This window comes from Anolis sagrei, chromosome 1 (genome assembly GCF_037176765.1).
Source record: "Anolis sagrei isolate rAnoSag1 chromosome 1, rAnoSag1.mat, whole genome shotgun sequence".
Classification (NCBI taxonomy): domain Eukaryota; kingdom Metazoa; phylum Chordata; class Lepidosauria; order Squamata; family Dactyloidae; genus Anolis; species Anolis sagrei.
The window spans coordinates 4197557-4319665 of NC_090021.1; the positions used below are offsets into that span (position 1 = coordinate 4197557).

Here is a 122109-nt window from a genome sequence, read left to right on the forward strand (position 1 = left end):
TCCCGAATAGATTACTGCAACGCACTCTACGTGGGGTTGCCTTTGAAGACTGTTCGGAAACTTCAATTAGTCCAACGGGCGGCAGCCAGATTAATCACCGGAGTGTCATACAGGGAGCACACCACTCCTCTGCTACGTCAGCTCCACTGGTTGCCGATCCAGTTCCGAGCACAATTCAAAGTGCTGGTTTTGACCTTTAAAACCCTCTACAGCGCCGGCCCAGTGTACTTGTCTGAACGTATCTCCTTCTATGTCCCACCATGGAGTTTAAGATCTTCTGGGGAGGCCCTGCTCTCGACCCCACCTTTATCACAAGTGAGGCTGGTGGGGACGAGAGACAGGGCCTTCTCAGTGGTGGCCCCTCGCCTGTGGAATTCACTCCCTGGGGAAATTAGGTCGTCAACATCCCTCCGCTCCTTCAGGAGAAAGCTGAAGATATGGATATGGGACCAGGCATTTGGATAATCTGGCAGGGTAACAAGGTAATGATGACTAGAGTTGGAAAGGACTATGGCAATGCTAAACGGATTGACGGATTTTAGAACACAATGAACGCGGGCTATAGAGCGGTTTTAGTTGATATTGTATTGTGTTGTATTGTACTGTATTAACTGTCTGTTTTTAATCTATTGTGTTATTGCTATTACATTTTATTGTAATTGTGGGCATCGAATTGTGCCGGATGTAAGCCGCCTTGAGTCCCTCCTAGGGGGTGAGAAAGGCGGGGTACAAATGACCGAAATAAACAAACAAATAAATAAATAAATAAGGCTGATGTGGTCCCATGCCTGGTGTAGATTAACCTGGAGTAAGTCCTGAAATGCACGCAGTCCTCAACTGTGGATGTTCCTGGAGAGTTTTCAAGGACTTTCTCCCAGCAGGCAGAGAATTGATTCAATTGCCCTTTTTTTGCCTGCAAGAATGAAAGTAATGAAGATTTAGTGCAACTGAACACAATGATTTCCAGTAGGTTCAGAACAGAGCCTTCAAAAAGGAAAATAATGTGTCTTCATAAGCCTTGCCAAACAATACAGAACTAATTCATTGAGGAACGTCCCACAAGTGGCCTGACTGTGGCCCTCAGAGTCACTCCTTTTGGCCCCCAAATGCCCAGAAACCACAAACACTATTTCCATCTCTATAGTTTTCCCCATTCTATCCTTCTGGATTTCCCTGCCATATTGAGTCAGAAACCATAGAAATGGTAGCCAGTCTCTACCATCTAAATGGGGCAATGGCTCTCAGAAGCAAAGACCACCATCATTGAAGCGATGATCCTCCGCCATCAACTCCGCTGGACAGGCCACATTGTCCGGATGCCTGACCACCGTCTCCCAAAGCAGTTGCTCTACTCTGAACTCAAGAATGGAAAACGGAATGTTGGTGGACAGGAAAAGAGATTTAAAGATGGGCTCGAAGCCAACTTTAAAAACTGTGGCATAGACACTGGGAAGCCCTGACCCTTGAGTGCTCCAGCTGGAAGTCAGCTGTGACCAACAGTGCTGCAGGATTTGAAGAGCCACGAATGGAGGGTGAAAGGGAGAATTGTGCCAAGAGAAAGAAGGTGCATCAAGCCAACCCTGACCGGGACCGCCTTTCACCTGGTGGTCCCTGTGGAATTCTACAGCATTGCTGGTCACATCTGACCTCCAGCTAGAGCGCTCAAGGGCCAGGGCTTCCCAGTTCTCAGTGTCTATGCCACAGTTTTTGAGGTTAGCTTTGAGACATCTTTAAATCTCTTTTCCTGTTCACCAATATTCAGTTTTCCATTCTTGAGTTTGGAGTAGAGCAACTGCTTTGGGAGATGGTGGTCAGGCATTCGGACGTGACTAATCCAGCAGAGTTGATGGCGGAAAACCATCACTTCAGTGCTGGTGGTCTTTGCATCTTCCAGCACGCTGACATTTGGCAACCTGTCTTCCCAGGAGATTTGCAGGATTTTTCAGAGGTAGCACTGATGGAATCGTTCTAGGAGTTGCATGTGTTGGGGGGGGACAATAGCTTTATAAACAAGCACCTTGGTATCTCTATGAATGTCTGGCTTCTTATTGCCTGGGAGAATCCTTTGTTAGGAAGTGATGAGCTGGCACTGATTGTTTCTTGAAACAATCACACCTAGCTCCAACACACAAGAGTTATTTCCCCTACCCTGGACATTACTCCACAGATATATAAACCCCACTTTCCTAGTTTCCAACAGACCTCGCAACCTCTGAGGATGCCTACCATAGATGGAGGTGAAACGTCAGGAGAGAATGCTTCTGGAACATGTTCAGGCAGCCTGGAACACTCATAACAACTCAGATTAGACATTTTAGAAGTGATGTAACTGTGCATTGCTTCATGGCAGAGGGTTGAACAAGACTTTGTTCAACCCCCTGCCATGACTTTGGAGTCTAGATCTAGGGAAGTCATGCTCCCCATGCTCTATTCTGTCTTGGTTAGACCACACCTGGAGTACTGTGTCCAATTCTGGGCACCACAATTGAAGAGAGATATTGACAAGCTGGAATGTGTCCAGAGAAAGAGGGCGACTAAAATGATCAAGGGTCTGGAGAACAAGCCCTATGAGGAGCGGCTTAAAGAGCTGGGCATGTTTAGCCTGAAGAAGAGAAGGATGAGAGGAGACATGATGAGGGCCATGTATAAATATGTGAGAGGAAGCCACAGGGAGGAGGGAGCAGATCAAGGGTCTGGAGAACAAGCCCTATGAGGAGCGGCTTAAGGAGCTGGGCATGTTTAGCCTGAAGAAGAGAAGGCTGAGAGGAGACATGATGAGGGCCATGTATAAATATGTGAGAGGAAGCCACAGGGAGGAGGGAGCAAGCTTGTTTTCTGCTTCCCTGGAGATTAGTACAGGGAACAATGGCTTCAAACTACAAGAGAGGAGATTCCATCTGAACATGAGGAAAAACTTCCTGACTGTGAGAACCGTTCAGCAGTGGAACTCTCTGCCCCGGAGTGTGGTGGAGGCTCCTTCTTTGGAAGCTTTGAAACAGAGGCTGGATGGCCATCTGTCAGGGGTGATTTGAATGCAACATTCCTGCTTCTTGGCAGAATGGGGTTGGACTGGATGGCCCAGGAGGTCTCTTCCAACTCTTTGATTCTAGGATTCTATGAATCTCTTCTGACTCTTGAGAATCTGTTTCTAAAAATCCTGCCCCCAATCCAAGAGAGCCATCGATGTGAGTCAGAGCATGAAACAAGGCACTTGATGGACCCCAAGGTTACGTGGCTAAATATAAGACAGCTCACTACATTCCTGTGTTTCTCATATAAGTTAAACGTCTGTTACAAAAAATGAATAAAGGAGAACTGAAAAGAAAGCTGGACATGAGTTAGAAGAGCGGTAAAGCAGCCGGAAAGGCCAACGTGATTCTAGTCTGCATTCCTAGGAGTCTAGTGTCCAGATTGAGGGGAGTTCTAGTCCTAAGTCCCATTCTCTTCTGCTTTGGTCAGACCTCACCTGGAATAAGGCTGCATCCAATTCTGGGCAAAGCAATTCATGGAGGAGATTTATTTGTCGTGTCAGGGCAACCAGTCAATTGTATTACATTTCTAACAGAACAAAACAAACAGACAAAATACAATTTGCGAGTTTGGTAGTGGATTAAATGTCCTTTGACCAGTATCTGGCCACTTGGAGTGCTTCTGGTGTTGCCGCAAGGAGGTCCTCCATTGTGCATGTGGCAGGGCTCGGGGTGCATTGCAGCAGGTGGTCAGTGGTTTGCTCTTCTCCACACTCGCATGTCGTGGATTCCACTTTGTGGCCCCATTTCTTGAGGTTGGCTCTGCATCGCGTGGTGTCAGAGCGCAGTCTGTTCAGCACCTTCCAAGTCACCCAGTCCTCTGTGTGCCCAGGGGGGAGTCTCTCATTTGGAATCACCCATGGATTGAGGTGCTGGGTTTGAGCCTGCCACTTTTGGACTCTTATTTGCTGAGGTGTTCCAGTGAGTGTCTCTGTAGATCTTAGAAAACTATTTCTAGATTTAAGTCATTGATGTGCTGGCTGATACCCAAACAAGGGATGAGCTGGAGATGTCTCTGCCTTGGTCCTTTCACCATTGGCTGCTACTTCCCAGCGGATGTCAGGTGGTGCAAAACCATCTAAGCAGGGTCATTTCTCCAGTGGTGGAGGGAGCAGACACCCCGTGATAATGCAGCATGTCTCATTAAGAGCCACATCCACTGTTTTAGCGTGGTGAGATGTGTCCCATACTGGGCATGCATACTCAGCAGCAGAGTAGCGTAGCACTAGGGCAGATGTCTTCCCTGTGTCTGGTTGTGATCCCCAGGTTGTGCCAGTCAGCTTTCGTATGATATTGTTTCTAGCACCCACTTTTTGCTTGATGTTCAGGCAGTGCTTCTTGTAGGTCAGAGCATGGTCTAGAGTGACTCCTCCCAGGTATTTGGGTGCGCTGCAATGCTCCAGTGGGGTTCCTTCCCAGGTAATAATCCTCAGAGTTTGGGATGCTTGTCGGTTCTTAAGGTGAAAGGCACATGTCTGTGTTTTAGATGGGTTAGGGATCAGTTGGTTTTCCCTGGAATAGGCAGTAAGAGCACCTAGAGCTTCGGAGAGCTTCTTTTCAACCATCTCAAAGCTCCCTGCTTGAGCGGTGATGGCACGGTCATCAGCATAGACGAAACTCTCTGTCCCTTCTGGCAGTGGATGGTCATTTGTGTAGATGTTGAACATGGATGGAGTGAGCACGCTCCCCTGAGGCAGGCCGTTCTTCTGTTTCCGCCATCTGCTTCTCTGGCCCTGGAACTCAACAAAAAAGCTCCTGTTTTGTAGCAGGTTTCCTATGAGGCGGGTGAGGTGGTTGTCCTTTGTGATATACATTTTTCTCAGGAGGAGGCAGTGATGGTTCACAGTCTCATAGGCTGCTGACAGGTCTATGAAGACAGCTCCTGTGATCTGCTGCCTTTCAAAGCCATCTTCTATGTGCTGAGTCAGGTTCAGCACTTGCGAAGTGCAGCTTTTGCCTTTCCTGAAACCAGCTTGCTGTGGGATCAGACAGGGGTCTATTTGTTCCATAATTCTATGCAGAATAAGTCTCTCCAGAACTTTGTAGAGGTGGCACAACAGGGAGATTGGTCTGTAGCATTTTGGATCATTACGGTCCAAAATTATTGCATAGCATTGAATTTTGCTGTTAGCCATTCTGAGTCCCTCCATGGAGGTAGAGAAGAACAGGATATAAAAGTTCTAAATAAATAAATAAGTCCCATTCGCTTCTGCTTTGGTCAAGCCTCACCTGGAATTATCCTGTGTCCAGTTCTGGGCAAAGCAATTCATGGAGGAGATGGACAAGATGGACAAGATGGAAGGTATTTGAGGAAAGACAACCAAAATGGTCAAAGGCCTGAGAGCCAAGCCTCTGAGGAGCAGCTGAGGGAGCTGGAGACGTTTAGCTTGGAGAAAGGAAGGTGAAGGGAGGCACGAGAGCCATGTTTAAATATTTGAACAGATATCCCATTAACATCCGTGTTTTTTCCGCTCCTAATCTAGGACACAATGGAGCAATGGATTCAAGCTCCAGGGAAAGAGATTCCCCTGCAAACATTTGCAAGAGTTTTTGGACAGGAGGATCTGAACAGCCTTGGAGAGTGAGAGATGCTTTTTTAAAAAGAGGTTGGATGAACATCTTTCAGGAGAGTTTTAGTTGGATGTTCCTGCATCTTGAAGCAAGAAGGGAGTGGACTAGATGGCCCTTGGGGTGCCTTCTGGCTCTACGGCTCGGTGGTTCTGTGATTCTGAGTCTGGCACCCAAAAAGAAAGCCAGCCCCCAGCCTCGCCTTCCCGAGCTCTGTACAAACAGCCTTGGCCAAGGACTTTTTGTGTTTTTCCATCTTTCCCCCCTCCTCTTCCCACCCCTCCTGGCCTCCCACGGGTCATGGCTCAAGCAGGGTGGCTGACGTGGAATGGAAAAACCATTTATCTCCAGGCCCAGCCTGGTGGGACGGGGAGAGGAGCAAGAAGAGGGAGGCTGGGGATGCAAGGAAGGCTGCCTCCGCCGCCGCTGCTTCCTCCCCAGCAAACTTGCCACAAGGTTTTGCTCCAGGTGGAAAAGCAGCGGCTTCAGAGTCATAGAGTTGGAAGAGACCCCCAAGGGCCATCCAGTCCAACCCCTTTCTGCCAGGCAGCAAGACACATCCAAGCGCTCCTGCAAAAAGGCCATCCTTACTTACCTACTTACTTAGGCAATCCCTTGTAGCTTGAGGTTGATTGTGTTCCCGATGTGATGTCCTGGCGGTGGGTCCATAGGTGACTGTGGAGCTCTATTCCTGATCCGCATGTTCACCTGCAGTGAGGACATCGGTTTCCAGATGGAAAGCGGTCTCATAGAATCATAGAATCAAAGAATTGGAAGAGACCTCATGGGCCATCCAGTCCAACCCCCTTCTGCCAAGAAGCAGGAATATTGCATTCAAATCATTCAAGTTGTGCCTTCAAGTCGTGTATTCAAGTCGTGCCTTCCTCTTGGCACGTTTCTCCCTTTCACCCTCCATTCGCGCCTCTTCAAATTCTGCAGCACTCCTAGTTAAATTAACCTCCCCACACATAGGTGGTACCCAGAGGCAGCCCTAGGTAATTTTCAACGGTAAGCAAACAGTATTTTGGCGCCCCCCCCCCCCTGCAACCAATCATTGATATATATTTTCTGTTCATTGTGGGAGTTCTGTGTGCCATATTTGGTTCAATTCCATAATTGGTGGAGTTCAGAATGCTCTTTGATTGTAGGTGAACTATACATCCCAGTAACTACACTTGCCGCATTTGCTCCCTTGCCTGGACCGCTTTGCCTGAAGACCCTGGCATGTGCACCAAAAGTCACATTTTCTCCTGACTTTCTCTTCAGCCATTGGGACCAAGAGAGAGACAGAGAGACAGAGGTGGAGATGCTCACCGTTCCTGAAGGTAGGCGCAAAAACAAAGGAGGGAGCGGAGGTGGGAGATACCCCCAGCCGGAGGGGCTCTCTCTCTCTCTCTTGGTCCCAATGGCTGAAGAGAAAGTCAGGAGAAGAGGCGACTTTTGGTGCACACGCTGGGGTCTTCAGGCACGCCTCCCCACAAGATGAGTCCACAGCAGACACTCTGCTGACTGTTGTATTGGATCACACGTCGGGCATTTCCCAAGTGTCTAGGACTGTGTGGCAAATAATGCATGCAGATCCCAGTAAGGTGGCCTTCTGCAGCTGGCAGCTGGCAATTTTGTCAGCATCAATTGTGTTTAAGTGCAGGCCAAGGTCTTTAGGCACTGCATCCAGTGTGCCAATCACCACTGGGACCACCTTTACTGGCTTGTGCCAGAGTCTTTGCAGTTCAACCTTTAAATCCTCATGTTGTCAGCTTTTCCAGTTGCTTCTCTGCAATCCTGCTGTCACCTTGGATTGCGACATCGACGATCCATATTTTGGTTTTTCCCACGATCATGAAGTCAGGAGTCTTGTGCTCCAAAACTCTGTCTGTCTGAATCCGGAAGTCCCAGAGTAGCTTGACGTGTTCATTCTCTAACGTTTTTCCGGCTTGTGATCCCACCAGTTCTTTGAGGTAGGCAGATGGTATTTGTGGCACAAGTTCCAATGAATCGCCTGAGCAACGGTGTTGTGCCTCTGCTTGGAGTCCGTCTGCGCGATCTTCTTGCAGCAGCTGAGGATGGGATCTATTGTTTCATCTGCTTCCTTGCAGAGTCTGCACTTGGGATCTGTTGTCAACTTTTCAATTCTGGCTTTGATGGGATTGGTTTGAATGGCTTGTTCTTGGGTGCCAGAATCAGGCCCTCCTTTGTCTCCTTTTTCAAAGTCCCATTTGTGAGCCACAGCCATTTTTTTCCTGTCAATTTGGCTCTCATTTTTTCCCAGGAACTGTCCATGGAGAGCCTTCTTTGGCCAGTTTTCTCTTCTGCTCTGGATTGTGTTTTTATAGTATTTCCTCTTTGTCTTTTGCACTTGAACCAGTTTACTACTATTGGCTTCCCTCAATGTTGGTTCTTGACTGCCTTTCACATAATCTACCAGTGCAGCATTATTATTATTATTATTATTATTATTATTATTATTATTATTATTATTACTTTTCTTACCATCGGAAGGGGCATTCTCCCTAACATTTAGTTGGGATCTCACTTCTTTTAACGCAATCTATTCAGCAGAGCAGCAGAAAATAAGACTCTTCTCTATGTTCCTATAAATGGGAATCCTCAATTTAGCCTTGCGCTTGAATGTGCCTTCCACAACACAGTGTGCATCTGCATTTGAATGCACAGCTGTCTAGCCTCTTTCTGAAGATAAGCAGAGAAATACATCGAACTTCTCACTCTGGTGCAGGAAGTCTATACTTTTTTGTGCATTCTCTTAACTCTTTTGTGTGTGTGTGTGTGAAACTACAACTCCCAGGATCAAAGCGGTGTTAGACTGCATTCATTCTCCAGTGTACATGCATTCCCAATTCCCTTCTACTTGAGACTTTCATGCAATTGCAAACAGCTAGAATGGTGCAGACCAATCAGCATTTAATGGATGAGAGCCAAAACAAATGCAGCAAAAAATGGTTTAGATAGCAAAAGGTACTAATGAGGAAAAAAACAGACAAGCTAACAGAGGATGCAGCAGTTTGCTTTTGCCTGAACCAACTTTTGCCAGACTGGGTTGTGGCGCAACTGGTTGGGAGCCAGCTGCATTAAATCACCACTGATCAAAGGTCATGAGTGTCCGTGACATCGGCCGCACAGCAAGGCAGGAAACAGGATCGATCCCAGCCACCTTAGGCTATAAACTACTTTATTTTACAGCTATATACATCAGAAGCTACTTAACACTCAGCACATCCAATCGTAACATCACCAACACACAAACTGTTATCAGTACTAGTCCACACCTCTTGCATTCCATAGTGACGTATGATGTATGACACACAACGCTGTGCCCACTTGTTCTATACACTTGATTTATGACCTCTCTAGGAATGCCGTTCCCTGCATATTTCAGTTAACTCTTTCCACACAGGAATACATTGGGCACATAGCTACTGCATTTTAAACATATTATTTATTTATTTATTTATTTATCTACAGCTTTTATATTCCGCCCTTCTCACCCCGCAGGGGACTCAGGGCGGATTACAGTGTACACATATATGGCAAACATTCAATGCTAATTTTTGACATACAAAAATATACAGACATAGACAGAGGCTATTTTTAACTTTTTCTGGCCACCAGGGGACCTGTTGCTTTCATCGTCCATCTGCGATGCTGATGAAGCACTTCCACATTCCCCGCATGCTTCCCCGCTGGAATGCTTTGCTGGGGTCTTCTTTATGGCCTCATAAATGAGTTAATTTAGCCTCCCCACACTTTTTTAAGGTGGTACCTAATTTTCCTACTTGACAGATGCAACTGTCTTTCGGGTTGCAAAGGTCGACCACAGGCTACACACAATTGGTTGGAAACCCACTCCAACCCGGGCTGGCTTCGAACTCATGACCTTTTGGTCAGAGTGATCTTAATGCAGCTGACACTCAGCCGGCTGCATCACAATCTACATTATAAATTGCAAACAACAATAATGAGTTCAAAGCCAGCCCGGGTCAAGTAAGCTCCTGACCATTTGTTTATCTTGCTGTCGACCTTCGCAGCCCAAAAAACAGTTGCATTTGTCAAGTAGGAAATTTAGGTACCGCTTATGCTAATTTAACTAATTTATGATTCCATAAAACTCTCCAGCAGTGTGCAAAAGAATGAGGAAGTACTCCATCGGTGTCACAAGTGGATGGTGAAGCAACAGCTCCCCCGGTGGCTGGAATTTGAAGCACACCCTCATCAAATAGCCTTTTTGTGTCTGTCTATATATGTTGTGTGTCTATGGCATTGAATGTTTGCCATGTTTATGTGCACTGCGATCCGTCCTGAGTCCCCTGTGGTGTGAGAAGGGCGGGATATAAATACTGTAATACATAAAATAAATAAACTGGGAAAGGAGTTTCTTCTTCTTCTTCTACTCTCCCTCTTAAGTTAAGTTAACTTAAGTTTAAGTTAAGTTCTGCTTCCTTGGAGACTAGGATGCAATGGAGCTATGGCTTCAAACTTCAAGAGAGGAGATTCCATCAGAACATGAGGAAGAACTTCCTGACTGTGAGCCGTTCAGCAGTGGAACTCTCTGCCCCGGAGTGTGGTGGAGGCTCCTTCTTTGGAAGTTTTTAAACAGAGGCTGGATGGCCATCTGTCAGGGGTGCTTTGAATGCAATATTCCTGCTTCTTGGCAGAATGGGGTTGGACTGGATGGCCCAGGAGGTCTCTTCCAGCTCTTTGATTCTATGATTCTATGGAGTTCCAACTACGTACTTTTGCACTTTGAGTTCAGTTTGCAGCAGTTGAAGGAAACTGAGGAAAAGGGGGGATTGTGTGTGTGTGTGTGTGTGTGTGTGTGTGTGTGTCAGGAGCAACTTGAGAAACTGCAAGTCGCTTTGGGTGTGAGAGAATTGGTCATCTGCAAAGACGTTGCCCAGGGGACGTTGCCCGGATGTTTTGATGTCTTACCATCCTTGTGGGAGGCTTCTCTCATGTCCGCGCATGAGGAGCTGGAGCTAACAGTAGGAGCTCATCCGCACTCTCGGGGAGCTCATCCGCACTCTCCCCGGATTCGAACCTACAACCAGTTGGTCTTCAGTCTTGCAAGCACAGAGGTTGAACCCACTGGCTCTAGGAGGAAAATGGAAGGAGGAGGAAATAAATGGGGTATTTGAAAAGCAACTGAAAAAAATGGGATAACAGAGGCATAATCTGGGCAGTCCCTGTCAAATTGCTGTCTCGGGTGAGGGGAAAGCCAACTTTAGCCTCTGTTACCCCTCAAATCCTGGAGTTTCAGACCCTCTTGGCCCCCATTATCTGAGCAACTACGCTCCTTCAAATGAATTTTCCCCAATTAATCTTCCCCACTTTCATTGAAACCTGGTTTGCAGAATTGCAAGCTGTTTGCTTTCCTCGCGTTTGCATGATCTGGGCTGGCACGCACCTGGGAGTTAATTGAGTCCCTGTTTGAATTTCTACGGCAATATTTGCTAATCCCCACTTGGCGTTATTGTGTGGATTTTAATTCTGGTGTGTTCAATGCCGTCTCTGAGACATAAATCTGTGTGTATGTGAGTCACTGGAGCCAAACATCTGTAGCTGGGGGAGGCAAGCGGAAAAAACCCAAAATGCAGTATATGGCTCATAGAGTCCCCAATGTCGAGATTGTTGTTGTTCATTCGTTCAGTCGTTTCCGACTCTTTGTGACGTCATAGACCAGCCCATGCCAGAGCTCCCTGTCGGCCGTCACCACCCCCAGCTCTTCAGAGTCAAGCCAGTCCCTTCAAACTACAAGAAAGGAGATTCCATCTGAGCATGAGGAAGAACTTCCTGACTGTGAGAGCCGTTCAGCAGTGGAACTCTCTGCCCCGGAGTGTGGTGGAGGCTCCTTCTTTGGAAGCTTTTCAACAGAGGCTGGATGACCATCTGTCAGGGGTGATTTGAATGCAATATTCCTGCTTCTTGGCAGAATGGGGTTGGACTGGATGGCCCATGAGGTCTCTTCCAACTCTTTGATTCTAGGATTCTATGCTATGGTCATAGGTGGCTTCAGGCCTGGGGTGCAACACAGGAGAAGTCTGGTCCATCTGCCATCTTCTCCAAGCAAAGGCAGAAGGTGATGTATAGTGTTCCCTCACTTATCACGGGTGTTTTGTTCCAGGACCACCCGCGATAAGTGAAAATCTGTGAATTAGGGATGCTATATTAATTTTAATATTTACACATTATTTGAGCATAATGTATAAATATTAAAATTAATATAGCGTCCCTACTTTGCAGATTATTTTACATGCACTTCCTTACCCGTGCCTTCTGCGCCTCTGGCCTCTGCACTTCCAGGGTCCGCAGAGGCCAGAGGTGCGGCGAGGAAGGTTGGATGGCCATCTGTCAGGGGTGATTTGAATGCAATATTCTTGCTTCTTGGCAGAATGGGGTTGGACTGGATGGCCCAGGAGGTCTCTTCTAACTCTAGGATTCTATGATTTTATGACTATATTTGAGCTGGGAAAATACTATAGGCTGGCCCTGGAAGACCTAGAGAAGGAATATTATTTGGAGCATGGGTTAGTGAAAGCACGGCACAAATATTGGGTCTGCAATAAAAGGACTGCACTGTGCGCCCCATTTGACTTTTGTACTAAAGGCAGACCTCCTTTTCCAAGGCCTTCTAAGCATCACAGGATTTCCAGCCCCTCTTTCTCAAGGAAAGAGCACAGCACAATGGGGTTCCCAGGGATTGGAGCTCTTTTACTAAGTTTACAATATTTTTCAGGCAACCAGCCCTCAAACGCTCTGCAAGGCTGCCCCCTGGTGGGGAAATGAGCCCCAGCATCCTTAAAAGTTATGGGTAGACTTGGTTGATTTAAAAAATGGTTCAAAAATGGTAGTCAGTTGAAACATTCACATCTAGCTCCAGCAGACAAGAGTCCTTTGTCTCACCCTGGTCATTCCACAGATATATAAACCCTTTTTCCTAGTTCCAACAGACCTCACTACCTCTGAGGATGCTTGCCATAGATGCAGGAGAAACGTCAGGAGAGAATTTTATTTATTTATTTATTTATTTGCTTTATTTTTATACCGCATTTTTCAGCCTAAATCGGCGACTCAATGCGGTTTACAATGCAATTTATATAACAATCACAATTAGTTAAAACACAACATACACGACAGACAATACAAGACAAGACAACGTGGTCATCAACGCCTCAGTAAAATCAGATTCCGTTCTCGTAATCCTTCTACCATTCCTTTGTTCATTTATGCCGTCTTCATGAGTTCAGTTGCCTTGTTGACCGAACGCCTGTTCATAGAGCCACGTCTTGACCCTCCTCCGGAACTTCAGCAACGAAGGGGCCTGCCTGATGTCTACGGGTAGGGCATTCCATAGCCGAGGGGCCACCACCGAGAAGGCCCTGTCTCTCGTCCCCGCCAGCCGCGCCTGCGACGCAGGCGGGACCGAGAGCAGGGCCTCCCTGGACGATCTTAACATCCTCGTCGGTTCATAGGTGGAGATGCGTTCGGAGAGGTAAGCAGGGCCAGAACCGTTTAGGGCTTTATAGGCTAAAGCCAGCACCTTGAATTGTGCCCGGTAGCGGATTGGCAGCCAGTGGAGCTGGCTCAGCAGAGGAGTGGTATGCTCCCTGAGTGCCGCTCCCGTTAGCAACCTGACCGCCGAACGCTGGACCATCTGAAGCTTCCGGGCAGTCTTCAAGGGCAACCCCACGTAGAGCGCGTTGCAGTAATCAATCCGGGATGTAACCAGAGCGTGGACTACCGTGGCCAAATCCGACTTCCCAAGGTACGGGCGCAACTGGCGCACAAGTTTGAGTTGTGCAAATGCTCCCCTGGACACCGCCGAAACTTGGGGTTCCAAGCTTAGCGAGGAGTCCAGGATCACACCCAAGCTGCGAACCTGCGTCTTCAGGGGGAGTGTAACCCCGTCTAACACAGGCTGTAACCCTATACCCTGTTCGGCCTTACGACTGACCAGGAGTGCCTCTGTCTTATCTGGATTCAATTTCAGAATGCCTCCAGACCATGACCATACAGCCCGAAAAAACCTACAACAACCCAGGTTCAAAACTCGTTTTGGATGTAGGGAGCTGGTGGTTCAATTCTAAAGTCACTTCCAATTTTTTTAAAAAAATCTAAATTTTCCAAAACCTCTGAAACTTCCGAATCGCTTTGTTAATGGCAGACGCGCATGGAAGGAGATTCCATCTGAACATGAGGAAGAACTTCCTGACTGTGAGAGCCGTTCAGCAGTGGAACTCTCTGCCCTGGAGTGTGGTGGAGGCTCCTTCTTTGGAAGCTTTTAAACAGAGGCTGGATGGCCATCTGTCGGGGGTGCTTTGAATGCAATATTCCTGCTTCTTGGCAGAATGGGGTTGGACTGGATGGCCCAGGAGGTCTCTTCCAACTCTAGGATTCTATGATTCTAAGCGCAGTAGGAAAAAAACAGCACTGGCACTGGGGAAACTTCAGGGGATTCTCCCTCCCTCATTTTTAGACCAATCCTGATGAAATTTGCTACAGTTGTAGAACACATGGACCACTGTTAGCTCACCAAATTTCATAACCTTTGACTTTTCTATGGATTTTTGGCGAATTTTCAAGTTTGTTTCATAAAGAAACATTTTTTAATAATAAAGTAAATCTGTTCCTGGTTTGAAAGTGTTATTTCTTGTTTCATTGGGTGGTCTTTACTTTGAAAGTATTTGTTCTATTCCTGTTTGTGTGGCACAAACTGTGTTAAATTGGTGGAGAATGCTTTCATGATTTGCTGTCATTAATTAGGGCAAAAACTGCTTTCAGTTCTTAGATCAAGCAATTTAACAAGATACTAGGGTTGAATGAAAAGTAATGCCTCCACCTTCATTACTTGGGCAGAAATAATCCTGAGAACATGGATTTCAATGGCTTCTCTGTGTAGTCTGACATGGTGGTTGTGAGAGTGGTCCAGCATTTCTGTGTTCTCCAATAATATGCTGTGTCCAGGTTGGTTCCTCAGGTGCTCTGCTATGGCTGACTTCTCTGGTTGAAGGAGTCTGCAGTGCCTTCCATGTTCCTTGATTCATGTTTGGACAATGCTGCGTTTGGGGGTCCCTATGCAGACTTGTCCACAGAGAAGCCATTGAAATCCACAAGAAGCATGTGGACAATTTCAACAGAAAGGAGGAAACCATGAAGATGAACAAAATCTGGCTACCAGTATTAAAAAAACTCTAAAATTAGAACAGCACAACAACAGAGAGAAAACAAACAAGGACCTCTAATTACCTCTCAACAAAAGATTGCTCCAGGCACTGCCAGGCCATCAAATGCTAATCAAGGTGATCAGTTGAAACATTCACACCTAGCTCCAGCAGACAAGAGTCCTTTGTCCCACCCTGGTCATTCCACAGATATATAAACCCTTTTTCCTAGTTCCAACAGACCTCACTACCTCTGAGGTTGTATTGCCATAGATGCAGGCGAAACGTCAGGAGAAAATACCTTTAGAACATGGCCATATAGCCCAAAAAAACCTACAACAACCCATCTATCTTCCTGCCGTTGCGCTTTCGGAGAGAAGTCACATCATTCTATGCTATTGCTCCCTCAACATTCTTGCCCCAAGAGTCCCCCCCCCCCCCCCTACAAAGGTTTGTTTATTTCTTTGTCTCTCTATGATTTCTCCCTTATAATCAGTTATCTCACCCTGAGTTTTTAAAATCATTTTATGTACATGTGGCCTGCTCTTAGTCACAGCCACAGGGAGGAGGGAGCAAGCTTGTTTTCTGCTTCCCTGGAGACTAGGACGCAATGGAACAATGGCTTCAAACTACAAGAGAGGAGATTCCACCTGAACATGAGGAAGAACTTCCTGACTGTGAGAGCTGTTCAGCAGTGGAACTCTCTGCCCCGGAGTGTGGTGGAGGCTCCTTCTTTGGAAGCTTTTAAACAGAGGCTGGATGGCCATCTGTCAGGGGTGATTTGAATGCAATATACCTGCTTCTTGGCAGAATGGGGTTGGACTGGATGGCCCATGAGGTCTCTTCCAACTCTTTGATTCTATGATTCTATGTTCATGCAAGAGGTTTCTGTTAAGTCTTTTCAGTCAGGGGATCATCTATCCCAGGAAATGAGAAGATTTTCCTGAAATCTTTGGTGTGCTGGGGTTACGAAGATGTGCATTTCATATTTTATCCAGACACATATATGGGGTTCATGATGCATACGCTCATAAAGAGGGGGAAAGTAATCATATCAACCCTCCCTACCCCCACCCAGAATCCATCTCATAAAGTATGGAGAGCATAATATTTTTCTTGGCTAACCTTTAGCCTGGCTATGTAAATGTTTCTCAACTCAAAAGGGAGTCCCTTTTGTTTGTGAGTCGTTGACTGAGATGGGAAACCAATTGGAGAGCCATGAATTCTCTAGTCCAGTTGTGTCTCAAATGGAAAAAGTCAAATTACTTTTGTGGCATGATTTTCAGTAATAAATTTGTTACCTAATGTGCTATATATGAAATATAGGGCATAAAACCTTGATTAAATGTACACACTATCTAACATGGGAAGGGTCCCTGTTGTTGGGTTGTTGTAGGTTTTTTCGGGCGATATGGCGATATTCTAAAGGCATTTTTCCTGACGTTTCACCTGCATCTATGGCAAGCATCCTCAGAGGTAGTGAGGTCTGGGAAAAAATGCCTTTAGAACATGGCCATATAGCCCAAAAAACCTACAACAACCCATTGATTTGGGCCATGAAAGCCTTCGACAGTCCCTGTTGTTGTCAGTGTCTTTGCAATTTGACCAAGACTTCACCCCTATTATCCAGCCTGATGTCCTTGTTCTTAGCAAAACTATAAGTTACTATCTTTTATGCGGGGAGGGGTCATGTTAGACTTCACGCTTGGCTTCCTGGTGAGTGCTTGAGCAAGTTGAACTCTAGTTGAGGAGCAACACCTTTGAGCAAATGCTGCCCTTGCAGAGCTCAGACAGCGTTAGCTCTACAATGAGATAAAACCAGGCATCGCTTTCCTTTGCTGGAGGATGCTGGGAGTTGTAATCATAGAATCATAGAATCCAAGAGTTGGAAGAGATCTCCTGGGCAATCATCCAGTCCAACCCCATTCTGCCAAGAAGCAGGAATACTGCATTCAAATCAACCCTGACAGATGGCCTTCCAGCCTCTGTTTCAAAGCTTCCAAAGAAGGAGCCTCCACCACACTCCGAGGCAGAGAGTTCCACTGCTGAATGGCTCTCAGAGTCAGGAAGTTCTTCCTCATGTTCAGATGGAATCTTCTTTCTTGTAGTTTGAAGACATTGTTCCGCGTCCTAGTCTCCAGGGAAGCAGAAAACAAGCTTGCTCCCTCCTCCCTGTGGCTTCCCCTCACATGTTTATACATGGCTATCTCCTCTCAGCCTTCTCTTCTTCAGGCTAAACATGCCCAGTTCCTTAAGCCGCTCCTCATAGGGCTTGTTCTCCAGACCCTTGATCATTTTAGTCGCCCTCCTCCGGACACATTCCACCTTGTCAAAATCTCTCTTGAATTGAGGTGCCCAGAATTGGACACAATATTCCAGGTGTGGTCTAACCAAAGCGGAATAGAGCCTGGGGAGCATGACTTCCCTAGATCTAGACACTATGCTCCTATTGATGTAGGCCAAAATCCCATTGGCTTTTTTTGTCGCCACATCACATTGTAGCCAGATTAGAAAACCTGGCCAGGTCCCTCCTTTCATTCCTGATTGACTTCAGGAATTGCATTTTCCCATTAAAGACCCATCAAGAGACTTTAACCCGACCTGCACGTTGGCAAAATATTTGCAAACTCAACCAAAGCAAACGCGTTTTGCAAAACCCGGGATGGGCTGGGCTTCCCCAACTCCCTCCTCCTTTTCCTCCTCCTCCTCCTCCCCCCTCCCAGGAGTCAGCTGGTTGGGGTGGTCATGTGACCGCCTTCTCTTCCTCCTCTTCCCCTAGTCCCTTGGCCTTTGGTGGGCGAGTGTTGGAGGCAGGATGGCGACCTGGACCAAGTACCAGCTCTTCTTGGCCGGCCTCATGCTGGTCACCGGCTCCATCAACACCCTCTCGGCCAAGTGAGTCTCCGGATCGAGGCCTTGCCTTGGGGTGGGGGTGGTGGGGGTGGGAATGACCCATAGCTTCCCAATGTCTTTGCTAGAGAGAGGATTGCAAGGACTGATCTTTGGAGGATGCATGGTGGTGCTGCATGCAGCAAAAAGGGCTTTGCAGTGGGTCATGTCTATGGAACAGGCATGGGCCAACTTGGGTCCTCCCTCCAGGTGTTTTGGACTTCAACTCCCACAATTCCTAGCAGCCGGTAGGCTGCTAGGAATTGTGGGAGTTGAAGTCCAAAACACCTGGAGGGAGGACCCAAGTTGGCCCATGCCTGCAAGCTTGGTCATAGTCTATACAGACTTTGTAAACAATCCATGGGAAAGGGATCTGAGAATCATAACAAGAGTTGGAAGGGATGGTATCTCACTGAAATGATTTGTTTTATTACATATATTTATGTATTTATTTACTAGCCTTCCCCTGCCACGCGTTGCTGTGGCCCAGTCTTCCGATCTGGAAAATGTTGGTTTCTAATATATATTATTTCTTTGTGCTTGTGTTGATGTGGGGGTGGTCTGGTTTGCCTACTCTGGAACATGCATGCAACATAGAATTGTCCTTGTTTAGGGGTTCCTTTCAAATCTATGATACTATATCTCACTGTGTGTGAATCATATCTATCTATATCTGTGGCTGGATGGTTCTCTGTCAGGAGGGCTTTGATTACATTTCCTTCCCTGGTGAAGGGATGGCCATAAGTATTTTCTGTTGGTCATGAGGGTTCCATGTGGGAAGTTTGCTCCAATTCTGTCGTTGGTGGGGTTCAGAATGCTCTTTGGTAGTAGGTGAGCTATAAATCCCAGTAACTACAACTCCCAAATGTCAAGGTCTATTTCCCCCAAACTCCATCTGTGTTCATATTTGGGTATATGGAATATTCGTGCCAAGTTTGGTCCAAATCAATCATTGTTAGAGCCCACAGTGCTCTCTGGATGTAGGTGAACTACAACTCCAAAACTCAAGGTCAATACCCACCAACCCCTTCTAGTGTTTTCCGTTGGTCATGGGAATCCTGTGTGCCAAGTTTGGCTCAATTCCATTGTTGGTGGAGTTCAGAATGCTCATTGGTTGTGGGTGAACTATAAATCCCAGTAACTACAACTCCCAAATGTCACGGTCTATTTCCCCCAAACTCCATCTGTGTTCATATTTGGGCATATGGAATATTCATGCCAAGTTTGGTCCAGATCCATCATTGTTTGAGCCCACAGTGCTCTGTGAATGTAGGTGAACTACAACTCCCAAACTCAAGGTCAATGCCCACCAACCCCTTATAATTTTTTCTGATGGTCATGGCAATCCTGTGTGTCACTTATGGTTCATTTCCATTATTGATGAAGTTCAGAATGATCTTTGATTGTAGGTAAACTATAAATCCCAAATGACAAAATCAATTTTTTTGAGTGATGGTTGCTCCTTGGGTTAGTAGGTGTCCTGCAGCCAAATTTGTTGGCAATTCAAGAATGAGATAGGTTACTATCTTGCAATGGTAAGTCTTGCCACTGTGAGCAAAATAATCACAAATTCTTTCTTTTCCGTTTCTAAATTCAACTTTGTGGCATTTCTTAGTAACTTTGTGGCATCCGTCTCTTTTTTTCTACCTCTTTAGTTTCCCTCCTCTGGACATCTTGTCTGTCTGTTTTAAGTGCGAGGAGAAAGAGGAGAAAGTTCAGCAGTGGAACTCTCTGCCCCAGAGTGTGGTGAAGGCTCCTTCTTTGGAGGCTTTCAAACAGAGGCTGGATGGCTATCTGCCGGGGGTGCTTTGAGTGTGATTTTCCTGCTTCTTGGCAGAATGGGGTTGGACTGGATGGCCCATGAGGTCTCTTCCAACTCTAGGATTCTATGATTCTATGAGGCTGGATGGCCATCTGTCAGGGGTGCTTTGAATGCAATATTCCTGCTTCTTGGCAGAATGGGGTTGGACTGGATGATGGCCCAGGAGGTCTCTCCCAACTCTAGGATTCTATGATTCTATGCTCCTGCTTGAGTTGCTTTGCCCAGAACTGGAGACAGGGTTATTCCAGGTGAAGAGGTCTGAGCAAAACAGAAGAGAGACAGACTATGACTCAGTCTAGACAATAGAGCCCATTGGCGGTGTTGAGGAGTTATCCACCTCTCCGTTGCCATGGACCGACCACTATCTGGTCAGATTTAGACTCACCACACCTTCCAACCTCTGCAGAGGTGGGGGACCCATTAAGATGGTCCGCCCCAGGAGGCTTATGGATCCGAACGGATTCCTGACGGCTCTTGGGGATTTTCCTGCCACCTCGGTTGGTGATTCTGTTGAAGCCCTGGTGTCTCTCTGGAATGGGGAGATGACTAGGGCCATAAACACGATTGCTCCGGAACGTCCCCTCTCAAGTAGCCGAGCTAAACCAGCACCTTGGTTCAACGAGGAGCTGGCAGCGATGAAGCGAAGGAAGAGGAGACTAGAGCGCGTGTGGCGTTCGGACCCGAGCGAGTTAAATCGAACACGGTTTGTTGCCCTATTAAGGGCATATGCCGTGGCAATAAAGGCGGCAAAGAAAGCTTTCTTTGCGGCCAATATTGCGTCCGCAAAGAACCGTCCGGCGGAGTTGTTTCGAGTTGTCAGAGGGCTATTGAACCCCACCACTCCGGATGGGAACCCTGACAACTCGACGGCCCGCTGTGAAGCATTTGCTCGGTTCTTTGCGGACAAAGTCGCTTTGATCCGCTCTGGCCTGGATACCACGTTAACGGCAGTCTCTGAGGATGTAACACGAGCATCTGCTTGTCCGATTTTGATGGATTCATTTCAATTGGTGAAACCCGAGGATGTGGACAAGATACTTGGAGGAATGAGAGCTACCACATGCATCCTAGACCCCTGCCCATCCTGGCTTCTAAAGGAGGCCAGAGGGGGATTGGCCGAGTGGGTGGAGGTGGTGGTTAATGCCTCCCTTCGGGAAGGCAATATTCCAGCCAGCTTAAAACAAGCTGTAATAAAACCGCTGTTGAAAAAACCATCACTAGACCCCACTCAATTCGTCAACTATCGGCCTGTTTCCAATCTTCCCTTTTTGAGCAAAGTCCTGGAACGTGTGGTGGCCTCACAACTCCAGGTATTCTTGGTAGACACTGATTATCTGGATCCGGCACAGTCTGGCTTTAGGCCGGGACATGGTACCGAGACAGCCCTGGTCGCCTTAGTGGATGATCTCCGCAGAGAGCTCGACAGGGGGAGTGTGTCCCTGTTGGTCCTGCTGGATCTCTCAGCGGCCTTCGATACCGTTGACCACGGTATCCTTCTGGGACGCCTCGCGGGAATGGGCCTTGGTGGCACTGTTTTACAGTGGCTCGGGTCCTTCCTAGAGGGTCGTACCCAGAAGGTGTTGATGGGGGACAGCTGCTCGTCCTCACAACCTTTGTCTTGTGGGGTCCCGCAGGGTTCAATACTGTCCCCCATGTTGTTTAACATCTACATGAAGCCGTTGGGAGAGATCATCCGGAGTTTCGGGGTGCGGTGTTATCTGTACGCAGATGATGTCCAACTCTGTCACTCCTTTCCACCTACTTCTAAGGAGGCTGTTCAGGTCCTGAACCGGTGCTTGGCTGCTGTGTCGGACTGGATGAGGGTGAACAAATTGAAGTTGAATCCAGACAAGACAGAGGCACTCCTGGTCAGTCGAAAGGCCGAACGGGGCATAGGGTTACAGCCAGTGTTGGACGGGGTTACACTCCCCCTGAAGACGCAGGTTCGCAGCTTGGGTGTGACCCTGGATTCATCGCTGAGCCTGGAGCCTCAGGTCTCAGCGGTGGCCAGGGGAGCATTTGCACAGCTTCGGCTCGTGCGCCAGCTGCGCCCGTACCTCGGGAAGTCGGACTTGGCCACGGTAGTCCACGCTCTGGTCACATCCCGCATAGATTACTGCAACGCGCTCTACGTGGGGCTGCCCTTGAAGACTGCCCGGAAGCTCCAGATGGTCCAGCGCTCGGCAGCCAGGTTGCTAACAGGAGCAGCTCTCAGGGAGCATACCACTCCTCTGTTGAGCCAGCTCCACTGGCTGCCAATTCCCTACCGGGCACAATTCAAGGTGCTGGCATTAGCCTACAAAGCCCTAAACGGTTCCGGCCCCACCTACCTCTCCGAACGCATCTCCTCCTATGAACCGACACGGACATTAAGATCGTCCGGGGAGGCCCTGCTCTCGGTTCCGCCTGCGTCACAGGCACGGTTGGCGGGAACGAGAGACAGGGCCTTCTCGGTGGTGGCCCCTCGGTTATGGAATGCCCTACCAAGCGACATCAGACAGGCCCCTTCGTTGCTGGCATTTAGGAAGAAGCTCAAAACCTGGCTTTTTGAGCAAGCGTTTGGCTAATCAGCGCAATTGTACACAGAATGACGGTAAACTGAACATAGGAACGGTATAAGGATATGAGACTGGATCATGTTTGCGATCGAGGCATTGTATGAATGGTTGTGTGTTTGTTATTGGGTATGCTGTGTTTTAATTGTTATTGTTGTGGTAATTAATATTGTGTAAACCGCATTGAGTCACCTATTATAGGTTGAGAAACGCGGTATAGAAATAAAGCAAATAAATAAATAAATAATAAATTAACTGGATGGCCATCTGTTGGAGGCGCATTGATTATGCTGCTCCTGCTGGGCAGGGGGTCAGGCCGAATGACCCTTGTGGTCTCTTACAACTCTTATGATTCTAGGTTCTTGTGGGTTTTTTCGGGCTATAGGGCCATGTTCTAGAGGCATTTCTCCTGACGTTTCGCCTGCATCTATGGCAAGCATCCTCAGAGGTAGTAATAGAATCTTATGATTCTATTACTTAGTCTAGAATTATATTCTAGACACATCACACTTCTGGCTCATGCTCAGCTTGAAGAGATGCGCAAGATGAGAACATAGAGTCCAGTACTCAAACCACTGTGCTACACTCTTTCTCCATATACATATTGACCCCATGTAAACCGCCACGAGTCCCTTCGGGGAGATGGGGTAGAAAAATAAAGTTATCCTTCTCTTCTTCTATGTATGTATGTGTGTGATTGTATGTATGCATGCATGCGTGTGTGTGTCATACATACATACACACACACACACACACATGCATATACATACATACTAGCTGTACCCTGCCATGCATTGCTGTGGCCCAGTCTGTATATATTCATATATGTGTGTGTATATGTTTATATATGTGTGTATATGTATAGATGTGGTTTTGCATATGCATTGCACTGTATTGTTTGGTTTTTTGGTTTTTTAAGTCTCTTCTGCAGTGTTTTTCAGTGTTTTTATGAGTGATGGCCACTTGTTGGCCTGATACATGTATTGTGTCCAAATTTGGTGTCAGTTCGTCCAGTAGTTTTTGAGTTATGTTAATCCCACAAACAAACATTACACACACACATGTGCGTATGTGTATATGTATATATATGTGTGTGTGTGTGTATGTGTGTATATGTCTGTATGTATGTATGTATACACACACTAGCCGTCCCCTGCCACGTGTTGTTGTGGCCCAGTCTGTGTATATTTGTTTTGTGTGTTGGCCTGATAGGTATATTGTGTCCAAATTTGGTGTCAATTTGCCCAATGGTTTTCAAGTTATGTTAATCCCACAAACGAACATTACAATTTATTTATTTATTTATTTAGATAGATAGATAGATAGATAGATAGATAGATAGATAGATAGAGATAGAGATATCCCGGTCTGCCCTCCATGTTATATATAGTTGCTTTGAGTCTCCTTTGTGGAGAGAGAAAAGCAAGCGGTGTGTGTGTGTATTTGTGGGTGTGTGTATGCACACGCACACACAAATACACGCACACCGCTTGCTTTTTATGTATATGAATGATGACAATTACATGCCCCACCAGCACAGATTGGGTTTCCTTACTCAGAAATGTGACATTCCACCTTAGTACTCATTATACTTGCATAGAAGAGGAGATAAGTCAAAAAGTAGGGAAATTAATGCAGTGACAAACCACTTGTGGGCCTTCCTTGTTTTCGAAAAACAAAAGAAATGAAATGCAAAGATCCAGAATGGAGGACGCGTAGCTCAAGAGCAGTACATGTGAAAAAGAACTTGGAGTCCTCGTGGACAACAAGTTAAACATGAGCCAGGAATGTCATGTAGCGGTAAAAAAGCCGATGAGATTTTGGCCTGCATCAAGAGGAGCCTAGTGACTAGAACTAGGGAAGTAATGCTCCCCATGCTCTATTCTGCCTTGGTTAGACCACACCTGGAATAGTGTGTCCAATTCTGGGCAACACAATTGAAGGGAGATATTGACTTTAAGGAGGAATGTGTCCAGAGGAGGGCAACTAAAATGATCATGGGTCTGGAGAACAAGCCCTATGAGGAGCGGCTTAAGGAGCTGGGCATGTTTAACCTGAAGAAGAGAAGGCTGAGAGGAGACATGATGAGGGCCATGGATCAATAAGTGAGGGGAAGTCATAGGGAGGAGGGAGCAAGCTTGTTTTCTGCTGCCCTGGACATTAGGACACAACGGAGCAATGGCTTCAAACTACAAGAGAGGAGATTCCATCTGAACATGAAGAAGAACTTCCTGACTGTGAGAGCTGTTCAGCAGTGGAACTCTCTGCCCCGGAGTGTGGTGGAGCCTCCTTCTTTGGAAGCTTTTAAACGGAGGCTGGATGGCCATCTGTCAGGGGTGATTTGAATGCAGTATTCCTGCTTCTTGGCAGAATGGGGTTGGACTGGATGGCCCAGGAGGTCTCTTCCAACTCTAGGATTCTATGAGTCAACCCAATCTGTGATTTGTAGCCCACCTGAAAGTAACTTTACACACTCTCTAGCTGCATAAAAATGGTTGTGGATGGATGGATGGATAGATGTGTACAAACTGACAAGAGGAGATTCCACCTGAACATGACGAAGAACTTCCTGACTGTGGGAGCCGTTCAGCAGTGGAACTCTCTGCCCCAGAGTGTGGTGGAAGCTCCTTCTTTGGAGGCTTTTAAACGGAGGCTGGATGGTCATCTGTCAGGGGTGATTTGAAGGCAGTATTCCTGCTTCTTGGCAGAATGGGGTTGGACTGGATGGCCCATGAGGTCTCTTCCAGCTCTAGGATTCTATGAGTCAACCCAATCTGTGATTTGTAGCCCACCTGAAAGTAATTTTACACACTCTCTAGCTGCATAAAAATGGTTGTGGATGGATGGATGGATGGATGGATGGATAGATAGATAGATAGATAGATAGATAGATAGATAGATAGATAGATAGATAGATGTGTACAAACTGAAAAGAGGAGATTCCATCTGAACATTAGGAAGAATTTCCCGTCTGTGAGAGCTGTTTAGCAGTGGAACTCTCTGCCCCGGAGTGTGGTGGAGTCTCCTTCTTTGGAGGCTTTTAAGCAGAGGCTGGATGGCCATCTGTCAGGGGTGATTTGAATGTAATATTCTTGCTTCTTGGCAGAATGGGGTTGGGCTGGATGGCCCAGGAGGTCTCTTCCAACTCTTTGATTCTAGGATTCTATGAAGAGGGACAATCTCTCAAGATGGATCCTTCTTGATATGGCTACCAAATGCAGCATTCATTTTTTTTAATGATTCCCTTCAATGAAAGGCTTTTAGTTGACTTTTTCTCCCAGCCTTTGACTTATCTATCTTGGGTTGAGTAAGCATTAACTATCCTGACCCACCAGAGACATTTCAAGAGAACTCACGTGCCTTGAAATTCTGCTGGATTAGCTTTAGAAAAACATGCTGTCGACCAGTTTGCCCTGAGGCTTGCTTGTCTGCTTCCTGGAGCCATAAATCCACCATGTGAGTCTGAGCAATCCCTCTGCCCTGGCCAGACATGCAAGGGTCAGTTGGGATCTCTTGCTGACCACAGTCAAAATTTCAGAAACAGCCACGAAGGGACTCGGCTGTCATCTCATGGAGGACAAAAGCACCCGGCTCTCCGGCTTTTATCTGAATTGCTTACTTTAGTCTTACTTCGCTTTTCTCCCAATGTAAGGACTCGGGGTGGCTACCAATAAACATAAAACAATCCTAATTAAAGTAATAGGAACACGTTGCAATCTAAATATAAAAGTTATAATCTGACACACATTTATTTTGCCCTAGTAAAATAGTAGATACACACCCAAAGTGATGAACAAAATGGTTTCATTTTTGAACTTAAAATAGATTGGAAATTGGGCTCTGGCTCCCACAGCTGAATACTTACTTACTTAGACGATCCCTCGTAGCCCGAGGATGATAGTCCTCCAAGGTCGGTGTCCTGGCGGTGGGTCCGTAGGTGACTGTGGAGCCCTATTCTTGATCTGCATTGTCTCCCGCAGTGAGGGCATCGGTTTCTAGGTTGGCAGAATCTTGGGCTAACAGCGGGAGCTCATGCCGCTCCCTGGACTCGAACCTGCAAGAAATACAAAATATAGAATCATAGAATCAAAGAGTTGGAAGAGACCTCATGGGCCATCCAGTCCAACCCCCTGCCAAGAAGCAGGAATATTGCCTTCAAATCACCCCTGACAGATGGCCATCCAGCCTCTGCTTAAAAGCTTCCAAAGAAGGAGCCTCCACCACACTCCGGGGCAGAGAGTTCCACTGCTGAACGGCTCTCACAGTCAGGAAGTTCTTCCTAATGTTCAGATGGAATCTCCTCTCTTGTAGTTTGAAGCCATTGTTCCCTTGCGTCCTAGTCTCCAAGGAAGCAGAAAACAAGCTTGCTCCCTCCTCCCTGTGGCTTCCCCTCACATATTTATACATGGCTATCATATCTCCTCTCAGCCTTCTCTTCTTCAGGCTAAACATGCCCAGTTCCCTAAGCCGCTCCTCATAGGGCTTGTTCTCCAGACCCTTGATCATTTTAGTCGCCCTCCTCTGGACACATTCCAGCTTGTCAATATCTCTCTTGAATTGTGGTGCCCAGAATTGGACACAATATTCCAGATGTGGTCTAACCAAAGCAGAATAGAGGGGTAGCATTACTTCCCTAGATCTAGACACTAGGCTCCTCTTGATGCAGGCCAAAATCCCATTGGCTTTTTTTGCCGCCACATCACATTGTTGGCTCATGTTTAACTTGTTGTCCACGAGGACTCCAAGATCTTTTTCACACGTACTGCTCTCGAGCCAGGCATTGTCCCCCATTCTGTATCTTTGCATTTCGTTTTTTCTGCCAAAGTGGAGTATCTTGCATTTGTCACTGTTGAACTTCATTTTGTTAGTTTTGGCCCATCTCTCTAATCTGTCAAGATCATTTTGAATTCTGCTCCTGTCCTCTGGACTATTGGCTATCCCTCCCAATATATAGCCTTCTGTGTTGTTGTAGATTTTTTTGGGCTATATGGCCATGTTCATTCTCTCCTGACGTTTCGCCTGCATCTATGGCAAACATCCTCAGAGGGGTTTTTTTGTTTTTTTGTCGTGTCAGGAGCGACTTGAGAAACTGCAAATCACTTCTGGTGTGAGAGAATTGGCCATCTGCAAGGACATTGTCCAGGGTACGCCTGGATGATTTGTGTAGTATAACCAACCTGGACACAGTATATAAGTTGAGAACACAGAATTGCTGGACCACTCTCACAACCACCATGTCAGACTACACAGAGAAGCCATTGAAATACACAAGAAGCATGTGGACAATTTCAACAGAAAGGAAGAGACCATAAAAATGAACAAAATCTGGCTACCAGTATTTAAAAACTGAAAAATTACAACAGCACAACAACAGAGAGGAAACAAACAAGGACATCTAATCACCTCTCAACAAAAGATTGCTCCAGGCACTGCCAGGCTTTCAAATGCTAATCAAGGTGGTCAGTTGAAACATTCACATACTGGCTACCAGTATTAAAAAAAACTCTAAAATTAAAACAGCAGAGGGAAAACAATCAGGGACATCTAATCACCTCTCAACAAAAGATTGCTCCAGGCACTGCCAGGCCATCAAATGCTAATCAAATGCACACCTAGCTCCAACAGACAAGAGTCCTTTGCCCCACCCTGGTCTTTCCACAGATATATAAAACCATTTTCCTATTTCCAACAGACCTCACTACCTCTAAGGATGCTTGCCATAGATGCAGGCGAAACGTCAGGAGAGAGTGCCTCTAGAACATGGCCATATAGCCCGAAAAAAACCTACAACAACCCAGTGATTCCGGCCATGAAAGCCTTTGAAAACATATAGCCTTCAGTTTCAAAAGTTACTATCACCCCCTCCCAGCTGGCTTTGTTATGATTGGCTGTGACATCAGGAGAAGGGAGGCAGGCAACAAGTTAACAATGAAGAGATGTCTAGTTGACTGGATTAAGGTGACCAATGTTTGTCCAACGACCCAACCTTTGAATCATCATCTTTGTGTACCCCCCAAGGGGCTAAGTCCTTTGTCTTATAGTCCTGGGATATGGGGTTCATTGATGAAGCTGAAGTTGATTCCGGCTGGTCAAGATATGACACAATGGAGAAGCTGTGGGGAAATTCCTGGTTCCTCGCAGATAGGAAGATACTATTTGTGCTTAGTGATTTAAAATGTCCATTGATCCCATCATCTCAGTTGGCCTGGCTTTGCCCTCTGAAGTCTGGTCTGATAAGAGCCATTTACTTATTGTCCATGCAAGTGGACTTGGTGAAATCCTTTGTTAGGGGATTATAGGAGCAAGACATGGTGATATGAGCAAGCGTTTACAAATGCAGAGTAACTAACCTAGGAAATGGAATCGCTCGACGATGGAACTTGGACAACGTTATTTAACTAGAAGACGCTGATGATAATGATGCTGGTTTTTATTGCTTTTATTGCCCCCCAGGTTTAGAAGCAGTGTCTTAAAGGAACCCTTACAATGCTTTTGTGGAACTGCTGCTCTAGAGATATCTTAAAAGAAGATTGACAGCCATGGCATCCGATCCATGGAGAAATACGCTCCGCTGCTCCTCTCTCTGCTACATCCCGTTCTCAGGTTCTCAAAAAAATCAGGCATTTTGGCCCAGCATCTGCAAGACTGGGGCAAGTCCGGGCAGAGGCGACGCACCACAAATTGTGGCCTGCGTTAAGAGGAATTTGTTTCGAAGTCGAAGGGAGCGATAACATTACGCAACACTATTTTTGTTCCTGTCATTTCCTCATTGGTTCTATCATAAAAATGTGGAAAACGTTTATTAAACTGCAAAAACGTTCTTGCGGGAGGGAGGGACATCCTGCAACAGCACATTTTGCTAATAGTTTTTCAATGCCTATCTAATAATAGTAATAATAGTAACACTTAATTTATATGTATTGTCGAAGGCTTTCATGGCCGGAATCACTCAGTTCTTGTGGGTTTTTTCGGGCTATATGGCCATGTTCTAGAGGCATTTCTCCTGATGTTTCGCCTGCATCTATGCCAAGCTTCCTCAGAGGTGAGGTCTGCTGGACCTGGGAAAAAAGGGGTTTATATATCTGTGGAATGACCAGGGTGAGACCAAGGGCTTTTGTAAGTTGGGCTAGGTGTGAATCTTTCAACTGACCACCTTGATTAGCATACAATGGGCTGACTGTGCCTGGAGCAAACTCTTCTTGAAGGGTGATTAGATGTCCCTGCCTGTTTTTCTCTCTGCTGTTTTGCTGTTGCAATTTTAGAATTTTTTAATACTGGTTGCCAGATTTTGTTCATTTTCATGGTTTCTTCCTTTCTGTTGAAATTGTCCACATGCTTGTAGATTTCAATGGCTTCTCTGTGTAGTCTGACATGGTGGTTGTGAGAGTGGTCCAGCATTTCTGTGTTCTCAAATAAAAATGCTGTGTCCAGGTTGGTTCATCAGGTGCTCTGCTCTGGCTGACTTCTCTGGTTGGAGTAGTCTGCAGTGCCTTTCATGTTCCTGGATTCTTGTTTGGGTGCTGCGTTTGGTGGTCCCTCTGGAGACTTGTCCACAGCTGCATGGTATACGGTAGACTCCTGCAGAGGTGAGAGGATCCCTCTTGTCCTTTGCTGAACGTAGCATTTGTTGGATTTTCTTGGTGGGTTTGTAGATTGTTTGTATGTTGTGTTTCCTCATCAGCTTCCCTATGCGGTCAGTGGTTCCCTTGATGTATGGCAGGAACACTTTTCCTCTGGGTGGATCTTCATCCTGACTCTTGTGGCTTGTTCTTGGTCTTGCAGCTGTGGACAAGTCTACATAGGGACCACCAAACGCAGCGCCCAAACAAGAATCCAGGACTGACTTAATTTATATTTCGCCCTTTTCACCCCAAAGGGGACTCAGGGCAGATCACAGTACACATACACGGCAAACATTCAATGCCGCTTTTGTATAGACAATACACAGACAGACAGAACAGAAGGAGGTGCCTGTTGCAACTCAGGGTAGTTTGCACCTCGCTCCCAAGCATCATCACACAAAGCTGTAGATTTTATAGTTTATTGAAGAAAAGGCAAAGTCAAAACATAATATAAGAGATGCAAAGTTCCATAAGGCTTAAATGCAAAGACACAGTTCCCAAGATCCAAAGGCAAAAACATGAAGCATAATCCTTTAAGCAATGGTCAAACAATAGTCCATGGAAAACAGTTGAATACAAGATCCAAAATCCCAGACTCAGGAAGCCAGAAGCGTGCTGCTTAAAGCCAAGGTTAATCCATAGAAGTTGGCATGGAAAGAGCTACGTTGAACTGACAACCCCTGTGTGTCAGCGAGAAGGCTAAATACCCTTTGCAGACATGAATGCATTGCGATGACCTTTGACAGACTTGGCTTCTCGCTTGCTGGCCAAGCGAGAGCTTCTCCGGACCCTTAATTGCAGATGATCTTGCCTGCTCATTAATTGGTTATCTTCAATGCTCTCTAACCCTTTATCTTGGTCCTGCAGCTGGACCGGATCACCGTGGGAGGGCAAAGGAGGAAAAGACATCTCCACCTGGTCGTGTGGGAATTCACTCTCGTTATCAGTCTCACTAACATTCTTTTCCCCTGAGAACTTACTTGCTGTTTCCCCTTCAGCAACCTCACCGTCAGCCCTATATGAAGCATGTACAGAAATCTGTAACCCATCATCCTCATCATCATCTTGTAGCAACAATGGCTCACAAAGCCCACAGGGCTCAGCTTCAGACTCAGTCAAACTGAGTCACAACAGTGCCATGGAAAGTTGGGCATGGGTCCAGGGGGTGCTGTTGCTCCATTATCTATGATGAAGAGCTGTCAGGACTTCCTCCTTCTTTTTGGTTGCCCAGCATTTTCTGATCTTCTTTCTTTATGGTGTCGTAAAACAACTTCCCCACTTTTTTAGCAGTACCTAATTTCTGTAATCACAGCTAAAGTTTTTTTTTTCAAATTGCTTAGGTAAACAATGAGCTAGGCTGACAGTTGGCAGCTCACGCCAACCTGGGGCTTCGAACTTGCAACCTTTTGGTTGACAGATCTTGTAATTGCTGATGATTTACCAGCTGTGCTAAACCTCCGATTCAACATAGTTTGAACAACTGGAGTAGAACAACTACTTTCAAAGTAAGCACCACACATTAAACGCTTTCAAACGAGGAACAGAACAAATTTCAAATTTGGTTATGTAGTCATAGAATCATAGAATGCTAGAGTTGGAAGAGACCTGGTGGGCCATCATCCAGTCCAACCCCATTCTGCCAAGAGGCAGGAATATGGCATTCAAAGCATTTGAAATATTTCCCAGCCTTGCAATTCCCATTATCCCCAATCTGTATGGAGGATAATCAGAAGCCATGGGGGTTGTTGTTCAATAAGAAACCTGGGTCTTGAAAGCAAAACGAAAGGGGAAAAGCTATCTCGGGATGTGGCGCTCTGTGCATGATGCTCCTGAAAGGCAAAGGTGATGTGGACTTACAAAATGTGTGTATATGGCTCTTCAAAGGGGTGTCCTCTGCCTTCCAGGTGGGCCGACAAGCTGAGCGCCGTGGGGTGCAATGGGACAGAGGAACACAACTTCCAGCATCCTTTCCTCCAGGTAAGCAGATTGAAAGTGTCTGGGAACACTACGGTTTTAAGGTCACCGTGTTAAGGCTCCTCTGATTCTCCTTATAGGTATAGTCCAGAAATGTCAGATTTCCAAGTTCTGGTAAGCAGAGCCACTACCTGAGTCATGGGGCACATCCACACTGTTGAGTTAACACAGTTTGACAACCACTTCCACTGCCATGGATATTGGGTCTTGTGAGTTGTAGTTTGACAAGGTCTTGAGGCTTCTCTGCCAAAGAGGGCTGGTTTCCTGCCAAACCACAATTCTCAGGATTCCATAGCATTGAGTTATAGCAGTTAAAACTGGGGTCAAGCTGCATTAATTCTACCATGTAGATGCACCCAAGGTTATCTTCTCTTTTTGTTATTGAATGTTTGAGCCAATTATTATTATTATTATTGGGTTGCTCTGAGGTTTCTGGGCTGTATGGCCATGTGTCAGAAGCATTCTCTCCTGACATTTCACCCTCAGAATGCTTCTGAAATAGTGTTTCTCAACCTGGGGGTTGGCACCCCTGGGGGGTCACGATGGGGTGTCGGAGGGGGAGGTCACTAAAGACCATCAGGATACACAGTATTTTCTGCTGGTAATGGGAGGTCTATGTGGGAAGTCTGGCCCAATTCTATCGTTGGTGGGGTTCAGAATGCTCTCTGATTGTAGGTGAACTATAAATCCCAGCAACTTCAACTCCTAAATGTCAAGGTCTATTTTCCCCAAACTCCCAACAGCGTTCACATTTGGGCATATTGAGTATTCGTGCCAAGTTTAGTCCAGATATATCATTGTTTGAGTCCACAGTGCTTTCTGGAGATAGGTGAACTACAACTCCCAAACTCAAGGCCAATGTTCACCTAACCCTTTCATTATTTTTTGCTGGTCATGGGCGTTCTGTGTGCCAAGTTTGGGTCAATTCCATCTCTGGTGGAGTTCAGAATGCTCTATGATTGTAGGTGAACTATAAATCCCAGCAACTACAACTGGGACCAGAGAATGAAAATACATCCTGCCTATCAGATATTTACATGATGATTTGTAACAGTAGCAGAATTCCAATTATGAAGTAGCAACGAAAATAAATTTAGGGTTGGGGGTCACCACAACATGAAGAATTGTATTACGGGGTCGCGGTGTTAGGAAGGTTGAGAACCACTGTTCTGGAACATGGTTATACAGCCCAGAAAACTCACAGCAACCCAGTGATTCTGGCCATGGAAACCTTCAACGAAGATTTTCTCTGGTTGAAGTAGCACTGCAGACTCCTTCAACCAGAGAAGTCAGCCATAGCAGAGCACCTGATGAACCAACCTGGACACAGCATATTGTTTGTCAACACAGAAATGCTGGAAATGCCACTCTCACAACCACCATGTCAGGCTACGCAGAGAAGCCATTGAAATCCACAAGAAGCAGGTGGACAATTTCAACAGAAAGGAGGAAGCCATGAAAATGAACAAAATCTGGCTAACTATTTAAAAAACTCTAAAATTACAATAGCAAAACAACAGAGAGGAAACTTTCAGAGACATCTAATCACCTCTCAACAAAAGATTGCCCCAGGCACTGCCAGGTCATCAAATGCTAATCAAGGTGGTCAGTTGAAACATTCACACCTAGCTCCAGCAGAGAAGAGTCCTTTGTCCCACCCTGGTCGTTCCACAGATATATAAACCCTTTTTCCCAGTTCCAACAGACCTCACTACCTCTGAGGATGCTTGCCATAGATGCAGGCGAAATGTCAGGAGAGAATGCCTCTAGAACATGGCCACATAGCCCAAAAAAACTTACAACAACTTCTACGAACCCTTTATTTATTTGTTTGTTTGTTTATTATAACTGTTGTTTGTTTTATTGTTGCATATTGAAAAGGACAGGGATTGCATGAGATGGTAATAATGACAATGATGGAGGCTGAAATCCTTGATGAGCTCCTCAGGGTGCATTTGCGCTGTCGAATGAATACAGTTTGAGATTGCATTGACACAAGGCTATGGAATAAGGGTATGCAACACGATTTGGGTTCCTGGGTTAGAAAAGTCATTTCCAAATTGGTTCTATCATAGAAACATGGAAAATGTTTATTCAACCGCCAAAACTTTATTTTTGCGGAAGGGACAGCCTGCTATATTGCATTTTGTGATCATTTTCAATGAATATCTCATTGAATTTCAACCAACTCAACCTAGTTTCCGTCAGCCACGAAAACAAAGTTTCTGGAGTAGAACAACTGCTTTCAAAGTAAGTACCGCACAATTAAACAGGAAATAACACATTCAAACCAGGAACAGAAAGTTTTTGGAATTGTTTGGTGAGGCACTAGCACTCTTTGGCAGAGAAGGCTGGAAAATAAATGCCTTGTAAACATTGCAACTCCCAGAATTCCATAGAACTGAGCCATGGTAGTTAAAAGTGGTGTCAAACTACATTGATTCCACAGCATGCTAGCGATGTGTGTCTTGTTCTCCCAGCTCTGGGGTTTTAGTCTGAACTTTGAAAGTACTGAATGCATGTCCCCAGAATTTGGCACCCTGGGGAAAAACCATTTTGAAATCTCAGACTGAAACCTGGAGTGGAGTCTCATCTTCCGGACCCTCCTGGGCAAAACTACGGTGAGGTGGATCTGTAATTGGTTAAGTGGACGAACACAGAGAGTGCTCACTAATGCTTCCTCTTCATCTTGGAAAGAAGTGACAAGTGGAGTGCCTCAGGGTTCCGTCCTGGGCCCGGTCCTGTTCAACATCTTTATTAATGACTGAGATGAAGGGCTAGAAGGCATGATCATCAAGTTTGCAGACGACACCAAATTGGGAGGGAGAGCCAATAGTCCAGAGGACAGGAGCAGGATTCAAAACGATCTTGACAGATTAGAGAGATGGGCCAAAACTAACAAAATGAAGTTCAACAGTGACAAATGCAAGATACTCCACTTTGGCAGAAAAAATGAAATGCAAAGATACAGAATGGAGGACAATGCCTGGCTCGAGAGCAGTACGTGTGAAAAAGATCTTGGAGTCCTCGTGGACAACAAGTTAAACATGAGCCAACAATGTGATGTGGCGGCAAAAAAAGCCAATGGGATTTTGGCCTGCATCAAGAGGAGCACAGTGTCTAGATCTAAGGAAGTCATGCTCCCCATGCTCTATTCTGCTCTGGTTAGACCACACCTGGAATATTGTGTCCAATTCTGGGCACCACAATTCAAGAGAGACATTGACAAGCTGGAATGTGTCCAGAGGAGGGCGACTAAAATGATCAAGGGTCTGGAGAACAAGCCCTATGAGGAGCGGCTTAGGGAACTGGGCATGTTTAGCCTGAAGAAGAGAAGGCTGAGAGGAGATATGATGAGGGCCATGTATAAATATGTGAGAGGAAGCCACAGGGAGGAGGAGGGAGCAAGCTTGTTTTCTGCTTCCCTGGAGACTAGGACGCAAGGGAACAATGGCTTCAAACTACAAGAAAGAAAGGAGATTCCATCTGAACATGAGGAAGAACTTCCTGACTGTGAGAGCCGTTCAGCAGTGGAACTCTCTGCCCCGGAGTGTGGTGGAGGCTTCTTCTTTGGAAGCTTTTAAACAGAGGCTGGATGGCCATCTGTCAGGGGTGCTTTGAATGCAATATTCCTTCTTCTTGGCAGAATGGGGTTGGACTGGATGGCCCAGGAGGTCTCTTCCAACTCTCAAGGGACATTCATTCCCTGCAGCCAAGACAGCCTGGCAGCCCTCTCCAGAAGGAAGGAAGGAAGGAAGGAAGGAAGGAAGGAAGGAAGGAAGGAAGGAAGGAAGGAAGGAGAGAGAGGGAGGGAGGGGCCCCAAAGGCCATCTAGCCCCGCCCCCTTTCGGTCTGGCATGCCCCGCCCCTTTTGCAAGCCCCGTGGCCACGCCCACTTTGCGGCAACCCAGGCCCCGCCCCCTTCTTCTTCTCCGCCGCCATTTCTGCGAGGAAGACAACAAGGAAGGAAGGAGAAGAAGGAGGAGAAGGTGAGGGGTTTGGACTCAGTTTCTCTCTCTTCCTCCCTCTCTGTTTCCCATCCGGGACTCATTTCGGCCTCTTCCAACTCGACCAAGACAGGCTGAGGTGGGCCAGGAATGCCTTGGGGCCCTCTTTGGCCTCTTTTGTGCGGCAGGCAGGGCTGGAACACATCTCACCACACTAAAACAGTGGATGAGGCTCTTCATGAGACATGCCGCATTATCACGGGGTGTCTGCGCCCCACACCACTGGAGAAATTACACTGTCTAGCCGGTATTGCACCACCTGACACCCGCTGGGAAGTAGCAGCCAATAGTGAAAGGATTCCATCTGAACATGAGGAAGAACTTCCTGACTGTGAGAGCCGTTCAGCAGTGGAACTCTCTGCCCCGGAGTGTGGTGGAGGATCCTTCTTTGGAAGCTTTTAAGCAGAGGCTGGATGGCCATTTATCAGGGGTGATTTGAATGCAATATTCCTGCTTCTTGGCAGGGGGTTGGACTGGATGGCCCATGAGGTCTCTTCCAACTCTTTGATTCTATGATTCTATGACCAAGACAGAGACATCTCCAGCTCATCCCCTGTTTAGGTATCAGCCAGCACGCCAACGACTTAAATCCAGACATAGTTTTCTAAGATCTACAGAGACACTCGCTGGAACACCTCAGCAAGCGAGAGTCCAAAAGTGGCAGGCCCAAACCCAGAACCTCAATCCATGGCTGATTCCAAATGAGAGACTCCCCCCCCCCCCCTGGGCACACAGAGGACTGGGCGACTTGGAAGGCACTGAACAGACTGCGCTCTGGCCCCACGAGATGCAGAGCCAACCTTCAGAAATGGGGCCACAAAGTGGAATCCTCGACATGCGAGTGTGGAGAAGAGCAAACCACTGACCACCTGCTGCAATGCAACCTGAGCCCTGCCACGTGCACAATGGAAGACCTTCTTGCGGCAACACCAGAGGCACTCCAAGTGGCCAGAGACTGGTCAAAGGACATTTAATCAGCTACCAAACTCACACATTTTGTAACTTGCTTGTTTTCTTTGTTTCTGTTAGAAATGTAATATAATTTCACTGGTTGTTCTGACACGACAAATAAGAAATAAACAAGGGCTGGGCAGGGAGGGGAAGAGGCACCCAAGGAGGGAGGAAAGAGGGAGGCCTTCCTTTCCAAACTCAGCGGCAGCCTCCTCTCTCCTGAGGGATTCCTTCCTCCCTGGAGGCCCAGGCCCTTCTGGAGGGACTCTCCTCCTCGCAGCGCCCGCCTTCAGTTTCCCATCCCGTTCTCGAACTCTGCTTCTTGTGTTTTGATCCCTGGTCTGTGCCTTTCAATCTGTATTTTGTAGAAACGCGTTCCAATGCGCGTCTTTTATAGAAACACAGTTCAGTATTTGTTTTATTTATTTATTTATTTCTCGTGTCAGGGCAGCCAGTCAAATATATTACATTTCTAACAGAACAAAGCAAACAAAAAGAGAAAATACAAAATGTGTGAGTTTGGTAGCTTGTTAAATGTCCTTTGACCAGTATCTGGCCCCTTGGAGTGCCTCTGGCGTTGCTGCAAGAAGGTCCTCCGTGGTGCATTGCAGCAGGTGGTCAGTGGTTTGCTCTTCTCCGCACTCGCATGTCAAGGATTCCACTTTGTAGCCCCATTTCTGAAGGTTGGCTCTGCATCTCGTGGTGCCAGAGTGCAGTCTGTTCAGCGCCTTCCAAGTCGCCCAGTCTTCTGCCTGCCCAGGGGGGAGTCTCTTATTTGGTATCACGTTCTGGGTTTGAGCCTGCCACTTTTGAACTCTCGCTTGCTGAGGTGTTCTAGCGAGTGTCTCTGTAGATCTTAGAAAACTATGTCTGGATTTAAGTTGTTGAGTCGCGATACCAGCTAGACAGTGTAAATTCTCCAGTGGTGTATGGCGCAGACACCCCGTGATAATGCGGCATGTCTCATTAAGAGCCACATCCACTGTTTTAGTGTGGTGAGATGTGTTCCACACTGGGCATGCATACTCAGCAGCGGAGTAGCACAGCGCAAGGGCAGATGTCTTCACTGTATCTGGTTGTGATCCCCAGGTTGTGCCAGTCAGCTTTCGTATGATATTGTTTCTGTTCATTCGTTCAGTCGTCTCCGACTCTTCGTGACCTCATGGACCAGCCCACGCCAGAGCTCCCTGTCGGCCGTTACCACCCCCAGCTCCCTCAAGGTCAGTCCAGTCACTTCAAGGATGCCATCCATCCATCTTGCCCTTGGTCGGCCCCTCCTCCTTTTGCCTTCCACTTTCCCCAGCATCATTCCCTTCTCTAGGCTTTGCTGTCTCCTCATGATGTGGTGAAAGGACTTCAACTTTGTCTCCAGTATCTTTCCCTCCAGTGAGCAGTCGGGCTTTCTTTCCTGGAGGATGGACTGGTTGGATCTTCTCGCAGTCCAAGGCACTCTCAGCACTTTCCTCCAACACCACAGCTCAAAAGCATCGACCTTCCTTGGCTCAGCCTTCCCTAAGGTCCAGCTCTCACATCCGTAGGTGACTACAGGGAAGACCATGGCTTTGACTAGGCAATCGATCTTGGTTGCCAGTCTGATGTCTCTACTCTTTACTATTTTATCGAGACTGGACATTGCTCTCCTCCCAAGAAGGAAGCGTCTTCTGATTTCCTGGCCACAGTCTGCATCTGCAGTCATCTTTGCACCTAGAAATACAAAGTCTGTCACGGCCTCCACGGTTTCTCCCTCTATTTCCCAGTTGTCAATCATTCTTGTTGCTATAATCTTGGTTTTTTTGACGTTTAGCTGCAACCCGGCTTTTGCGCTTTCTTCTTTCACCTTGATTAGAAGGCTCCTCAGCTCCTCCTCGCTTTCGGCCATCAGAGTGGTGTCATCTGCATATCTGAGGTTGTGAATGTTTCTTCCAGCCATTTTCACCCCAGCTTTGCATTCCTCAAGCACCGCACATCCTCGCATGATGTGTTCTGCATACAAGTTAAAAAGGTTGAGTGAGAGGATGCAGCCTTGCCGGACGCCTTTCCCAATCTTGAACCAGTCTGTTGTTCCGTGGTCAGTTCTGACTGTTGCTCCTTGGTCCTTGTACAGATTCCTCAGGAGAGAGGGAAGGGGGCTTGGGATGCCCATCCCACCTAGGACTTGCCACAATTTATTATGATCCACACAGTCAAAGGCTTTAGAAGAGTCAATGAAGCAGAAGTAGATGTTTTTCTGAAACTCCCTGCCTTTCTCCATTATCCAGCGGATATTGGCAATCTGGTCTCTGGTTCCTCTGCCTTTTCTGAACCCAGCTTGAACGTCTGGCAGCTCTCACTCCATGTATGTATACAATTATGGCTACTCCTCTAGATTTAGAGTTGCCATATGCTTTCTCATAATATTTTACCCAGTTTAACTGTAGTTCATTTACATCTTCCCGTTTTTGATGAGTTTCTTGGAGAAAATAAACATGTGCAGCATTTTTAAGCAAAATTTCAATTCTATTATATTATACCAGGGCTCCTCAAACTATGGCTTGGGGGCCACATGCGGCCCACCGAGGACATTTATCCAGCCCGCCAAGGAAGAGGCCCCCCTCTCAGTGGAATTAGTCTTGGCTCTTCTAGTGCAGAGCTCCTTTTGTTCTTTCTGTCTCCCCCTCATGCTCTCTCTCTCTCTTTCACAATATATAATTACATATTGTTTTGGTGATTAATCACTATGCTTTATGTTCAGTTTGTAACTATGAAAATACATCCTGCATATCAGCTATTTACATTATGATTCATCACAGTAGCAAAATAACATGTGGACAACAAGTTAAACATGAGCCAACAATGTGACGTGGCGGCAAAAAAAGCCAATGGGATTTTGGCCTGCATCAATAGGAGCATAGTGTCTAGATCTAAGGAAGTAATGCTACCCCTCTATTCTGCTTTGGTTAGACCACACCTGGAATATTGTGTCCAATTCTGGGCGCCACAATTGAAGAGAGATATTGACAAGCTGGAATGTGTCCAGAGGAGGGCGACTAAAATGATCAAGGGTCTGGAGAACAAGCCCTATGAGGAGCGGCTTAGGGAACTGGGCATGTTTAGCCTGAAGAAGAGAAGGCTGAGAGGAGATATGATAGCCATGTATAAATATGTGAGAGGAAGCCACAGGGAGGAGGGAGCAAGCTTGTTTTCTGCTTCCTTGGAGACTAGGGCGCAATGGAACAATGGCTTCAAACTACAAGAGAGGAGATTCCATCTGAACATTAGGAAGAACTTCCTGACTGTGAGAGCCGTTCAGCAGTGGAACTCTCTGCCCCGGAGTGTGGTGGAGGCTCCTTCTTTGGAAGCTTTTAAACAGAGGCTGGATGGCCATCTGTCAGGGGTGATTTGAATGCAATATTCCTGCTTCTTGGCAGAAAGGGGTTGGACTGGATGGCCCATGAGGTCTCTTCCAACTCTTTGATTCTATGATTCTATGAACAGTTGTGAAGTAGCAACAAAAATAATTTTATGGTTGGGGGTCACCACAACATGAGGAACTGTGTTAAGGGGTCGCAGCATTAGGATGGTTGAGAACCACTGGTGTACATGAAGAAGTGGCACCTGATGATGTGCAGCTAAAGCGCTGAAAAATAGAGTGCATCTACACTGCAGAATTAATGCAGTTTGACACCAGTTTGACTGCTATGGTGTAATGCTATGGAATCTTGGGATTTAAAATTTTAAAAGTTGTTTCGCCTATTCTGCCAAATGATCAAACTGCAGATCCAGGATTCCATAACATTGAGTTAAAGTGATTCTTCATTTTCAATATTGTATTAGTTCCCATTTTGTTCCTAGCTTCAAAATAAGACATGTGTAATGTGATCATCTTTTTTTAAAAAAAAACCTATAGTCCGGCCCTGCAGCGGTCTGAGGAACAGTGAACTGCCCCCCCCCCCCCGTTTAAAAAGTTTGAGGACCCCTGTTTAATACCAACTCCTAAGACCGCTTGTATAACGTGTTGACACTTTTAGTTTGCCCGTCATTTTTATACCATATATAGTTAACTTGTGAACTCTATACAGTGCTTCTCAACCCAGTTCTATTACCCGTATGTCCTTGTCCGTTCCCCCCTCCCCTCTTGGCATTGAATGTTTCCCATTTTTGTTATTCCCTGGAAACCGCCCTAAGTCCCCTCCGGGAGAGGGGATGGGTTATAAATATATTGTTATATGTATTTATATGCTTCTTTACCTCCCCGAAGGGAGATAAATATTAGATGGTTCCCCTTCCTTCCTTCCTTCTATCATTCATTCTTTTGGTTCTCCATCCCTTTTTTCTTACTGGAATAATTCCCTTCTGGTTTAAGAATCAGTGATTCCCTTTGCTAGCATCTGTGTACGTGCTTGAGACCCTGATGTCTGCGTTCCTTGGTATTCCCAGTTTCAACATGACCCATGAAGGGAAAGGGGGGAAACCTTGTAGGTAAAGAATGTTTCTGCCTGTCCTCACTGATCTTTTGCTTCTTTCTTCACCAGGGAAAGGAAGATTCTATGGAGCCACCTCTTGGATGCAGTTAGGAGACCAATAATATAGGAAGAAGAAGGAATAATCTCAAGGTGATGCTCTTGCTGAATTCTTGAGTTCACTTACAGATAAAGAGAAATAGTGCCAAGTATCCATATTGCAATTCAACAACCTTATCACTGTTGACATGGAGGAGAAAGCATTTAAATGCCTGGAGTGCAGAAAGAGTTTTTCTCAGAAGGTTCATCTTCAGCAACATGAAAGGACTCACACTGGGGAGAAGCCCTATGCATGCCTGGAGTGTGGAAAAAGCTTCCCTCATACTTCAAATCTACGTTTGCACCAAAGGACTCACACTGGGGAGAAACCCTATACATGCCTGGAGTGTGGAAAGAGGTTCACTCAGAGTTCAAGTCTACATTCACATGAACGGACTCACACTGGGGAAAAACCCTATAAATGCCTAGTGTGTGGAAAGAGTTTTACTCGGAAGGTTCATCTTCAGCAACATGAAAGGACTCACACTGGGGAGAAGCCCTATGCATGCCTGGAGTGTGGAAAAAGCTTCCCTCATACTTCAAATCTACGTTTGCACCAAAGGACTCACACTGGGGAAAAACCCTTTAAATGCCTGGAATGTGGAAAGAGGTTCACTCAGAGTTCAAGTCTACATTCACATGAACGGACTCACACTGGGGAAAAACCCTATAAATGCCTAGAGTGTGGAAAGAACTTCATTGACAGCGGACACCTACGTGTACATCAAAGGATTCACACTGGGGAGAAACCCTATAAATGCTTGAAGTGTGGACAGAGGTTTACTCAGAATGGAAGTCTACGTGTGCATCAAAGGATTCACACTGGGGAGAAACCCTACAAATGCCTGGAGTGTGGACAGAGCTTCATTTGTAGTGCAGATCTAAGTTCACATCAAAGGACTCACACAGGGGAGAAACCTTTTAAATGCTTGGAGTGTGGAAAAAGATTCACTCAGAGTTCAAATCTACGTGTACATCAAAGGACTCACTTTAGGGAGAAACCCAATAAATGCTTGGAGTGTGGACACAGCTTCACTAACAGTGGAGACTGTGCATGTGTCAACAAGAGTAGACATTCCTAATTTCTCTCCTAACTACAAGCACAACTAAAACCTCCAAATGCCCATAAAGTGTCATAAATCTCTCCCTAACACGGGTCCAGATCAAAAGAGAGGAGACTGGGCAGTCATGACTGAAGGTGACTGAAGCCATAAATCTCAGAAAACAAACAGAAGACCGAGCGATAGGAAGTATGGCTGATAGAAAAGAGAAGAGTGAGGAGGAAGAAAAAAATTGAACAAGATTATTACTGCATTAGAACATCTTAAATTTATGGAGACAAAGACATCTAAAGAATTTATTAATATGGGTTAAAGAAAATTACTATAAGTTAATATGGTAGCTTACACCAGTATGAATAGCAAATATAAATAAAAACTACTCAAAAAATGCTGGGTGGGTGATGGCAATGTAAATATGTAAATAATTTTGGGGGAAATTATTTAGAGAAATAGAGGATATAATGAACATTAAAGAAAGAAGTCCTAGTATAGCTTTATTATCATTATATAATAAACAGTTGAAGAAAGAGGATAAAGATGTGATAACAAACAAGGAATTGGAAAAGAAATAAATATACAAATAGAGGAGTGGTACAAGGAAGTATGGAAATTGGCAATAAATGATAAGCTGACATGTATATTAAAAGTTAAAAGAAGTATATGGAAACAAAGTGATTTTGATGAAATATGGAGAAAATTTATTGAAAAAGTATTTAAAAAGAAAGAAGGAAAGTTAGAATCCTAGAATCAAAGAGTTGGAAGAGACCTCATGGGCCATCCAGTCCAACCCCATTCTGCCAAGAAGCAGGAATATTGCATTCAAATCGCCCCTGACAAATGGCCATCCAGCCTCTGCTCAAAAGCTTCCAAAGAAGGAGCCTCCACCACACTCCAGGGCAGAGAGTTCCACTGCTGAACGGCTCTCACAGTCAGGAAGTTCTTCCTAAGAGCCGTAGCAAACTGGGGTTTTGCGAGAGCAAACTGTGCCAGCACGAGCGATGCTCCGCCTCTTTCTCCGCCTATTTCCCTTTGCTAGGGCAGCGTTGCGAGCATACGCTCGTGCTGCAGCAAACTACAGGGAGCTTGCGCTCGGGCTTGCTCCGAAGCCCCGCCTTCTTTTCCCCCGAGGCTGCTCTCTCTCTTGCTAGCATGCCTGTTTTCCATTGCAGAGGGCAGGGATGCGAGCGTACGCTCACAGTTGAATTCTGCCAACTGCGAGAGTACACTCGCATCGCTGCGCTAGCAAGGGAAAACAGCAACACTAGCAAGAGAGAGAGCAGCCTCGGGGGAAAAAAGGCGGGGCTTCGGAGTGAGCCCGAGCACAAGCTCGCTCTCGCTTTCTTTAGTTTGCTACGGCTCTAATGTTCAGATGGAATCTCCCTTCTTGTAGTTTGAAGCCATTGTTCCATTGCGTCCTAGTCTCCAAGGAAGCAGAAAACAAGCTTGCTCCCTCCTCCTCCCTGTGGCTTCCTCTCACATATTTATACATGGCTATCATGTCTCCTCTCAGCCTTCTCTTCTTCAGGCTAAACATGCCCAGTTCCCTAAGCCGCTCCTCATAGGGCTTGTTCTCCAGACCCTTGATCATTTTAGTCGCCCTCCTCTGGACACATTCCAGCTTGTCAATATCTCTCTTGAATTGTGGTGCCCAGAATTGGACACAATATTCCAGATGTGGTCTAACCAAAGCGGAATAGAGCATGGGTAGCATGACTTCCCTAGATCTAGACACTATGCTCCTATTGAGGCAGGCCAAAATCCCATTGGCTTTTTTTGCCGCCACATCACATTCCTGGCTCATGTTTAACTGGTTCCCCGCGAGGACTCCAAGATCTTTTTCACACGTACTGCTCTCGAGCCAGGCATTGTCCCCCATTCTGTATCTTTGCATTTCATTTTTTCTGCCAAAGTGGAGTATCTTGCATTTGTCACCTCCATAAGAAGAGCTGAAATTTTGGACAGATGGTATGTAAAAGCTGTGGCTTGGGAGGGGGAAAGGGAGCACAGTGGTGAGAGATAGATGATACGTATAAGCAGAAAAAGAACAGTAGATGCCAAAAGTTAAAGTATGATAGATTGTATTGAATTGTATGAATCTGCTGTAAAATAAACAACGTATAACAAATGTATTGAACTATGATAAAATAATAAAAATATATTTTTTAAAAGGAACATCTTAAATTAAGCACGGAGAGTTTAAGACAGGGAAATGAACAGAGAAGAGAACAACTTACACAAATTAAAAATCGTCTTGGGCTAATTTATTTATTTATTTATTATTTACTATGCTTATATACCGCGATTCTCAGCCTACTGGCGACTCATTGCGGTGTACAACATAGAAAAAGGTGCAAAATACAACATCAAATAAAATAATCCACAGTACATAACTATCAACATCATCAAAACATCAACCTTACTACAAGATCATTCTGAGTCGTCTCATCGTCCAATTCACAATCCGATACCATTTCCGTTGTTCCATTCCTATGGTCAAGTTACCAGTCATTGCACTTCTATCCAAAAGCCTTCTTAAACAACCAGGTCTTCAGCTTCCTGCGGAAGATCAACAGGGAGGGGGCTAACCTGATGTCTACGGGAAGGGTGTTCCACAGCCGAGGAGCCACCACCGAGAAGGCCCTATCTCTCGTCCCTGCCAGCCGTGCCTGAGATGCAGGCGGGATCGAGAGCAGGGCCTAATAGTAATAAGTAATTAATTACTTATTAATTAATTAATTACTTATAATTAATTAATTAATTACTTATTAATTGCTTATTAATTAATTACTAATAGTAATTAAGGTAGAAGAATGCCAATAAAATTTCAAAGAGGCAGCAGCCGAGATGAGAAGTTAAAAAAATGAATTGATGGCTTTGAAAAACGTAAATCGAAAACCCCTCCAAAAAGTTGCTGGCCTTGAAGACCGCTCGTGAAGAACCAAATAAGACCAAGGACAAGCCAGTTGGACAAAAAGGACCAAAAGATCTGGAAGCTGCAGAGAGAGGCGAGCTGACCGAGACAGGCTTAACTTGTCCTTGGTCTTATCTGGTTCTTCACGAGCGGTCTTCAAGCATCAGCAACTTTTTGAAGGGGTTTTTGATTTGCATTTTTCAAAACCATCAGTTCAATTTGCTATGGGAAATCCAAAGGACGTGGAAGAAAAAAGAATGTTTAGGAACTTGAAGGACATGGATTTTGATTTGGAAAAAAATTAAAAATATTGAGAAGCAATTACGAAATCTTAAAGACAGAAAATAAGAGAGGAGAATAGAAGAACTGAAACAAGATCCAGTACAGAGACATAGGAATGAACAGCCTAAGAACTGTGGAATAATGAAATGTGGACAAATGGGGTTAAATGGGTGGAAGAAGTTTCAAGAGGGGAGAACCGGGGAAAGGCAACACAGTCACCAAGGGAGAGTTTGGGGATGAAAGAGAACAAAGGGAAAACTCTTTCAGGTCTCCCTCTCAGGGAAGGAGGGAGAGGTCTGGACTCTGAGGGGAATTTGGGGGGGGGGGGGTGGCCCTTGCTCAGGTTCAACCTAAGGCTGGATCAACTCGAAAGCACACAACAACAATCCTATCTCATCGGCCAAAAGCAGGCCCGCACTTTCCATTGAAATACCATTGAAATAAGTTTATATTTGTTAAAATTGTTCTTCATGTTAATTATTGTATTTTAAGTGTTTCTTGCACTATAAATATATTTATTTATTTATTTGCTTTATTTCTATACCGCATATTTCAGCCCAGACAGGCGACTCAATGCGGTTTTAAGATATGTGCATTTTTTTTTCAAATTATAATCCGGCCCTCCAACAGTTTGACGGACTGTGACCTGGCCCTCTGTTTAAAAAGTTTGAGGACCCCTGATCTAGAACATGGCCATATAGCCTGAAAAAACCTACAACAACCCAGTGATTCCGGCCATGAAAGCCTTCGACAATACATCAAACAAGTACACTTTAAGTTTCTGCAGCCTTTGGAACTCCCTGCTGCAGGCACAAAGGGAACAAATAATAATTTTGCCCAGCAGGGGTGTTTCATGCATGCCACATGATTATAGCTTCCCTCCTGGCTGCGCGGGCCTCCCATCGAAGTCCCATGTTACAGAAGGGGAACCAGCTTGTCTTCCTGAGTGGAGGGTGTTGTTCCTGCTTCCTGTGTGATGGTGCGGGGCTTGTGTGTGGGGGAAATCCTTCCTTCCTTCCTTGGCTGGGAGCAGCAGTGATATCGAGACCGCTTTTGGAAGGATCTTCCCAGCCGAGGAGATCCTGAGGGTCCTTGGACCTTGGTGAGGGCAGCGAAGCCAATTTCAGCAGCAGAAAACATTAAAAATAATAAATCCTCACCAAAGCGGAAGAAGATGGCGACCGAGGTATTTTATTAGCGATTCAGCTGAGATCAGATGCAACTGTAGGGATATTTCCTCTACAAGCATACCGATACAGAGTTTACAGGCATTTTTATAGAGAAAATACAGGAAAACATTTTGAATTTCCCGCCCGCCCCTCTCTGCCCGGCTTCACGTTGATTGGTTGACAGCTTGAATAGCTGGGAGGAGGTTTGGCGGCCCGCCTCTCTCTGGGCCAATCAGCTAGCTTCTCCGCCTCCAAGGAGCCAATGGGTGCGCTTCTCTCACTTCTGAGGATGGACGAATCAGGAGAGAGAAGGCGGGACGACCGTGGACAATGGGGGAAATCATGGGATTATCGCTAGCCGGCCAGCTGTAATTTGAGGCATTGTTTTGGCCGGCAAAGTGTAATCCTTTTAAGAAAGGTTTTCCTGCCTTCGATCAGATAAGGAGAGTCCTTGATGGGTCTTGGCAAAGGGAACAAACAGAGCCAGGACAGGGGATCCCGGGGGTCGTCCTTGTCCTTTTGTAAATTAATCAAAGGATCCAAAGAAACCTCGCTCACCAGACAAACTCAGAGAGCGGGCGGAGGAAATCCCAACTTGTTATTGTCCATGTAGATGTTGAATAATCAAGCAAGTTTCGAGGGAGGCGGTGGTCCTCCTTCAGACAGTAACTTCTAACTGCAATTTTTCTAGGGCAAAAGTCAGAGGGCAAGACAAAGGGGCAAGCAATACTTTATACATGTCCACTTAATACATTTCATGCAGAAAAGATCCCTTCCCTATCCCAAACATTTAATAAAGAATTGATTTTTTTATTCGAAAACGTGGAGTCCTATGTTCCTGGAGAAAGTTTGTGGAAATGGAGGTGGCTTGCAGTTCAAAACAAGCAAGCAGAAAGTCATTTTCCCCTGGTTGAAGTCAGCAGATGGGCGCTGAGTTGATTGGTAACATGATCCATAAGCTTGGTCCTTGGGGAACTATAACTCCTTCCCAAGGACCGGGCCTCCTGCCCAGCCCCCTCTCCGGGGTCCCCTGGGGGCAGCCGCAGCAAGTCCCCGGTCGCGGGGCTAGGCAGGAACGGGCAGCAACGGGGAGAAACATGCTGTTTGTGCGGAGCCGGCAAAATTTGACAATCAGCTGTTTTCTGTCAAATTATATTCTTTAAAACAAAAAGATTATTTCCCAGGTGTAGGGGTCCGAAATGGGAAAAGCAAGATAGCAGTCTTATTTAGAATTTAATGGGGGGAAATATAAAATTAAAATGGAGCCGATCCACCATTTTGAGATTTTTGCGGATACGGAGGTCCAAAATGGCGGTTTCCATATCCACGGTTACAGGGGACGCAGATCCAGCGTCCCTGGGACACCAGGAAGGCATCCCAAGCAGGCTCACGGCTCTCCGGAGCCTAGAAAAGGGTTTATTCCATGCATTAGATCAGGGACCCTCAAACTTTTTCAACAGAGGACCAGGTCACAGTCCCTCAAACTGTTGGAGGGCCGGATTATAATTTGAAAAAATTATTTGTAGTGCAAAAAACACTTTAGAACAATACAATAAGTAAAATGAAGAACAATTTTAACAAATATAAACTTATTAGTATTTCATTGGGAAGTGTGGGCCTCCTTTTGGCTGATGAGATAGGATTGTTGTTGTTGTGTGCTTTCAAGTCATTTCAGACTTAGGTTGATCCTGAGTGAGGGCCAGGTAAATGACCTTGGAGGGCCGTATTCAGCCCCCGGGATGTAGTTTGAGGACCCCTGCATTAGATGGTTCAGGCAAGAGAAAGACACAAAGTATCAAGTGGAAAAACTTAAAAGTTGCAAATCTCAAGTACCTTTATTAGGGATTAGTTACAAAGTCAGGGCTTGGGGGAAAGTAAAAGAAGTTGAAGGCAGTCCTAGTTTGAGCTGTTGGTTGGGGCACATTTCATCAGTTTTCCCAACTTTGGCTTCCAGGAACTGCGGAACTCTCTGCTGCAGTTCACACCAACTTGAAGGCGGGGGCCTCCGCCGCTCTCGGGGTCAGCAGGGCTTCCCTCCCTCTTGGGCAGTGGTTCTCAACCTTCCTAATGCCGCGACCCCTTAATACAGTCCCTCATGTTGTGGTGACCCCTAACCATAACATTGTTTTTGTTGCTATTTCAATAGAGTCATTTTACTGAGAGGCTAAGAAAGGCGGTATACAAATACAGTAAATAAATAGATAAAATAAATCATAATGTAAATATCAGATATGCAAGATGTATTTTCATTCACTGGACCAAACTGGGCACAAATACCCAATGCACCCACATGTAAATGCTAGTGGGGTTGGGGGAGGACTGATTTTGTAATTTGGGAATTGTAGTTGCTGGGATTTATAGTTCACCTATAATCAAAGAGCATTCTGAACTTCACCAGCATTGGATTTGAACCTAATTTGCCACGCAGAACTTCCATGACCAACGGAAAACACTGGAAGGGTTTGGCGGACATTGAACTTGAGTTTGGGAGTTGTAGTTCACCTATATCCAGAGAGCAAAGTGGACTCACGCAATAGTTGATCTGGACCAACCTTGGCACAAATACTCAATATGTGCAAATGTGAACACTGGTGGAGTCTGGGGAAAATAGACCTTGACTTTTGGGAGTTGTAGTTGCTGGGATTTATAGTTCATCACAATCAAAGAGCATTCTGATCTCCAAGGATAGAATTGGCTCAAACTTCCCACATGGAATCCCCATGACCATCAGAAAATACTGTGTTTTGTGATGGTCTTTGGCGACCCCTCTGACACCCCTTCGCGACCCCCTCAGGGGTCCCGACCCCCAGGTCCTGAACCGGTGCTTGGCCGCTGTGATGGTCTGGATGAGGGCGAACAAATTGAAACTGAATCCAGACAAGACAGAGGTACTCCTGGTTAGTCGAAAGGCCGAACAGGGCATAGGGTTACAGCCTGTGTTGGATGGGGCCGCACTCCCCTTGAAGACGCAGGTTCGCAGTTTGGGTGTGATCCTGGACTCGTCGCTGAGCCTGGAACCCCAGCTTTCGGCGGTGACCAGGGGAGCAATCGCACAGTTAAGACTCGTGCGCCAACTGCGCCCGTACCTTGGGAAGACTGACTTGGCCACGGTAGTCCACGCTCTGGTTACATCCCGTATAGACTACTGCAACACTCTCTACGTGCGGTTGCCTTTGAAGACGGCTCGGAAGCTCCAGCTAGTCCACCGCTCGGCAGCCATGATACTAACAGGAGCGGAGCGCAGGGAGCATACAACCCCCCTGTTGCGCCAGCTCCACTGGCTGCCGATCTGCTACCGGGCTCAATTCAAAGTGCTGGCGTTGGCCTATAAAGCCCTAAATGGTTCAGGCCCAAGCTACTTATCTGACCTATCCGAACGTATCTCTGCCTATGAACCCACCAGGACTCTAAGATCTTCTGGGGAGGCCCTGCTCTCGATCTCACCTGCATCACAAGCACAGCTGGCGGGGACGAGGGACAGGGCCTTCTCTGTGGTGGCCCCTCGGCTGTGGAACGCCCTGCCCATGGACATTAGATCAGCTCCTACGTTAATGGTGTTTCGAAGAAAACTAAGAACCTGGCTGTTTGAACAGGCATTCGGATAAACAGTCTATAATTCCGTTCCTATAGACGACGAATTGGATCACGATTCTAGTTACGAGACGTTAATGTGCTGATATTGATGTGCCATTACTTTGTATATTATGCTCTCATGGTTTTAAATTGTATATTGCTATATTGTTATGACTGTCTTTTTGCTGTTGTTGTGAACCGCGTTGAGTCGCCTGCGGGCTGAGAAACTGCGGTATACAAGCAAAGTAAATAAATAAATACTTACTTACTTTACTTACTTAGGCGATCCCTCGCTTTCCGAGGATGATTGTCTTCCAATATTCTTTTGGGTCCGTATGTGGTTGTGGAGCCCTATTCTTGCTCTGCATCTTCTTCTGCAGTGAGGGCATTGGTTTCCAGGTGGAAGGCGGTCTCGGCCGGGGTTGGCTTGACGCGCCTTCATCTTGGCACGTTTCTCTCTTTCACCCTCCACTCGTGCCTCCTTGAATTCTGCAGCACTGGTGGTCACAGCTGACCTCCAGCTGGAGCGCTCAAGGGCCAGGGCTTCCCAGTTCTCAGTGTCTATGCCAGAGTTTTTAAGGTTGGCTTTGAGGCCATCTTTAAATCTCTTTTCTTGCCCTCCAACATTCCGTTTTCCGTTCTTGAGTTCGGAGTAGAGCAGCTGCTTTGGGAGGCGGTGGTCGGGCATCCGGACAACATGGCCGGTCCAGCGGAGTTGGTGGCGGAGTACCATCGCTTCAATGCTGGTGGTCTTTGCTTCTTCCAGCACGCTGATGTTTGTCCGCTTGTCTTCCCAAGAGATTTGCAGGATTTTCCGGAGGCAGCGCTGATGGAATCGTTCCAGGAGTCGCATGTGACGTCTGTAGACAGTCCACGTTTTGCAGGCATAGAGCAGGGTTGGGAGGACAATAGCTTGATAGACAAGCACCTTGGTCTCCCTACGGATGTCCTGGTCCTCAAACACTCTCTGCTTCATTCGGAAAAATGCTGCGCTTGCAGAGCTCAGGCGGTGTTGTATTTCGGTGTCGATGTTGACCAAGCAGCAGGCACCAGCCAACCCCTCCCCAATGCCAGTGATACAGCTTAATGGTGTAACATTAGAAAATGTTGATCATTTCCGCTACCTTGGCAGCCACCTCTCCACCAAATAAATTAATAATAAGGTTGAGAAACGGTGTTCTTGGGGGCCTCCCTCCCGCCCAAGCCCCCCCCCCCCCCCGGGCTGTCCCAGCTCAGCCTCCTAGGCCAGCCAGGAAAGAGCGGGTGGGGGCCTCCAGGGGACTCAGGCCAGGCAGACCCAGAATGGTGGTGGACCACGTGGTGGGATTGTTATAATGGCTCTTCTGGGGGGTGGGCCCTTCCCCTCCCTCTGAGGACGCAGCCTGGGAATGATCCCTACTAGTCTGGGCTTGGGAGCTGCTTGAGCCTCACAAGGGAGAAGGGAGGGCAGCACAGTCCCTGCAACCAAGGAAGCCTGGCAGCCCTCCAGGAGGAAGGAAGGAAGGAAGCACAGAGTCTTCTGTGTGCCCAGGAAGGAGTCTCTAATTTGGTATCAGCCATTGGTTAAGATGCTGGGTTTGAGCCTGCCACTTTTGGACTCTCGCTTGCTGAGGTGTTCCAGGAAGTGTCTCTGTAGATCTTAGATTCCGGCCATGAGAGCCTTGGGCAAGGCATGGGACCCCTTCTTGGGGTGAGGATGGCTCTTCTGGGGGGTGGGCCCTTCCCTTCTCTCCTCCTCCTGAGAGTTCAGCCTGGAATGATCCCTACTAGTCTGGGCTTGGGAGCTGCTTGAGCCTCACAAGGGAGGAGGGAGGGCAGCACAGTCCCTGCAGCCAAGGAAGCCTGGCAGCCCTCCAGGAGGAAGGAAGGAGGGAAGCACAGAGTCTTCTGTGTGCCCAGGAAGGAGTCTCTAATTTGGTATCAGCCATTGGTTGAGATGCTGGGTTTGAGCCTGCCACTTTTGGACTCTCGCTTGCTGAGGTGTTCCAGGAAGTGTCTCTGTAGATCTTAGATTCTGGCCATGAGAGCCTTGGACAAGGCCTGGGACCCCTTCTTGGGGTGAGGATGGCTCTTCTGGGGGGTGGGCCCTTCCCTTCTCTCCTCCTCCTGAGAGTTCAGCCTGGAATGATCCCTACTAGTCTGGGCTTGGGAGCTGCTTGAGCCTCACAAGGGAGGAGGGAGGGCAGCACAGTCCCTGCAGCCAAGGAAGCCTGGCAGCCCTCCAGGAGGAAGGAAGGAGGGAAGCACAGAGTCTTCTGTGTGCCCAGGAAGGAGTCTCTAATTTGGTATCAGCCATTGGTTGAGATGCTGGGTTTGAGCCTGCCACTTTTGGACTCTCGCTTGCTGAAGTGTTCCAGGAAGTGTCTCTGTAGATCATAGATTCCGGCCATTAAAGCCTTCCACAACACATGAGACCCCTTGGGGTTGGGATGGCTCTTCTGGGGGGTGGGCCCTTCCCCTCTCTCCTCCTCCTCCTGAGTGTTCAGCCTGGGAATGATCCCTACTAGTCTGGGCTTGGGAGCTGCTTGAGCCTCACAAGGGAGAAGGGAGAGCAGCACAGTCCCTGCAGCCAAGGAAGCCTGGCAGCCCTCCAGGAGGAAGGAAGGAAGGAAGCACAGAGTCTTCTGTGTGCCCAGGAAGGAGTCTCTAATTTGGTATCAGCCATTGGTTGAGATGCTGGGTTTGAGCCTGCCACTTTTGGACTCTCGCTTGCTGAGGTGTTCCAGGAAATGTCTCTGTAGATCATAGATTCCGGCCATTAAAGCCTTCCACAAGACATGAGACCCCCTTGGGGTTGGGATGGCTCTTCTGGGGGGTGGGCCCTTCCCTTCTCTCCTCCTCCTGAGAGTTCAGCCTGGGAATGATCCCTAGTCTGGGCTTGGGAGCTGCTTGAGCCTCACAAGGGAGAAGGGAGGGCAGCACAGTCCCTGCAGCCTCACAGCGCTTGAGAGATGTCCAGAGTGGGAAGGAGGGGCCCCCAAAGGCCATCTAGCCCCGCCCCCTTTTGTCAGGCAGGCCCCGCCCCTTTTGTAAGCTCCGTGGCCACGCCCACTTTGCGTCAGAAAGGCGCCGACGTCTCCCAGGCCACGCCCCCTGCGCCGCCGCCATTTCTGGGAGGAAGACAAGGAAGGCAGAAGCAGGTGAGAGTTGTTGTTGCTGTGGAGCCTCTTTGGCCCTCCTCCTCCTCCGCCTGTGTTTTCCATCCGGGACCCATTTGGGCCTCTTCCCACTCGACCAAGGCAGGCTGAGGCGGGCCAGGGATTCCTCTCCTGCCTCTGGGCCTCTCTTGTGCTACGGGCAGATCAACAGGGTCAGGGAGGGAGGCCTTCCTTTCTTTCCCAACTCAGCCTCAGCCTCCTCAACCCCTCCCCAGTCTCCACGCCCATCTCTTCCTTTCCCACTCCCTCACACCCAAGCCCTCTCCTTTCCCACTCCCCATACTCAACCCCTCCCTTCCTACTCTCCAAACCCAACCCTTCTCACTCCCTCGCCCATCTCTTCCTTTCCCTCTCCTCACACCCAAGCCCATCCCTTCCCACTCCCCATGCCCAAACCCCCTCCATCCCATTCTACACACCCGAGCCCCCTCCCTCCCACTCCCCACAACCAACTCTCCTCCCTTTCCACGACCACCCCTCCCTTCCCACTCCCCACACCCAAACCTCCTCCCTTCCCACTCCCTATAACCAAGCCCCCTCACTTCCTGCTCACACCCAAGCCCCCTTTCCCACTCCCCACACTCAACCCCTCCCTTCCCACTCCCCATAACCAAGCCCCCTCACTTCCTGCTCACACCCAAGCCCCCTTTCCCACTCCCCACACTCAACCCCTCCCTTCCCACTCCCCATAACCAAGCCCCCTCACTTCCTGCTCACACCCAAGCCCCTCCCCCTTCCCACTCCCCACACTCAAACCTCATCCATTCCCACTCCCTATAGCCAAGCCCCCTCACTTCCTGCTCCTCACACCCAAGCCCCCCTTCCCACTCCCCACACTCAACCCCTCCCTTCCCACTCCCCATAACCAAGCCCCCTCACTTCCTGCCCACACCCAAGCCCCTCCCCCTTCCCACTCCCCACACTCAAACCTCATCCATTCCCACTCCCTATAGCCAAGCCCCCTCACTTCCTGCTCCTCACACCCAAGCCCCCCTTCCCACTCCCCACACTCAACCCCTCCCTTCCCACTCCCCATAACCAAGCCCCCTCACTTCCTGCCCACACCCAAGCCCCTCCCCCTTCCCACTCCCCACACTCAAACCTCATCCATTCCCACTCCCTATAGCCAAGCCCCCTCACTTCCTGCCCACACCCAAGCCCCTCCCCCTTCCCACTCCCCACACTCAAACCTCATCCATTCCCACTCCCTATAGCCAAGCCCCCTCACTTCCTGCTCCTCACACCCAAGCCCCCCTTCCCACTCCCCACACTCAACCCCTCCCTTCCCACTCCCCATAACCAAGCCCCCTCTCTTCCTGCCCACTCCCCACACCCAAGCCCCTCTCCCTTCCCACTCCCCACACTCAAACCTCATCCATTCCCACTCCCTATAGCCAAGCCCCCTCACTTCCTGCTCCTCACACCCAAGCCCCCCTTCCCACTCCCCACACTCAACCCCTCCCTTCCCACTCCCCATAACCAAGCCCCCTCACTTCCTGCCCACTCCCCACACCCAAGCCCCTCTCCCTTCCCACTCCCCACACTCAAACCTCATCCATTCCCACTCCCTATAGCCAAGCCCCCTCACTTCCTGCTCCTCACACCCAAGCCCCCCTTCCCACTCCCCACACTCAACCCCTCCCTTCCCACTCCCCATAACCAAGCCCCCTCACTTCCTGCCCACTCCCCACACCCAAGCCTCTCCCCCTTCCCACTCCCCACACTCAAACCTCATCCATTCCCACTCCCTATAGCCAAGCCCCCTCATTTCCTGCTCACACCCAAGCCCCCCTTCCCACTCCCCACACTCAACCCCTCCCTTCCCACTCCCCATAACCAAGCCCCCTCACTTCCTGCCCACTCCCCACACCCAAGCCCCTCTCCCTTCCCACTCCCCACACTCAAACCTCATCCATTCCCACTCCCTATAACCAAGCCCCCTCACTTCCTGCTCCTCACACCCAAGCCCCCATTCCCACTCTCCACATTCAACCCCTCCCTTCCCACTCCCCACACTCAAACCTCATCCATTCCCACTCCCTATAGCCAAGCCCCCTCACTTCCTGCTCACACCCAAGCCCCCCTTCCCACTCCCCACATTCAACCCCTCCCTTCCCACTCCCCACACTCAAGCCTCATCCATTCCCACTCCCTATAGCCAAGCCCCCTCACTTCCTGCTCACATCCAAGCCCCCCTTCCCACTCCCCACATTCAACCCCTCCCTTCCCACTCCCCACACTCAAGCCTCATCCATTCCCACTCCCTATAACCAAGCCCCCTCACTTCCTGCTCCTCACACCCAAGCCCCCTCTCTTCCCACCCCTCACATCCAAGCCCCCTCCTGTCCCACTCCCCATACCTAAGCCCCCTCACTTCCTGCCCACTCCTCACACCCAAGCCCCCTCCCTTCCCACTCCCCATAACTAAACCCCCTCACTTCCTGCCCTCTCCTCACATCCAAGCCCCCTCCCTGGAGATGAGCACCAACCCCCAGAGTCAGACCACGAGGCCCAAAGGCAGGCCGCCAGGAGGGGGGACTTCCTTTCCAGACTCATCCGCGGCCTCCTCCTCTTTCCTGAGGTATTCCTTCCTTCCTCCCTGGAGGCCAGGCCTTGAGAGAGAGAGAGAGAGACATCCGAGCCCTTCTGGAGGGAGTCTCCTCCTGGCAGAGGTCGCATTCCTATCCCGTTCTCAGCACTCTGTGCCTTGTATAAATATGTGAGAGGAAGCCCCAGATACAGAATGGGGGACAATGCCTGGCTCAAGAGCAGTACGTGTGAAAAAGATCTTGGAGTCCTCGTGGACAACAAGTTAAACATGAGCCAACAATGTGATGTGGCGGCAAAAAAAGCCAATGGGATTTTGGCCTGCATCAATAGGAGCATAGTGTCTAGATCTAGGGAAGTAATGCTACCCCTCTATTCTGCTTTGGTTAGACCACACCTGGAATATTGTGTCCAATTCTGGGCACCACAATTCAAGAGAGATATTGACAAGCTGGAATGTGCCCAGAGGAGGGCGACTCAAATGATCAAGGGTCTGGAGAACAAGCCCTATGAGGAGCGGCTTAAGGAGCTGGGCATGTTTAGCCTGATGAAGAGAAGGCTGAGAGGGGATAAGATAGCCATGTATAAATATGTGAGAGGAAGCCACAGGGAGGAGGAGGGAGCAAGCTTGTTTTCGGCTTCCCTGGAGACTAGGACGCAATGGAACAATGGCTTCAAACTACAAGAGGGGAGATTCCATCCGAACATGAGGAAGAACTTCCTGACTGTGAGAGCCGTTCAGCAGTGGAACTCTCTGCCCCGGAGGGAGTGTGGTGGAGGCTCCTTCTTTGGAAGCTTTTAAACAGAAGCTGGATGGCCATCTGTCAGAGGTGATTTGAATGCAATATTCCTGCTTCTTGGCAGAACGAGGTTGGACTGGATGGCCCATGAGGTCTCTTCCAACTCTTTGATTCTGATTCCTTGGAGACTAGGACGCAATGGAACAATGGCTTCAAACTACAAGAGAGGAGATTCCATCTGAACATGAGGAAGAACTTCCTGACTCTGAGAGCCGTTCAGCAGGGGAACTCTCTGCCCCGGAGTGTGGTGGAGGCTCCTTCTTTGGAAGCTTTTAAACAGAGGCTGGATGGCCATCTGTCAGGGGTGCTTTGAATGCAATATTCCTGCTTCTTGGCAGAACAGGGTTGGACTGGATGGCCCATGAGGTCTCTTCCAACTCTTTGATTCTATTCTATTCTTGTCTCTGTTCTGTGTATATTTTAATATGTGTTTTGTGGAAACCCATTTTAATATACAACTTTTATAGAAATTCATTTTTGTGATGTTTATCATGTGTGCCCCTTGTAACTCAGGGAGAAAGTAGTTCTCAGGGTCATGGGAATGGCTTCACAGGCGGACCTGATGGGAGTGAAAGTGTTTCCCATGAAATGCAAACAAAAAAGAAATTAAGAAGAAAGAAACAGGTTCCCGAAGACCAACAAGACACACAAGTCTACTCTTACCAAAGTAGAACAACACCCGTGACAGACTTTGTATTTCTAGGTGCAAAGATGACTGCAGATGCAGACTGTGGCCAGGAAATCAGAAGACGCTTCCTTCTTGGGAGGAGAGCAATGTCCAGTCTCGATAAAATAGTAAAGAGTAGAGACATCAGACTGGCAACCAAGATCCATTGCCTAGTCAAAGCCATGGTCTTCCCTGGAGTCACCTACGGATGTGAGAGCTGGACCTTCGGGAAGGCTGAGCGAAGGAAGATCGATGCTTTTGAGCTGTGGTGTTGGAGGAAAGTTCTGAGAGTGCCTTGGACTGCGAGAAGATCCAACCAGTCCATTCTCCAGGAAATAAAGCCCGGCTGTTCATTGGAGGGAAGGAGAGTAGAGACAAAGTTGAAGTCCTTTGGCCACATCATGAGGAGACAGCAAAGCCTAGAGAAGGGAATGATGCTGGGGAAAGTGGAAGGCAAAAGGAAGAGGGGCCGACCAAGGGCAAGATGGATGGGTGGCATCCTTGAAGTGACTGGACTGACCTTGAGGGAGCTGGGGGTGGTGACGGCCAACAGGAAGCTCTGGCGTGGGCTGGTCCAGGAGGTCACGAAGAGTCGGAGACGAATGAACAACAATATTTCACAGCTTGTACAAGATACAATACACCAAAATCTACAATAAACATCAGGATGTTGGGTTCACAATACCCAACAATTATACGTTTATTGTCGATTTTTGTGTGTTGTATCTTGTACAAGCTGTGAAATATATGCTTGGTATTGTTCTACTTTGGTAATAGTGGACCTACCTGTGTGTCTCATGGAATGCAGCCAGAGGCTTGGCTTGACCCTGGGAGGGATGCCAGGAAGAAAGCAGCGCCTTCGGTTAAGAGGAGATAACACTTGGCAAAGGCAATCTTTTTGAAAGTTTTAAAACATTATATATTATATATACATAATTCCAACAGACCTCACTACCTCTGAGGATGCTTGCATAGATGGGCTCGTCTGGAGGGCTCCTGATGTTGGGGTTCAGCCTGAGTTTGAACTTGAACCTGATTCTCTGTTTGTTCCTCCTGATGCTAATGAAAGTATAGTTACTGATGCTAGTGGAAATGTACCTTTTGATGCCAATGCTCCTGAAATTAGTGAGGAAGAAACTGCTGTAGATTTGGAAAATGCCAATGTTTCTGAAATTAGTGAGGAAGGAACTTCTGTAGATTTGGAAAATGAAAGTACCAGTGTTCCTGAGAATGTTTCAGAGGGAGACCTTGAACTTTCCCTCCCTTCTGCACCTGTTAACTGTAATGACAACAGAAGGGGACAAATTTGGGAAGACAGAAGTAAAACACTCAGTTTGCGTCGATCCTCCCGAATTCAAGAATTAAAAACATTGGCTTCAAAACAGAAGGGCGGTTCACGGAACCGATTCTTGAGTTTTAATTGCAATACGCCAGGCTGATTGCCTCAGTTCAGGCATCGTTTCAGAATTGATGAAGACCTTGGCAGTTCTCCCGGTTCCCTGGCCATAGTTTGGAAAGATTTCTAGGATATCAAGTACGGTTAGTGGATTGCTAACAGATTCCAGTATTTTCCCAGTGAGGCTTTTGGTTTTGCTTTGTCCATTTAAATTCATGTTTGCTGATTTTGCTGTGGCTTTTGACTTGCATTTTTCCTTTATTTTGTAACCATTTTTCTTCAATAAAAAAGGATTGTTTTTCACAGCCAAGTGTGGTGGATAGTTATCTTAGGGCCTCGTTCCCTGCTCTGGATTGCAACACCTGAAGGGCTTGGGTGTTCATTTTGCGCCTTGTCTTCCTTCCTTGGAGTCTGCGGTTGGGAGCGATCTTGATAGCCATCGAGGATCGGATTAGCCTGTGGTCGGTCCAGCAGTCGTCAGCACCTGTCATGGCTCTTGTGAGGAGCACGTCACGGCGGTCTCTGGCGCGTGTGATTACATAGTCTAAGAGGTGCCAATGCTTTGACCGGGGGTGCTTCCATGATGTCTTGAACTTGTTTTTCTGGCGGAAGAGCGTGTTGGTGATGACAAGGTTGTGCTCCGCACATTTGGTGTGAAGCAGGATGCCATTCGAGTTGCTGTTTCCTACCCCGTCTTTTCCGATGGTGCCTGGCCACAGGTCGAAGTCTCGCCCGACTCTTGCATTGAAGTCCCCCAGGAGGATGATTTTGTCCTCCTTAGGTATCCCCGATAGGAAGGTGTCCAGCTGACAGTATAATTTCTCCTTGATGTCTTCATCAGCATCTAGTGTTGGTGCATAGGCACTTATGATGGTTGCCTGTTGGTTTTTGGCAAGATCAATTCGGAGAGTTGAGAGTCGTTCATTGATGCCAGTGGGTGCTTCGGACAGATGTTTCACCAGATCATTTCTGATAGCAAAGCCAACTCTGTGCATTCTTTGGTCTTCTTGAAGAAGGTGTAGCCTCCTTTTTCTTCCTTCAGCTGTCCCTCTCCTGCTCTCCGGGTCTCCTGAAGGGCTGCTATGTCGATGTTGAAGCGTCCCAGCTCCCTTGCAATGATGGCAGTTCTGCGTTCGGGGCGTTCACTGTCACTGTTGTCCATCAGAGTCCGTACGTTCCACGTACCAAAGTTCATTTTTCTTTTTTGGCCGCAGGGTGGTGACCCCACTGGACGCGGCAGTCCAGTCAGGGATGAGTGAGGCAGACTATGCTTGGGGCACCTTTTCTAGCCCCCTCCCCATGTGGGGTGAGCAGAGTGGGTCCTCAATAGGGCTGCTCAGTCGCGGATACAGCTGCTGAACTACTCAACTGCCTCGGACCTTGAAGTAGAACGACTGAGTCCATACCCACCTCCCATGTGCCAGTCTGTGACTAGGGGCTTCCAGATTTCACAGTCCTGCCCCCGTCGCCACTTGCTGATCGCCATAGGACTTTGGTTGGTTAGTTTTGGTTTTTTTTCTTTGGAAGACGCCTGTGCGTGGGTTTTTTTAATGTGTGGAGGTCAGTGCATAACTGATCAACACACAGTCTTCACAGAGTGAGGTTCCACTGGTGATGTAGTTTAACACAATGACCATGGCTTCTCAATCTGTTGCAGCCTTCTTCCGCCTTCACAGCCGTTGTACCATGTTCTGCTCCGCCGTTGAGGTCTTTGGGTCTTCGGACTGTGCTTGGTCTGGAACCTCCCCCACGGCCACTCCTGGGAGTGCACGACTCCAGTTGTTGTGCCTACAGGTTCATCGGAACACGCAAGCCCCCTCACCACGACAAGGTGACAGTCCATCGAGGGGGAGGACACGGAACAAGATACAGGTGGCATGCATATCTATGGATTGAAGGAGAGAGATTAAATAAGGATTTCAATTAACATATAATTAGAAGAAGCCTAATAGACCACTGGAACAGGCAAAAGTTAGGTATGGAACCAAGAACAACCTGTGGGTGAGACCAATAGGAGCTCTTGCGAGACTCACCTGTAAGGATGATGTCAGAATATTCAGAGAATTCCTCATCAGGCTCAATGGCCAGCGGACGCTGAGGGGGAAAGACAAACTGGGCATCCAAGACAGATTCCTCTATCACCAATTATACAAAAGATTCAAAAAGGGGATTTGCCCCCAAAAAATCAAAACTGAAAATTATACTAGATAAAGGGGGGAACGTCTAATAGCCAGATTGTATAAATACTTCCTATGTTACAAAATTGGAAGATAGTTGCGTAAAAACCTCCATGATTTTTATCTTGCAGGTAAAGAAGGTTTCTCCTTGTCCATGCTGATCTTTCACTTCTTTCTTCACCAGGGAAATGAAGATTCTATGGAGCCACCTCTTGGATGCAGTAAGGAAACCAATAATATAGGAATTCTTGAGTTCCCTTACAGATAAGAAAGGGAAATAGTGCCAAGTATCTGTATTGCAATTCAACAACCAAATCACTGTTGACATGGAGGAGAAAACATTGAAATGCCTGGAGTGTGGAAAGAGTTTTACTCAGAGGCGTCATCTGCAGCAACATGAAAGGACTCACACTGGGGAGAAACCCTATAAATGCTTGGAGTGTGGACAGAGCTTCACTCATAGTTCACATCTACATAGACATCAAAGGACTCACACTGGGGAGAAACCCTATAAATGCCTGGAGTGTGGACAGAGCTTCACTCAGAATGGAAGTCTACATAGACATCAAAGGATTCACACTGGGGAAAAACCCTACAAATGCCTGGATTGTGGACAGAGCTTCATTAGTAGTACACAGCTACGTTCGCATCAAAGGACTCACACTGGGGAGAAACCGTTTAAATGCTTGGAGTGTGGACAGAACTTCACTGAGAGTGGAAGTCTACGTGAGCATCAAAGGATTCACACTGGGGAGAAACCCTACAAATGCCTGGAGTGTATTCAGAGCTTCACTCATCGTTCAAGTCTGCGTTCACATCAAAGGACTCACACTGGGGAAAAAATGTTTAAATGCTTGGAGTGTGGACAGAGCTTCTCTGAGAATGGAAGTCTACATAGACATCAAAGGATTCACACTGGGGAAAAACCCTACAAATGCCCGGAGTGTGGACAGAGCTTCATTCGTAGTACGCATCTACATTCGCATCAAAGGACTCACACTGGGGAGAAACCCTATACATGCCTGGAGTGTGGAAAGAGCTTCACTGGCAGTGGACATCTACGATTGCATCAAAGGACTCACACTGGGGAGAAACCCTATGCATGCCTGGAATGCCGAAAGAGCTTCAGTGATAATTCAAATCTACATAGACATCAAAGAACTCACACTGGGGAGAAACCCTATGCATGCCTAGAGTGTGGACAAAGCTTCACTCAGAGTTCAAGTCTACGTTTGCATGAAAGGACTCACACTGGGAAGAAACCCTATAAATGCCTGGAGTGTGGACAAAGCTTCATTAGTAGCACACAGCAACGTTTGCATCAAAGGACTCACTGGGGAGAAACCGTTTAAATGCTTCGAGTGTGGACACAGCTTCTCTGAGAATGGAAGTCTACGTGTGCCTCAAAGGATTCACACTGGGGAGAAACCCTACAAATGCCCGGAGTGTGGTCAGAGCTTCATTCGTAGTACACATCTACATAGACATCAAAGGACTCACACTGGGGAGAAACCCTATACATACCTGGAGTGTGGAAAGAGCTTCACTGGCAGTGGACATCTACAATTGCATCAAAGCACTCACACTGGGGAGAAACCCTATAAATGCCTGGAGTGTGGACAGAGCTTCACTCGTAGTTCACATCTACATAGACATCAAAGGACTCACAATGGGGAGAAACCCTATAAATGCCTGGAGTGTGGACAGAGCTTCACTCGTAGTTCACATCTACATAGACATCAAAGGACTCACAATGGGGAGAAACCCTATAAATGCCTGGAGTGTGGACAGAGCTTCACGCAGAGTTAAAGTCTACATTCGCATCAAAGGACTCACACTGGGGAGAAACCGTTTAAGTGCTTGGAGTGTGGACACAGCTTCACTGAGAGTGGAAGTCTACGTGTGCATCAAAAGACTCACTCTAAATTAAGCACGGAGAGTTTAAGACAGGGAAATGAACAGGGCATAGGGTTACAGCCTGTGTTGGATGGGGCCGCACTCCCCCTGAAGACGCAGGTTCGCAGCTTGGGTGTGACCCTGGACTCATCGCTGAGCCTGGAACCCCAGGTTTCAGCGGTGACCAGGGGAGCATTTGCACAGCTAAAGCTTGTGCGCCAGCTGCGCCCGTACCTTGGGAAGTCTGACTTGGCCACAGTAGTCCACGCTCTGGTTACATCCCATTTAGACTACTGCAACGCTCTCTACGTGGGGTTGCCTTTGAAGACAGCTCGGAAACTCCAACTAGTCCAACGCTCGGCAGCCATGATTTTAACAGGAGCGGAGCGCAGGGAGCATACAACCCCCCTGTTGCGCCAACTCCACTGGCTACCGATCTGCTACCGGGCTGAATTCAAAGTGCTGGCGTTGGCCTTTAAAGCCCTAAACGGTTCCGGCCCAAGCTACCTATCTGACCGCATCTCTGCCTATGAACCCACCAGGACTTTGAGATCTTCCGGGGAGACCCTGCTCTCGATCCCGCCTGCTTCTCAAGCTCGGCTGGCGGGGACGAGAGATAGGGCCTTCTCCGTGGTGGCTCCTCGGCTGTGGAACGCCCTTCCTACGGACATTAGACTAGCACCATCTCTAATGGTATTCCGCAAAAAGGTGAAGACCTGGATGTTTGTTCAGGCGTTTGAGTAATTTAGTGCAATCTGGAAATGGAACATAGGAATGGAACGATGGACGACGAACCTGGACTATGCTTGGATGATGAGAAGATTAATAAATAATAAATATGAACAGAGAAGAGAACAACTTACACAAATTAATAATCGTCTTGGGCTTATTTATTTATTTATTTATTATTTACTATGCTTATAAACCGCGATTCTCAGCCTACTGGCGACTCATTGCGGTGTACAACATAGAAAAAGGTGCAAAATACAACATCAAATAAAATAAAATATCCACAGTACATAACTATCAACATCATCAAAACATCAACTTTACTACAAGATCATTCCGAGTCGTCTCATTGTCCAATTCACAATCCAATACCATTTCCGTTGTTCCATTCCTATGGTCAAGTTACCAGTCATTGCACTTCTATTCAAAAGCCTTCTTAAACAACCAGGTCTTCAGCTTCCTGCGGAATATCAACAGAGAGGGGGCTAACCTGATGTCTACGGGAAGGGTGTTCCACAGCCGAGGAGCCACCACCGAGAAGGCCCTATCTCTCGTCCCCGCCAGCCGTGCCTGAGATGCAGGCGGGATCGAGAGCAGAGCCTAATAGTAATAAGTAATTAATTACTTATTAATTGCTTATTAATTAATTACTAATAGTAATGAAGGTAGAAGAATGCCAATAAAATTTCAAAGAGGCAGCAGCCGAGATGAGAAGTTAAAAAAATGAATTGATGGCTTTGAAAAACGTAAATCGAAAACCCCTCCAAAAAGTTGCTGGCCTTGAAGACCGCTCGTGAAGAACCAGATAAGACCAAGGACAAGCCAGCTGGACAAAAAGCACCAAAAGATCTGGAAGTTGCAGAGAGAGGCGAGCTGACAGAGACAGGCTTAACTGGTCCTTGGTCTTATCTGGTTCTTCACGAGACGTCTTCAAGCAGCAACTTTTTGAAGGGGTTTTTGATTTGCATTTTTCAAAGCCATCAACATCTTTATTAATGACTTAGATGAAGGGCTAGAAGGCATGATCATCAAGTTTGCAGACGACACCAAATTGGGAGAGAGAGCCAATAGTCCAGAGGACAGGAGCAGAATTCAAAACGATCTTGACAGATTAGAGAGATGGGCCAAAACTAACAAAATGAAGTTCAACAGTGACAAATGCAAGATACTCCACTTTGGCAGGAAAAACGAAATGCAAAGATACAGAATGGGGGACAATGCCTGGCTCAAGAGAAGTACGTGTGAAAAAGATCTTGGAGTCCTCGTGGACAACAAGTTAAACATGAGCCAGGAATGTGATGTGGTGGCAAAAAAAGCCAATGGGATTTTGGCCTGCATCAATAGGAGCATAGTGTCTAGATCTAGGGAAGTCATGCTACCCCTCTATTCTGCTTTGGTTAGACCACATCTGGAATATTGTGTCCAATTCTGGGCACCACAATTCAAGAGAGATATTGACAAGCTGGAATGTGTCCAGAGGAGGGCGACTAAAATGATCAAGGGTCTGGAGAACAAGCCCTATGAGGAGCGGCTTAAGGAGCTGGGCATGTTTAGCCTGAAGAAGAGAAGGCTGAGAGGAGATATGATAGCCATGTATAAATATGTGAGAGGAAGCCACAGGCAGGAGGGAGCAAGCTTCCTTTCTGCTTCCTTGGAGACTAGGACGCAATGGAACAATGGCTTCAAACTACAAGAGAGGAGATCCCACCTGAACATGAGGAAGAACTTCCTGACTGTGAGAGCCGTTCAGCAGTGGAACTCTCTGCCCCAGTGGGAGTGTGGTGGAGGCTCCTTCTTTGGAAGCTTTTAAGCAGAGGCTGGATGGTCATCTGTCAGGGGTGATTTGAAGGCAACGTTCCTGCTTCTTGGCAGAATGGGGTTGGACTGGATGGCCCAGGAGGTCTCTTCCAACTCTTTGATTCTAGGATTCTATGATTCAGAGCTGTTTGATCCTGACAATGGAGAAGGGAGGGCAGCACCTTCCCTGCAGCCAAGACAGCCTGGCAGCCCTCGAGGAGGGAGGGGGAGGGAAGGAGGGAGGGAGGGAGGAAGGGAAAGGAAGGATGGAAAGGAAGGAAGGAAAGGAAAGGAAGGAAAGGAAAGGAAAGGAAAGGAAGGAAGGAAGGAAAGGAAGGATGGAAAGGAAGGAAGGAAAGAAAGCAAGGAAGGGAGGGGAAGGAAAGGAAAGGACGGGAAGGAAGGAAAGAAGGAAGGAAAGAAAGGAAAGGAAGGAAGGAAAAGAAGGAGGAAAGGAAAGAAAGGAAGGAAGGGAGGGGAAGGAAAGGAAGGGAAGGAAGGAAAGGAAAGGAAGGAAGGAAAGGAAGGAAGGAAGGAAGGGAGAAAGGAAGGGAGGGGAAGGGAAGGAAAGGAAGGAAGGAAGGAAAGGAAAGGAAGGGAAGGAAGGAAGGAAAGGAAGGGAAAGGAAGGAAGGAAGGAAGGAAGGAAAGGAAGGAAAGGAAAGGAAAAGAAAGGAAGGAAGGAAGGAAGGAAGGAAAGAGAAGGAAGGAAAGGAAGGAAGGAAGGAAAGGAAAGAAAGGAAGGAAGGAAAGGAAAGGAAGGAAAGAAAGGAAGGGAAGGAAAGGAAGGAAGGAAAGGAAAGGAAGGAAGGAAGGAAGGAAAGAAAGAAAGAAAGGAAAGGAAAGAAAGGAAGGAAGGAAAGAGAAGGAAGGAAAGGAAGGAAGGAAGGAGGAGAGAAGCCCCGAGGGGGAGGGAGGGAGGGAGGGAGTTAGGGAACCCCAAAGGCCACCCAGCCCCGCCCCCTTTTGTCGGGCATGCCCCGCCCCTTTCTGAGCCCGTGGCCACGCCCCCTGTACGTCACAGAGGCGCCGACGTCACCCAGGCCCCGCCCCCTGCGCCGCCGCCATTTCTGCGAGGAAGACAAGGAAGGAAGAAGGAGAAGCAGGTGAGAGTGGTTGTTGTTGCTGTGGAGCCTCTCTGGCCCTCCTCCTCCTCCTCTGCTTCCCCATTGGGGCCTCCTCCCACTCGACCAAGGCAGCCTGAGGTGGCAGGCCTTCCTTTCCCGACTCATCCGCGGCCTCCTCCTCCTCTTTCCTGAGGGATTCCTTCCTTCCTTCCTTCCTCCCTGGAGGCCAGGCCCAGAGAGACAGAGAGAGACATCCGGGCCCTTCTCGAGGGAGCCTCCCCCTCGGCTGTCCAGGTGTGGTGGACTTCAACTCCCACAATTCCTTGAGGCTCGGCATTTGCCCCAAAGGCTTACCTTGGCCCAAGGAATTGTGGGAGTTGAAGTCCACCACACCTGGAGAGCCAAAGGTTCCTGACCCCTGCTGTAGTGCCTCAGGGAGAAAGTAAGTTCTTCTCGGGATGATGATGGGAATGGTTTCACAGGCAGACCTGATGGGAGTGAGAGTGTTTTCCATAAAATGCAAACAAAAAAAGAAATTAAAAAGAAGGAAATGGGTTCCCAAAGACCAACAAGACTCACAGGTCCACTGTTACCAAAGGAGAAACAACACCAAGCGTGTATTTCACAGCTTGTACAAGATACAATACACCAAAATCTACAATAAACGTGAGTATGTTGGGTTCACAATACTGGTTATATGTTTATTGTCGATTTTTGTGTGTTGTGTCTTGTACAAGCTGTGAATTATATGCTTGGCGTTGTTCTCCTTTGGTAATAGTGGGCCTGCCTGTGTGTCTCATGCAATGCAGCCAGAGGCCGAGTTCGGTTGGTGCAGCCCATTCTGACTCAGAGCCAGAATGGGCTGGTTATAGAACTTCGTTTCCCATTCTTTGTTGGTCTTGGCTTGTTGACAGTTGCCAAATAGTGTCTGGTCTGGCCTAGCAATTTGAACAGGCCATCCTAATCACGTATTTGCCAAAGCTTATAGATAGATAGTAATATACATAGAATAGTTATAGCCGTATTTGCCTTATAGATAGTATTTGCCTTAGAGTTTATAGATAGATAGTTTGTATTTGCCATAGAATAGTTATAGATAGTTAGATAGTTCATAGATAATATATGTAATAAAGGATAGATAATATTTGTCATAGATAGATAGTTACATCATCCCCCATAGTGTATAGTTTATAGAATACCTCATAGAAATAGTAATTTGTTACTTCAGAGTTATACCATCATAATCAATCTACACCTTTGTACATTGTTGTAATTTACCTTGATTATTTAGTAAACTATTGTTAAACTTAATCTTGTTTATAGAGTTTTATTTTGGGGGAATTATAGTAATTAGGGCATATCGATGGTCACTGGGAAAATAGCCAGACACATTTAGGTTTCTCATTAGATCTTCCTGGTGTGCCATCACACTTACTTTATTTGTATACCGCTCTTCTCAGCCATTAGGCGACTCAAAGCGGTTAACAATGAACAGCGGCAAAAATTCAATGCAAACATCATACAGCCATTTAAAAAACAATTAACACAATAATACACTAAGCAAATAACATCAATAAACATCAATAAACAACTCACTAGCGTCTCATAACTAAAATCATAATCCAAGCTCTTCATCTGTTGTTCCGATTTCCTATAATTCATTGTAATTCGCCTGTTCAAATAACCAGGTTTTCACTTTCTTCTGAAATGCCATTAATGAGGGAGCCAATCTGATGTCTGTGGGAAGGGCGTTCCACAGCCGAGGGGTCACCACCGAGAAGGCCTTGTCCCTCGTCCCCACCAACCGTTAAGAGGAGATAACGCTAGGCCAGTGGTTCTCAACCTGGGGTCCCCAGATGTTTTTTGCCTACAACTCCCAGAAATCCCAGTCAGTTTACCAGCTGTTAGGATTTCTGGGACTTGAAGGCCAAAAACATCTGGGGACCCCAGGTTGAGAACCACTGCGCTAGGCAAAGGCAATCTTTTTGAAAGTTTATATATATACACACACACATACATATTTCTATATTATGAGTAATTATGGCTAAGTAAGCAACAAGAATGGACAAACAAAATAACATTACGAATCGATGGAAGGTCTACTTCAACTGGGTGAAAAATGGGGGAGCCAACAATCACATCAAACAAAAAATACAAAGACATCACCAGTGGCTGGATCTGCAAGATTAGTAGAAATATGCTGTGGTTGAGGAGGGAGGGAGGAAAACATAAATATAATTAGAAATATATAAAATATATATTGCAGTGTAAACTAGCGTAATGCCATTAATGTTTGTTGAATTACTCGGGATTTATGCTTGTGACATTTGGAATATGCTTTGCTGATTTGTGTTTATACCGTAATAAAATATGGTTTAAAATACATATTTATATATATATTTAATCATATTTATATGGAGGCCCTGGTGGCGCTGTGGGTTAAACCGCTGAGCTGCGGAACTTGCTGATCAAAAGGTTGCAGGTTCGGATTTGGGGAGCGGCATGAGTTCCTGCTGTTAGCCCCAGTTTCTGCCAATCTAGCAGTTCAAAAACATTCAAATGTGAGTCAATCAATAGGTACCACTCCAGGCAGGAAGGTAACGGCTCTTCAGCTTAGAAATGAAGATGAGCACCAACCCCCAGAGCTGGACATGACTGGACAATGTGAGGTTAAAACCTTTACTCACTCTCTCTCTCTCTCTCTCTATATATATATATGTGTGTGTGTGTGTGTGTGTGTGTGTGTAATATTAGTTTGTGGGATTGATATAACCCAAAAACCTCTGGACGAATTGACACCAAATTTGGATACAAGACACCTAACAGGCCAACAAGTGACTCACTCATAAAAACACTGAAAAACACAGCATAAGAGACTTAAAAGCCAAAAATAAATAAAAAATACATTACAAAGCATGCACAGTACCACATATATATATGCAAACACACATAAATATACACAAATAGGTTGTTGTAGGTTGATTAGCACTTGATGGATGGCCTGGCAGTGCCTGGGGCAATCTTTTGTTGAGATGTGATTAGATGCCCCTGATTGTTTCCTCTCTGTTGTTTTGCTGTTGTAATTTTAGAGGGTTTTTTTAATACTGGTAGCCAGATTTTTTTTTTCATTTTCATGGTTTCCTCCTTTCTGTTGAAATTGTCCACATGCTTGTGGATTTCAATGGCTTCTCTGTGTAGTCTGACATGGTGGTTGTGAGAGTGGTCCAGCATTTCTGTGTTCTCAAATAATATGCTGTGTCCAGGTTGGTTCACCAGGTGCTCTGCTATGGCTGACTTCTCTGGTTAAATCAGTCTGCAGTGCCTTCTATGTTCCTTGATGCGTCTCTGGGCAATGCTGTGTTTGGTGGTCCCTATGTAGACTTGTCCACAGCTGCATGGTAGACGGTAGACTCCTGCAGAAGTGAGAGGATCCCTCTTGTCCTTTGCTGAATGTAGCATTTGTTGGATTTTCTTGGTGGGTCTATAGATAGTTTGTATGTTGTGTTTCCTCATCAGCTTTCCTATGTGGTGAGTGGTTCCCTTGTTGTATGGCAATAGCACTTTTCCTCTGGGTGGATCTTTGTCTTGACTCTTGTGGCTTGTTCTTGGTCTTGCTGCTCTTCTGATGTCTGAGGTGGAGTCTCCATTGGCCTGGAGAGCCCAGTTGAGGTGGTTCAGTTCATCTTGGAGGAGGTGGGGTTCGCAGATTCTTTTTGCACAGTCTGCCAAGGCTTTAATGGGGCTTCTTTTTTGACCTGGGTGATGGTTGGAGTTTTTATGTAGATATCTATCTGTGTGTGTGGGTTTTCTGTAGATGGTGTGACCCAATTGTTGATCTGGTTTACAGATGACTAGGACATCTAGAAAAGGCAGTCTTCCTTCATTTTCTTTTTCCATGGTGAACTGGATGTTTGGGTGGATGCTGTTAAGACGGTCCAGGAACCTGTTGAGTTCTTCTTCTCCATGGCTCCAAATGGTGAAGGTGTCATCCACATATCTGAACCATATTGTGGGCTTTTTTGTTGCTGTTTCAAGGGCTTGTTTTTCAAAGTGTTCCATGTAGAAATTAGCTATGACCGGAGTGAGAGGGCTCCCCTTTGCTACTTGGGTATAGCCTCTGCGACCTCCGACCATCGACATGGGAGGGGTGCGGTCCCCCTGACTTCGCAAAAACCTGGTTGCTCTGAAACCTCGCTTAGAGGGCTTCAAAGCACGTCCGCCATCATACGGCCACCAACCGGAAGTTCGTCGTGGGTATTCATCCTTCATTTTCTTTTTCCATGGTGAACTGGATGTTTGGGTGGATGCTGTTAAGATGGTCCAGGAACCTGTTGAGTTCTTCTTCTCCATGGCTCCAAATGGTGAAGGTGTCATCCACATATCTGAACCATATTGAGGGCTCCCCATAGCTACTCCATCTTTCTGGTCGTAGAATTCCTTTTCCCACTGAAAGTAGTTGGTGGTGAGGCAATGGTGGAACAGAGCCATGATGTCTTTTGGGAACTTCTGATTGATTAGTGCCATGGTGTCTGCTACCGGGACCATGGTCAATAGAGACACCACAAGCTGATCACTTTGTCGTTGGTATTCAGCTTGAGATTGCTGATTTTTTTCTATGAAGTGGTCTGAGTCCTTGATGTAGTGTGTAGTGAGCCCAATATGTCTTTGTAACTGTCCACAAGAAATTTTGCCAAGTCGTACGTGGGGGATCCAATGGCACTCACAATGAGTCTGAGTGGGGTGGAGTCCTTATGGATTTTTGGGAGTCCATAAAGTCTAGGTGGAAGGGCTTCCGATTTACGTAGCTGTTGTCATATGTCGAACTTGATTGAGGAGTTCTTAATCAGAGTGTTGGTTTTCCTGGTTATTTTGGCAGTTGGGTCTTGTTTAAGTTTTCTGTATATAGTAGGGTCCAGGAGTTCTCTGACCTTCTCCTTGAATTGTCGTGTACTGTGGCATTCCCCTTGTCTGCTGGGAGACATAGGCGTGGAAGTCTATTGGGATTCGTCTGGTTTATTTTTGAGGAGTAATTGAATTGCCTCATTAGGATTTGAGCTTTGACTGGGGGCATTCCTAGCTCCGCCTTTACCCCCGCCTTCAACGTTGTTCTGGAAAGGCCCAGGAGGGTGTGTAGCTGCTTCACTTGGAAGGCTTCCATCTTGGTCCAATTGACTTGCCCCCAAATTTCAGCCCCAAATATAAGCATTGGCATTATTTTTGTCTGAAAGACTTCCAGGGCAGGTCTGATTGTGCCTGGGTCTCTGGGATGGGACAGCTTATAAATGGAACCTGCTGCTTTTGTTGCTCTTTGTATCCTGTGAGGAATGTGGTTAGCCCAGGCGCCAGGTGACGAGAACATAAGGCCTAGATCAGTGGTTCTCAACCTGGGGTCCCGAGATGTTTTTGGTCTTCAACTCCCAGAAATCCTAACAGCTTGTAAATTGGCTAGGACTTCTGGGAGTTGTAGGCCAAAAACATCTCGGGACCCCATGTTGAGAACCACTGGCCTAGATATTTGTAACAATTGATTGGTTCCAGGTGAATGCCATTCAGGGACCACAAGTACCATTTCCGAGTTGAGAGTAGAGTAACTGCTTTGGGAGACGGTATCGTTGTCAACAACATAATTGAAACCTTTATTCTTCGTGCTCTAACGTATTATATCAACATCCAATAGCAAACGTGCCTTCCCTGAATAAGGAAATAATTCCCAGCAAAATGTCCTCAGAAGCACTTTACTCATTATTTAGGTGGCTCTCCCTTCTTTTCTTTCAAAACCCTCCTACCAGGTCCATCCTACCTCTGTTCATGCCCAGCGTTTATTTTTTAATTTTTAAATTACTACATTTGGCCTGGCCATAGGTTTTTTTAATCCTTGCGTGTTATTGTTTATATGTGTGTTATATTAATTGTATTGTTTTTGCTTATTGTAGAAGCATAGAATCATAGAATCAAAGAGTTGGAAGAGACCTCATGGGCCATCCAGTCCAACCCCCTGCCAAGAAGCAGGAATATTGCATTCAAATCACCCCTGACAAATGGCCATCCAGCCTCTGCTTAAAAGCTTCCAAAGAAGGAGCGTCCACCACGCTCCGGGGCAGAGAGTTCCACTGCTGAACGGCTCTCACAGTCAGGAAGTTCTTCCTCATATTCAGATGGAATCTCCTCTCTTGTAGTTTGAAGCCATTGTTCCATTGCGTCCTAGTCTCCAAGGAAGCAGAAAACAAGCTTGCTCCCTCCTCCTCCCTGTGGCTTCCTCTCACATATTTATACATGGCTATCATATCTCCTCTCAGCCTTCTCTTCTTCAGGCTAAACATGCCCAGTTCCCTAAGCCGCTCCTCATAGGGCTTGTTCTCCAGACCCTTGATCATTTTAGTCGCCCTCCTCTGGACACATTCCAGCTTGTCAATATCTCTCTTGAATTGTGGTGCCCAGAATTGGACACAGTATTCCAGGTGTGGTCTAACCAAAGCGGAATAGAGCATGGGGAGCATTACTTCCCTAGATCTAGACACTAGGCTCCTATTGATGCAGGCCAAAATCCCATTGGCTTTTTTTGCCGCCACATCACATTCCTGGCTCATGTTTAACTTGTTGTCCACGAGGACTCCAAGATCTTTTTCACACGTACTGCTCTCGAGCCAGGCATTGTCCCCCATTCTGTATCTTTGCATTTCATTTTTTCTGCCAAAGTGGAGTATCTTGCATTTGTCACTGTTGAACTTCATTTTGTTAGTTTTGGTCCATCTCTCTAATCTGTCAAGATCGTTTTGAATCCTGCTCCTGTCCTCTGGACTATTGGCTCTCCCTCCCAATTTGGTGTCGTCTGCAAACTTGATGATCCTGCCTTCTAGCCCTTCATCTAAGTCATTAATAAAGATGTTGAACAGGACCGGGCCCAGGACGGAACCCTGCGGCACTCCGCTCGTCACTTTTTTCCAAGATGAAGAGGAAGCATTAGTGAGCACTCTCTGTGTTCGTCCACTATTTTGTTTTATTGATGTGTTGTGGGGCTTGGCCTCACGTAAGCCGCTCCGAGTCCCCTTGGGGAGATGGTGGCAGGATATAAATCAAGTATTATTATTATTATTATTATTATTATTATTATTATTAAATGCTATATGGAAGTAAAGTTGCATTTTAAAAATTCTTCATCCACTGTGCCATAAGTGCCTTCTTTCTTCACTGGTAGAAAGACTATGAAGTAACTGGTAAAAGGTCCATGTTGATGGGTAGCTCTCACTTCTCGGGTTCCAGGCTTTCCACATATTGTGCCATTGTTCTCAAAAGGGAGAACTCCTTAAGCTTAGGCTGTATCTCTTAAATTCCTCCTGGGCTGAGATTATAAATCATGTAGTCTAGTGAAGACTCAGCTTTCTAACTTGATGCCAAGCCTATGAAGGTTTTCCCCTTTAATTTGTGTCCCAAACTTAACAGGTTAAAATCTTGCTTTCCATACTCCTGGCAGAGACGGGATTCTGAAGATCTGCCTGTCAATCAGGAAGATGGCCGTGAATAAGGATCCACTCAGTGCCATCACATTTTCCATCTCATTTTCCAATGATACAGTATTAAAAAGGTAGCACGAGATTCCCTTTTGAATCCAATACCAAACACTAAAAACGTATTGGGGGGGAAATAGAAACTTAAAAAGTGCTTCAGCTCTCTCATTATATAAAAACAATATCTGTAAATATTCTATGTCCAGCAAAAGTGTTTCGTGTTTTGCAAGTTCAGTCTGTAGTTGAATGGACTGGAGGTGGTGTTCGAGGCTTGGCTTGAGTTTTCAAGTGGGGCACTTTCCCCCCTTCCTTTCAACCAGATGTTACGGGAGGGTCCCCAATTTCCAAGAATCCAGGAGATCAGTGAAGAAGGAAGAGACAGAGACAGCTTTTGCAAGTTCACAGAATTTAATGCTTACCCAGGGTAAGGGTGCTCCAGCTTCCAAAAATGGCTGATGTGGCACAGAGCACTACCCCAAAGCATCCAGTATTTATAGGCAGAATTACCTAGTTTGCACATGCGCATATGGGTCTTGACATTTAACAATCTAATCATTATCAATTTGTCCTCGAGAAACCGCGGCCAAGAACATTTGTTGACAAGATACTATAATTTCCACTGCTCCCCTTTTCATCAGCTGATCAGCCACGTTCCCAAATGAATTACATAAAAGTGAATCTTAACTTCATATATCTCTTCACACATATACAACTCCATATATCTTCATATATGTATCTTTAACTTATTCAAAGCAAGCATTTCCCTTATTAATTCATCTGTAATCACAATACATTATTTTCCTATATTCTTATTAGAATATCATAGGACTGAATTACCTGCTATTTACATCAGATGGAGGATAGATGGCGCTGTTGTACCATATCTTCAAATGTCCTAGTTTTGGATCAATAATTATCGATTTACCTGTAGAGCCAATTCTCTGACCTTCCACATTTAGCACATAGCCTTGGCTTCCTCAAATATTGACTTAAGATATGGCTCCTTCCTTATTCTAGTTCTATTTCCATCTGGGAATTCTCTGCTTCCCAGCCTCAAGAACGGACAGGTAAGCTTTTAAGGTAAGACTTCTTCATTAATTCCATTAATTCCTAATTACTTTTTTCTCTAATGACTGCCACACAGAAAGGGCCTTTCTTGTGGCGAGCGGTCCCTAGGAGCCATTGCCATCATTAAGGGGAGCCGGAAATAAAAGTGTGTGTCTCCCTGCTTGTTGCTTGGAGCAGTCTCTATGGCCGTGGAAATCAGGGAGAGTGGGGACATTCCCCTCAGTTCCCTGAGAAGGAAAAATAAGGAAGCTGGCTTTTGGTCTCCCTTCTCTGCTTCTCAGCCAGACTCAGAAGCTGAAGAGAATACGGCCCTCGAGGGAACATGCCATGGAGGGGGTGGGCTGTCTTTGTATGCGTATGTATCCCTTAAAAATACATTGCCAGATAAAATCTTTTTCAAAAGAAAAAAGAATGCCCCCCTTTTCCTCCTTTGAAAAACCTATCTCTGCAATCTAGCTTAGGGAGAGGAGGAGGAGGAGGAGGATTAATGACCTTTTGCATATATCCTCCCATTGATCTACCTCAGCCCGCTAGACGTGCTATACTATTTTATTTTAATGTATTGTGTTTAATTTGCATCACTCCTTGTGTTACATTACGTTTACCTAATTTAATTCTCGGCTAATTTTTGGTTGGTTTTATGAATTACAAGTTGAGATCATTTTATTCCTTGTTTAAAACTCTAAAATTACAACAGCAAAACAGCAGAGATTAACACCTCCCAGCAAGAGATTATCCCAGGCTCAGGCAGGCCTTCAAATGCTAATGAAGGTGATCAGCTGAAACATTCACACCTAGCTCCAGCAGAGAAGAGCTCCTTGCCCCACCCCAGCCATTCCACAGATATATAAACCCCTTTTTTCCCCAATTCCAACAGACCTCACTACCTCTGAGGATGCTTGCCATAGATGCAGGCGAAACGTCAGGAGAAATGCCTCTAGAACATGGCTCTATAGCCCGAAAAAACCCACAAGAACCTAGTGATTCCAGCCATGAAAGCCTTCGACAATACATTATACTATTTTATTTTAATGTATTGTGTTTAATTTGCATCATTCCTTGTGTTACATTATGTTTACCTAATTTAATTCTCGGCTAATTTTTGCTTGGTTTTATGAATTACAAGTTGAGATCATTTTATTCCTTGTTTATGTCTTTATTGCTATGCGGCTGTTCTTGGCATTGAACGTTTGCCATTTTTGTTATTGCCTGGAACCACCCTGAGCTCCCTCGGAGAGAGAGGGTGGGTTATCAATAAATTATTATTATTACACATATGTCACAGCAAACGAGATCTCTATGCTGGATTTCATATCACAAAATCACAAGTCGCTTCCCAAGCATCTAGAACTGTGTGATGTATTTTCGAATGATGCGCGCAGATCCAAGTCAGGTGGCCTTTTGCAGTTGACAGATTGTGATTTTGTCAATGTTTATTGTTTCCAAATGCCGGCTGAGATCTTTTGGCATGGCACCCAGTGTGCTGATGACCACTGGGACCACCTGTACTGGTTTATGCCAGAGCCTTTGCAGTTCGATTTTGAGGTCCTGATAACGGCTGAGTTTTTTCTGTTGTTTTTCCTCAATGCGACTGTCACATGGTATGGCAACATCAATAATCCAAACTTTTTTCTTTCCCACAATCGTGATGTCTGGTGTATTGTGTTCCAAAACTTTGTCAGTCTGGATTCAAAAGTCCCACAGTACTTTTGCGTGTTCATTTTCCATAAGCTTTGCGGGTTTATGATCCCACCAATTTTTACTGCCAGCAGGTGGTACTTGTGACATAAGTTCCAGTGAATCATTTGGGCCCCAGAGTTGTGCCTCTGTTTGTAGTCTGTCTGTGAGATTTTCTTACAACAGCTGAAGATATGGCCCATGGTTTCATCCGCTTCCTTGCACAGTCTGCATTTTAGGTCATCAGCTGATTTTTCAATCCTGGCCTTAATGGCATTGGTCCTGATGGCTTGCTCCTGGGCTGCAAGAACCAGGCCCTCTGCCTTCTTCTTCCGTGTTCCATTCGTGAGCCATAACCAGGTCTTCTCCTTGTCAAATTTTCCTTCAAGTTTGTCAAGGAACTGCCCATGCAAGGCTTTGTTCTGCCAGCTGTCAGCTCTGGTTTGTAGTGCGGTTTTCTTGTACTGGTTATTTGTCTGCTGTGATTTGAGAATGTTCCGATTATTGACTTCAATTAAGGCAGGATCTTGGCTTTCCTTGACATATTCTTCCAGGGCGTGTTTTTCTTCTTTGACTGCTTGTTTGATTTGTAAGAGTCCTCTGCCACCAGACTTTCTAGTCAGATAGAGCCAATCAACATCACTGAGAGGATGCAGTGAATTATGAATGGTCATATGAGTTTTCTTGTTTTTCTGTCCAAATTGTCCAGTTCTGCCTGCGTCCAGTTTATGATGCCAGCAGTGTATCTTATGACAGGTATGGCCCAGGTGTTTATGGTCTTGATGGTATTGCCTCCATTGAGCTTGCTTTTCAGAATTTTTCTAAACCTTTGAATGTATTCTTTGCTGACCACCGTTTTCACATGTTCAGTGTTGTCCAGCTGTAGTATGTCCAGATATTTATAGGCCTCTTGCTGGTGACACTTGATTGCTTGGCCATTGGGCATATTTATGCCCTCACTTTCAATGATTTTTCCCTTCTTCAGTGCCACTGTCGAACATTTGTCCGAACCAAGCCCCATGTTGATATCGGTGCTAAAGATTCGGACAGTGACTGGATTTCGGTTTTCCCATACAGCTTCAGGTCATCCATGTACAGCAGATGTGAAATTTTGTGAGATTTCTTAGATGTTTGATATCCCAGGTTTGTTTTTTGTAAGGTTGTTGACAGAGGGATCATGGCAATGATGAAGAGCAGTGGGGACAATGAGTCTCCCTGGAAGATTCCTCTCCTCATCTTGACAAGTCCATAGTTTTCATTTCCAACAAACAGTTCAGTTTTCCAGTGCTTCATCATATTTTCAATAAAAGTGCCCACATTTTTACAAATGCCGATGGTGTCTAGGCACTTGATGATACAGCTGTTTGGGAGTGAGTCAAAGGCATTTTTGTACTGGATGATTCTGGCTTCATATCTTTCAGTTTTTCTGGCTGTTGCTGTAATTTGTTCTTTCACAATTTCCAAAGCTTCTTCAATTTTTCTGGTGTTCAGCCAGTACTTTCTGATCAGATACCGCTTGATTTTGTCATTCTTCAGTTTCTTCTCCTTCATATTTTTCAGGTTACTGCATCTGATCGTAGATTTTTGATTTTCAACTCCAACCTGACCTTCCATTTTGGTTTTCCAGTCGATTTTCTCGGAGGCTGCCTTGGTTGTAGGAGCCCAAGCTCTTCTGTTACTATCACTGCTGTACTGTAGGCAAACTGGTTTGTTTGTTCAATGGGTGTTATTTGGACAGTAGAAAGTAATGTATTCACATCCTTCACGAGAGGCGCCAGGTGTCTCTTAGGCACTGTTTTAAAGTTGGGAGTCGCTTTCTTATTGCATTTGATACAGCGTGGGCCATGGTTTTATCCAGTTTTCACATGTTTCTTTCTTTCTGGATTCATTCCCTTCTTGTTTAAGAATCAGTGATTGCCTTTTTTTGGCATCTGTGTATGTGTTTGAGACCCTGATGTCTGAATTTCTTGGTATTCCCATTTTCAACATGAACCATGAAGGGAAAAGGGGGAAATCTTGCAGGTAAAGAAGGTTTCTGTCTTTCATCACTGATCTTTTGCTTCTTTCTTCACCAGGGAAATGAGGACTCTGTGGAGCCAACTCTTGGGTGCAGTAAGGAAAACATTAATATAGGAAGAAGGAAGGAATAATCTCAAGGTGATGATCTTGCCGATTCTTGACTTCACTTACAGATAATACAGGAAAAAAGTAGCGCCAAGTATCTGTACTGCAATTCAACACCCATATCACTGTTGACATGGAGGAGAAAGCATTGAAATGCCTGGAGTGTGGAAAGAGTTTTACTCAGAGGCATCATCTACAGCAACATGAAAGGACTCACATTGGGGAGAAACCCTATAAGTGTCTGGAATGTGGACAGAGCTTCACTCATAGTTCAAGTCTACGTTCACATCAAATGAATCACACTGGGGAGAAACCCTATAAATGCGGGGAGTGTGGAAAGAGCTTCACTCATAATTCGGGTCTACGTGTGCATCAAAGGACTCACACTGGGGAGAAACCCTATTCATGCCTAGAGTGTGGAAAGAATTTCAGTGAGAATGGAAAGCTACGTGTGCATCAAAGGACTCACACTGGGGAGAAACCCTATAAATGCCTGGAGTGTGGAAAGAGCTTCTCTCGTAGTTCACATCTACGTGTGCATCAAAGGACTCACACTGGGGAGAAACCCTATAAATGCCTGGAGTGTGGAAAGAGCTTCTCTTGTAGTTCACATCTACGTGTGCACCAAAGGACTCACACTGGGGAGAAACCCTATGCATGCCTGGAGTGTGGAAGAAGCTTCAGTGAGAATGGAAGTCTACGTGTGCATCAAAGGACTCACTCTGGGGAGAAACCCTATGCATGCCTCGAGTGTGGAAAAAGCTTCAGTGAGAATGGAAGTCTACGTGTGCATCAAAGGACTCACACTGGGGAGAAACCCTATAAATGCCTGGAGTGTGGACAAAGCTTCAGTGAAAATGGAAGTCTACGTGTGCATCAAAGGACTCACACTGGGGAGAAACCCTATGCATGCCTCGAGTGTGGAAAAAGCTTCAGTGAGAATGGAAGTCTATGTTCGCATCGAAGGACCCACACTGGGGAGAAACCCTATAAATGCCTGAAGTGTGGACAGAGCTTTTCGCAGCAAACACATCTATGTGTGCATGAAAGGACTCACACTGGTGAGAAACCCTATAAATGCCTGGAGTGTGGACAAAGCTTCAGTGGGAATGGAAGTCTACGTGTGCATCAAAGGACTCACACTGGGGAGAAACCATATAAATGCCTGGAGTGTGGAGTGAGCTTCAGTGAGAATGGAAGTCTACGTGTGCATCAAAGGACTCACACTGGGGAGAAACCTTATGCATGCCTAGCATGTGGACAGAGCTTCACTCAGAGTTCAAATCTACGTGTGCATCAAAGGACTCACACTGGGGAGAAACCCTATACATGCCTGGAGTGTGGAAAGAGCTTCAGAGGGAATGGAAGTCTACGTGTGCATCAAAGGACTCACACTGGGGAGAAACCCTATAAATGCCTGGAGTGTGAAAAGAGCTTCTCTCGTAGTTCACAACTACGTGTGCACCAAAGGACTCACACTGGGGAGAAACCCTATGCATGCCTGGAGTGTGGAAAAAGCTTCAGTGAGAATGGAAGTCTACGTGTGCATCAAAGGACTCACACTGGGGAGAAACCCTATGCATGCCTCGAGTGTGGAAAAAGTTTCAGTGAGAATGGAAGTCTACGTTCGCATCGAAGGACCCACACTGGGGAGAAACCCTATAAATGCCTGGAGTGTGGAAAGAGCTTCAGAGGGAATGGAAGTCTACGTGTGCATCAAAGGACTCACACTGGGGAGAAACCCTATAAGTGCCTCGAGTGTGGAAAGAGCTTCCCTCAGAGTTCAAGTCTAGGTGCACATCAAAAGATTCACATTGGCGAGAAAGCTTGTACATGCCTGGAGTGAGGAAAGGGTTTCACTGAAAGTGGACTTATACATTCACATCAGATTACTCACACTGGGGAGAAACCCTATAAATGCACAGATGTGGACAAAGCTTCACTCGTAATTCAAGTCTATGTTTGCACCAAAGGATCCACGCTACTGAGAAACTCTAGAAATGCATGGAGTGTGGAAAGAGCTTTACTCATAATTCAACTCTACGTTTGTATCGAAGGACTCTGGGGAGAAATGCTCTAAATGCCTGGTGGGTGGACAGTGCTTCACTCATAATTGAGGTCTACGTTTACATCAAAGGACTCTTACTGGGGAGAAACCCTATGCACGCCTGGAGAGTGGACAGAACTTCACTCATGGTAGAAATCTATGTTCACATCAAAGGACTCACACTGGGGAGAAATCCTATGCATGCTTGGAGTGTGGACAGAGCTTCACACATAATTCAGGTGTACTTGTGCATCAAACGACTCACATTGGGCAGAAACCCTATAAATGCCTGGAGTGTGGAAAGTGCATCACTGATAATTCAAGCTGAAACCAACCCCTTATAAGATTTTGATATAAGTATAAAATAATTATATAGAAATATTGGTTTAATATACACTCTACTGTATAAACAATTCTTGTGTCGTTTCCTCTATAGCGGATCCAGATTTTATTTGATTGTATCAACAGATTTTATTTTCTCAAATAATTCAGGTCATTATTGTGCAAATAACAAAAGTTGTAACAAAACCTACACTTGAACACACCAGCATTCCCCTTCTGTAATTATTAGAGCTCTCTAAATGTTTTTAAGCAGAGGCTGCAGAGCCTTCCATGGGTGCTTTGACTGTGCCTTTCTGGCTGGTTGAAGGGGGGCTGGACTAAATACTATTTGGGGGTCCCGTACAATCCCAGTGAAGTATAGACTGCCTATATAAACTGACATAAATAGGCTATTTAACATTCCAGCTTTCATGAGGGTATTCTGACCACCAGGGGAGCTGTTGCTCCACCGTCCATTTGAGACACTGATGGAGTACTACCTCATTCTTTGCTTGCTTGCTGAAGATTTTATGGCGTCGGAAATTAGTTAAATTTAAGTGGTACCTAAATTTCCTACTTGACAGATGTAACTGTCTTTTGGGCTGCAAAGATTGACAGCAAGCTAGACAAATGGTCAGGAGCTCACTCTGACCTGGGCTGGCTTTGAACTCATGACCTTTTGGTCAGTAGTGATCTTAAGGCAGCTGATTCCAATCAGTTGTGCCACAGTTTTGGTCCAAGGAGTCTGGAGTCAACTCTGGAGGGCTTTGAGCTGAGATTGCATGGCTGTCTGTTGGGAGGGCTTTAACTGTGCCTTCCTGCCTAGCTGATAACTGCAGCAAGCACCATTTATCCTCAGAGATGGTAAGAAGTCATTATCCCACACGAAAAGAATGACTGAAGAACATCTGCGAGCGATCAGAGATGGACAGAGTGACTCTGCTGATTCAAGGGAAACCTTTGAGCATCTTCGAGAAAGATTGGGACTTGTTTATTACTTTTTCACAACAACAACAACAGGAGCAAATGTTAGTTAATTGGATTTATGAATTTAGAAGAGTGTTGTCAAAAGCAGAAGTGGACTTACATAGGATTATCTAAGGGGAATCGAATAATGAGGGATACAATCAACTCAGTGTGGAGTTCTTACTTAGGATCCAAGTCTGTTTGTTGATTTGTTTGTTAGAATACTTTGTGTATCTATATAGGTGTGTTTTATTGGTGTGTTTTTTTAAAAATATATTTTTGTATTTGGTTGTGGTGGCCATTCAATGTACTGTATAATTTGAGCATATATACAGGGTTAGTCAAAATGAATAGGCCAATAAGAAAATTAATTGTACCCGAATGTATGTTTACTGTAACCAAACCACAGCTACGTAGCGACAGATAAACTATCAAAGTTTTTTTTGAGCAACACACATGTACGTTAATGCCGCTAGGCGTCGCTAGGAGTCGCTGTTTTCAAAATGGCGGAATCAGGCAAAGAGAAGGCGTTTTGTGTGATGACATTTGCTAAAACAATGTCAGTAATTACGGTCCAGCGAGAATTTCGAGCCAAGTATGGCAAGGAACCACCTCATCGACATTCCATTGGGGTATGTGAAAGACACTGTGTTCCGACCTCCATTACCGCTGACCTTGGACGACTTAAAACAGCGCATATGTGCTGCATTCGATGCCATTACGTCGGATGTGCTGCAACGGATGTGGAATGAACTGGACTATCGCTTGGACGTCTGCCGTGTCACACGGGGCGCCCATATCGAACATCTCTGAAGGTGAGACAAAACTTTGATAATTTATCTGTCGATACGTAGCTGTAGTTTGGTTACAATAAACATACATTCGTCTAAAATTAATTTTCTTATTGGCCTATTCATTTTGACTAACCCTGTATATTACTGTGTTGTTTCTCTTTTTCCTAATTAAAAAATGTGTTTGCGAAAAGTGGATTTAGAAGGGTCAGAATATCAGAGACTGGAAAGGCAGATACAGCTGGGGTTTAAGACATCATTGAAGTTCTTTTGGATAGTGTTGTCTTTTCATTTTAACTAAGTTTTTATTAAGTGAATTAATTGCATACAGAATATGAGAAAGAAAAACATTTCTTTCCTCCTCCAGCAACCTCCAGGATCCAAAGTGGAAGAACTGCTGAGCGGCCTGTATCTCTCTGTATGTCTTGTATGTCAAAAACAGCGCTGAATGTTTGCCGTGTATGTGTGCGTTGTGATCTGCCCTGAGTGCCCTTCGGAGTGAGAAGGACAGAATATAAATGCTGTAAAGAAATAAATAAAGATAATCAGATACACATAATGCATGTATGATCAATGACTTTTGGAATGGCCCCAGATCACAACTATGGATGGCGTGATCTTAATAGTGATTATAATGTTTATATGTCTTAATGTGCTTTTCAACTCAAATTTAATTTTTTTAAATGTTAACTTGAATGTATTTAATTGTTGTTCTCTAAAGGCATCAAATAGTTGCCATTTGCAAAGCCGCCTTGAGTCTCCTTCGGGGTAGAGAAAAGTGGGATAGAAATAGAGTAAATAAATAAACAAATAAAACATGCCTGTTCTGTCGCCGATGGACCTGAAATGAAGTGCCTTTAAGAGAGGATGTATGGCTAGGATCCAGCGGGAAGCCAGAGATCCAAGAAGCCTTTAGAGAAATTCCCCTTATTAAACAGTCTTTATGAGGCTTGGGCTTGAATATAACAGTCTTTTATTGATGAACAAACAGGAATTGTAAAGCTTTCTTAACAGTCTCTTGGCTCTTGCAGTCTTGTTCACAGGGAACAGGCACTATCTTCAAAAACCTTGTTTAAAGGAAAATTCCCCTTTCTAGCTCCTCCCAGGCTGCTGTGAACCTAAACCTTATTGATGTGGATTCACTACCAGGCTGAACTGCGTCTCAATGCCGAGCAAACCTATCAAAAGGCTTGTAATCACTTAGCTGCTTTGATGGTTAGAGCTGTTATTCCCTCCGGAATTCCTCAGGGCTGTAAGGCTGTTTCCCCGGAACCTTTGGGAATCTTCAGAGGCTCTCAAGACTGTTCTCCCCTGGAAAGTCTTAAGGGACAAAGCCTTTGTACAGGAGGACGTCTGTCCTCTGCATTGACTTCCTTTGCTGAGACTAACTGAAAAATGGCCCCTTCCCTCCAAAAAACCCAGAGAGGGGTGGGACCAGGGATCCTAACTATAATAGACAGGTGGCTTGCCCTATGATTGCAAACTATAACAGGAAGCCACCCTGCTGCAACATCCCAAGCCTGGGACTGCAAAACATTTAATTCAAAGCAAATAAAATTGGAGCTCCTGGAACAACTGTTCCAGAACAATGCCATTCTGCCGAATCCCCCACTCATGACTTCCACTGCCACCTCGTGTGAAGCTAAGGTCACAAAAAACCCACTCTTATCCTGCATTAATAAATTCCCCAGGTGACAACTCAGAAATCTAGTTTTTCTCTTCTTTTCTCGATCTCCAAATGCAAGCCTGCATTTCTTAACAAAATCTTCCTCTTTCCTCCACGTATGTCATGGGATAGTTTGGCCTTTGGGAGATATTCCCTTACTTCTTTCTCTCCAGTCCTTTAGCAATCGCTCTTTTTCTCCTTTCCAAGATTTTGCTGTTATTATCCTTTTGATTGATTATATTCCAGGTTGTATTCTAATATGTCCCTATATAATCTGGAAATGAATCCCTTATTTCTCTTCTCTAAAATATTCTCCTATTCCGATTTTCTTTTAGTGAATCCTACTTTATTATCTTTCTAAAATATACTGTATAATTGGCGGTAGCAAAACCAATCAAACTAAAAGGTTTTAAGGGAGTGTATATCTTTTGGGCAACTGCAAATTCTACTTCAAAGAAACAACCATCCTCTGCTATCCAAATCTATTTTTGTAGTGGCATGTCTTTATCCTTGGCAGTTTAAAGACATGGTTCTTCAGTTTAACAGCTGAGTTACCTGTGTGCCATTACATGAATGCTTATGAATATCACTTGTTCAAAGAATTGACTTCTAAGAAGGTCATGCTTTTCTTGATTAGTGGTTGTCAAAAAGTGGTCTCCACATCTTCAGGGAGATTCACATTTGCCAAATGGATGTGACATCGTGTATACCTTTTCGATAAGGTTATGGTGCACTTATTTCCAATAGGTTATGGAATTTCCAATACTGGAAGCTTTGGTGCTGCAACACTTTTGTGTTGAAAGAAGGGATTCTCAGCAGGCAGCTAGTGCAATGGCCAAGTGACAAAAAGAGGGTGCGTTATGGCGCTGGGCATTAAATTCATTAGATTCTACAGCACATTAGACTCGAATAAATACGACACACTCTGCCTAGCAGGGTCTCAGCAGGGAAGGTCAGCCCTGAAGATGCCAGTCTCTTGGTATGCGCCCCCCTTCCTCCCCCTCCCCCTCCTGTGATCCCTTAAATGTCGGGAATGTGTCACAATGGAAGCATCAGCAGCAGACACCAGCAGAAGGATGAGCTGCATCTCCAGGTGCCAAGCACTTTCCCCTGGGAGATGTAGGTTAGTTGGGCACTGGCACCCCCGAAACACCCCTGAGCAGCTGCCAAGGCGTCGCAAAGTATGAGTGGCTCCAAGAAAGGAGGGAGAGGGAAGAAAAGACAATACGAACCCATGGGAAGGGACCTCAAAGGGCATCTAGTCTGGCCCTTTTCTTCCAGGTAAGAAGAAGGGACCTCAAAGGGCATCTAATCTGGAAGGGACCTCAAAGGGCATCTAGTCTGGCCCTTTTCTTCCAGGTAAGAAGACACGCAATCCAAGCCTGCCCAGGAGATCGCAATCCGGCCTCTGTTTCACAGACCTCTAGAGAAGAGATTCCACCAGAGTCCAAGAAGGTCTATATAAGTTTGGAAGGTGCCTCAAAGGTCATTGAGTCTAACCCCTTCTGCTAGGCTGCAAGACACACAATCCAAGACCCCCCAACAGATGGCCACCCAGCCTTTGATTTAAAGAGCTGCAGAGATGGAGACGCCACCAAACTCCAAAGAAGTCTATATTACATTTGGAAGGGATCTCTAAAGGTCATCTAGTCTGACCTCTCCCCTTTTCGCCATGCAGGAAGACATACAATCCAAGCCTGCCCATCAAATGGCCATCCAGCCTCAGTTCTACAGACCTCCAGAGAAGGCGACACATTCCACCAGACTCCTGGGAAGTCTATATGAGGTTTGGAAGGGCCCTGAAATATCATCTAGTGTGCCCCCCACCCCACCCCACACTTCTTGCCAGGCTGGAATACACAATCCAAGTGTTGTAACTATGTTGTGCTCTGCCTCCAGCCCTGAGGAGAGGCCCCGAAGAAGAAGGGGGAGGAGGAGGAGGAGAATGAGGAGGAGGAGGAGAAGAAAGGAGGAGGAGGAGGAGAAGAAGGAGGAGGAGGAGGAGGAGGAGGAGGAGAAGAAGAAGAAGAAGGAGGAGAAGGAGAAGGTGGAGGAGGAGGAGGAGGAGAAGGAGGAGGAGGAGGAGGAGGAGGAGGAGAAGGAGGAGGAGAAGGAGGAGAAGAAGGAGGAGGAGAAGGAGAAGAAGGAGGAGGAGGAGAAGGAGGAGGAGGAGGAGAAGGAGGACGAGGAGAAAGAGAAGAAGGAGGAGGAGGACGAGGAGGAGAAGAAGGAGGAGGAGGAGGAGGACGAGAAGGAGGAGGAGGAGAAGAAGGAGGAGGAGGAGAAGGAGGACGAGGAGGAGAAGGAGGACGAGGAGAAAGAGAAGAAGGAGGAGGAGGACGAGGAGGAGAAGAAGGAGGAGGAGGAGGAGGAGAAGAAGAAGAAGGAGGAGGAGAAGGAGAAGGTGGAGGAGGAGGAGGAGAAGAAGGAGGAGGAGGAGGAGGAGGAGGAGGAGAAGAAGAAGGAGGAGGAGAAGGTGGAGGAGGAGGAGGAGGAGGAGAAGAAGAAGAAGAAGGAGGAGGAGAAGGAGAAGGTGGAGGAGGAGGAGGAGAAGAAGGAGGAGGAGGAGGAGAAGGAGGAGGAGAAGGAGGAGAAGAAGGAGGAGGAGAAGGAGAAGAAGGAGGAGGAGGAGAAGGAGGAGGAGGAGGAGAAGGAGGACGAGGAGAAAGAGAAGAAGGAGGAGGAGGACGAGGAGGAGAAGAAGGAGGAGGAGGAGGAGGACGAGAAGGAGGAGGAGGAGAAGAAGGAGGAGGAGGAGAAGGAGGACGAGGAGAAGAAGGAGGACGAGGAGAAAGAGAAGAAGGAGGAGGAGGAGAAGAACCAGCTTCTGTTCCAGACTGGAGAGTGTTGTTCCTCTTTCCTGTGTGCTGGTGTGGGGCTTGCATGTGGGGGGAAGAGAGGTCAGGCAAGCCCTCCTGGGGTCGTCCCCCCCCATCCGAGTCCTGGGGGACCTTCCTTCTTTCCTTGGGTGGGAGCAGCCTGGCTTCCCTCCCTCTTGGGGCTCCTGGGGGCCTCCCCCCTCCCAAGCCCCCCCCCCCCCCAGGGCTGTCCCTGCTCAGCCTCCCAGGCCATCCAGGAAAGAGCGGGGCCCCCAAGGGAACTCAGGCTAGGCAGAGCCAGAAGGGACCCCTTGGGGTTAGGAGGGCTGTCCTGGGGGGTGGCCCCCCTCCCTCCCTCCCCCCCCCCCCCAGACTGTCCTGAGGACGCACCTTGGAGTCCCTCTGGGCTTTGAGCTGCTTGATCCTGACAATGGAGAAGGGAGGACAGCACCTTTCCTGCAGCCAAGGAAGCCTGGCAGGAGAGAGAAGGAAGGAAGGAGAGAAGCCCAGAGTGAGTGAGTGAGTGAGTGGGAGGGAGGGAGGAAGGAGGGAAGGAAGGAAGGAAGGAAGGAAGGAGAGGAGGAAGGAAGGAGAGAAGGAAGGAAGGAGAGAAGGAAGGAAGGAAAGAAGGAGAGAAGGAAGGAAGGAGAGAAGGAGAGAAGGAAGGAAGGAAGGAAGGAAGGAGAGAAGCCCAGAGTGAGTGAGTGAGTGAGTGGGAGGGAGGGAGCAAGGAGGGAAGGAAGGAAGGAAGGAAGGAAGGAGAGGAGGAAGGAAGGAGAGAAGGAAGGAAGGAGAGAAGGAAGGAAGGAAAGAAGGAGAGAAGGAAGGAAGGAGAGAAGGAGAGAAGGAAGGAAGGAAGGAAGGAAGGAGAGAAGGAAGGAAGGAAGGAGAGAAGGAAGGAAGGAGAGAAGGAAGGAAGGAAGGAGAGGAGGAAGGAAGGAGAGAAGGAAGGAAGGAGAGGAGGAAGGAAAGAAGGAGAGAAGGAAGGAAGGAGAGGAGGAAGGAAGGAGAGGAGGAAGGAAGGAAGGAGAGAAGGAAGGAAGGAGGGAAGGAAGGAGGGAAGGAATGAAGGAAGGAGAGAAGGAAGGAAGGAGAGAAGGAAGGAGGGAAGGAAGGAAGGAGAGACGGAAGGAGGGAGGGAAGGAAGGAAGGAGAGAAGGAAGGAAGGAGGGAGGGAAGGAAGGAGAGAAGGAAGGAAGGAGAGAAGGAAGCAGAGGAGAAAGGAAGGAAGGAAGGAAGGAAGGAGAGAAGGAAGGAAGGAGAGAAGGAAGGAAGGAAGGAAGGAAGGAGAGAAGGAAGGAAGGGAGAGAAGGAAGGAGAGAAGGAAGGAAGGAGGGAAGGAAGGAAGGAAGGAGAGAAGGAAGGAAGGGAGAGAAGGAAGGAGAGAAGGAAGGAAGGAGAGGAGGAAGGAAGGAAGGAAGGAAGGAGAGGAGGAAGGAAGGAGAGGAGGAAGGAAGGAGAGAAGGAAGGAAGGAGAGGAGGATGGAAGGAGAGGAGGATGGAAGGAAGGAGAGAAGGAAGGAAGGAGAGGAGGAAGGAAGGAAGGAGAGAAGGAAGGAAGGAGAGAAGGGAGGAAGGAAGGAGAGGAGGAAGGAAGGAAGGAAGCAAGCAAGGGAGGAAGGAAGCAAGGAAGGATAGAAGCCCCGAGGGGGAGAGAGGGAGAGGGACCCAGAGGCCACCCAGTCGGGAAGGCCCCTCCCCTTTTGCAAGCCCTGTGGCCACGCCCCCTGACGTCATAGAGACGCGTCGTCACCCAGGCCCCGCCCCCTTCTCCTTCTCCGCCGCCATTTCTGCGAGGAAGACAACAAGGAAGGAAGGAGAAGAAGGAGGAGGAGGAGGAGGTGAGCGGATTGGGCCCAGTCTCTCCCTCTCTTCCTTTCCCTCCTTCTCTGTTTTCCATCCGGGACTCCTTTCAGGAGGGAGGAGAGAGGGAGGCCTTCCTTCCTTCCTTTCCCGACTCATCCGCGGCCTCCTCTTTCCTGAGGGATTCCTTCCTTCCTTCCTCCCTGGAGGATAGGCCCAGGCCCTTCTGGAGTGAGTCTCCTCCTGGCAGAGCCTGCCTTCCGCTTCCCCTTCAGCTTAGGGATTTCCAACTCTGCCTCTTGTGTTTTGACCTCTCTTCTGTGTCTATTTCAATCTGTATTTCGTAGAAACACGTTCCAATGTGCGCCTTTCATAGACATACCTTTTAGTATTTGTATCTTATGGGGTTTCTATATTGTTTACAATGTGCTTGAGTTCTGCTCTAACCCGCCTTGAGGCACAAGGGGAGGCGGGTTAGAAGAAACACCAATATTATGATTGTCTTCTCGAAGTCTCCCATGGCCGGAATCACTGCGTTGCTGAGAGTTTTTCAAGCTGTGTGGCGAACATGTTCCCGCAGCACTCTCTCCTGACGTTTTGCCTGCTGCATCCTCAGAGGTTCAGTTGGTGGTCAAGCGAGTGGGGTGTGCACAATATCTATGGGATGTCCAGGGTCATAGAATCAAAGAGTTGGAAGAGACCTCATGGACCCTCCAGTCCAACCCCATTCTGCCAAGAAGCAGGAATATTGCATTCAAAGCACCCCTGACAGATGGCCATCCAGCCTCATAGAATCATAGAATCCAAGAGTTGGAAGAGATCTCATGGGCCATCCAGTCCAACCCCATTCTGCCAAGAAGCAGGAAAATTGCATTCAAAGCACCCCTGACAGATGGCTATCCAGCCTCATAGAATCATAGAATCAAAGAGTTGGAAGAGACCTCATGGGCCATCCAGTCCAACCCCATTCTGCCAAGAAGCAGGAAAATTGCATTCAAAGCATCCCAGACAGATGGCCATCCAGCCTCATAGAATCAAAGAGTTGGAAGAGACCTCATGGGCCATCCAGTCCAACTCCATTCTGCCAAGAAGCAGGAAAATTGCATTCAAAGCACCCCTGACAGATGGCCATCCAGCCTCATAGAATCAAAGAGTTGGAAGAGACCTCCTGGGCCATCATCCAGTCCAACCCCATTCTGCCAAGAAGCAGGAATATTGCATTCAAAGCACCCCTGACACATGGCCATCCAGCCTCTGATTAAAATCTTCCAAAGAAGGAGCCTCCACCACACTCCCCGGAAAGAGTTCCACTGCTGAACGGCTCTCACAACATGCCCAGCTCCTTAAGCCGCTCCTCATAGGGCTTGTTCTCCAGACCCTTGATCATTTAATATTTGGGCATATGGAATATTTGTGCCAAGTTTGGTCCAGATCCATCATTGTTTGAGTCCACAGTGCTCTCTGCATGTAGGTGAACTACAACTCCCAAACTCAAGGTCAATGTCCATCAAACCCTTCTAGTGTCGTTTATGGGGGTCCTATGTGCCACGTCTGGTTCAATTCTATCGTTGGTGGACTTTAGAATGCTCTTTGATTTTAGGTGAACTATAAATCCCATCATCTACAGCTCCCAAATGACGAAATCAATTTTTATGAGTGATGGTCACTCCTTGGGTTAATAGGTGTCTTGTGGTCGAATTTTGTGTCAATTCGTCTAGTGGTTTTTGAGTTATGTTAATCCCACAAACGAACATTACATTTTTATTTATATAGATACTAGCTGTGCCTTGCCACGCGTTGCTGTGGCGTGTAGTAAGAATTTTCGAAGTAGAGGTAGATATCTGGACTATTATGAAAGAGAGGTACCTACCTATGCTTGTTGTTCATTCGTTCAGGTGTTGGAGGAAAGTTCTGAGAGTGCCTTGGACTGCGAGAAGATCCAACCACTCCATCCTCCAGGAACCTATGCCTTCCCCCCTTTTTCTTCCCCTTCCCCTTTCTCTCCTTTCTTCCTTCTCTGCCTCTTTCTTTCATTCCTTCTTTCGCTCTGGTGACATCCTTCCTTCTCTCTTTCCTTCCTTCCTTCCCCCTTTCTCTACTTCTCACTTTGTCTCCTTTCTTCCCTCCCTGTGTCCTTCCTTCTTTCACTTTTTATTTCCTTCTCTCCTTCCTTCTTTACCTCTTTCCTGCATTTCCCTCCATTTTTCTTTCCTTTCTACTTTCTCTCCTTCCTTCCTTCCCTCCCTCTTTCCTTCGCTCCTTCCTTCCTGTCTGTTCTCCCCCAATACCATGGTAGAGTCCCTTCTAACTCTATTCTATGAGTCTATTTAATATAATAATATATAGTGGTATATATAACAACATATATATATATATATATATGTGTGTGTGTGTGTGTGTGTGTGTGTGTATGTATATGTATGTATATGTATATGTATATTATAGTATATATGTATTATATAGCAATATAAAATAGTATAATATTTATATATATATATATCACCAACCAGGGATCCAACATCCATCCGTGTGTGTGTGTGTGTGTCTACACTGCCATATAATCCAGTCTTAAGTATATAATCTGGATTTTACATGGCAGTGTGGAAGGGGTGGCTTTGGGTGCATCTACACTGTAGATTTAATAAAGGAGGATGAAGCTGGTGAGGGTAGGAGAAAAAGGAAGGAAAGAAAGGGAGGAAGCAAAGTGAGGGAAGGAAAGAAAGGGAGGGAGGAGGGAGGGAGAAAAGGAAAGGAAGGAGGGAAAGAATTAAAGGAAGGAGAAGGAAGGGAAGTAGAGAGAGGGAGGGAGGGAGGGGGTTGGACCGGATGACCTTTAGGGCTCCCTTCCAACTGGTTGGCCATTTGTTGTGAGGGCTTTGATGGTGTCTTCCTTTACTGTCAAATGAGGTTGGGCTGGATGGTCTTTGGGGCTCCTTTCCAAGCAGTGTCAATTTCGTGTGTCCCTATGACCCCCATCATGGCACCTTCCTCCTTCCCTTGTGATGTGGGGGTGTGTGTGTGTGGGAGGTTGTTGTCTTCTTCCTTTTTTGAATTTAAAGGTGTTTTGTGGGGGTTTGTTTCAGCGATGGTCACTCCTTGAATTGTGAGGAGTTTTGTTGGCAAATTTGGGGTCATTTGGCCCCGTAGTTTTTTTGTTTTTAAGGTACTCATTATGCACGGAGGATTTTTATATAGAGAGATGATTATGAGCACAGTGCAGGAGGCAAGATGGAACTGCCTTCATTGCCCCTCTTTTCACTCTGATCTCTGAAAATCGTGGATTTTTGGAAGAAACTGGAAGCTCGCTTTGGCTTACTTGACATGAGGTCTGAAGAAATAAAAGACAAGAGGAATTAATTGAGCTAGAAATATAAAGGGTTAAATAAAATGTGAAGTGATGGAAGTCAATGTAGTGCAGTGGTTCTCCGCCTTCCTAATGCCGCGGCCCCTTAATACAGCCCCCCATGTTGTGGTGACCCCCAACCATAATATTGTTTTCATTGCTCCTTCATAACAGTCATTTTACTACTGTTATACATCATAATGTAAATATCTGATATGCAGGAGGCATTTTCATTCACTGGACCAAACTGGGCACAAATACCCAATACACCCAAATGTGAATGCTAGTGGGGTTGGGCGAGGATTGATTTTGTAATTTGGGAGTTGTAGTTGCTAGGATTTATAGTTCACTTATAATCAAAGAGCATTCCGAACTCCACCAGCGATGGATTTGAACCAAACTTGGCTCCCATGACCAATGGAAAACATTGGAAGGGTTTGGTGGGCATTGACCTTGAATCATAGAATCATAAAATCATAGAATCAAAGAGTTGGAAGAGACCTCATGGGCCATCCAGTCCAACCCCCTGCCAAGAAGCAGGAATATTGCAGTTTGGGAGTTGTAGTTCACCCATATCCAGAGAGCACTGTGGACTCATGCAATGGTGGATCTGGACCAAACTTGGCATGAATACTCAATATGCCCAAATGTGAACACTGGTGGAGTCCGGGGAAAATAGATCTTGACATTTGGGAGTTGTAGTTGCTGGGATTTATAGTTCATTACAATCAAAGAACATTCTGAACTCCACCAACAATAGAATTGGCTCAAACTTCCCACATGGAATCCCCATGACCATCGGAAAATACTGTGTTTTCTTATGATCTTTGGCGACCCCTCTGACATCCCCTCGCGACCCCCTCAGGGGTCCCGACCCCCAGGTTGAGAAACACTGATGTAGTGGGTAGGTTGTGGGGTTGCTGTACTGTGGGTGGTGGGTTGTCTTTGTATGTGCATATATCAGTAAATAATTTACATTGTCTGATAAAATCTTTAAAAATATCTAAATGCCTCCCTCTTTCCTCCTTTTAAAGGCTTTTAAAAACCTATCTATGCAATCTAGCTTATGGAGAGGCGGTGTAGCAGCAGGTTTGTTACCCAGGATCAGATGAATGCAATCAGGAAGGAAGAGAAGGGAGACAGCAACAGATTCCAGGCTTTTTATTCAATCAGGCCTGATCGGGTGTTCAGAATACAATATCTGACACACACTGGAAGTCAGATTTGCTCCAGCATTTATAGCATAATTCTCAGGGTTATACATGCGCAGAAAAGTCCTGACATTTACACAATCTAATCAACATCCGTTTGTCCTCGAGGAATCGCAGCCAAGAACATTTGTTGGCAAGATCCACTATTTTCCCTTCCATCAGCTGACTACATTCCCAGAGGACTTACATAATCTTTAGAATGAATCATCATTTCATATATTTCTCTTCATACATATGTCTTCATATATATCTCTTCAATTTATTCAAAACAAGCATTTTCCTTATTAATTCTCCTTAATTTCCCCCACAATACATTCACAATATATTCATAATATATTAGTTCTTTCAATTGCTCCATTTAAAAGGTGTATTTAATTGCCTGCTATTTACATCAACCAGACAGGAGGTGGCGCTGTTATACCATATCTTCAGATGTTCGCTTCTTCCCTGGATTAATAATTATTAACTTTGTACTTGGCACTAACCCTAGTAACACATTTAGCTCCGCTCTGACCTCGGCTTATCCAAATATTGACATATGATAGAACAAGCCTGCAAGGTTTCTGAGTCACCTGTAAAATTCCCCTTCTACCAAAGATTCTGCTTTCCTTCTCAGAAACAAACAGGTAACCCCTCACTTCTCATTATTTTCATTTCAAATTATAATTATTATTTTTCTTCATACAGCCACCACATTCCCCCCTTTTTGCGAGCGAATGTTCCACAGTAGCATCGCAAACTCAGGATGTCAGATCCTTATTTTAAAGCAAGAAAAGAATAACAATAATTTTAACACAATCAAACAGAATCATTTATCACAATTATTGAAGAATGTCCCATACACGTCGGCACTTCCACAGTGCTCCTCAATCTTCTGTCTGATTTATTTGACCAGCTTCCAGGTATGTGGTCAAAACCAGAGCCGTAGTCCTCTTTCTGGGTCTCATGGCGCTGTTGGTTTGACGGTATGAAGTCTCAGGAGATCTTTCTGTTCAGGAGTCGCAGTCCACTCAGATGGTGCCTTTTTTATTCTGGTGTAATGGATCCAGGCTTTGATTCCTTCCACTTTGACAGCTGTGGGAGTTGAAAGCAAGACAGTAAAAGGCCCTTTCCATTTTGGTCTTAACGGTTCTAGTCTCCAATCCTTAATCAGCACTGAGTCCCCCGGGCGGAAGGAGTGTAAAGGAGTAGCTGGCCAAGGTGGTCTTAGTTCTTCAGTGTATTGTTGAAGTTGGGCTATGGCCAGCCCTAATGTTTGAACATCTCTTTTTAATGCTTGCTGTCCCAATTGATTAATATCTCCTTGAAGATGCCTCAATCCAAGGGGAGGTCTTCCATACATAAGTTCAAACGGGGACAGGCCCAAAAACTTAGTAGGAGTACATCTAATATGGAGCAAGGCTATAGGCAGTAACCTAGTCCATGGCAAGCGAGTCTCTTGACACATTTTTGATAATTTTCCTTTTAGAGTTTGATTCATCCTTTCTACTTTTCCTGAGCTCTGAGGTCGATATGCACAATGCAACTTTCATTTCGTCCCCAATAGTCGGACCAAGGACTGTAAGACTTCTGATACAAAAGCTGGTCCATTATCTGAACCAATGTGCAAAGGAATCCCATATCTTGGGATGATGTCTCTAAGAAGTGCCCTTGACACTTCAGCCACCTTTTCAGTTCTAGTTGGATATGCTTCAGGCCATCCAGAATGAGTACATACAAACACAAGCAAATATTTATGAGGCCCACACTTTGGCATTTCAGTGAAGTCTACTACTAAAGATTCAAAAGGTGTATTTCCTTGATATTGAACCCCTGGAGGTGGCAGTGGTCCTGTTCTGGGGTTATTTTCAGCACAAATATGACATCTGGCTGAGGCTATTCCTGTTAGGGCAGTGAGCCCATTTATGTAAAGTTGTCGTCCCATTAGTGAGGCCAAAGCTGTTTTTCCCATATGGGTTTCCTGGTGTGCCTCCTTAATCATTTTCCAAGCTATCTGTCTGGGTACAAACAGCCTCTGGTCAGGCAACACCAACCATTCATTTTTCCTTACAGCTTTCTCACGCTGGGCCCATTGTTCTTCCTCTGGAGTATATAACAAGTCATCTTTCCTTAACCAGTCTCTTATCTGCAAAGGGGCCATGACCGGCTCTTGTCCTCGTCCCTTCCGGGCCGCGGCCTTTGCGGTAGTGTCAGCATATCGGTTTCCAAAGGTCACAGGATCCTCGCCATATTGATGTCCTTTACAATGCATCACTGCTACTTTAGCAGGAATCCAGACAGCATCTAACAATCTCAGGATGGTCTCACTATGTCGTATTTCTTTCCCAGCAGAATTTAATAGACCCTTTTTTTTATATAAAGCTCCATGTGCATGCAGAGTAGTAAATGCATATTTTGAATCTGTATAAATGTTGACTGTTTTTCCTTCTGACAATTCAAGAGCTCTAATTAGGGCTATCAGTTCTGCCTTTTGAGCTGAGGTGTTTAGAGGAAGTGGTTCTGCTTCCCACACAGTGGTTGCAGTTACTACAGCATATCCAGCATACCTTTGTCCATTTTCAACAAAACTGCTTCCATCTGTAAAAAGAGTAGCATCCGCCTTAGGCCAAGGTTGATCTTTTAGGTCAGGCCTACTGGAATATATCTCATCCATAGTTTCCAAACAATTATGTTGAAGTAATTCTCCTTCAATAGGCAGGAGTGAAGCAGGATTTAATGTACTGCAAACCTGTAACTTGATTCGAGGGTTCTCACATAACAAGGTCTGATATTTCAACATACGGCTATTTGTGAACCAATAATGTCCTCTATATTCCATAATAGCTGTTACTGAGTGAGGAACCATAACTACCAATTCTTGTCCCAAAGTCAACTTATCAGCTTCTTGAGTCAGCAAGGCCGTAGCAGCTACAGCACGTAGACAACATGGCCAACCCTTTGCTACCTTGTCTATTTGTTTGGACAAGTAGGCTACTGGTCTTGCCCAGGTTCCTAGTAGCTGGGTAAGCACCCCCACTGCTATTCCATCTCGTTCACCAACATAAAGGGTAAATGGCTTCTCCAAATCTGGCAGGCCCAATGCAGGTGCTTGCACCAGAGCTTGTTTTAACTGGGCAAATGCTTGGGCGCATTCGGGGGTCCAATTAAATGGTTCCTTTTCACCCCCCTTTGTAGCTTCATAAAGAGGTCTTGCCATGATAGCAAAGTTCGGTATCCAAATTCTGCAAAACCCCGCACTCCCCAAGAATTCTCGCACTTGACGCCTACTGGTGGGGGTGGGGATGGCACAAACTGCTTGTTTCCTTTCAATTTTTAATTGTCTCTTTCCTTGTGACACACGAAAACCCAAATATTTGACATCAGTTTTACACAGCTGGGCCTTCTTTTTAGAAACCTTATATCCTTTTTCATAAAGTAGATGTAATAGTTCCTTAGTCGCCCTGTAACACTCTTCTTGTGACGTGGCTGCCAAAAGAAGATCATCCACATATTGTAAAAGCACCCTATTTTTAGGGTCAGATGGGAACCCTTGTAAATCCTGAGCCAATGCAGTTCCAAATATCGTCGGGCTGTTCTTAAAACCTTGAGGCAAACGAGTCCAAGTATATTGGACTTTTGCTCCGGTTGTAGGGTTTTCCCATTGAAAAGCAAAAATGGGCTGACTATTGGTTTCAAGGCGTATACAAAAAAATGCATCTTTCAAATCCAAGACTGTAAAATGGGTAGCAGCTGCTGGTATTAAACTTAAAAGTACATATGGATTGGGCACTACAGGATGTATGGTTACTGTAACTTGATTTATAGCTCTTAAATCCTGCACCGGACGAAAGTCTTGTGTTCCTGGCTTTTGTAATGGTAAAAGAGGGGTGTTCCAAGGAGACCTACATTCTCTTAGGATCCCATATTCAAGTAACTTATTCAGATGCAAATTGATCCCTTCTACAGCTTTTCGAGGTATGGGATATTGTCGAATAGCCACAGGTCCCATCCCTGGTTTTACTTCTATCTGTACAGGTGGAACACACCGGGCCAAGCCAGGTGGATTGTCTTCTGCCCATACACCTGGAACTCCATATTTCTTCCATTCTTCAGTGCTTTCCTCACAAACAGTAAATATCCTCCATTCCTCTGACATAGGACAAATCAAAGTATAAAGTCTCTTTCTAACAGTCATTTCCATTGTCCCATTGTCTTCAAATGCTAATATTGCTCTCATTTTGCAAAGCAAGTCTCTTCCTAATAAAGAGATTGGGCATTCAGGTATATATAAGAATTCATGCATCACTTGTTGGTTTGCTAAATCACATTTTCTGCTTTGTAACATAGGATAACTTTGTCTTTGACCGGTGGCTCCAACCACATTAAGTTCTAGTCCATTTTCAGGGGCCACTGGCTTTGTTACCACAGAGTGGTCAGCTCCCGTATCTACTAGAAAAGTCATTTCCTGGCCCTCAACATTCATTTTGACCAATGGCTCCCCCGGGCCTAGGCATAAGGGGGCCGGTCTGTCCTATTCCGTCCAGTCTTCTCCTAATCCAACCATCTCAACAAATTCTTCTTCTCTTTTTTCTCCATATCTAGCCCCAGGAACCAGGTTAGCATATCCCCCTTGGTGGCCTCCTCCCCGGCCTCTTCCTCTCCAATGTCCTCTCTGGGATGGCATTCCCCTTTGTATTCCTACCATTCCTTGAGCAGATGGGCACTCATTCTTCCAATGACCTTCTTGACGACAAATGGCACACTGGTGTCTTCCCAGGGGCATCCCTCGTCCTCCTCTTCTTTCCTTCTGCCACATTCCTCTTTTCCTTCTGTTTCCACTTTCAGATTTTTTCAATTTATCTCTTTTATCTAGAAGGTTCAAAAAAATCTTATGATCCTCCTCTCTTATTTTCTTTCTTTCTCTTTTTTCTGCTTCGTCCCTATGGATGAATACTTTGGTAGCTATTTCAATTAACTGGGACAGATTCATCCCTGCAAACCCATCTTGCTTCTGCAACTTTCTACGAATGTCTGGGGCTGATTGAGTAACAAATGAAGTATTTAATAATGCAGATCCATCTTTTGATTCAGGATCATAGGGACTATACTTTCGGTAAGCTTCCAATAATCTCTCTAAATAAGCACCTGGACTTTTATCTTTTCCTTGCATTACTTCCTGTATCTTCTTGAGGTTGATCACCTTTTGGGGTCCCTTCTTCAAAGCTTCCATTAAAAATTCCCTGTATCTGACTATATATTCCATCTCTCGGCTTATATTAGGATCCCAGTTTGGATTTGTCAAAGGAAATGCCCCTGCAGCCCATTCAATGGGATTATAACTTGTCTTTTCAGCAGCATATATCTGTGCTAGTTGGGTTCCTTGATTAAGGATTCTTCTTCGCTCTTCAGATGTGAAGAGAGCCTGCAATAGCTGTTGGCAATCTGACCAATCTGGCTGGTGGCTAGCCATTATTGTTTCACACAAATTTATAAGTGGCTGAGGGTTTTCAGTATAAGGAGGATTATTAGACTTCCAATTTAACAAATCTGAAGTGGTAAAAGGCACATGCTGGTAAGTGGTTTTTGGAGTTAGGGTTAATTCTCCTTTGTTATCTATCTCTTGTACATATTGGACCATTGATCTTAAAGGCAATTGAAAAGCAATCTTTGGGTTTGGATTACTATGGCTTCTAGTTCTTCCAGCTATGGGACTATCTCGCAAAAATTCTTCTGTTATATTCTGAAGCCATCTGCTTGCAGATGCTAGATCTATTAAAGGTGACTTTTTAGATTCCCCAGGAGAGGTATCAGAAGCTGTTGGTGTGGTTAAAGAAGTTGCCTGAGGAACCAAAGTTGACCTTTCATTGTCAATGGCTTTTAACTGTGGGTACATAGGAACATAAGGAGGAGGGTTACTCACTTCTTCCTCAGGACAAGGAAAAATTCCAAATCTTCTTTTCTTCTTATCTGCCTGAGGCTTTTTCAAATTAGTTAAAGCTACAAAAACAGCACATTCTTTGTTTTGACATTTCTTTAACCATGCGGGCTGTGTAATGATAGCATTTTCCCATGCCTCTGCATATGGAAATTGATCCGGATGAACCTCTGCTGTTATTCTCACAACTGTTCTGATATCTTTTAAATCATAACTTCCTTCACCTGGCCACCCGGTATTAAATTGCACCCAGTCTAGTTCACAAAGAGATCTCAATTTCTGGGGGCTATTACATCCTGGTGTTTGAGTTAATTCTCTAAATTTTGAGAAATTCTCCACCATGCATTCAAGAGCAGTTAAAGACTTTTTACTTGGTATACCACCCATTTTCTATATTTTTTTCTTCTTTTTTTTTCTTTTTAAAACAAAGTATTAAGCACAGAAAGCATAAAGAATGGAAAATACAGAAGCAAAGAAGCAACAACACAATATTTCATAAACCAAAATACACACACAAAACAACCTTATCACTTTCCCCTGAAAGTGTGTTCCTTTAACCTGTGAGTGCGATTTCTGTGCGAAAACGTCACTCGAGGGGTTTTCACTTGATTTCTGCAGTAATCACACAGTGAAATATTCCCCAGGTACTTCCCATGTACCTCCTTTTCCTGTTCCTTTAAGGCTAGCCTTTTTCCTTTACCTGTGCCGTGGAATCAATATACCCCAGTCTCAATATACCCCAGTCTAAAGGGCAGGGAAGGCGAGGATCAGCCGGGTCGTTTCTTTCAATGGGTACCCGTTTCGCCCCTTCTGATCGTCGTCTTACCTGGCCCGCTGAGTGGTGGGACTTCGTTTCTGTTCCTTCACTGTTGATTCAGATCCCGGACGAGCCCCCATTTGTAGCAGCAGGTTTGTTACCCAGGATCAGATGAATGCAATCAGGAAGGAAGAGAAGGGAGACAGCAACAGATTCCAGGCTTTTTATTCAATCAGGCCTGATCGGGTGTTCAGAATACAATATCTGACACACACTGGAAGTCAGATTTGCTCCAGCATTTATAGCATAATTCTCAGGGTTATACATGCGCAGAAAAGTCCTGACATTTACACAATCTAATCAACATCCGTTTGTCCTCGAGGAATCGCAGCCAAGAACATTTGTTGGCAAGATCCACTATTTTCCCTTCCATCAGCTGACTACATTCCCAGAGGACTTACATAATCTTTAGAATGAATCATCATTTCATATATTTCTCTTCATACATATGTCTTCATATATATCTCTTCAATTTATTCAAAACAAGCATTTTCCTTATTAATTCTCCTTAATTTCCCCCACAATACATTCACAATATATTCATAATATATTAGTTCTTTCAATTGCTCCATTTAAAAGGTGTATTTAATTGCCTGCTATTTACATCAACCAGACAGGAGGTGGCGCTGTTATACCATATCTTCAGATGTTCGCTTCTTCCCTGGATTAATAATTATTAACTTTGTACTTGGCACTAACCCTAGTAACACATTTAGCTCCGCTCTGACCTCGGCTTATCCAAATATTGACATATGATAGAACAAGCCTGCAAGGTTTCTGAGTCACCTGTAAAATTCCCCTTCTACCAAAGATTCTGCTTTCCTTCTCAGAAACAAACAGGTAACCCCTCACTTCTCATTATTTTCATTTCAAATTATAATTATTATTTTTCTTCATACAGCCACCACAGCGGAGGATGAATATCCTTTTGCATATATCCTCACGTTGGTCTACCTCAGCCTGCTGGACATGGCATAGTATTTTATTTTAATGTATTGTGTTTAATTTGTATGACTCCTTGTGTTACATTATGTTTACTTAATTTAATTCTCAGCTAATTTTTGGTTGGTTTTATAAGTTATATTGAGATCATTTATTCCTTGTTTACGTCTTTATTGCTACGCAGCTGTTCTTGGCATTGAATGTTTGCCATTTTTGTTATTTCCTGGAAACCACCCAGAGTCCCCTCGGGGGGAGAGGGCAGGTTATAAATAAAATTATTATTAGTAGTACTTACTTACTTAGGCGATCCCTCGTTGGACGAGTAAGATGGTCTTCCATTATGGATTTCCTTGTGGGTCCGTATGTGGCTGTGGAACCCTATTCTTGCTCTGCATCTTCTTCCGCAGTGAGGGCATTGGTTTCCAGGTGGAAGGCGGTCCCGGTCGGGGTTGGCTTGACGCGCCTTCCTCCTGGCACGTTTCACTCTTTCACCCTCCATTCGTGCCTCCTCAAATTCTGCAGCACTGCTGGTCACAGCTGTTCTCCAGCTGGAGCGCTCAAGGGCCAGGGCTTCCCAGTTCTCAGTGTCTATGCCAGAGTTTTTAAGGTTGGCTTTAAGCCCATCTTTAAATCTCTTTTCCTGTCCACCAACGTTCCGTTTTCCGTTCTTGAGTTCGGAGTAGAGCAACTGCTTTGGGAGACGGTGGTCAGGCATCCGGACAACGTGGCCGGCCCAGTGGAGTTGATGTTGGAGGACCATCGCTTCAATGCTGGTGGTCTTTGCTTGCTTCTTCCAGCACACTGATGTTTGTCCGCTTGTCTTCCCAGGAGATTTGCAGGATTTTCCGGAGGCAGCGCTGATGGGAACGTTCCAGGAGCTGCATGTGACGTCTGTAGACAGTCCACGTCTCACAGGCATAGAGCAGGGTTGGGAGGGGAATAGCTTTATAGACAAGCACCTTGGTCTCCCTACGGATGTCCCGGTCCTCAAACACTCTCTGCTTCATTCTGGAAAATGCTGCACTTGCAGAGCTCAGGTGGTGTTGTATTTTGGCGTCGATGTTGACTTTGGTGGTATTATTATTATTAGTAGTATTAGTATTATTAGAATTAGTATTATATGTATACCCTGCTTTATCTTGCCAAAGGGAGATAAATATTAGGAATCACCCTTTCTTCCTTCTATCATTCATTCTTTTCATTCTCCATCCTTTCTTTTCATTTTTTCTTTCAGGATTCATTCGCTTCTTGTTTACGAAACAGTGATTGCCTTTGTTGGTATCTGTGTATTTGCTTGAGACCCGGATGTCTGCATTTCTTGGTATTCCCATTTTCAACATGACCCATGAAGGGAAAGGGGGAAAAGGCTTGCAGGTAAAGAAGGTTTCTGGCTTTCATCCCTGATCTTTTGCTTCTTTCTTCACCAGGGAAATGAGGATTCTATGGAGCCAACTCTTGGGTGCAATAAGGTAACCATTAATATAGGAAGAAGGAAGAAAGAATCTCAGGGTGATGATCTTGCCGATTCCTGACTTCATTTACAGATAAGAAAGAGAAAAAAGTAGCGCCAACTATCTGCATTGCAATTCAACATCCATATCACTATTGACATGGAGGAGAAAGCATTTAAATGCCTGGAGTGTGGAAAGAGTTTTACTCGGAGGGATCATCTGCAGAAACATGAAAGAACCCACACTGGGAAGAAGCCCTATAAGTGTCTGGAGTGTGGACAGAGCTTCGGTCATCGTTCATATCTACATAGACATCAAACAACTCATACTGGGGAGAAAGCCTATAAATGCTTGGAGTGTGGAAAGATCTTCACTGAGAATGGAAGTCTACGACTGCATGAAAGGACTCATACTGGGGAGAAACCCTATGCATGCCTGGAGTGTGGAAAAAGCTTCACTCGTAATTCAGGTCTACATGTGCATCAAAGAATTCACACTGGGGAGAAACCCTATGCATGCCTGGAGTGTGGAAAAAGCTTCATTCGTAATTCAGGTCTATATGTGCATCAAAAAACTCACACCGGGGTGAAACCATTTAAGTGTTTGGAGTGTGGACTTAGCTTCTCTGAGAATAGAAGTCTACGACAGCATGAAAGAACTCATACTGGGGAGAAACCCTATAAATGCCTGGCGTGTGGACAGAGGTTCTCTCAGAATTCAGGTCTACGACAGCATCAAAGGATACATACTGGGGAGAAACCCTATAAATGCCTGGAGTGTGAAAAGAGCTTCACTAACAGTGGAAGTCTACGTAGACATCAAAGGACTCACACTGGGGAGAAACCCTATAAATGCCTGGAGTGTGGACAGAGTTTCAATATCAATGGAAATCTTCGTAGACAGTGTGGACAGAGCTTCATTGATAATTCAAGTCTACATAGACATCAAAGAACTCATACTGGGGAGAAACCTTATACATGCCTGGACTGTGGACAGAGCTTCACTCAAGGTTCAAGTCTTCGTTTACATCAAAGGACTCACACTGGGGAGAAACCCTATAAATGCCTGGAGTGTAGTCAGAGCTTCACTAACAGTGGAAGTCTTCGTTTACATCAAAGGACTCACACTGGGGAGAAACCCTATAAATGCCTGGAGTGTGGAAACAGTTTCACTAACAATGGAAATCTACGTGTCCATCAAAGGACTCACACTGGGGAGAAACCCTATAAATGCCTGGAGTGTGGACAGAGCTTCAGTAGCAATGGAAATCTATGTAGACATCAAAAGACTCACACTGGGGAAAAACCCTATACATGCCTGGAGTGTGGACAGAGCTTCACTCATAATTCAGTTCTACGTTTGCATGAAAGGACTCATACTGGGGAGAAGCCCTATAAATGCCTGGAGTGTGGAAAGAGCTTCACTGACAGTGGACATCTACGTAGACATCAAAGGACTCACACTGGGTAGAAACCCTATACATGCCTGGAATGTGGACAGAGCTTCACTTGGGGTTCAAATCTGCATTCACATTAAAGGATTCACACTGGGGAGAAAGCTGATACCTGCCTGGAGTGAGGAAAGAGTTTTACTGAGAGTGAACTTCTACATTCACATCAAATTACTCACACTGGGGAGAAATGCCTGGAGTGTGGACAGAGCTTCAGTAACAATGGAAATCTACGTAGACATCAAAGAACTCACACTGGGGAAAAGCCCTATACATGCCGGGAGTGTGGACAGAGCTTCACTCATAATTCAGGCCTACGTTTGCATGAAAGGACTCATACTGGGGAGAAGCCCTATAAATGCCTGGAGTGTGGAAAGAGCTTCGCTCACAGTGGACATCTACGTAGACATCAAAGGACTCACGCTGGGTAGAAACCCTATAAATGCCTGGATTGTGGACGACGCTTCCCTCGAATGTGCCTGGAATGTGGACAGAGCTTCACTTGGGGTTCAAATCTGCATTCACATTAAAGGATTCACACTGGGGAGAAAGCTGATACCTGCGTAGAGTGAGGAAAGAGTTTCACTGAGAGTGAACTTCTACATTCACATCAAATTACTCACACTGGGGAGAAACCCTATAAATGCCTGGATTGTGGACGAGGCTTCACTCATAATTCAAGTCTATGTTCGCATCAAAGGACCCACACTAGGGAGAAGCAGTGAATGGAGTGTGGAAAGAGCTTCTCTGAGAGTTCAAAGCTACATAGACATAGAATTCAAATTGGAAAGAGCAGTAGTATTTGACCCCAGAGAGACTCCCTAAAACAGAACTTTGCCAACTTTTCATGTTGGTGACACTCTTTTTAGACATGCATCCTTTCGCAATGGATGTATGATTAATGATTTTCGGAACGGTCCCAGATTACAAGTATGGATGACATGATTTTAATAGTGATTATAATGTTTATACGTTTTAATATGCATTTTTCTTCAAATTTTTAATTTCTTAAATTGTAACTTAAATGTATTTGTTATAATCCCTCCAGATTGAATAAAGCTCAATTTTCTAATCTTACCCATTTCCTTAGCCAGCTGAAGCCTAGCGCTTTCTAATAATACCTAACTCATTTTGAAAGCGTTGTGCTTCCAGACTCTAACTGAAGTGGAGAAAGCGAGCCTTGGATTGCGGCTCTGGAGACCAGGGGCTGAATCTCCGCTTGGCCACTGGGTGACCTTGGCTGTGTCACGCTCTCTCAGCCTCAGAACAAAGCAAGGGCCAGCAGATTTTGAACAATGTATTGTCGAAGGCTTTCAAGGCCGGAATCACTGTGTTGTTGTGGGTTTCCTAATCTTGCCCCTTCCTTTAGCCAGCGGAAGCCTCCCACTTCGTATTCATACTTAAGCCCCTCTCTCTTGGGCATCTCTTAGGTTCTTGCAAGCAATGCTAGCTTTTTCCCCATTCCATATAAATTTAGTCAAATCCTTCCCCCAATGTTTGAAAATTCTCCCTCCTTTAAATATTCGTAGATTTTGGAATAAAACAGCATTTTGAGTCAGATCCCTTTTATCACCACTATTCTCCCCACCCAAGTTAATTGAATTCTTTGCCATCTTTCCAAATTTTCTTCAATCTCCTTCCACATTTTTTGATAATTATTTTGAAATAAGTTATTGTCAGAACATGGTTTAAATGTAGTGAACTATTGTCATAGTTTAAACTGTGTGATGAAGCAATATAATGTAAGATTTAAAAGCATAGAGCTGTGATGGATTCCTAGAGAGTAACTTTGGAGAGTTCCAGTGACGTAGTTACATTCCCAAAGATCTGATAACTATGTTCTCTTGCTTCCAATGATGTACGGCTAGGTGAATAGACGTGTTTTCTCTACTTCTGTAAATAGTATATCGTTTGTAGTTTAGTATTTGCAATAAAGTAAGCCACTCCAGGCTTTGGAGTTGATCCAAAGTAGCATGGTGAATTTATTTTCCTTGTGGTTTCCAAGCGGACGCTGGAGAGTCAAGAAGTATTGAGATAAGAGACAGAGGTAATTTATCTCAATATATCAACAGTTATTTTTTTGGTTAGCCCTAATCTTCAGTATGTTACTTTTGAGGCTTCCTTACCAGCTGAAAAATTCTCTAATTTGTCAATATTACTTTTTGACAGAGTTTTGATTAAGAACATGAACTTCTCTTTATTCATTTTAAATCCTTTCACGTTCTCATACTCATTGTTTCCATCAAGCTTTGAATGCTTTTCAGTCACTCTTTTAGAATGCATAACGTATCATCAGCATATGCTTTAACTTTGAATTCTTGTTTTATTTTCTCTCCTTTAATACAGCTGTCTTCCTTAATTCTAATATTTAATATTTCTAACATCTATATGAAAAGGAAAGGTGACAAAGAGCATATTAGGTTCTTGTGGATTTTTTTCGAGCTATAGGGCCATGTTCTAGAGGCATTTCTCCTGACGTTTCGCCTGCATCTATGGCAAGCATCCTCAGAGGTAGTGAGGTCTGAGCGTATTGTTTTCTGCCTATATGTGGGTCGCATGGGTCCGGGTTTGATTTTAATTTTTATGTTTCAGTTATTAAATACGAGGGTTATCTGAAAAGTAAAGTCACAAGGCATGTAGCTCTTACGGGGAATTTTGATGTGAGAAACCGGTATCAATGCCGTGTAGCGAGAAGCCAGTGCCAGTCGTCAGTAGTTCATCCACTGGCATTGTGGTGAAGGTCAGAGATGAGCGTTCTCATTCCGTTTCCCTCCAAGTGTGAAGTCTGTGTTTTTGAGGGATATTTGGAAAGTAAGGTTACAATATTTTTTAAAATACAAAGAATGAATATAGTTAAATAAAACTTAGATGGATTATAGCATAGGTATTACATCAGTGTTTCTCAACCTGGGGGTCGGGATGCCTGGGGGGGTCACGAGGGGGTGTCAGAGGGGTCACCAAAGGCCATCAGAAAACACAGTCTTTTCTGTTGGTCATGGGGGTTATTTGTGGGGAGTTTGGCCCAATTCTATCATTGGTAGGGTTCAGAATGCTCTTTGATTGTAGGTGAACTATAAATCTCAGCAACTACAACTTCCAAATGTCAAGGTGTATTTTCCCCAAACTCCACCAGTGTTCATATTTGTACATATTGAGTATTTGTGCCAGGTTTGCTCCAGATCATTGTTTGAGTCCACAGTGCTCTCTGGATATAGGGGAACGGAAACTCCAAAACTCAAGGTCAATGCCCAGCAAAGTCTTCCAGTATTTTCTGTTGGTCATGGGAGTGCTGTGTGCCAAGTTTGGTTCAATTCCATCGTTGGTGGAGCCCAGAATGCTCTTTGATTGTAGGTGAACTATAAATCCCAGCACCTACAACTCCCAAATGACAAAATCTATCCCCATCCAAACCCACCAGTATTCAAATTTGGGCGTATTGGGTATTGGTGCCAAATTTGGTCCAGTGAATGAAAATACATTTTGCATATCAGATATTGACATTACGATACATAACAATAGTAAAATAATAGTTGTGAAGTAGCAACAAAAATAATTTTATGGTTGGGGGTCCCCACAACACGAGGAACTGTATTAAGTGGTCACGACATTAGGAAGGTTGAGAACCACTGTATTACATTATTTTTGTACACAATCACCATTCGCTTCAATACATTTTGTCATCTACGGGACGGGTTTTTGATGCCTGTGTCATAGAAATCTCCCGCCACCTTTTTCAGCCAGGTCATCAGCCACAACGGACAGCTGTCCATTTCTGTCTTCATCGTGAATTTCCGTCCTTCCGCAGTTGAAATTCTGTACCCATTTTGCCACATGCCCTCCTGACATTACGTCCTCTCCATAAACCTAAACGATCTCGTGATGAATTTTATTTTTTAAATATCTTGTAACCTTAATTTCCAGATGCACCTTGTACAGTCAAAATTAACACTTGGAGGGAAACGCAATGGTAAGAAATAGAAGCTCACCTGTAACCTTCACCGCAATGCCAGTCAATGAGCTGCTGACGACCGGCACTGCTCGTTGGCTTCTGCTGGCTTATCTCTACACAGCAGTGATACAAACTTCTCCTGCAAAAATTCCCCATAAGAGCTACATGCCTTGTAACCTCACTTTTCGGATAACCCTCGTATTTGATAATTGAAGCATAAAAATTCAAATCCTCTATTGCTTTTTCGGGTCTGGCTTTGGTTTTCTTTGCTGCACATCTGAATCCAGCAACCCCGTGCAGCTCTTTCTCCATATTTGCAGGCATGTCTTTCATGGATGATGATGATAATAATAATTTTATTTCTTGCCATCCTCTCCTCAAGGCTGGTTACCACAGAGCTAAAATCATCTAAAATATTCTATAAAACACAGTAGTAATAATAATAATGTGTGTGGAATCATTCTTTAGTTAGTTTTTCACTATATAACCTGCGTTCTCTACCTCGGAGGGGACTAAAGGCGGCTTACGGATAGGCAATAGTTCAATGCCTTAACAACAATATACAATTAAAATACAGCTAAATTAACATTAAAATTAAGTACATTTAACATTATAAACCAAATTATTATAGAATTATTTGCATTAACTTGGTGGATAAGTAATAATAATTTATATGGAATTGTAATGAATTTGGGGGAAAACATGTTTCTGTTGTCAAAGTGTTGTTTCCTTTTCAATTGCTTGGTCCTTCCTTTGAAAGTAGTTGTTGTACCCTAGAAACTTTGTTTTTGTGGTTGTCACAAAATTGACTAGTGGTTTTCAAAAGGTGGTCTCCACATGTTCAGGGAGATTCACATTTGCCAAACGGATGTGACATGATGTTTACCTTTTCGATAAGGTTATGGTGCACTTATTTCCAATAGGTTATGGGATGTCCAATACTGGAAGCTTTGGTGCTCCCACTTTTTTGTGTTTAAAGAAGGGATTCTCAGCAGGCAGCAACCGCAATGGCCAAGTGACAGAAAGAGGTGCTTTCCGCAACTGTGCATTACGTTCATTAGATTCTACGGCACATTTATTTATTTGTCGTGTCAGAATAACCAGTCTAACAGAACAAAGCAAACAAACAAACAGAAAAATACACAACTTGTGAGTTTGGTAGCTGGTTAAATGTCCTTTGACCAGTATCTGGCCCCTTGGAGTGCCTCTAGTGTTGCTGCAAGAAGGTCCTCCCTTGTGCATGTGGCAGGGCTCAGGTTGCATTGCAGCAGGTGGTCAGTGGTTTGCTCTTCTCTGCACTCGCATGTCAAGGATTCTACTTTGTAGCCCCATTTCTGAAGGTTGGCTCTGCATCTCGTGGTGCCAGAGCGCAGTCTGTTCAATGCCTTCCAAGTTGCCCAGTCTTCTGTGTGCCCAGGAGGGAGTCTCTCATTTGGTATCAGCCATTGGTTGAGGTGCTGGGTTTGAGCCTGCCACTTTTGGATTCTTGCTTGCTGAGGTGTTCCAGCGAGTGTCTCTGTAGATCTTAGAAAACTATGTCTAGATTTAAGTCTTTGGCGTGCTGGCTGATACCCAAACAGGGGATGAGCTGGAGATGTCTCTGCCTTGGTCCTTTCACTATTGGCTGCTACTTCCCGGTGGATGTCAGGCGGTGCAATACCGGCTAAGCAGTGTAATTTCTCCAGTGGTGTAGGGCGCAGACACCCCGTGATAATGCGGCATGTCTCATTAAGAGCCACATCCACTGTTTTAGCGTGGTGAGATGTGTTCCACACTGGGCATGCATACTCAGCAGCAGAGTAGCACAGCACAAGGGCAGATGTCTTCACTGTATCTGGTTGTGATCCCCAGGTTGTGCCAGTCAGCTTTCGTATGATATTGTTTCTAGCACCCACTTTTTGCTTGATGTTCAGGCAGTGCTTCTTGTAGGTCAGAGCACGGTCCAGAGTGACTCCCAGGTATTTGGGTGCGCTGCAATGCTCCAGTGGGATTCCTTCCCAGGTGATCTTCAGAGCTTGGGATGCTTCTCTGTTCTTGAGATGAAAGGCACATGTCTGTGTTTTAGATGGGTTGAGGATCAGCTGGTTTTCCCTGTAATAGGCAGTAAGAGCACCTAGAGCTTCGGAGAGCTTCTGGTCTACAGTCTCAAAGCTCGGCACATTAGACTCGAGTAAATACGACACACACAGCGCCTAGCAGGGCCTCAGCAAGGAAGGTCAGCCTTGAAGGTGCCGCTCTCTTAGGTGCCCCCTTCCTCCTCCTCTTCCGCATCACTTAAATGTCAGGAGAATGTGTCACAATGGAAGCAGCAGCAGGGACTAGGGAAGGATGAGCTGCATCTCCAGGTGCCAAGCACTTCACCCTGGGAGATGGAGGGGAGATGACACCCCTGAAACACCCCTGAGCAGCTGCAAAGGCATCACAAAGTATGAGTGGCTCCAAGACAGGAGGAAAAGGGAGAGGGGAGAAAACGCAAGAGGGACCCATGAGAGTAAGGCAGAATCCTGGAGGCGAGAGAGACCTCCTCCCAAAGGCCATCTAGTCTGACCCCTTCTGCCAGGGAGGAAAGCACACAACCCAAGCCTGGTCATCCAGCATCTATTTCACAGAACTCTAGAGAAGGAGACTCCACCAGACTCCTATAAGGTCTATATGTGATTTGGAGGGGACCTCCAAGGGCATCTAGTCTGGCCTCTTTTGCTAGGCAGGAAGACACACAATGCAAGTCTGTCCAACAGATGGCCATCCAGCCTTTGATTTAAAGAGCTCCGCTCCATGCAGTCATGCTGGCCACATGACCTTGGAGGTGTCTATGGACAACGCTGGCTCTTCAGCTTAGAAATGGAGATGAGCACCACACCCCAGAGTCAGACATGACTGGACTTAATGTCAGGGGACTACCTTTACCTTTTTAGAGATGGCGACTCCCCCAAACTCCAAAGAAGCCTATATGACATGTGGAAGGGGGCTCAAAGGTCAGCTAGTCTGACCCCTTCTGCCAGGCAGAAAGACACACGAGCCAAGCCTGCCCAGTGGAGAGCACAGAGAAGGGATTCCACCAGACTCCAAGAAGGTCTGTATGAGGTTCGGAAGGGACCTCAAAGGGCATCTAGTCTGACTCCCCCTTCTTGCTCTGCAGGAAGACATACAATCCCAGCCTGCCCATCAAATAGCCATTCAGCTTCTGTTTCACAGACCTCTAGAGAAGGAGACTCACCCCACCAGACCCCCAGGAAGACTATGAGGTTTGGAAGGGACCTGAAATATCATCCAGTGTGCCCCCTCCCCTTCTTGCCATACAATCCAAGTGTCTTAACTATGTTGTGCTGAAGAAGAAGAAGGAGAAGAAGAGGAAGAAGAAAATGTGAACCAGCTTCTGTGGCTGAGTGGAGAGCGTTGTTCCTTCCTGTGTGCCCCCCCCCTTGCTTGTGGGGGGAAGAGAGGCCAGGGAGGCCCTCCTGGGGTGTCCCCCCTCCCCCCACTTTTGAGTCCTGGAGGGTCTTCCTTCCTTCCCTCCTTGGGTGGGAGCAGCAGGGCTTCCCTCCCTCTTGGGGTTCCCAGGGTGGCCTCCCTCCCCCCCAAGCCCCCCCCCCCAGGGTTGGCCCTGCTCAGCCTCGCAGGCCAGCCAGGAAAGAGCGGGGGCCCCAAGGGGACTCAGGCCAGGCAGACTCAGAAGAGACCCCTTGGGTTGTTGTAGGTTTTTTCAGGCTATATGGCCATGGTCTAGAGGCATTCTCTCCTGACGTTTCGCCTGCATCTCTGGCAAGCATCCTCAGAGGTAGTATCGTCTCTTGGAACTGGGAAAAAGGGGTTTATATATCTGTGGAATGACCAGGGTGGGGCAAAGGACTCTTGTCTGCTGGAGCTAGGTGTGAATGTTTCCACTGACCACCTTGATTAGCATTTGTTGGCTTGGCAGTGACTGGAGCAATCTTTTGTTGAGAGGTGATTGGATGTCCTTGTTTGTTTCCTGTCTGTTGTTGTGCTATTGTAATTTTAGAGTTTTTTAAAGACTGGTAGCCATATGTTGTTCATTTTCATGGTCTCTTCCTTTCTGTTGAGATTCTCCACATGCTTGTGGATTTCAGTGTCTTCTCTGTGTAGCCTGACATGGTGGTGGTGCTACCCCTCTATTCTGCTTTGGTTAGACCACACCTCGAACATTGTGTCCAATTCTGGGCACCACAATTCAAGAGAGATATTGACAAGCTGGAATGTGTCCAGAGGAGAGCGACTAAAATGATCAAGGATCTGGAGAACAAGCCCTATGAGGAGTGGCTTAAGGAGCTGGGCATGTTTAGCCTGAAGAAGAGAAGGCTGAGAGGAGATATGATAGCCATGTATAAATATGTGAGAGGAAGCCACAGGGAGGAGGAGGGAGCAAGCTTGTTTTCTGCTTCCTTGGAGACTAGGACGCAATGGAACAATGGCTTCAAACTACAAGAGAGGAGATTCCATCTGGACATGAGGAAGAACTTCCTGACTGTGAGAGCCGTTCAGCAGTGGAACTCTCTGCCCCGGAGTGTGGTGGAGGCTCCTTCTTTGGAAGCTTTTAAGCAGAGGCTGGATGGCCATCTGTCAGGGGTGCTTTGAATGCAATATTCCTGCTTCTTGGCAGAATGGGGTTGGGCTGGATGGCCCATGAGGTCTCTTCCAACTCTTTGATTCTAGGATTCTATGAGAGTGGCCCAGCATTTCTGTGTTGTCAGATAATAATCTGCTGTGCCCAGGTTGGTTCCTCAGGTGCTCTGCTTAGCTGACTTCTCTGATTCCGGCCATGAGAGCCTTGGACAATGCATTGGACCCCTTCTTGGGGTGAGGATGGCTCTTCTGGGGGGTGGGCCCTTCCCCTCTCTACTCCTCCCGAGTGTTGAGCCTGGGAATGATCCCTACTAGTCTGGGCTTGGGAGCTGCTTGAGCCTCACAAGGGAGAAGGGAGGGCAGCACCTTCCCTGCAGGCAAGGAAGCCTGGCAACCCTCGAGGAGGAAGGAAGGAAGCACAGAGTCTTCTGTGTGCCCAGGAAGGAGTCTCTAATTTGGTATCAGCCATTGGTTGAGATGCTGGGTTTGAGCCTGCCACTTTTGGACTCTCGCTTGCTGAGGTGTTCCAGGAAGTGTCTCTGTAGATCTTAGATTCCGGCCATGAGAGCCTTGGACAAGGCATGGGACCCCTTCTTGGGGTGAGGATGGCTCTTCTGGGGGGGGGGGGGTGGGCCCTTCCCCTCTCCCCTCTCCCCTCTTCCTGAGTGTTCAGCCTGGGAATGATCCCTACTAGTCTGGGCTTTGGAGCTGCTTGAGCCTCACCAGGGAGAAGGGAGGGAGGCACCTTCCCTGCAGGCAAGGAAGCCTGGCAGGAGAGAGAAGGAAGGAAGGAGGGAAGCCCAGAGTGGGAGGGAGGGAGTCCCAAAGGCCATCTAGCCCCGCCCCCTTTTGCATCAGGCCCCTCCCCTTTTCAAAGTCCCGTGGCCACGCCCACTTTGCGTCAGAAACGCGCCGACGCCTCCAAGGCCACGCCCCCTCCGCCGCCGCCATTTCTGTGAGGAAGACAAGGAATCCAGAAGGCAAAGGTGAGGAGGAGGAGGAGGGTTTCTGAGCGGAGTCTTCCTTTCTCTGTTTCCCACCCGGGAGCCATTCCGGCCTCTCCCAATTGGACAAAGGCAGGCTGAGGTGGGCCAGGAATGCTGAGGTGGTCTCTTTGGCCTCCTTGGTGCGGCAGGCAAGCAGGGCTGGGCCGGGAGGGGAAAGGGAGGCCTTCGTTTCCCAACTCAGCCGCGGCCTGCTCTTTCCTGAGGGATTCCTTCCTCCCTTGAAGGAGAGAGAGAGACACCCGGGGGGCCCTTCTGGAGGGAGTCTCCTCCTTGCAGAGCCTGCCTTCAGCTTCCCCTTCAGCTGAGGGATTTCCAACTCTGCCCCTTGTGTTTTGATCTCTGTTCTGTGTATATATGAATATGTCTTTTATAGGAACACGTTTTAATAGACATCTTTTGTAGAAGTACATTTTTACTATGTATATTTTATGGAACTTTTTACCTGTAGTGGTGAAGCTGTAGCCCCTTTCTGTCAGGATCTTCATGAGGTAGTCTGTAAGGTCACGGCCAGAGGCGGTGATTTATTATTTATTATTTATTTATTTACTTTGTTTCTATCCCGCTGTATCTCAAGCCCGAAGGCGACTCACAAACAGTAAAAACAGTAGAAACAGCAGTGGTTCCATACAACATATAACAATTGACTTAACACATTATCCATAAATTACCAATAAGCCATTACAATGCACAATTATTACAAAAAACAACCGTACCCAATCTTCTCATCATCCAAGCGTAGTCCAGGTTCGTCGTCCATTGTTCCATTCCTATGTTCCATTACCAGATTGCACTAAATTACTCAAACGCCTGCACAAACATCCAGGTCTTCACCTTTTTGCGGAATACCATTAGAGATGGTGCTAGTCTAATGTCCGTAGGAAGGGCGTTCCACAGCCGAGGAGCCACCACCGAGAAGGCCCTATCTCTCGTCCCCGCCAGCCGAGCTTGAGAAGCAGGCGGGATCGAGAGCAGGGTCTCCCCGGAAGATCTCAAAGTCCTGGTGGGTTCATAGGCAGAGATGCGGTCAGATAGGTCGCTTGGGCCGGAACCGTTTAGGGCTTTAAAGGCCAACGCCAGCACTTTGAATTCAGCCCGGTAGCAGATCGGTAGCCAGTGGAGTTGGCGCAACAGGGGGGTTGTATGCTCCCTGCGCTCCGCTCCTGTTAAAATCAACGGTAAGCAAACAGTATTTTGGCGCCCCCCCCCCCCCAACCAATCTTTGATATATATTTTCTGTTCGTCGTGGGAGTTCTGTGTGCCATATTTGGTTGAATTCCATCATTGGTGGAGTTCAGAATGCTCTTTGATTGTAGGTGAACTATACATCCCAGTAACTACACTTGCCGCACTTGCTCCCTTGCCTGGCCCACTTTGGGGCCGGAGGCGTGCCTGAAGACCCCGGCGTGTGCACCAAAAGTCGCCTCTTCTCCTGACTTTCTCCTCAGCCATTGGGACCAAGAGAGAGAGAGAGAGAGGTGGAGATGCCCACCTTTCCTGAAGGTAGGCACAAAAACAAAGGAGGGAGCGGAGGTGGGAGATACCTCCAGCCGGAGGGGCTCTCTCTCTCTCTCTCTCTCTCTCTTGGTCCCAATGGCTGAAGAGAAATTCAGGAGAAGAGGTGACTTTTGGTGCGCACGCCGGGGTCTTCAGGCACGCCTCCAGACCCAAAGCTGGCCAGGTGCGGCAGCTCCACCCCTTGGCCCACCTGCGGATTGGGGAGAGGAGAGGAGGAGGGTGGAGCACCGGGGGATCAGGAAAGGGAGCCGGTCATGGGGAAGGGGTCAAATGTGGATAAGGATTGAGTGCTGGCTCTGCTCACGTACCTGGTGGCCGGGTGGAGCAGGAACAAGAGGGGCTAGGCGAGGCTCAAGGGCCCGGCCCCTTTGGGAAGAGGATCGCCCGGCAGCGAGGCAAGAAAGCCGAGGCTCCCCCCGGACTGCTAGGGCTGTTGTGAGCTGAGGGGGCGCTCCTCAAGTGGCGGTCGAGGGGCATTTACAGAGGCGCCTCTGCGCCCCTAGCAAAAAAAAAAGTGTTCTGCGACCGCTTACTTCGCGTAATGGATGAGCCGCCCCTGGTCACGGCCAGCCAGATCCAGTCGCAGGATGGCATGGGGAAGGGCATACCCCTCATAGATGGGCACAGTGTGTGTCACACCATCTCCAGAGTCCATTACAATGCCGGTGGTACGGCCAGAGGCATAAAGAGACAGCACAGCCTGAATGGCCACATACATGGCGGGAGTATTGAATGTCTCAAACATGATCTGTGTCATCTTCTCTCTGTTGGCTTTGGGATTCAATGGAGCTTCTGGAAGCAGCACAGGGTGTTCCTCTGGAGCAACGCGGAGCTCATTGTAGAAAGTGTGATGCCAGATTTTCTCCATGTCATCCCAGTTGGTGACGATGCCATGTTCAATAGGGTACTTCAGGGTCAGGATTCCTCTCTTACTTTGAGCCCCATCTCCTACATAGCTATCTTTCTGGCCCATACCAACCATGACACCCTGGTGGCGAGGGCGCCCAACAATTGAGGGGAACACAGCACGAGGAGCATCATCTCCAGCGAAGCCTGCTTTGCACATACCAGATCCATTGTCAATGACAAGTGCTGCAATTTCTTCTTCCATTTTAGATCTGCAAGGAGGCAAAAGCTTCAAAAGGTCAGAAGACAAGAGAGGAGCCGATCGTGCTAGATCCGCTGCCGCCGGCTGAGTGAGCAACTTTTTATCATGTTTATCAAGTGTCCCTCAGGGAGGAAGGAGTCCTTCTCGGGATGATGGGAATCCCTTCCCAGGCAGACCTGATGGGAGTGAGAGTGTTTCCCATGAAATGCAAACAAAAAAGGAGTTAAGAAGAAAGAAATGGGTTTCCGAAGACCAACAAGACACACAGGTCCACTGTTACTAAAGGAGAACAACACCAATCATATACTTCACAGCTTGTACAAGATACAATACACCAAAATCTACAATATACATCAGTACGTTGGGTTCACAATACTGGTTATAGGTTTATTGCAGATTTCTGTTTATTGTATCTTGTACAAGCTGTGAATTATATGCTTGGAATTGCTCTACTTTGGTAATAGTGGGCCTGCCTGTGTGTCTCATGCAATGCAGCCAGAGGCTTGGCCTGACCCTGGGCGGGATGCCAGGCAGAAAGCAGGGAGGGGAGGGGGTGGTGCCCGTCTCTCAGCGCCTTCGGTTAAGGCAAAATTATGCTAGTAAAGATTGTCCCTGACATTAAGTCCAGTCGTGTCCAACTCTGGGGGTTGGTGCTCATCTCCATTTCTATGCCAAAGAGCCAGTGTTGTCCATAGACACTTCCAAGGTCATGTGGCTGGCATGACTGCATGGAGTGCCATTACCTTCCCACCGGAGCAGTACCTATTGATCTACTCACATTTGCATGTTTTCGAACTGCTAGGCTGGCAGAAGCTGGAGCTAAAAGCAGGAGCTCATACTACTCCCTGGATTTGAACGTGTGACCTTTCGGTCAACAAATTTAGCAGCTCAGTGGTGGTTTAACCCACTGCCCCACTGGGGACCCCTAAGATCATGCTAGGCAGAAGCTATTAAGGTTCTCACCGTGTGTCAAAGATAACAAAGAAATGTCAGGTGGTAGATACTTAGTTTCCCCACGGAAAAGAGTATTTATGTATTTATTTATTTATGACATTTATATGCTGCCCTTCTCACCCCAAAGGGGACTCAAGGTATGTATGTATGTATATATATATATGTAGCATAGTACAATATCAGTATTAAATATTACTATATTGTACTATACCATTATTTTGTAATGTTATCAGTAATGTTACATGCAATATAAATATATAATTATAATATCATATTATAAGTAGTAGTATATTGCATAACATTATAATATTATAAATATTATATGTATATACAATATATTATATTACATTATATTATTATATTAGAATAGCACAGGAGACAAGGTGGAACTGCCCCCTCCCCCCCCTTCACTCTGACCCAGAGCGGCACTTGGTGTTTTGGGGGGGGGGGGGGTATAAAAGTATGTTTCTTAAGTCAGCTTCCCGAGTTATTCTTTGTGATAGCAACTTTGCATATTTATGAGGAAGTTATCCTGTTTTCATGAGCTCCGGAATACAAGATTTCAGGCCTTGCTTTCATGTCATGTTTCCTGATTTCGAATTGGAGAGTCACCTTTTGGATATAGTTCTTGGTCTAAGTTCTGTGGATTTCTGGCTGTATTTTCCATCGTGACCTGTGTGGTTTGCTGCATTGTGAATATTACGACTGTAACCTGAATTTCGGAATGTCCCTTGAAATCAGTATTGGGGATGTATTCCTGCTTCTGCCTTTTATGTAGAATTCGGGGGCGCTTTTCTAGTTTTTCCTTTGGGATGTATTTCTGAACTAGCTTTTTCAATATTATACTTCTTTTTAGAATAACTCAGTTGACTATTTCCTTATTGGCCGAGCATTATTTTGGGTGCAGAGGTGTCACATCTGGCTGGGCTGCAACACAGGTCTTCCTGCCACTCCTTACAACCAAGGCGCCCTCCTTGTCCACACCCAAAGGGCGTTCTCTGCCCACACCCAAGCTGCCATCCATCCCCCCAAACCACACTCCAATGGTACCCACACCCAAGCCGCAATCTCAAGCTCCCCTCCCTGTCCACTCCCCATACCCAACCCACTCCATTCCCATTCACCCACCCAATCCCCATCTCTTCCCACTCCCCATAACCAACCCCCCTACAGTCCCACTCTCCAAACCCAAGCCCCCTCCCTTCCTAATCCTCGCACTCAACCCCTCCCTTCCCGGTCCCCATAACCAAACCCCCTCCATTCCTGCTCTTCACACCCAAACCCCCTCCCTGCCCACTCCTCACACCTAAGCTCCCTGCCCACTCCCCATACCCAGCCCACTCCATTCCCACTCCCCACACCCAATCTCCATCTCTTCCCACTCCCCACACCAGTCTCTTCCTTTCCCACTCCCCATAACAGTAGCAAAATTACAGTTATCAAGTAGCAATGAAAATAATTCTATATTCGGGGGTCTCCACAACATGAGGAACTGTATTACCAGTAGCTGCTCGGCTTATACTCGAGTCAATACGTTTTCCCAATTTTTGTAGTAAAATTCGGTGCCTCGGATAATATTTGCTTCGGCTTATACTTGAGTATAAGCTATGCTGAGATCATTTTATTCATTGTTGATATCTTGATTGCTATGTGTCTGTTCTCGGCATTGAATGTTTGCCATTTTTGTTAGTCCCTCAGGGAGAGAGGGCGGGTTATAAATGAAGCGTTATTGTTGTTCTTGTTGTTGTTGTGATTATTATTATTATCATCATTATATTTCTTTATATCTCATTTTATCCTGCCAAAGGGAGATAAATATTAGGAATCACCCTTCCTTCCTTCTATCATTCATTCTTTTCATTCTCCATCCTTTCTTTTCATTTTTTCTTTCTGGATTCTTTCGCTTCTTGTTTAAGAATCAGTGATTGCCTTTGTTGGCATCTGTGTATGTGCTTGAGATCCTGATGTCTGCATTTCTTGGTATTCCCATTTTCAACATGAGCCATGAAGGGAAAAGGGTAAAATCTTGCAGGTAAAGAAGGTTTCTGTCTTTCATCACTGCTCTTTTGCTTCTTTCTTCACCAGGGAAATGAGGATTCTATGGAGCCACCTCTTGGGTACAGCAAGGAAACCATTCATATAGGAAGAAAAAGAAGAAATAATCTCAAGGTGATGCTCTTGCTGACTTCTTGAGTTCACTTACAGATAAGAAAGGGAGATAGTGCCAAGTATCCGTATTGCAATTAAACAACCTTATCACTGTTGACATGGAGAAGAAAGCATTTAAATGCCTGGAGTGCGGAAAGAGTTTTACTCAAAGACATCATCTGCAGGTACATGAAAGGACTCACACTGGGGAGAAGCCCTATAAGTGCCTGAAGTGTGGACGGAGCTTCACTCAGAATTCACAACTACGTTCGCATCAAAGGACACACACTGGGGAGAAAGCCTATAAATGTCTGGAGTGTGGACAGAGCTTCACTCATAGTTCAGGTCTACGTTCACATCAAAGGACACACACTGGAGCGAAGCCCTATAAGTGCCTGGAGTGTGGACAGAGCTACACTCTTAGTTCAACGCTACGTTCGCATCAAAGAATTCACACCGGGGAGAAACCCTATACATGCCTGGATTGTGGAAAGAGCTTCACTCAGAATTCAGGTCTACGTTTGCATAAAAGGACTCACACTGGGGAGAAACCCTATAATTGCCTGGTGTGTGAGCGGAGCTTTTCGCAGCATGCACATCTACGTTCACATCAAAGGACTCACACTGGGGAGAAACCCTATAAATGTCTGGAGTGTGGACAGAGCTTCAGTTGTAATTCAAGTCTACGTTTGCATCAAAGGACTCACACTGGGGAGAAGCCGTATAAATGCCTGGAATGTGGACAGAGCTTCACTACCAGTGGAAGTCTACGTTCACATCAAAGGACTCACACTGGGGAGAAGCCCTATACATGCCTGGAGTGTGGAAAGAGCTTCACTGACAGTGGACATCTACGATTGCATCAAAGGACTCACACTGGGGAGAAACCCTATAAATGTCTGGAGTGTGGACAGAGCTTCAGTTGTAATTCAAGTCTACGTTTGCATCATAGGAGTCACACTGGGGAGAAGCCATATAAATGCCTGGAATGTGGACAGAGCTTCACTACAAGTGGACATCTACGTTCACATCAAAGGACTCACACTGGGGAGAAACCCTATACATGCTTGGAGTGTGGACGGAGCTTCAGTGAGAATAATAATCTACGTGTGCATCAAAGGACTCACACTGGGGAGAAACCTTATACATGCCTGGAATGCGGAAAGAGCTTCATTGATAATCGAAATCTACATGTCCATCAAAGGACTCACACTGGGGAAAAACCCTATACATGCTTGGAATGTGGAAAGAGCTTCACTCAGAATTCAAATCTACGTTTACATCAAAGGACACACACTGGGGAGAAACCCTATACATGTTTGGAGTGTGGACAGAGCTTCACTCACAGTGGACATCTACGTTCACATCAAAGGACTCACACTGGGGAGAAGCCCTATAAATGCCTGGAGTGTGGACAGAGTTTCACTTGGAGTTCAATTCTACGTTTACATGAAAGGACTCATACTGGGGAGAAACCGTATACATGCTTCGATTGTGGACAGAGCTTCACTCGGCATGTACACCTGCGTTTGCATCAAAGGACTCACACTGGGGAGAAACCCTATAAATGCTTGGAGTGTGGACACAGCTTCACTCAGAGTGGAAGTCTACGATTGCATCAAAGGACCCACACTAGGAAGAAACTCTAGAAAGCCATGGTGTGTGGGAAGAGCTGCTCTGAGAGTTCAAATCTACATAGGCATAGAATTCACATTGGAAAGAACTGGGTTTAGACTCCAGAGAGACTCCCTAAAACAGAGCTATCCAAACTTTTCATGTTTTGTTTGGAGCCTGGAGCAACATCAATGCCAGACAATTTCGCCTTATGTCTGGAGGCTCTGTCGAACTGGCTACGCGCTAGTAGACTGAAGGTGAACCCGGCGAAGACTGAGATTCTCTGGCATGGCCGCTCGATTGGTCTGACCCATTTGCTACCCACCTTCGATGGTGCTGCCCTATCTCCTTCACCTACCGTTAAGAGCTTATGTGTCATTTTGGATCACAGCTGACAATGGAAGCTCAGGTCGCTGCTGCCAGCAAACATGCCTTTTTCCATCTACGACAAGCGAGGCAATTGGCACCCTACCTATCTGATGAGGCTCTGGCAACTGTCATCCATGCCACGGTCACATCTACGCTGGACTATTGCAACGCCCTGTACGTGGGCCTTCCGGTATCTATGATCCGAAAGCTCCGTATTGTTCAGAATGCAGCAGCCAGGTTACTCACAAGAACGCCCATGAAATGCCATGGAACACCAGTGTTGCGGCATTTGCATTGGCTTCCAACTGATTACTGTGGTCGATATAAGATGCTAGTTCTGACCTTTAAAATTCTTTACGGCCAGGGTCCATCGTACCTTAGGGACCGTCTCTCATTCTCCCATCATCGGAGGTCGCAACGACCATCCCAACGTGACTTACTTTATATACCGGGTCCTAGAGAAGTGCACTTGGAAAGGACCAGACGCAGATGGGCTTTTTCTATTTCTGCCCCTGCCTTGCGGAATTCCTTGCCGCCCTATATGAGAGCCATGCGTGACTTAGGGCCTTTTCCCCTAGCACTTAAGACCTGG

General features: G+C 46.2%; 5 protein-coding genes and 2 pseudogenes across 5 annotated transcripts; 5 read left to right on the plus strand and 2 right to left on the minus strand.

The window, feature by feature from the left end:
- The first annotated feature begins 41103 nt into the window (after positions 1-41103).
- LOC137097787 (zinc finger protein ZFP2-like) lies at positions 41104-43345 on the plus strand. The gene has a single exon (XM_067472939.1). The coding sequence runs from the start codon at positions 41278-41280 to the stop codon at positions 42208-42210; it is 933 nt and encodes a 310-aa protein (XP_067329040.1). The 5' UTR covers positions 41104-41277; the 3' UTR covers positions 42211-43345.
- Positions 43346-53226: 9881 nt separating this feature from the next.
- On the plus strand, positions 53227-63544 carry LOC132761697 (zinc finger protein 665-like; annotated as a pseudogene).
- A 2544-nt stretch (positions 63545-66088) lies between these two features.
- Positions 66089-83415, plus strand: LOC137097710 (zinc finger protein 585A-like; annotated as a pseudogene).
- A 5675-nt stretch (positions 83416-89090) lies between these two features.
- LOC137094762 (uncharacterized) lies at positions 89091-99938 on the minus strand. The gene is made up of 3 exons (XM_067463199.1): positions 98380-99938; positions 95760-98208; positions 89091-89131 (listed from the first exon to the last, which is right to left on the minus strand). Exons 1-3 carry the CDS (start codon positions 99568-99570, stop codon positions 89091-89093), a joined length of 3681 nt encoding a protein of 1226 aa, XP_067319300.1. The 5' UTR covers positions 99571-99938.
- LOC137097758 (zinc finger protein 420-like) lies at positions 89111-105275 on the plus strand. The gene is made up of 2 exons (XM_067472721.1): positions 89111-89182; positions 102799-105275. The coding sequence occupies exon 2, from the start codon at positions 102982-102984 to the stop codon at positions 104290-104292; it is 1311 nt and encodes a 436-aa protein (XP_067328822.1). The 5' UTR covers positions 89111-89182; positions 102799-102981; the 3' UTR covers positions 104293-105275.
- Positions 105276-113703: 8428 nt separating this feature from the next.
- LOC137095899 (actin, cytoplasmic 2-like) lies at positions 113704-116464 on the minus strand. Its single transcript, XM_067463200.1, has 3 exons — positions 115895-116464; positions 114252-114320; positions 113704-114026 (listed from the first exon to the last, which is right to left on the minus strand). The coding sequence occupies exons 1-3, from the start codon at positions 116433-116435 to the stop codon at positions 113704-113706; spliced, it is 933 nt and encodes a 310-aa protein (XP_067319301.1). The 5' UTR covers positions 116436-116464.
- A 3111-nt stretch (positions 116465-119575) lies between these two features.
- LOC137097722 (zinc finger protein 709-like) lies at positions 119576-121245 on the plus strand. Its single transcript, XM_067472459.1, has one exon. It carries the CDS (start codon positions 119654-119656, stop codon positions 121181-121183), a length of 1530 nt encoding a protein of 509 aa, XP_067328560.1. The 5' UTR covers positions 119576-119653; the 3' UTR covers positions 121184-121245.
- Positions 121246-122109: the final 864 nt, after the last annotated feature.

Coding starts and splice junctions, on each gene's coding strand:
- LOC137097787 (XM_067472939.1), top strand. CDS start 41,278: ATGGAGGAGAAAGCATTTAAATGCCTGGAGTGCAGAAAGAGTTTTTCT.
- LOC137094762 (XM_067463199.1), bottom strand. CDS start 99,570: ATGTACCCACAGTTAAAAGCCATTGACAATGAAAGGTCAACTTTGGTT. Junction 98,209..98,379: donor GCCCATCTGCTCAAGGAATG/GTAGGAATACAA, acceptor TGGACGGAATAG/GACAGACCGGCCCCCTTATG. Junction 89,132..95,759: donor GGAAGAACAATGGGCCCAGC/GTGAGAAAGCTG, acceptor TCTTCCTCGCAG/AAATGGCGGCGGAGAAGGAG.
- LOC137097758 (XM_067472721.1), top strand. CDS start 102,982: ATGGAGGAGAAAGCATTTAAATGCCTGGAGTGTGGAAAGAGTTTTACT.
- LOC137095899 (XM_067463200.1), bottom strand. CDS start 116,435: ATGGAAGAAGAAATTGCAGCACTTGTCATTGACAATGGATCTGGTATG. Junction 114,321..115,894: donor CATCCTGCGACTGGATCTGG/CTGGCCGTGACC, acceptor AAATCACCGCCT/CTGGCCGTGACCTTACAGAC. Junction 114,027..114,251: donor CTACAGCTTCACCACTACAG/GTAAAAAGTTCC, acceptor CTCTCCTTCAAG/GGAGGAAGGAATCCCTCAGG.
- LOC137097722 (XM_067472459.1), top strand. CDS start 119,654: ATGGAGAAGAAAGCATTTAAATGCCTGGAGTGCGGAAAGAGTTTTACT.